At 42.5% G+C, this 144,179-nt stretch overlaps 1 long non-coding RNA gene across 1 annotated transcript; it reads right to left on the minus strand.

Moving 5' to 3' along the window:
* Positions 1–60,328: 60,328 nt before the first annotated feature.
* LOC125334538 lies at positions 60,329–114,480 on the minus strand. Its single transcript, XR_007207164.1, has 3 exons — positions 114,221–114,480; positions 90,940–91,034; positions 60,329–62,123 (listed from the first exon to the last, which is right to left on the minus strand). It is a non-coding gene; the product is annotated as an uncharacterized LOC125334538 (long non-coding RNA).
* Positions 114,481–144,179: the final 29,699 nt, after the last annotated feature.

Here is a 144,179-nt window from a genome sequence, read left to right on the forward strand (position 1 = left end):
TGTTTCTAAATGATCTCATTTCTGGTTTTTTCTGGATGGATCTGAAAATAAGGAGGTTCAAAGACTTATGAGCATCCCAAAATACATCTTCAGGGATGCCCCTTGATTGGGCCGAACAGAGTGGAGATATGAATTTTGAGTGTGCTTTCCTGGGGAAAACAGATCAATAACCTCCTAAGGAGGATCCTGCTTCAGAGTGGGGAAACACCAACTAAGTTGGGATTTACCTGTTGCCACTTCAGAATTAAGAAACCCAGAAACACCTTACAGAAATCTACAGAAGCAGACTGCTTGGCCTTATCTTTGGCTGAGTAAAATCTAAGCATCTCCAATGTAGCAAAACTCAATGTTGTGATATTAGTCCCATTCCATGACAGGGTTGGAAGTTTTATTCCATCAGATGAGTAAGGTGTGCCTTCTTCATTTCTATTTCCCTTCTATCATATCTCTCATTTTGCCTATAACTTGACCCTCGAGCTTGTGATGGATGCAGAAGCTGCAGGTGGGAGGCAGAGGAGGGAGTGGAGCCAGAGCTGTCCCTGTAGGAACTCAGCTCTTGTACAGGCAAATGTCATAAAATGGCAAATAACAAATGTAAAAATTAACTGCAGGGTCCAGGATGCTGAAGGCCTGCTCCAAATATCCCCCCTCTTTTCTTTTTCCTGGCTTAAGGAGGGTGCTTGTGGGAAGAGAAGCAGTTGTGATAAGCAGCTGCCAGCTGCTTTCACTGGGGAGCTGTGTGGCCCCTCTGCTCCGTGCTGTGCCCTTCTCCAGCCCAGCAACTTTCTCTTCCAGACCACAGGTTTGTTTAATTTAGGTCCTACTGCTGGCAATGGTTTTGCAATGGGCTGTGGCTTAGGAAAAAGCAGAGAATATTTCCTTAAGTGAGAAAAGGAGACTACATTGCATGGCAAAATAGAGCAAAAAATCGGTTGTTGGCTGATTTTCTTCTCCGCCTTGCTTCTGTGTGTGATGCCAGCAAAAGAAATCACATTTCGGAGCAATTTAATAGCAAAATTACTTTTATTTTTAATTCCTTTCCCTGCCTCAGAGCAGAAAAACCACAAGATGGAGCTCTGGGGCTTTCCACTGCGGCTGGGCTTGAGTCATCGTGAAAACCCGTTTGGAGACCTTGAAATTATGGGTTTCATTATTTTTTCACTCAGTTTAATTTTTACATTCATTTTAAAATTGTAAATGTTATAGATGTTATAATTACAAAATGTAATTTATTGTTGCTGGTCAAAGTTATTTACTTTTCCTTTTGAAACTCTGAACTTTTATTTTTTTATGATTGTCGCAGGGCAGCATTTTTCTCTCTTCTGGGAAAGTGCAGCCCAGAGATGCTCTTAGACCACAGCATTCTTCTCCCTGACACCCTGCCTGTGCTGGGGAAGCTCTCAAACCTGCCCAGCTCTATATGCAAATATTAAACACTGGCTTTTCTTTGTGTTTAAGGGAATAAATGAAGTTTTGAAGTGCTCCTCTTCCCTTGTAATCAATGAACACTGAGCTGGTAGAATTTAAACCAGCACAGTAAATTAGGACGATTGGGTTCTTTAATCAAAAGAAAAGCATTTTAGATCCTAAATTATATAGAACTTATAAAGAAACAAGAGAAGTTAATATTTTGTGTGAAATATGTTTTCTTTCTTCTTTTTTTCCTCCTTATTTTTCTCTCCATCTTCCTCTTTCTTTTTCTCTTCAAAAGGGTGAGCTCTCTTCTTCCATGTGCTGGTTTTCCAAGTGAACTGGTGCTGAGGATGTCAGATCTTTTCAGCTCTGCCTGCTGTTATGACAGGGACTGAGTGTTTCACTATGAGTGTGTTGTGTAGATGGGGTGATTCTTTTGACTTGCTGGAGGTTTGGTTGTAATAGGTGTGCACACATGTAGTTAAAAGTCACAAAAATTAATTAAGAATAAATATTTGTATGATCTAGCTCACATTGAGAGAGGACAATGAGATTCTGGTAGCCAACATTCTCCTGAAATATTGTTAATTACCTGAACAACACAAGCAAACATTTTATAAAAGGTTCATGAAACTCTTTAGGGCTGGAGCGTGCTATATCAGTTACTGAAAATCTTCTTCCCTGCTTTGCAGAAGTTAACATTTTTATTAGAAATTCGAACCACTTGACAGAGCCTTCCAGAGAAATGAGTCTCTGGTGCAACTCCGAGCGCAGCGGATGAGCCCTGGCCATGGCAAAGCTCCGGCTCCAAAGTGCCGGGAACTTCACGAGGAGCTGCGTTTGCTCGCGCCCAAGAGAAATTCAGCCCAAGGTAGAGCTGACCACATCCTGAATAATTCATTAGGAGAATTTATTCCCCCTCTATTTGCAAACTGTCCAAGCAGCCTGGTTTTTGTACGAGCTCCCCTATTCATTGTGTGCTGGGTTCTTTGTGACTGATCTTTTTGCTGTGGATTTTTGACCCATTCCTCCAGCCTGACTGAGGGGTGGATCACCTGGTGGTGCTTTTGACAAGGTGCAACATGGATTTTTACATTCTAAATCCAGATCTCTCAAACTGGTGGTTCTTAAAAATATTCGTGCTAGGAGGCTCTTGTGTCAAAAGTCACCACAAGTGGTGAAAGGAAGGTGTGAGAGCGCTGCTTGTTTCAGTTTGATTTGCTAACTCAAGGAAAGAGTGGATTTATTTTTTTTACGGGGCACTTAGCTGTGGGCATTATTTATTTTTATAACTCAAATAGCTGTCTGAAAGGACTTGGAAACACACCAATTTCTTCTCCCCTACCCCCCCCCCCCCCTTTTTTTTTTTTTAAAGTTAGGAAAAGAACAATTTGAAGGTCTGCCTGTGCTTTGGGTCATTAATAGAGATAATTGTCAGTGGTGGACAAGGCTGCAGCTTCCTGAGCGGGGAGCAAAAGAAAAACGAGGTGTCACTTTGTTCAAACCTTTTCAGTTCCTCTGTAAAACATTACTCCTTAAATAGAACTGCTGCTCTTACACCCTCCTCTGCTTCCACTGCAACCTGTAAAAAACATCAATTTTGCCAAATGCGCTGAGTGGAGCAGGGGCAGCTCCTGAACTGCATCTTCTGTGGTACCCAGCTGCCTCTTAAACACCTTCACTTTAAGATTTTCACTACACTTCTGGCTCTCAAGCAGCTGCTCTTCCACTTTTACACCAGGATTAGAGCCTCTTTCCCTCTCTCCTGGGTCCCTGCAGTGCTCAGGAACCCGGGTGTTCCCTGGCGTGGTGTTCCCCAGCTCCCTCTGGCAGCTGCACCATCCCTGGTTCTCCTGCAGCTGCTGCTGAGCTTTCCCGGTGGGTGCAAGGCTGACACCACTGAAACAATAATTCTTCTGTGCTGGAAAAGCTGCAGAAACCCCGGCACCACTCAGTTCCGCCCTTAGGATAGGAATAACAGGCACTTCCCAAGTTCTTTCAAAAAAAATGACAGTCGGGACAGGAATCTGATGGATGTCTTAATTTATTTATCTCTGGCATTTTGATCAAGTGCCATGCTGATGGGGAGGGAGATGTTTGCAATTAAAGGCAGTGAGTTAACTGTAATCCTTTCTTTCCCCCCCATCTTTTAAAAGAAAATGTGCCTTTAAAAGAAATCAGAGAGAAAAAGAACCTGGGAATTTTCAATGGTACAGAACTGCTTTTGGAAAGGAAAATCTGTCGAACTGAGAGCAGCTCTTTTGTAAGTAGCTGTAAAGAAATAAGAAAATTAAGGTATCTCTCCTCTCTTTTTCTTTTCCCAGTCTTCAAACAATTTGATTACAAAAAAAGACTTTAGAATTATTAAAACCTAGGAAAAGAACTCCTGCTAAATGTAATAATTATAATGTAGAATTTTTAATCTGCTCTTAGGAAGTGTTATCTCTTCTTTGTACTTAACAATTCAAAGTTCTCATTTATGGAGTTTCACAACATTCATTACAATGTTTTGACAATTAATTTGTTACTCCTTTTCAAGAAGAGAATTATCAATTTTACTCCTGTTCAGAGGTCATAGCAAAGCTTTAAGTTAACATTTCCTAAAAGGTATTTAATTCAGATTCAAAAAGAAAATTATTCTGTTATAAACAAATATCAATTGATTATTAAACACATTTATTTTGGATTTACAGCAATTCCATAGATATGATGGCCATTGCACATCAATGAAAAGACTTTCATTAATAAACTGATTTATTTACCGTGGCATAAGTGTCCTGTTCAATCTAAATTAAATATCTCTTCGGGCTCCTCAGCCTGTAGTGTTACCAAAAGGCAGCTTCGTGTTTGAACGCTGCGCAAAAAGCATTTCTAGTTCAGATTTGCAAGATGCAATCTCCAAAATAATCAATCTGTATAAAAAAGACTTCGGTTACTGCTAGATAACTAATTATACAGACACTGCCTTTGTGCATGTCTGTATGAGATATTCTTTGTTATTCTCTTTCTTCTGAACTTTGATGCTATTTAAAAATAAATTTAATTACCCAGTGGTTATTTACACTGCATTTATTTCTTCTATCTAGAATTCTTTTCAAATTTAAAACCTGAAGGTCACTATCATTTTAGAGCAGTTTATTATTCATGGATATTGCAAAATTTTCAGAGAGAAAAAATTGCTTTATTTTAAAATTGGAGTGCAAGAAAAGAATTGTAAGATTGGCTGCACTGGGCATGATCCTGCACTCCATAATCACAGCAGTTTTGCTAAATAAAAACTACTACAAAGATTTTTCTTCAACAATAACATAAATTTAAATACTATCATCTAAAAAAATTTGTGTGTGTGTGTGATATCCTGTCAATTTTTTAATAAATATCTCTTTCCTAAGGGTTTTCCCACTTGATTTTAAGGTGCTTATTGGTAAATTCACATGAGCAAAATTACCCTGTGTACAGGAGTTGGCAGGGCCATGATTCATGCCTGGTTTAGTTTTTATTTATATTTATTTATACATTAATATATTTATGATATATGTTTATACATTTATACATGTGTTTATTTATTACATAAAATGTCTTTATTTGTAGTTATTATATAATCAAGAGTAGCTGATATTTATTACATTTACTGATTTTTAGAAGGTTTGAAATATTTTTCTCTATTGCAATAACCCAGTTAGAGGCACAGACGACCTTAAAAAAGCAACCAGGGTTTGCTGCACAGGTGTCCCCAGACAAGGTTGTTGAGGCCAGGAGCTTGCTGCCACATTTAATTTGGGGTCTTTGAGATAAAGATGAGAAATTGGGGATTTACATGCCACAGGAGATCCTGAATTTGGCTCCTGCAGGTACCAAGTGTCTTCCTCACTGACCTGCAGCAGTGAGGGACAGGGCAGCGTGGGATGTGCTTCCTCTAAAGCAGCAAAGGTGGCCAGCACTGGAGGAGCAGCAGAGCTTAAACCTGAGGTTAAATGTCAGGAGTTTTGTACTGTTAGGCTTTTTGTTTCTTGAGGCTGCACATAAACAATTATTTCTGGTCTATTCCCCAACAGCTCTGGAAAATCCATCTGGAAAAAGCCCTGGTCAAAGGATGCTGGTGTGGGGGCTGCCCTGTCCTGCCCTGGGGCTGGGGCAGCAGGGGATGGAAGAGAGGGGATGTTTTCTCTCAGGCAGGGTTCCAGTGCTGGACAAAAATGCAACAAAGCGTGAATGGAGGAGGGGAGAAGGTGGGGGGAGGTCCTCCTCTGCCCCTCGCTGGTGCAAAGGGCTCAGCAAAGCCAGTGACAACTTTGCCCAAGAGGAAACAGTGGAGCTGAGCTCCTGATTTAATTATTTCCCCCCTTCCCCTGGACATTTATGTGTTTGTGCATCAATTCCAGCTGAATGTCTTTGGATCAGGATTTGTAGCAGTGCTCTATGTGTGATTTCCTGGGGGCAATGACTTGAGACCCCTGGACCTGTTGCTGTTACGGCCTCTGCCAGACCTGCCCTGCAGCCCCAGGTGAAATGTCTTCTCCTGCACCATCCCATGGTGGGTCTCTTCTTCCCTGAAGAATAAAAGACCTTGTTAAGACCTTTTTAATATTGAGGGAGCGCTGAAGATTAAAGTGAGAATGAGTTAAGTGCAAAGCTCCTTCTTCCTTCTGCAAAGGTGCTGAAGAGGCATCCCACACAGAGCTCTCTGCTTTCAGTTAAGACTTAGTCAAATAATCAACTTACAAACAAGGAATTAACCAAATGTAAATTGTGATGGGAAATACCTCCTTGGGTAAGTTGCTGTGGGTGGTATAAACAGGTCTGGAGCCAAAGGGAAAGATTTTCATTTGCCTGGAAAAGCTGGAATTAGCCAGAAATCCTTTCCTTGCTGTAATGTTGTGGCTCTGCAGTGTGATTCCTACAGGGAATGTAGGAACAGTGTGAGCTGCTGCTGACAGGGATTTCATGCTGATACCATGTCTGACAGCTCCACTTTTTGCGGGGCATCGAAATTTCTTTCCCATACATTTCCTGTATCTCCTGTACTACTGCTTTTAAATCATTTTTCCTTTAATTGGCTCACGAGAAAGGGCTCATTCCTTTGCCTTTAACTTTTCTTTTTTTCCCATAAACTATTTAGGAAAAAAATTGCCGAGTATGTAAACTAAAGATCATTAGAGGTTTTGGGGGTTTTTTTGTTACCTTTTTTTTTTTTTAAATACTAGATTCAGCAAAATATTGTTTTCTCCCAGGCTCTGAGTCTCTATTTAGATGATTTTTAGCTCCGGGTTTTTTTATTTATATATTTATTCATTAGAAAGGCCCACAGTCAAGGAGAAGGGGAACATGGGGTTATTAATCTTTCCTGTCATCCATTCACAGATGTGAAGTTCACACCACAGCAAATGTGAAGTCAGCAGTACCCACAAGGTGGAAACTTCAAGCAGAGCAGGCAGCAAGGAACGGGGGTGGGAAAAGGAGAACAGGAGGGGAAGAGGGGAAAAAGAGGGAAGAGGGGGAAAAAAAAAGGACGAGGGAGTGATGAATGACAAAAGGAAGGGGAGAAAGATGGATGAACAAGGGAAATGGAAAGAGAAATGAGATGGATGGTAAAGGCTAAAGAGGAAAGGCAGATAAGGGAGAAGAAAGTCTGACGAAAGAGGAGGGGAGAAATGAGAGAAACTGAGACAGAATATTCCAGATTGGGTGTTAAGGTAGCTGGGCCTGTGTGGGTGCTTGGATATCCTGAAGATGTAAAGGGTAATCACTCTCCCAGCATGTATATGCTATTGATATGTTAATATAATTTTCTTTTTCATCTGAAAGCAATGAAGTTTTCAAACCGTCTGATTAACTGGGTCTGGCTGGTCCCGGGCATGGCCATGTATTCATAAACATGCGTCATATATAAATATTTATACCCTATACACAATATCCCATAAAAGTGCAGCCAGCATTAAAAGTCCTGTTAGTATTGATGTGACATTGGACAGACATGTTTGTGCTGATATAACCTGCTGTAATATCAATCCTAATACAGATTTTTGGGAAAACAAAATGTAGACAGGCAGCATTAATAGAAGCATTGAGTATGTGCTATTAAAAACAAGCCCATGATAATGCAATGTGTGGGGTCTGGGATCCCATTTAGCTACAGGTCATATAATATGGACAGTCTTCTTTGGAATTTTATAGTTTAGCATAAAGGGTGTTTGAAAAGAAGTATTTTCTCCACTGTGCTGTGAGATAGCTCTTAATATATGCTTATATATTCACACATCTTCCAAATTACTGTTAATGCATTGGTTTAGTTAATTTACAGTCAGATGGAGAAATAACTCATGAAAAAAGGGACCATTTTGGGCAGCTCACAGAGGCAGTGACAGGATCACCCAGCTGTGGACCCACGTAGCAGAGCCAACCTGGTCGTTCCTCTTCTGGTTGTGCCAGAAATTCTGCAAGTTCATCAGCAGTTTTGCACCACAAGTTGCACAGTTTAGTGGGGGGTGGCTCCAGAGCCAGTGGTGGAGTCAGGATGCCCCTGGAGCTGGGGACAAGATGAAGAGGGGCAGGTTGAACAGCCTCAGCTTCTCTGTACAAGTCAGCAAAAGCAGCCAAGGAGTTCTGCTTGTTTTTCCCTCTGAAAAGATTTTGGCGCTCTTGCTTGTGCTAGCCAGAGAGCTTATGTCTGTCTTCTAGAGTGAAAAATCTAACTCTAAAGGTACTTTCAGAATATTTGCTCCTTGTTTGTAGGGTAGGGAAAAACATTTTGTACCGTTCACAGAAATCTTACTGTCTGTCACTGGAACACTTCTGTGAAACATTGCTGAAAGGGTAATTTTATTTTTACTTAATTTAATTAAATGGGCCCCGTCCCTCATTCAGCTACTCAGGGAATAACTTGTATTTATGTGTTGCATTTTGGTTGATTTAACAGATGACCTGCTAGATTCACTTGTTTACTGGATTTTTGGCATCCAGGAGATTTCTGCAAGCTTCTGTGAGGAGAGGTGTATCTGTCACAGGCTTTTGGTGCAGCGAGGGTCAGTACCTTCAGGACTTACTGGTATCTGCTTTCTTCTTGTACCAGTTCATAATCACAATACCCGAGATTTCCATGCTTGGGTAAATCAAGGAAATAGCTGTGTAATCTATCCCATATGTTTATATTTACTGTGCAAGGTGACTGAGTCTTGCTGTTGCTGAGCTCATCCTGACAGTCAGAGCCCTGCAATTGGATTTTTCCTTTGCTTTATGCCCAAAGAGCAAGGACAGAAGCTGTGCCTAAGGGAGAGACCCTGTGTTCATGTCTATTCAAAATCTCCTGTGTAATATTAATGTTGCTCATTAGGAACTGAGGAATATCAGATTTCTGCTACCAGGGTTCTCACAAAATGGGAATTTGTTACTCTTACTTAAAGGTCCCCACTCAGAGTGGATGTACTGAATAATGTTTGTTATGAATGGGCCAGAAATAAGCCATGGGATTTGGGGTAAATCAGTGGAATTAATTTGACTTCAGTTATTTTGGTTTCATTTACAGAAGCTGGGAAGTTGGCTCTTTTTGCTTGAATACTGAGTTTCTGCAAACTAATTCCAAAACCTCCACAACCCAGCACACTTCGTCTTCAACTCTCCCTAGCTGAATTCTCAAATTCCTGATTGAATGCCACTTGCTTGTGAATTTCTGGCTTTGGTCTCTTGTACATATATGTGACAAAATTGGTTTTCTTTTTTCTAAGCAGGGAAAAAGTAGAAACAAGACAAACTTCCCCTCCCTTCTGCAAAGGTCCAAGATAGAAAAAAGATATTAAAAAAAAAAAAAATATATATATATATATATAAAGTACAGCTGTACTTTTTCTCCCCTTTGGAAGGACATCCCACTGACTATATCATTATCTGTCTCATGTCGGATATTGGATTCAGGATCTATAGCAGTGAGCTATGTTAGTATTGAATCTCATTTGATTTAATAAACCTCCCTTGTCACTTGCCTGCTCAGCCTTTCCAGCCTTCTCCAGGCGTTAGGAGCTGTCCCACAGTTTTGGCTGTAGAGGGACACACGAGGCTTTGCCCTTTTATATGGCAATGTGGGGATCTTCATCCTCACTTGGAAACGCAGATTTTTGGTTTGCAGTTATAGCCCCTTCCTCTTTCCCTCCCTTCACTCATATCCAGCTTATGGCCCACTCCATGTGTAGGCAGTTAACTTATCTTACTTATTTTTCTTATTCTCCATACTTGGGCCACTTTACAGCAGAGCTGTTCATAATGAAATATTTATATTGAGCAGACTGGAGATATGGAATTATTTTACGTTTCTCCAGTGTATGAGGTATAGTTTTGGAGATAATCTGAAGCTTTTTGAGGGGAGGGAAGAGAACAGGGAATAAGATTCAATTTCAAGTGAAAAGGAGCATCAAAAATGTTGTCAATGGATTTTTCAATATCTAAGAAAAAGGGGGATATATAGAGTAAAATTTCAAAGCTTGCAAAATTAACTACATAGCAAAATCCATGCTTCAGGAAGTGAAAGCTTTTGGAACCTGCCTTTAATTTTCAAATGGGAGTTCTTAGGCTGGATGTGATGAGGTTTGGCATGTCTCTTGGCATGTGTATGGATAGGCAAGCTCTGTGTCTATGGGCTCTAATTTCCCTAGAAGAATTTAAGTAAACTTTCCTCAAGCCAATAGGAGTTAAGTGTGTAGTAAGAAACTGCTCTGTGTCTGCATTAAACTTGGAAAAAATGAAATGCTGCTCTAATGTGTCAGGCAGGGCTGGCTTCAGGAACATGCAGAGGCCGGATTTTGTCTTGAGGACTGGAAAAGGCTGAAGTTTGATCGCAGGCAGGCAAACTGGCAATCCCTTTTAGCTTGTTTAAAACATATTCTGTCAGTAGGTCTGAAAGAAATTAACCTTCCATGAGTTTCATTAAAATAGGGTGCCCAGGGCTAGAGGGTTCTAGCTACAGGAAAAAAGCCTGTATTAATGAGTACAGTGCCTTATTAGACTCCAGAGAATCCACAAGAGCAAGACAATAGGAACATACTTACAATACCTAATTAAAACCTGTGTTAATGGGGAGGATCCAAAGATTTGATGTGAATCTGTAGGATATGATGACCGGTGAAATAATTTGCTTTGAAAGCATGATGGGGTTGAAGGTCCAAGTCTTGTCCATCCTCACTGGATATTTATACCAAGTGCACTCCTGAAATTTACCTCTCTTTCTTATAGGTTGCTAATTCAGAACTAGCAGTGAAAATCCCAGTGATTTCCAGCATAGGAAATGTTTTTCTTTTGACCACTGAAATACTTGGAGTGACTCTTGGAGAAAAGAGCCACATCCCTGCCCTAAATAGAGTGATGGCATTTGGGGTGCCTTGTCCATCATCCTTTTGCCTTCATAAATGTGTGTTTGTCAATCTCAAAAGCTGCTGCATCTCCTAAAGCATCATCCAAGATTCCAGGCAACGGGAAAGGTGAGAACTGTTGCTTTGAATTGTAAAATCTCTGTATCCATAATGCATGAAAGGACCTGTGCCACAGCACAGGGTTTTAGTCCTCCTGCAGCTCTGAAAATTGGACAACTTCATAGTCTTTTATGAAAATATAATGTACCTTTGCTGCCTTTTGAGTAGTAAATTATGAATTTGAAAGTGACAAATATTAGCAAGCTGCCTTTATTGCTAACAAAACTGGGCAGGAAAGAAAAAGACTCTGCAGAGCCTTTGACAGAATGTTTAATAACTTGTGATTACTATTTCCCAGAGGTGATGTGTGTAATATGTATTTTCCCCTCTTTCATTTTATCCCAACACTCTTCTGGAGGCTGCTGTGGCTCTGCATTCCTGAACTTCTTCCCCAGTCAAAGGTTAGATAGCTTGACCAACCACAGTCAAAGCAAAGCTGAGACCCCTTCTTCTTCCTTTAAAAAATTGCACCGAGCTAAAATTGCTTTTCCTTGGTGCAACAGTGTGAAAATGGACTCCAGCCATATGAAAACAGTGAGGGATGAAACCTCTGCAGCTCTGGGGCAGCTGAGACTGAAACTGTGACAACCATTTTGCAGATGGATGGAGACTAATCACACAGAATGCAAAAAATGGACTCCATCCCAGGTGGATTCTGCTAGAAGAAAATAAATTTCATTGTCAGTCCCTTCCTGTTCCGGAATCTTTTGGATGATCCGAAAATTTTGGATGGCTTTGGTACCTCGGCATAGAAACGTTCACAAATTTGTACATAAGAATTGATCACTAGATAAAATTTCAAGAAGGAATATTCTTAACCTTGATTAAAAATCACTATTTTGGCATTGGCAGCTAGAGCACACTTTTTGTGGATGTGAAGGAAGAACAGAGGATGGGAAGGCAGGTGTGCACCTCGAGAGAGATGGAGCGTGGCAGGAGGAGCAGAGTTAGGGAGGTTTTCAAGGATGAAGTTCAAGAACTAGGTGCTAACAGGCTGATGTAGCAAGGTATGTTTGGGAAGATTTTATGAGTAATCAGGAGCACTTATGATTGAAAACATCAGGGTGAAGGCTGAGAAATGATCCCAGGACTTCCAGATTGGAAGAGAGGCCCACATCTGCTCCTTGGTGTCAGTTTTTGTAAGTGCAGAAAGGGCTGCCCAGACTGGTTTCGTTTCAGCTGAGCAGCGCTTGGATGAAAGCTGGAGCAGCAATGGGGCAAGGGAGCGGTTCAAACCCTCAGGAACCACCTCTTGTGTAAGGCCAAAGCACTGGAGAGCCAACCAGAAAACCCAGCCATGTAATGGAGAAGTTTCATCCACCTGTCAGAGTAGAACACAAAGGCAATTTAATCAGGTGTTACAAGAGGGTGCTGGTTAACGCCTCTGTTAAAGTCAAAGCACTCAGGCTCTTCTGAACAACTTATTTTGAGGGAACTTCTTGGGATGCCCCATCCCTTGGAAGTGTTCAAGGCCAGGTTGGACAGGGCTTTGAGCAACCTGGTCTAATGGAAGGTGTCCCTGTCCACACCAGGGGCATTGGAAATAGGTGATCTTTAAGATTTTTCCAACCCAAACTATTCTATGATTCTGTGATATGATTTTTTTTTCCCAGGGAGCAGCCCCCAAAACTTCTCCTAAGTTAAGGGTGATGAATCTCCAATCATCACAGAAGTTCATTGGCAGCACAGTTTGGAGCTACTTATAAAATGTAAATAGCTTTTTCACCATGAAATATTTCATATTTTAAAAATTAAGGGAGTGTTATTTACTCTCTTCCCCTGCCCACCCCCCCATGACTGGTGTTGCTTATGTGCTGTTGGCAGATGGGATGTGGATCATTTTAATTAGATTTTATTGGACTGTTATACAGCTCATAATTGTGATCATTACTCATTTTCACTGTGGTTCAGACAGATCCTCTATTTAGACATGATGATATTTTGATGAGACAAGTCCCATGTAACTTGTTATGTTAGGGGCCAGTAGCCAAAGCAGTGGAATGAGCTGTTACACATAGAAATTGGAGTAGATTAATAAAGGACCTAATGGTCAATCTGTGTTCCTAATTGTGCCCAGATTGTGGATGCATGGGCAGAAGGTCTCTTTGGGCTGCAGGGGGCCAAGAGCCCTCACAGCTGAAGCTCAGGGAGCAAACATGGCACAGAGAGGGAGAAATCCCCCATTTCACCTTCAGGGAGAGGGGCAAACCCATTGTGGGCATCAACAACTGACCTTTTGCCAAATCAGAGCTCTCGTGCTCATGTTCACACCAGGTCTGTGTTTAGTCCCATGGGGTTTCTCCTTTTCTGTCGTGTTGTTTTGCATGGCTGCTCTTGTACATCCCTGCAAGGGGACAGCCTTCAGAAGAGGCTCATGTACACAGAGAATGAATCTGTTGTAATTCCCTACAACCGGGAGCTCCTTTTCTCCTGCTGATGGGCCTCTGCTGCTTTTTGAGGCAGTGCTCAGGCACTGAGATGTTGCCTTTCTTTTCCTACAACATCTCTTTGGGGTCCTGCCTTATACCAGCTATGATGGTGTTTGTAGGATCTGTGTTCCTTTGTCAGGCAGAGCCATCTTCTCACCTGTACCCAAAGGTCTCTTTATCACTGAGAGATCAGCCTTATCTTTTTCCTCTTGACTTTCCAGAACCACAACTGTATTTGGACATAAAACCTGTGGAGAATAGATTCATCTCTCCATTTGTGTCCTGAGGACAGCAGGAAAGTCATGCACTGCTGCCAGGATTCACAGTTCAAGGAAACTGCAAAAAATATTTGGAAGAAAGACTTAGGTTTTGAGGCTTTCCCCCCATTTCTGAATAAAATTGGATAACCCTGTAACAAACATTTCTTTTAAAGAAAATAATCACTGATCCCAACTGCACTGCATTTGCACAAGCCAAGGTTGTTGGAGAAATAAAAACATTGGGGCTCATGGGCTTTGGGGTGCAAATATTCCCAGTTGCCTTTGCACAAATATTTTCTAAACTGTGCCTGTCTCTATCCCAGGAACAGGCAGGAAGAGGGAATGATACAAATGGTTCCAGCTTCCTGTAAGAGAGTGAGGAATTCTCCAGAGGCATTTCCACACTGGTGTGGGATGCGCAGGATTTGACTCAGTCTACTTCTGTTCATCTGGACACATGCCTTTAAAAGGATTCTGTTAAGATACTGCCTAAAATTGTAACTGAATTTAACAAACATCTCAAGTAATATTCTAGTAATAATAAACTCTTATTCCACTTTGCATATACAAATGAGGCCAGCCACCCCTCTGGTTGTATGTATCAGCTGTATTCAGGGCTGCCTGCAGATCTGCTTGCTCTGTGCAAGCTGGAAAGGAGATGAGCTGCAAGGCAAAGAGGAATAGCACCTAAATCCACTGGGAATTTTGTGCCATCTTCACCCTTTATTTAAAACAAACAAAAGATCAAAATATTTTACCATTTCTGTGCAGAGACACAAGCTGTATTTCTCTTGTGCTCATTCGAACAGTTCCATTGAGATTTAGATGTGACTCCTGTCAGGGCTGTTGTAGATTCCTCCTGTGTCATTTTGTGGTCCAATTTAGTGCTGGGTAACTCACCTTACCTTCTTGCTTCATTTTCTCCCTCCATTTTTTTATACTTAGAATTCCTGTCCGCTTCTTGACAAAAAATAAATGTGATGACAGATTCTTTCTCTTTTACCTTAGTGATCTTTACTTCTTTTAAATTATGGATGTAACTCAGCAGGATATTATAACAAATGGAGAGACAAAACAAACTTACAGGTCACTTCTTGGGCCATTATGCTCTGGTTTATGTTCAGTGATACTCTCACAGCTGAAAAATAGAAATTAGTCCAAGTCAAATAATCCTCGTAAAAGAATCAGTTACAAACTCATCCTCATTTTTTAATTCTTTTTTTTTTTTTTTTTTTGGTTCAGTAAAAAATTATTGATTAAAAAGCACTCACTTTTTGTTAAGTGATTTATGTCTGTTGTTTTTTCTGGGGCTTGGGCCAGCTCACCTTAGAAAATTATTTTTCTCTCTTGGTTAATGTTAACAGACTCCAAATCTGTTGCTCCATGGGATGGGAGAACCTTTGCTAACAAGAGAATAATAACCACTAAATTCTGGTATGACTTTTTACAGAAAGAATGTGTACTAAAATGGATGAAACATCAAGCTTTAGTTTCTCATGCTGACTTTTCAAGTGAATAATTGCAAGCCATGATTAATGTCACCCCAGAAAGCTGGCATGCTTCTTTGAGAACATATTAATGAGCCCAGTTTTATTATTAGTCAGCCAATTCTAATACCTTAATTGTAAGCCTTTCTCAATTGTAATATTTGGGGCTTTTTTTTCATTGTCTTTACAGTCTAAATTTGAAGGCCAGTAAAAGTTGACTTTCCAAGATTTTAAGATGCCCCTGTGAGATGATGCCATTATAGAAATCATAGATGCAGCTCTCCTTGTGCCATTCAAAGTTGTCTGCTCCTCGCTGAGCCCTGCTGGAATGGATGATGTGGGCACGTGGGATGTGCAAAACTGTTACACCAAGAGAATTGCAAGTATCTTTTTAATTTGGCTCCTGATTTTGTTCTTGACTAGATGGTTCAGATAAAGAATATACCTAAACAAAACTGAAACCACTGAATGGGTAATTCATGGAAATTTTTCACTGCAAGCAAACTAGGAAGCTTTTCCAAGCTGCTGAGAAAAGTGGATTGATTTTTATCTAGTTCAAGGTAAGCCATGGCCTAGAATCCAAGTGATTTAAGGTTAAAATTCATGTGTTCCCACATGCTCTACAGCTTTCTGAGTTTCACCCACAACAAGCACAAGGCCAACACCTCTGAATTTATGACTGTTTAAAGGAGGGTTTTAAGTTAAAATGTGACCTTCTGTTTCAGACCAGCAGAGTTTGGTCCTGTGAAAGCTGTTTTGTCAGTGGTTAGTTCAGCCGTGTCCCAGTGACAGGGTTAAGAAAGAAATTCTGAGATTAACTATTGCATTACACTGGACAAAGAATTAGGAAATCTCTTGATGTTGAGTGAGTGCTGAAGAGGTGGATAAATTTGCACGTTGTTAAATGCAAAGCAAAGGAAATGGAGAAAATCAGTCCTAACTTTTTTTTTTATTATTATTTTCAGTAATGGTCCTTAAGCAAGACATTTGTGCTCAGGGAAAGAGATCTGGGAGTCATTTCTGTAGAAATGTCTCAGCTGCCCATTCACTGTGGATATCTTTGATGTACCCAAACTCTGAATAGTCTGTGAGGTTTTAGTCCTCATCCCAAGTGTGTGGTTAGAGCAGAAAAGCTGAAGTGGAGGTGATCAAATGCACGATATAATTAATAACTCTTTATAGAGACATTAACTTTGGATCCTTCAGCTGGGAGAAGGAAACCTGCCTGTTCCAGAGGTGCATAAGAGCCTGAGTTGCCAGGAGAAACTAAATAGAGAACAGCTCATCACTGTTTCTCACCAGATAGAGTAAGGACTGTCAAAAAAATTCATCAGGTCACAGAATTAATATGAGCAAATTAATTTAAAGTTTTGTGTGATATATAGCTATAACAAGAAGCCACTTGCTATGGGATAATGGGATGTGTGAAGTTTACCTGGGTTCAAATAGCCTAATCCATGGAAAAATCATAATCACTGGACGACACTAAGTATACTTTTACATATTTTGCATTGCTAAATATACTTGATTTGTTCCTGCATTCTGTTTTTCCCAAGCAGGAGGGTTGTGGGAGCAGCTAAACTTTTCACCTGCCCCTGTTCTGTCATTATGTTGTAATGATTTCAGGAGGGACGTGAAAAGATCCCAGAGGCCTGACATCTCCATTAATTCCCCTTCAGGGCACCAAGAAGGGGTCAAAGAAGCAGTTAACTTGGAGGCTAACACTTTCGGGCCTGTACTGGCTGTCACCTGGATGAATTTGTCTCAGCAAAGCCCTGCTGAAGCCCCCAGCAAGTACTTGCCTGCAAGTTGCTGCAAAATCTGAGCTTATGTCTGTGTTGCCCTGGACAGGAATGGAGGAATGTAACAGCAGGATGGCAGGAAAGGGGGGAAAGGATGAGGGGAAAATCAGCAAAAAGAAAAGTGCAGCTTCACTTAATGAGGGCAAATCAGACAAGGAAATGTCTGGTGATGTCCTCAATAATTCAGACATTGTCCCAGGCCTTAATTACTGGCACAGGCAACTGTGGACCTGGTAGGAGGGAGGTGGATCGTGTCTGTGCGCTCCATCTGCTGCCTGCAGAGACGGGAATGTTCAAGGCCAGGTGTTGCTGAGCATTGCTCTTGTCTAGCAGCAAGATAAGTTTAATTAAAGGGCTAATTATTCCTACTCTGGAACGGACCTATCCTTGTGGTTACAAACACATCCTAAGTCTTTCCTCTGGTGTTCATGTATTGGACATTTATCTTCCATTGTCACGTTACTGACTTGCTTTGCTTAAGTGAGGACAAGCCTTCGGTGCCTGTGAAAATTGGCAACAAAGGGAATTGGCTGGGCTTGGGTCTAGGTGATGCTTCATTGTAATGGTGTTTGTCAGCACAAAAACACTTCATGCTGGTTTTCTCTCCAGTGAAAAAGGTATTTTACAGTTGTGGTAACTAAGGGCTCGGATCAGTGGGGAATTGGACCCAGATGTTTGTGTTCTGTTGCAACTATTAAAAGCATCAGGCAAAACTCCTTTCACTTAAATCCGGAGTAACCCACTCCTGATTTCCACAAAGTTGCTGGATTTACTTCGGAATAACAGACCATGGGATTATGTCTTTTGAAGTTTTATCCCTTTTTACAATCAGTTTGAAAGCTGTGGTGTAACCCACACTTGCTTTCTCTGGCTTTGTGGGCTATGGAGAGCTCTGGCTCTTCTCACCACTCAAGGCAGACAGTTTTCTAGCTCTATTAGAAACTTGCTCTTCAGTATGGGATCATGCCTTTCTTTTAGCACTTTTTGATCTTACTGAAAGACACATTATTTAGGTAAAACCTTCGATTCGATCCAGGGTTTTATTTTTCCCACAAACTCCTGAAATTTACTGTCCAAAGGCTGATGTCCTGTTTTCCCAGGGTCCACAGAGTGGAGGGAGATGGATCACCCCATTACCAGGTAGAAGAAAGCTATTTGTTGGGGAAAGAGCTCTTCCAAGAAAACCTATCTTTAAAAACAAGCAGATAAATTGTATTTTCACTTGACTGTTTTACATAATTCTGTGAGGACCTTGGGGTTCTTCATATGCCCTGATTGCCAGGGAATGGGAGAGGGAATGCTCTTCTGCCTGGTTTCATGGCTATGAGACCTTAAACACAAGTGACCATATCCTCCAGGCTAGAACCTTTATTTTATGTCATTTTGGACCTTTTGCTGGTTAAAGCTTTGAGTCAGGTCAAATTGATATGTGAGATTCTCCCCCCCTCCTCTTGTGGCCAAACTTCAAAAGACCTATTACTCATGCTGCTTTAGCATTCCAGGCTTGCATTAATTACCCACTAATGGCTCCATTTCTTTGCAGGAAGCACTTTATATTTTAGTCCTGGAGCCAGGAGAACTATCACTGTGGATGGATAAGGATATGGACACAGTGTCTGTGACTTTAATACAGTCTCTGAGTATTCCATGATCCTGCAATGCCTGGGCTCGAGCCCTGCTGCTGCTGAGCTGCCTGGGGCACTGCGTAGCAAACACATTCCTGCACAGGCTAAAACAAAGCAGAGAAAAACCACCTAATGAATTCCAGCCCTGTAACAGTATGGGCGAAGGAGAAGTGCCACTCCTTTACTAGCAGAGTTGTAAGAAGACATTTCTGAAACCACACAGCTTAAGTGATAGCAGCCACCAGCCAAAACCCAAACGTGTGTCTGCTCGTGGAGCAGGCGCATGTGGAATATGTGCTAAAGCTCTGGAGTGTCTTGTAGGACACGTTCGTGGAAAGACCATGAAACCTGAGAGACAGCAGTGCAAAACACGCTGTGAAAGGAATTCCAGGGAAACGTGGAGTGGGATTCTTGGGTGCTTGTCAGGAAGGCAGTGGTGTGAGCAGTTCTGAAGAACAATCCTTTCTCACAATTTATGCCATGGAGGGAAAAATGGGATGTTTTATGGTCTTTGAAAACAAGATGTGCTCATTGACTCCACCTTCAATTATTGTCCATTTACATTAGGAAAAACCCATACATGTATATTAATTTTTTGGCTGTTGAGGTCAAAAAGGGATAATCACAATCTCCTGAAGCCTATGCAAGCTGTCTAGGATTTATTATTCGTTGATAGGGAATAATTAGGCTCTGAGAACTCCTACCAAGATTTTCAACATAAACATGTCTAACTTGCATCCCACAAGTATGATTGAAGGACAGGGAGAGGGACCCCCCCAAAACCACAATTTAAAATTTTCATTCTGCAGGGAGACCTGAAAATGTAAAAGAGTGGCAATGGGACTCAGACTTGGCAATGTTTATCTAAGAGGATGTTCATTTGTTTTAACTCAGATCTTGAAAATGCAGTGTTTCAGCAGAAGGGTGGATTACAGCAGTGGTGTGAAACCAAAGAAAAGGTACACGATGTTCTTGTCAAGATAAACAGGGGAAGGAAAGGGGCAGAAAGTGGTGGGAAAACAACTATTTAGGGACTTCTCAGAGAAACTGGATGCATTTGGGTTTGTGGGGTCAGATGGAATTCACTTGTAGGTGATGAAAAAGCCAGCAAATGAGATTGTGGGGCTGTTTGATGTGTGTGAAGCATCAGGGTGAGCTGAGGGAGCTCCCTGATGGCTGTGAAAAGGCTGACATTGCTCCAGTCTGCAGGAAAGGCAATGAGCAGGACCAACCATAATCAGCTCAGGCAGTGCATCTACAGCTCATGGAGCCTCTCTTCTTGTAACCCATCTTCAGACAGGGACGAGATGTTGGTCAGAAAAATCAGCGTGAGTTTATGCAGGGCAAAGCATCTCTCAGCAACACAACTGCCTTTGATTAAGAAGTGACTGCTTGTGTGTTTACAGCACAGGAGAGGGGCTTTGTGGGGCCACAGCCATGGCTGAGCTGGGGCAGCACTGCCAATAGTCCCTCCCTGAGCAGGAGCTGGGGTCTGAGCACTCCCAGGGGCTCTTTGTTCCCATGATTTGTGGACTGCAGTAAATCAGATGCTGGACTGAAGCAAATGAGGAGCTGTCAAAGCATGTTTATATACCTTTTTATAAGAAGAGAGGCTACTCCCTAACATACAGAGCATAAATCAAGCCTTCTCTAATTGAATGTGGTCAGAGAGAGAGTTCATAATCAGGAAAGGCACCTGGTCTGTAACTGGTCAGTAATGTCCCAGTCTAGGGGCCTGAGCAAAGTATTCGTATTTCCGATGTCTTATAATAATAAAACTTCAAACAGTTTTTAAAACTTCAGACAGAATTCAGCCACAGTAGTGCAGATGTTCAAGAAAGATTCCCCCTGATTTGAATTTTCCTACCCTGAGCTGAGGCAGGCTCTGTTTGGAGCCTCCTTCCCTCACGCTGGGTGGCTGGGTCGGGTCTGAGTGTGGCTCTGTGCTGCCCTGACATCCTTCACTCACAGTGGAGGGCAGCAGAAGCCAAATGTTACTTTTCTGGCATTGTCCAATGTGAGAGTTGGAAGCTGGGAGGTCCAGATCCTACCCTGAAGTGCTCAGATTGTAATTCAGGAAGGACTGATGCATCCAGCTGGCCACAGCAGACCAATTCAGTAATAGTCCTGGACAGCCCTTGCTTTGTTTTAAACTTTTTCAGGGTATTTAAGAAAGTTGTAGAATAGTATGAATATAGCAGCATTCAGGAAAGCCAAGCACCTTGCACCAGCTTCAAGGACTGAGGAGCTGGACTGCAAAGGGCCCTTCTGTGTTATTCTTCACATGCTTGTCTGGGTGGGACAGCTTTTGTGACCTGTAGAGTGTTTATCTAAATGTGCCCTGCACAGCAATGCAACTGGAAAGCCCTTTAAGAGCAACCCCTGGCACTGAGTACACACTGCCCTGAAGAGTGTGTCAGATCCTGCATGTCAAGCCCTTTGTGTTCACTATTCATGAGCAGAGGTGAGGATCCAGGAGCTTTATGGACAATGAATTCTGAACTCCCAAAGAGAGAATATTTGCCATAGAAACCCGAGTCCAAGAGCTGAAAACAGCTGGTTGGGGAAAGTGCACACAGAAAGATTTTCTCATTTCTGGCTGTGGCTTATTCAGGCAGAGAGCTTGTTTACCTATTCTGAATATTTGACCTTTCTCCTTTTTGGAAATGGTATTTTTTCCCCTCTTAATTATGTGGAAGGAGCACTTCCTTTCAGAGCTCTGATGGACTTCTCTATAAATAGCTCCTCATGTCCCAGAACCTCGCACCGGAGCCTTCAGCAAAGTCAGCATCCCTAGGACTTTTTAAGCTTGAGATGGGAACCACGTGGAGTTTAATCATTAATCACCGGTCTTTAATTAACAGCTCTGGGCTTTGAACAAAAGGCACTTACCGCAAGGCTGCTGAGGGGCCCTGAACTCTTCAGTGTGCTTTCATTTGGGGGACCTGGTGGCCTTCCAAAGGGGGCTGGTGGAGCAACCTTCTCCTCGTGGGAAGGGTCACGCAGCCTGGGAACAGCAGATGTTTGTGGCCTGATCTCCCTTTGCACAATTGTCCTGTGGCATGGCTGCAGGCTGGGGCTGTCTCAACGTGGGGATGCTGCCAGCTCCCCGAGATGGGCAAAGAGACACAGAATCTCCAGAGCCCTGTTGCCTCCATCAGGTGAGGAAGGAAGGAAGGAAGAAAGTTGCTCCAGGCTTGGAAAATTTTATAGGGGAGTGTTCAAAATTGAGCACTCAGGAGAGAAAGAAAACATTGCTATAAAAGTTGACTCAGCCAATATTTTCCTGCATTCCTGCTGCTGTGATTGAAGATATTTGTTTTTAATATAGGTTTCTCCCATTTGTAGTCTGGCTTTCCCATAGTAAAAACTAAAGGGCAGATCCTCAGCTGATATAAATTGGCTCCAGTGAAGTTAATGGAGCCATGCTGGTTGGTACCAGCTGAGGGATCTGGCTCCTGCTGCAGCGTTCGATACCCCCATTACAGTGCCATGATTACGATACTAATTCAGTAAAATGGCTTCGCAGAGTAATAAAACCAACCCAGAGCATGGAAGATGAAAGGACTTCCTCCCCAACAGACCTGGTATTTTTCAACAAAATGCTTTCCTTTATGTTCTCTTTTGTCAGAAAGTGCTCTTGAACAAAATTTTTTACACTGAATACACCCGCTCTGACAAAACTCTCCCTGAGAGAGAAAGGCCCCTTTTGGTTCCAGTGTCCAAGACAACACTTATGGCAAACACAGGGCATGTTGAGTCTTGAGCAAGAGTATGAATTGGATCTTTAAAGGGCAGGGGTGATACTGCAGAGCAGTCAAAGCCCTGAGGTAACCCTGACTTCTGAAAAATAGGAGTTCTCATACTGGTGGGTAGAACATGGATCATTTTGCTTGTGCTCTGCCCCATCTGGTTTTTCTTGTTCTGTCTGCACTGGGAGAGCTGTACAAAGCTGTGTACTTCCCTGGGGTCACAGCCACAGGGGTAAATGATATGTTGGAGGTTTTCCTGCTGGTGGTCAGCCCTTCATCAGGCAGCAGGAGATGCTGGGCTGGAGGAGTGGGGAGTGTGATAACCTGTGCTGCCCCACTGCTTGGAGCCGTTGAGCACCGCAGGGAATAAACAGACACAAGGACCTAAATAAAGGCAGATGGATGCATAGCTAGATCCCTGGGATGAAATATTTTGTTTGCCATAGCACTGCTGAGCTGCACACAGGTTTTTCTGTGCCAGACGGGATTTTTACAGGGACATTGCTAAATGGAGGCAATAAATTTAACTTTAAAGGACCATGAATTGAAGCTTTTGGCTAAAAGCTGAAATGCTGTTACTCTTTACTGGGCCCTTTTAACTTCACTTGGAACAGGATAGTATATTTTACTTCTAAGGCCCTTGGAAGTTGAAGGCCCTGCCTGTGGCAGGTCTCCTTCAGCTCCTTGGGAGCTGGGACCTTGTGGAGCAGCAGCCCAATGCTGTGGTGGACCTTTCAAGGTGAATATGAACCAAGCCAGGTGTTCTGGGTAAAGGTGAAACACAGAAAGATCCCACCAGTGCATTAAGGAAAGCTGTGGGTTACACTTCCGCCAGCTGTGAGGAGTGCTGTGCCACTGTGAAACTAAATATCAGTACAGTTTTAAGTGCCAGAAGAGCTAAAAGGACACACACATGTGTTTCAGGGGTAGAAAAAACATTATCCAATGTCCTGAATTAGCATATTAGGCTGACTCTTGCTTCCAGACCCGAGCTGGTCCCCAAGCAGCAGTCATACAAATGCTGATTCAAAGAAGTAGTTTTCCTACACACTCAACACTTTGAAACAACCTAAACTATTCCTGGTTTTGACACTTCTGGTGACATGATCCAATTTTAGTCTATTTATACCCTCTGCTGCTTTAAAGGAATAACATTGGGTTTGCACTAAACTCTTTTCAGAAGCAGCAAAACTCTTCTTCCTAATATCCTGTTGCAGCTGGCTGCAACTGCTCCTGGTATGTGTCCCCAGTGCTGGAATTACCCCTGAGCCTGGGATATCCAGTGTGTGGGAAACGGGCTGCAAATGCTTGGTCAAGGTGGAATCTGGCTGTATTTGGCATCCATGTTCTTCTCTCCCAGGTCTTTATAAGATATCAGAAATGTCTGGATCCAGCACAGGTTAACAGTGGAAGCTGTTCTGGATATCTGCTTCCAGACAAGGCTCTTGGGCTGAGAGAGGATCGTCTGTCTCATTGCAAGTGTTGTGTGGTTGGGGTCTGAGTGCCTTGGCAGTGGGAGGCTCTGGTTACCCAAAGGGATCAGGAATCTCACACTTTCAGCTGGTATTTAAAAACAGCCTTTGAAACAAGAATCCAGGCTGGCAGGCTGAGGAGACTGGAGGATACACACAGCTCTCAGCTTTTTGTGTTAGATGTGCCCATTTCTTTCATTAATTAAAGCAAAGGATGATTGACCTGGAAACCTTTGCAGAACACAAGTCTTTATGCTTCCTTAGACGGGCATTTGTGGCCAAGCATCTACCTGGAGCCTGAAGAGCCTGTGTTCCACAGCGTGTTCGTGTCCCACTCCTGGAAAGAGGAGGCAGAGCCACCGCAGCTGGAGAGGTGGGTGAAGAACGTCGTTGTTGGATCTAATCAGGCAAAGGAAAGCTTTGGAGCATATGGACCCCAATGTGTGGTCCAAGTACAACAGCTTGGTGAGTGTCCTGCAGGGAGACTTTTACCAGCACTGCAACAACAATTCATCATTGCCTGAAGGCTTGATGGGTCTGGTACTCCTCGTCTTAATTGACCTCGGCTGGAGACCTGCGTTTCAGCCCAGCTCAGCCACAGAGGACTTGGTTTGGGCTCGAGCCTTAAAGAGGAGATTTATCAGAGAATCACATGATTAATGGAACTGAGTGATCTCTGTTTGAGAGTGGCCAGGAATTGAATTAACAGAGCAGGGATTTTGGCAGGTGTGAAGCACTGGCAGAGCCAGACCTGAGCACCCGTGGGCTCAGTGGGGTGCAGCCTCTGACTGGGTGTGGGCAGCTTTGGGGGTCAGGGAGGAGGTCTGGCAGAACTGGAGGCACTAAAGTCTGGGCTTGGGTTTGGATAATAAAAAGGGGGTGTGGATTATTAACCCTTCACCCAGCAGCACCAAAATTAGGATTGTCCACAGCCTTCTGGCAGAAAGGGCAAATGCAAAATGAGGCTCACAGAAGCTGCTGTTCCAGAGTAAAAGGTGATGGAGGGTGAGGAAAAAATGAGCAAATAAACAGAAATCACCAAATGCTTTCTTTCTTGCCTGCTTTTCTCTCACACTTATTTCTTTTTCCCTCTGTGTCAACACCAAACAAGACAGACTAAAATTAATGGGGAAAGCAGCAATTAGCAAATTAGGTTAGCGGCGTGTTGCAGTGTGCCATGGCTGCCAGGTGTGAGGGGCTCTGGCAGTATATTTATTAATGGCTGTCAGAAAAGTGACACTTTGATGAATGAAGCTGGGTAATCGGCACCCTCCGACAGCGAGCGCTGAGAGGCCTCAACATGCTAAACTGCAAAATCAAATCTTTCTGAGCCCCCGTACAAAAGTACAGCAACAAAAATTGCTGCAAGAGGAGCGTGTTTTTCCATCAGGGATTCGAATGCACATTCTCCTCTAAATGCTATCTTTTTGTTCCTGAAACAACTCTGCTGGGGAAAAGTTGTCAAGGCTTTTGAAGATTTTCCTTGGAAAATCTCAAGCTGGGACTTGAGAATTTCTAAGTACAGGCAGCTTTGAATTGTAGGTCTTGCTCTGTGTTGTGGGTTTATTCCAGTAGCACTATCAAAGCCAGCAGCACTCCCCTCACACTTTCTGGACTTTGCCCTTAGACATGAAAGCATCAATAATCCATAAACTAAGCTTGGGAATCACCTCCCTGCCCAAGAAACCGATGTCTCTTGCCTGGTGGTCAGCAACTGCACTGCTCCTAATTAACACCGCTGGCCTGGGCTGTCCAGGAGCCCACATGGTACACAGGAAAACGTAAAATGTGTTTCATCTAAAGGTGAAACATTTCTGACACCAAGTTTCACCAGTGGTGTTGTGGCATCCTGATGTTTTCAGTCTTGATAACTTTAGCTTTGAGTCCCTTTTGATGAATACGTTGTTCCTGTTGGAAATCAGTTGGGTAAGTGATCATTTAGGGGCATCACTACATGATTCATGACCAGCACTGGGTGTGTGTCAGGTTGAGGAACCACAGGGGAAGTGTTAATGATGCAGGTTGTTGTGTAAAATCAGAGGATTCTGAACCCTTGGCAAGAGTTTAGAGGAAGTTTTCTTTTAAGTTTGGGGGTTTTTTCCCATAAAGAAGTTCTTGAGAAGATTAATCTAGCTGTTGGGAGACCATCTGGATAAAAGATCACTCTGCAAAATGCTGGGGTACATGGAATTTTTCCCCAGGTTTGCAGACTTTGGGTTGCACACTGTGAAGCACTTCAATAGCAGAGCTGCTCAAATCCCTCAATTCCATGGAGAAATCGAATACATTTTTATAAAATCCTGGTTCTGGTTTTGGCCAGCTAAAACAACTGTGTAAGTTTTGATTAAAAACATGAGAATAAATGTAAATCATATACCAGGCATTCATCTGTTCTTCTAGTTTGAAATGAAGCCGAAGGATCTTTCTGGAATTACCCATCAGGATCTCTGGACTTGTTAAATTTGGATTGGCACTCAAAGCAAATCTGAAATTGTTCTCTTATGCCTTAATAATTGTATTTAGTTTCCTAATTTGGCTAGTAAGTTTATCTCAGAAGATAATTGAACTTTTAAAAGTATAAGCTGACCAGATGGTAGGAAATACTTCAAAATAAACTTTCTTTCTGAAACTTTGCTCTATTTTCACTCTCTCTCTCATGAAAACAGCCTGTCTGCACAGCTCCAACCTGCAGAGGTGCACGTTCTTAAATCAAACAGCTCCCGAATGAAACCAGGTTATTCCCTCTACATGGCAGAAGGCAGCAGAACCATGCCAAGAAAAACCAGTGGAGCCACCAGTGCTGCTGGTTACTTGTGTCAGCTTCTGCACCAGCCCCCGTGTGATGTCCCAGCCTGCCTGAGTGCTGGATTTGTATGCCATGCTCAGCTCTGTTGCTCCTGCTTGTGACCTCTCTGAGTCCCAGCAGTAGCTCTGGCAGCAGGAATCTGCTTCATCCCTCCCTGCCAGGGCGATGTTTCAGGGCTCAGCAAGAAAATGTGGGTTGTGCTTTCAGGTAAAGGTCTGGTGGAAATAAGGTTTTGCTCTGAGTCACTCTAAAAGAAACAAGAAAAAAAAAAAAGAGAGAAGGAAAAAAGGAATAGCTTATAAATTGTTCCAGGGACAGGAGAAGCTGTTCTCAAGTAGCTTTTTTCTCTTACTGCAGCTTTTATTGCTGTTACTAAAGGACGTACGAGGGTCTTGTTTGGTTGTACGCAGGAGAACTGGACAACCAGAGCAGATTCGTGGCTGGTTTTTATGGACTCTCCCAGCACCATCAGCGTGCACAGCCCTGGCTCTGGTCTGGGCCGTGCTGTGCATCCCTGGCTGTGCTCTCCGGAGCTCCCATCCCTCCTCTCCGCCGGCAGCCGTGGGATGGAGCCTGGGCCGTGCCAGCCCCACCCGCTGGGTGTCTCAGGTTCCAGGCTGGGGCACAAACGCTGCTCTTTCAGCTGACAGCTCCAGGGAAGGGAGCGCGTTTTCCAGTCTCAATGAGATTTAACCCGACTGCTCAAGTTCTGGTGAGTGTTCCTGAGTTTTGGGTAAGTGCTGTTCTCCAGTTTCACCGGTGGTCTGGAGACGTTTATGGGTCCATTGCAGACCGGTAAACCCAGGTTTCCCAAGTCCTTCATTAGCTTGTTTTAATCTGTCATTAAGCTGTCTTACCCCCTTCATCACTCACTCTAACCAGATTTTTTCCCAGTTTAGAGAGGACTATCTTCCCTTCATGTTCTTCATTTATGAATTTTCAAAGCTTTCTGCCAAAGTGGAAACACACCAAAAGTTTTTCCCAGTTTTTGGTGTTTATAGATTGCATCTATTTCCTACTGACTTGCACTGGAGTCACCAAGGGGCAGACCCCTGACTTTGTCCTGTGCCGTGGTGGGGAAACCCCCCAGCTCCAGTAACCAATCACACGGCACTGATGGCAGCTCAAAGAGTAAGCAAAGAGAAATGACTTGTCCGGCCTGAGCTTGTCTTGCCTTCACAAGGGAAAACATTGCCAGAAATTCTCTCTGTGTGGTGGCTGGGTGTGACTGCAAGGTGCTGCTACCCACTGCTTGCTGTGGCTCCAGTGCAGAAATGGTCTGTTGCCATCAGTGTTGCTCCTGCTCCTCACTGGGCTCTGGCCACTCTCCCCTGGGTGAGGACAAGGATTTTTTCACGACAGCGTGCTTGGTACTCACCTGCCCAAGCTGTTTTCTGTTTTCTTGTTGCACTCAGCTTGGCAACGTTGTCGTTTTCCAGGTACATGGGGTGTAATTAATGAGAATGTCATTTCCAGGTTGCTTTCTAAGACTAGATTGAGAGTCTGAGAAATTATTTCAGTCAATGCCTCAGGATTTTTTGAACAGGTTTTTTTAAGTTAAGCAAACTATGGGGATACATCTGGAGGGAAATCACTGCTCATATTTTTAAGGACAGCAAGACTTGACCTCCTAGTAAAGATGCTGAACTTGCCACCCACGAGGGCAGCTGGGTGCATCAGGCGGGGCTGGCTGGCTCTTCCCCAAACTGTGGCAGCACTTCCCTGTGTGGTGTAAGGAAAATTGTGTCCTTGTGGTGGTCTCAAGAGGTGGTGGTTGCTTGTGCTGAGGGTTAGAGCCTGCCCTGAGGAGCTGAAGTGGTAGAAGGACGTGCTGTGTCTTGGACCAGAGTCCTCTCATCACCCCTCGGGGCTGGCTGGGCTGGGCTGGGCTGGGCAGAGGTGTTGGCTGGGATATCTGTTTTTTATTGTACCTGTTACTTCTTTCACAAGAGTAGTAAGTCTGCTTTATGGGAGACCCTGAGTGACTCCATAAGGAGCACAGAGATTGGTTTTAGCACCTTTGCTCCCCAGGACATTGCTATCCCCAGCACTGGATCAGAGTGCCCAGGCACAGACTCTGATGATGCACGACTGTGCTCATTTAGGGATCTCCTTGGCTGCTTTCCTCCTGAGCAGCTATCCCTAAAACTCTGCTGAGCTTATATTGCTCTATACTGTAACTTTTCGATTTGCAGAAGGCATGTCTGAAGGACTCTCAGGGAGAAAATGCTTCTCTTTGCCTCCTTTCTGCCTCTGTAGTCACCCGTTTCTCTGCCCTGATCATTCCCCCAAGGCCTACAGCAGCACTACTTTGCAGTAATGCAGCCTACAGAGCTCTTATGGCTTGGTCAAGGGAATAGTGGGTTTTGTTCACAGTGGGGGTCACAATCCACACTTCTAGACAGCTGCTTTCTTCAGGGAACAGGGGATGCTCTGCCTCCACAGGCTGGACAGGTTTATGTTTCAAATTTGGGCACGTTTTCTCAAGAGGCTGAATGTTTGAAAACAATGAAGTTACTGTAGGCTTCCATGGGTTTTGTGAGCATTGTGACTGCTTCATTCCCACTAACCTGCAGGTGCTCCGGGGTGGGTGTGAGGCTGAGCATGTGCCTGTCTCTGGTGATATACAGAGCATCAGCACTGCAGCTACCATCACCGTTAATGGGCTAAACCCCTCACATCAAGCTGAGAACATACTCCTGCTAATTGTGTACCAGCCACCCCCCAGGACCTCTGGGAGGATGATGCATCCCAGGAGAGGTGCTTGCAGCAATACAATACCTCAGGATAAATAAATAAGGAGCTAAAGTTAGACTCTGATCCAGGAAGGCTGATTCAGTGCCAGCATTATAATACCGGGAAATCGGGTAACAGTGATGCCAACCTTTATCTTCCTGGTCCTGGCCTGGCCCACTGCTGCATGGTACCATCTTTGGAGCCATCCATCAGCACTCAGCCTCACCCTGATGATGTATGGTGCCCATAGATCCTTATAGCGGGAGTGCACTCTGATGTATTGCGCCCATACATCACGGACAGAGCTCACCCGGTGATGTATTAGTGCCCTGAGAATGTATTACTCAAATGCTGGTATTGTTCAGGGATAAAGCCAAGCCAAGGAGTGGATTCAATTTAATTACAGCACAAATGGTAGCCCGGTGCCAGGAGCACTTTGGTGCCGAGGTGCTGCCTGTGGAAATGTGAGCCGTGGCCATGGTGCTGTTGTGTCTCATTGCAGAGTAGCAGGAGAAGGGGTGCCATGGGTTAAAGAAATGGTCATTTTTCAGAGAAATATCAAAGGATAATTTTGAGAACTGTTTAGAGCACATTGTGCAGTGTGCAGGAGGTTCCTGAGTGGGCAGTGGTGCAATCAGGGCAAGGCACTGCTCCTGCTTGGAAGCTGGGAGCTGTTAGGGTGGCTCAGCATTTTGGCAAGTGTGAGGCAAGATGACTTTCTTTTGGTCACTGAAAATTGCTGGATCCCTCTAAGTAGAGTGAAATACTCACTGCCAAAATGCTGTCTTCCCCACCAAGCAGAATCCAACATCGCATGCAAGTGTTGTCTGTTTTTATTGGTAGGGTGTTTTAATTTGACCAAATTGACCAAAATTGGAGCAAATTTAAAGGGATTATTCTGTTGTTTCCTTGAGCTTTCTTACATAGATGTCATCAAAAACATGAAGAGACCACACTTAGACCATTGGAAGACACCCTTGACCATCATCTGTGGGGAAATTCCAATTGATAGAGCCCAAAGAAGAGCAGCTTTGCAAAGAATCCAGAAATGAGAAAGTAATTCCTGTGAAAATCTACACTGGGTGCTTGTCTCTTCTTCTTTGCTTCTCTTTTTCACTTCTCTTTCTGCTGCTTGGTATTGAAACAAAAATGTAGCTCAGTTTTACCCTCAAATCAACTTTACTTCCAAATAAGGCCCTGTAAGGTTGTCTCATGATCAGGGATTTATTTTTTACAAGAAAAAGACTTCCATGTACATTATCTGATTGCTAAAAGATGGCATGCCTTAAACTCTGCCTTTTGTAACATCCCTGTTTGCAATGGGAGGTCCTCTGGGAGCACACAGACACTTGAGAATTAATGTGAAATTTCAGAAATTATCTGTTCAGGATATCACACCTGAAGGCTCAAACTAGGTTACTTTAACTACAGAAGGACATGAAAATACCTTATTTTTGGATATGAAAGATAAAATCCTGCTTCCCCTGCTTCAAGGGGGTTTTTAAGTAACAAGGACTTGACCCAGTCTCTTCCAGAAGAGTTCTGCTGATTGATTACTGGAGATATTTGATTATTCTTTCAGAGAAGTGTCAAGCCAGGGGTAGCAAGGTGGTAGCAGTATTTGTTTCATGTCGTGTTTTATACCTATAAACCCAGGCATTTTCCAAGCCGTAGATACAGGTTTGGAGATGAGAAATTTGCAGCACAAACAGAAAAAGGAACTTGTTCAAGGTCATGTGGCAAACTGGTGCAGGGCTTGGAAGAGAAGACTGTTGGTCTGACTCACTCCTCCTCTGACACCCCTGTCATTATTTCACTTCTATTATTATCTTGATGTATCTGCTCTATGGTTTTAAATCAGATCTGCTCCTACCTTCTTATTGTTCATGGTCTGAAGGCTTTAATTTTTGTTGGCTCTATAATGGAGAGGAATACGTGACCATTTCCTCCCCCCTTTTTTTTTTTCCCCCATCAGTTTCCCTGTTGATAACTCAGAAATGCTAATTATTCTTTATTTCTGGGCGCAGATTGAGGAAGCCTCAGTCTGACAGACAGGAACAGTGGATGCTCTGGAGAAAATCTCTTCATTGCACAGCACTTCAGAGGTCCCTCTCATCTTCCATGACTGTCCTGCCCTGTCTCAGCCACACCAGCAAGCAACACAGCTCAGATATTCTTCCATTCAGTTGCTGCTTAAAATGCAAAAGAGCATTTTAAGCTCTTTTGGGTGGCTTGGGAGAGCAGGAATTTACAGTGCCCTGTGTAGCTCCTGGGCTTGCTGTCTTTGGAGAAGACCTTGCAGTGCTCCTGAGTGTCCTCCTTCAGGGCTGCTCCTGTCCCACGTCGCCAGCAGGGCATGACCCCAAAGCTGTTTGTCTCTTCTGTGCTGCTGCCTTGGCTCCTCCCGTGTCGGGTTCATCCCCCCACACTACCCCTTTGTGGAGTCTGTGGTTCACAGCGATCCTTATCAGCATGTGATAACTGTTGTAAAAGTTTCTATAAATAGAATTTCCTCCTGCCCAAATCTTCTCGCTAGCTCAGCTGTTTTATTTTTAACAGAAAAGCATGTTGATGCTAAGCAGAAATAATTTTTTTTTAAAATCTCTCTATTAAACATAAAAAGATGCTGTGTCTGAGTAAAAATGAAAGGTGCCCCTTAGATATTTTTAAAGCTTCCAAAAATAGTCTCAAGTCTCTGACAAAGCTTATTGAGGAAAAGGAATAGCTGTGGACAGCAATTCTTCGACGGGAAGGATCATGTCTCCTCATGCTCCTGGCCGAGAGCTGCGAGAAGGGAGACGCTTGAACAAAGACCTCTAAAAGGAATTAACTGAGGGCTTGTACTTTAAAAGGCTCGATAGCAGCACTGCCCAAATAGTTTTGCTCGTGATCTAATATGCACTTTCCCTTCTGGGCTTGACAGCTGCCCTTGAGGTTGAGAACTCCTTTCTGCAGTTGAGGTTTCGCTGGAGCCCTGCTGCGAGAGCCGCTGCTGTGCAGGGACGGGGCAGCGAGGAAAGGCAGCGAGCTCCCTGTCTGGGCTCTTCTAGAACAGACAGAGGAGGAGGATTTTTAACTTTGCCTTGTATGCACAACTGATACTGAACGTGGAAAACTTACTAAAATTTAGTTATTGTTTCTGCTGCTGCTCCCCGGGGTCAGAGCACAACCATATATGCCATTGACTCAGTCTCCAGCACAACGGAGGAGAAAGAAAATTGGAGGTGGAGAGAAGCAGAAGGGAGTAGGACTCTCCAAGGGGATATATTTCACAAGGTCTCCAATGCTTTTTGGCTCCCATAGTGTGGGCTTTTGTCTCCTTACTAGTGGCAAATGCCAAGTCAAGTGTTCGTGTGTTCGTGCCCAGTGAGCGGGGAAAGTCTCTTGAGAACTTTTGAAAATTATAAAAGATAAACTGATTATTTCTAAAATTGCAAAATAGTAAATTTCTGACTGCTGAATGGCTTATATGGAGAAGAAAAGAGTGTTACAAAACAGAAGGAGATTGTCTATTGTTTGCATTTAGAAAAAAACATCAGCTTGAGTCCCAAAGTGCCTCATCAGTTATGCTAAGCCAGCCTGCATTGGTGTGTGAGTTCAGATGTTATCAGAGAGGAATTTCTGCCCACCTGAAGGTAGGGCTTTTCAGAGGAATGTAGCCAGTTTTGCTCTCCCATGTGGCAGAGCATGAGGTGGTTGATTTCTCTTGGACTTTTTCAAGTTCTAGCAGAAAAGGGATTGGGCAGTAGATTAAGATTTGAGGCTCAGTTCTTTCTTTCCTGTAAATATCCTGCACCCCCTCAAGAAAATTGATTTATTGCTTTCAGCCTTGATTCCTCATCTTTAGATTGATAAGAATCATTCCTTTGTGCCCAACTTATTTTTATGGGTATCTCTTTCACGATGGACACTCTCCCATCTGTTTGATCCTCGGCACTCTGGAGAGCAGCTTATGCTGCAGCAATCCTGATAACTACCATTGAAATAAAACTACCAGAAGCAGACCTAGCCTGCCTGAAATGCTGCTGCTTTAGCTAGAATCTCAATGTAAAGCTCACCAGGGTTTGGTGGCTGTCCTCTGCCCGGAGCTGTCAGCAAGCACCACCAGCTGTCAGGATGAATGATGGATTAACAAACGTGTAATGATTTAGTCCCTCTCCAGGAACAAGCAATACTGCCAGAGTGACACGCATCCCAGACATGCAGAGGAGAGGGATGTGTGGCATTGTCTCACTCAATAACAGGAGCTGGCAAGTGGAGAAAGCAATGTTTTTCACTCATTACACTGTGAATATATACGTGAACCCCAGAAAATGCAGATCAGAGACAGGAGATTCTGATTTAATTTCTTGTTGTTTGTTTTTTAATATAAGGGTAAGATTTAACAGCAGAGCATAAAACTTCCAAGCTGAAAGGCTTTGTGCTCTGTTTTTCCTTTTTCTTTTTTTTCAGATGATGTTCAAGAGGGACCAGCTGGCTTCACTGGACTCCACAAGGTACTTTTGTTTATGGATGAAGCCATGCAGATGGGGATCAAAGGTTGTGCAGAGCTGCTGTAGAGCTCGCTGGGGCTGAGAGAGGTCGGGCACCAGAGATTAATTTCTTGGCTGCTTAGAGCCAAGGTTTAATAGCAGACTGAGAAAGGACAGTGATTGAGTTTACTGCGAGCAGAACCTATAGTTCAGGTCAAGTAAAAGGAAGGAGCTCAGGGGCTCTGTGTTTGGGTTGCAGGAGAAAGTCTAATGGCTTAACAATATGTGGCCTCAGCAAGGCGTGTGGCAGTGACTGCCACGACTGAGCTGGGGCAGTGGGAGAGAGAGGGGCTGCACCCCCAGAACATCACCTCCAACACAGCCCCGGGGCCGGGCAGGGCTCATGCTCACAGCCAGGCAAAGCAAACACACAAAGGAAGCCTTGTTAATTCTGGAAATAAGGACAGAGAAAGAAAGGGAAAACATCCCCGTGTTCTCTAAATAGGGAAAACAGTGTTTGAGGTGCAATTATTGTTTTAGTTTTTGAATTGCAAACTTCAACAAACCTGTATGGACATCAAGCTGCCCAGGATCAGGGCTAGGTGACTGATTTTGTCTAAATCAAGAACTAATTTTGAAGCTGAAATTAAACTATACCCTGACTTCAACTCCTCTGACTGTTTCATGCAACTATTCAATTTCATTTAATTTTCTAATTTTCCAGTTTTGTGTTAGTTGTCTTTTGTTTGGTTTTCTTTATTTTTTTTTTACAGATGCGTCCTTTATTGTATTTAATTATATCCAACTACACTGTGATATTCCTCTCTCTCTTGGAGTATTTTTCTTTATTTTTTGGGGTTTTTTTAAAGAGCATGAATTAGAAAAATCTGGCTGGGAGAATCTGCTTTGAGAATTTGAATGAGGTTGCATGTTGTTATAAATCCCACGTTAAGGAAAAGAATTCTGTAAGTAATTTCAGGCTGTTTGTTGTCATTTTGGTGGAGGCAGCGAGCAGGATGGACTTAGTACAGGTGGGAGTTGCCAGCTCAGTGCTATGGACTTCAGACCAAAATCCATAGGCAAAGAATTTGTCTTGCATTCGTGATTTGCCCTGGAATTGCAGGGAACGGGAAAATCATGATGATATCACAGGCAGGCCATGAGCATGGAAGCTGAATTGCAATGAGGATCTATCTCAGCTACGCAGAAAGCATCTGTCTGACCCCACCTTAGAAAGTCCTCATTCTGCGGCTCTGAGTCAACTGTTCACTGGATTTCCTATTAAAACACTTGTCTAACTGGTCCTGCCTTAAATTCTCCTTCTTTGGAGGCTCCTGGGTCGTGACAAGTTTTGCCTTTTTTCACCACTATGAGCTTTTTTCTCAGGAAGGTACGAAAACAGCACCAAATGTGAACTGAGTGACGTGGGTTTGGTGATGGGGCACAGGTGGGACTCCTCTCCCAAAGTGCTCCCATGCTGTCTCCATCCATTAAACTTGCTACGAGAGCTACTGGCTCAACTCTGCAGTCTCTCCTGTCAGAATTATTTTACTCTTTTTAGGAGTGAACACTTGCTGGGTCACAAAGAATGACCTGATCATGTAGTGATTAAAATTCTCACCAGGGATTTGGACCTCTACATAAAATCAATTGCACTGAGGTCTTTCTTGTCTCAGGTGTTGCTGTGCTGAATTCATGGTGATTTCTAGATCTCTTAAGACAGTGCTTCGAAAAGTTTCTGCTTTTGCCATCATGTAAAGTGAGGGGGAAAAAAGTGTTGGTTTTTTTAAAATTTGTTTTGTCTGGTTCAAATTATCAACACACAAGAAGGAGCTCGGATGCTTCTTTGGAAGTGATTAATTTAATAGCAAGTTTTGCCTTTCATGGAAAGGGATTTTGAAGAGGACTTGTGAATTAAAGCTTGAATCAGTCTCTAGACTTTCTGTAGCAGATTATACCACTTGTGCCTGCTGCAGGCCTTGTTCCTCCTCCCCTGGAACATCCTGGAGAAGTGGCTCCCAAAGGCAGGACAGCAGAGTCAATGAGGCCAGCTTTGTGCAAGCTCTGATTTTGGAGGTTTTCAACATATGTCATCTTTAATATATTTTTTCTGTCTTCCTCTGTCCCTAGACCCCGTGTGTTTCCACTGGGTCTCTGACAGAGATGCCAGCATGCTTTGTGCTCAAAACTGTGTGAAGCACCCAAGCTGACAGGGACTGAAGGAAAACTGTCACAAGCAGGCACACAACTTCTCTGGCTTTGCTGGCTTTGAAATCTGTGGTAAGTTACTCTTCCTTGGATTTTTCACTTTCTGTTAATTTTGTTTAGGCATTACCAAATAATTTACGTTCTTTCCTCTGCATTTTCTTTTTTTTTTTTTTTTCCCCACCTATGGGGGAAAATTGCTTAGTGGAAATGAAATAACCTCCACTCCAGAAGCTGCCAGTCCCTGACCTGACCCCCTCAAAGACAACCACAGCCTGTCCCCCTTAGCTGCTGTTCAAGCAGTGCAACACCCTTTAGGAAAATGCAGATATGATGGTATTTAGAAATCATATCTAATGAGAAAGGGAATTCAGTACATCCCTAATTTTCCCAGCATGAATGAAGAGAAAAATTCTGCTATAGCAAAGCAGAGCCCTGGTGTGAACAGACCTGAATTTACTGAAAGATGGAAATAAGCAACGTTTTGATTTTGCTGCTCTCGGGCCCCTTCTCAAACCAAAGTCAGCCCAGTTTCATCAGCCTTTCAGTCCCACCTCTCTTCTATTCGATCTGCACCTTGTAGTACAGGGGAATCAAAGCAGGAAAGTGTAATATGTGGTAGAAATGATGCTTTTAAAAAGTCATGGCTTGCTCTCATTGCCCTGCATTCTCCCTGTGTCCCAGTTTCCTGAGCAGGACTCAAAGTTTTGGATTTAGCCCCTCTGTCGAAGTTTTTGGCCAGATGAGCAGATGCATTAAGGTGCTTTCCTGCACATTCTTCTCTAATTGCTCCAAGTGCAGTGGCCATCAAGCAGAAATCCAGTCGGTAAAGTCTGCAGCTTGTGGACAACTTTTCTTGCCAACCATGCATTACGAAGGGCTAATTGTAAAAGTGGTGCACCTGCTGGCTCCCTTGGTGGCTGGAGCCAACAGGAAAAAAAAAATAGTAATTTATTAATGATCGAGTCACAAATAGTAATGAAAACAATAGGAGCATCTGAAGGAAGCGCTGCCGGGGGCAGAGGTGCAGGTGCTCTGTGCCCTGAACAGGCTTGTCGGCATTTTTATAAAGCTACTTTACAGCCCTTATCAATTTCCTACTGCTTTCTGTGTACCCCCTGCCCCTTTGCAAATGTTTTGCCTGCACAACAGGCTCAGCATTTCTTGTTGTAGGTGATAAAATAGCTGTCACCCTGTGGAGGGAGGAAAGAAGCAAAAAAAAAAAAAAAAAAAAAAAAAAAAAAAAAAAAATTAGGTCCAAAGAAACAAAGCAGAGGAACACATTTCCCAGCGAACAAACGAGGGGCTAATGGAGCCGCTGAGTCGGCACCGGCAGAGAGGTGATGGGAACTTAGCTGAGGAACGCTAAAAGATTTGGGGTAACAAATGCTGGAGGGCAAGAGAGACTCATTCCTTGAACTGAGGCGGGGCTTTGCGTGCAGCCTTGGATCTCAAAGGTGACGGGCACACGCCTCAGCCAACGCTGCCCCCAGGACTTTCGGATCTGTTACCCTGAAAATGTCAGCCGCCTCTTAAATAACTACACCACATGGGCAAGCTCAAGGCTACTTTTCATTTTAAGTAGGCAGAGCAGTTACTGATGATTTGGGTAAGCTGCTTGTTCCTGAGAGTACTCAAGTAGTTATAAGATGTGGTCACCCTGCCTCTCAAAATGCTGTGGCTCTTGGAACACTGAGATAACGCAACTGATGCACATAGACGAACACAAAATCTTTGAGAAAAGGGTATGGTTATCTAAGGAACTAACTTTGCAGCCAGCTTTCACCACCGGGGCACAGCAGTGCAGTGCCCCTGAAAGGTGCCAGCTGATCACCAGTTGCAGAAGGACCAAAAATTTCATTTCAGTCATGTCAGGCTCTCACCATGCCCAGGAACAGGGTCAGAGAGGACACCCAGTGTTTGCCTTTCCCCTGCTTGGCCCATCACACGTGGCTTTAGCCTGTTCCTGACACAAAGCACTAACACAGACACCTGCTGAGTGCTGCATGGGTTGTGTCTGCAGAACCTCAGAGCTACATGTGCTAATTCTACAGCTTCATTCAGCTTGCAGTGAAGGAAAGCTGCACTGAGTGGAAAATTCTTGCACTGCCGTGCTGAAAGTGCTCCTACATGGACATTTGCCACAGCTTAGGTGGGAGCTGGAAACTTTAGACTATGGGAACTTGTCTGTGTGTCTGAGCCCATAAACTGTTAACTGAAGCCTGTGTGTATAAAAAATAGAATTTTTAAAAATGTTGCAGGTGTAGCTGTCTCAGCAGGAAGGAGTCAAACTTAGAGGTCAGCCTGGGTCTATACGAAATCTGTGTGGGTTCCAGGTCCTGCATTTACTGCTGTGACAGGGTTTATCAAGGCTGTGAACACCCTGAAGCCATCACAAAGTAGCTGCAACCACCTCGCCAATGAACATGATGTGTCAGCTCTATCTAACTTTTCACTGTCTATCCTGCATTCAAAGGAGAAACCTTGCATCCCTTCTTCCCACCTCACCCAAATTCCAAACCCTCACACAAATCCCAGCAATTTATGAGTCATTAAAGCACACAGTTTTTTGCCTTAGGGACAAACCTTCCCCTTTTAAAGTTTTCTTTTTCCTTAGGAACTAGGAATCTTTCCTGTAAAGACAGCTGAAATCCGTATGAATGAGCATGAATTCAGGTGTGTATTTTAATAACCATGCCTAATGCTGTGAAATCAGTGCTAATTACTGCCTGGTGATATGAGGGGGCACCTGCATGGCGTGGCAGTGTTAACACAGCCAGGATGGCTTGTACATGATCCATGAGGAAAGGTGAAGGCAAGGCTCATATATCCCCAGCACTGTGAATATCTAATAACTTACAGTCACCATTTACTGCCTGCAGAATTAACCTCTTGTCTCCCCCAGCCTGGGGATTGGGTGCACAGTGTAGGATTTTAACTTCTCTATTGAAAAATGTGCCTGCAATGCTGTCCATCAAAACTCCTGCTGCTTTCTGGAGAGTATTATTAATAAACTTCTCCATAGCAGAAACAGGACCCTTTTAGAGCTCAGATAAGGTATTTTCCCTGTTAACCAGCTGGGCTCTTTGGCTGTGGACGAATGCAGTGATGAATGATGGGTCAAGGATGGAGCAGGCTGATTTCTCTCCAAGCTTGACCTTGTCTCTGCTCTGACACCTGAAATGACAGATGCATTAAGAAGTTATTTATTCAGGGGAGCTGCAGAGCATCACACCCTTTGCAAGGCAGCACCTACTTTTATAAGGATGTTAGAGCTGCCTGAGCCCTCCCCTCGGTGTCTGCTCTGCAAACAGCTGCTGTGCAGGAAAGCTGCAATCCTGGGTGTCTGTCAGGGATACCCTGTGAACTGCAAGGCAAAAACAGGAGCAGGGACCACACGTTTGCTCCCAGGCAAATAATCTGCATATCTGCAAATCCCCCACCCTGGAACAGCATTAACTAACTATGAAAATGCACCTGAAGGTTTCTGGGTTGTTGAAGGCCCAATGTTCTGGATAAAATGCAGCGCTGAGGATTAAACAACTTCTGCTGTTCAGCTGCTTCTGGCCTCAGCGCACTTGGGAGAATTTCTGTTTTGTGCCTTTGGGATTTTTGTGACTTGTTGCACTGTGGCCAACTGCGCTCTCCCCTGGAGCTGAAATCAAGGGAATCATTTTGCTTTTTTCCTTCATATTGTGGCACACATGGGTGGAGGGGTAGTTGAGCAGCATCCCATGAGCAGACACATTTCCTTTTTGGGAAAGTAATTATTGCTGAGAGGTGAAAGAGCTCTGCCTAAATCTATAGAAAAATGCATGTGTAACATGCATAACCAACCAATTCTCTCCCTAACCTTTTGCTGCAAGTATGAAAGCTGTTTGTACTTTTAAAATTGGACTTTTGTTTAGAAAAAATAACCTTGTCTATACACATAGCTGCTGGGCATGTGATATTTTCCTCACAGGAGCCATGGTGCGGATTAATTTGTGCAGCAAATTCAGGAAAGATGTCATGTGCTGTGATTCTGCATCCTTTGGAGTACTGGTAGAGCTTAGAGGAGGGAGCACCATAAGAACCCCAAAGAGCTGCCCCTGAGAAACTTGGTAAATTTATTGACCTCAACAGAATTAACAGCAATTGATACCTGCTCTGAGTAGAGCCCTTCTTTCTTTTTCATATCCCCTCTTCCCCAGATAAAGCCCCTTTGGAACAACACCAGCAGAACTTTTTTGGTATATGCTAAAGGCCATTTTGTGGCATTGATTGCAAGTGCAGTTGTTAATTTGAGATACGCGAAATTCTAGCCTAGGTTAGGAGGGCTTGACTACGCCACTGCATGATGCAGCTGTGACTGCTTTGGCCTTCAAAGTGGTTTGGAACAGGTTGCAAATAGCCAAAGTTCAAACCCGAGTTACCCAGCCACAGAAGTTGTCCCAGACTCCCCTCTTTCTCCTGGTCTAATACAAGGGCGCTGAACAACAGAAAAGTTGCTCAGAACCAGCAACATCAGCATTTCTTGATTTAACGTGAGGTGGTGAGGGCTGTCCTGCAGCTCAGCAAGAGAAAATGGAGATGTCCTGTTCCTGTTTTGCTTCTGTTAAAAAGCTGGATCTTTACAGTTTGGGGTGTTTGGGGGAATGTAGGTGCACAGCAGACCTGGGCTACAGCTGTCAACAAAGAAGGAGTCAGGCCAGGGGCAGGCTGAAGGTATGTTTTCCACAATGGTCTGTTAAATACATTACAAGAAACCTCTCTTCCATCATGAGTCCTGGTTTAAAACTACTGCCCTGGGGCATAAAAATCAACTCCTAACAACTTCCAGTGGGACCACTATTCCATCAGTGTTCCCATCAAATGTTGACTCCATGATTAATATTCACCCTCTTTCTTCGTTAATCATCAGTCTTCATTCATTTCTCTGCACCTTCCCGCTGACAGGGGTGGTGTGTGTAGAGCAGCTGGTAGGGAAAACAGAGAGAGCTGAACTGCTGTACACAAGCTGCAGAGGGAAAAAGCCACCTCAGTGCAGTGTGTCAGCTCAAAATGAGTCCTAAAGATGTAATTTTTTCCCTAGGCTTAGAAGAAGGGGGTTAAATTTTCTTTTTGTGAGATGGGGCCTTACTGCAACCCCTAACTACCACTGTAGTTTTACCTTGAGTGTCATAGCAGTGACTTAGAGCAGGAATGAAAGTCACACAGAACAAACTGTCAGAATTTGGCTCATCAAATTAAATCTGTACACAGTCCTAAAATAGAGCTTTGCAATTAACACTTGCACCATAAATTTAGAATTTACAGTCCGCTCCCAGTTTCGCCCCAGACTTCCTGAGTGATGTTGAGCATGAGGCTCGACCCCCTCCTCACTGAACAGGGAGTTATTACTGTTTTTTCCTCCTTATTCTGTCTCTCTCTGAGCAATTGGAATTGTTCATCCTGCAGAGAAAGTACTCCCTGTTTATAAATATCTGAGCTCAGTAAGCATAGGAGCAGAGATGCACTCATGAAATAGACGTCGCATATTAATCTGCTTTCTCAAAAGCACTGCAGCACTTTCTGTGGTTGTTCTCCACTCTGGTAACTTCATCCAGAGATCTGGAGGCTGCATTCCCCAGACTTAGGCTTCCCTTGATATGCTTTGGAGTGTGCTTAGGTTTGTTTGGTAGAAATGGTGAATAAGTTGCCTTACCATTGTGATCATAGTAATATAAGCAATAAAGAAGCATCAAAAAAAGAAATATTTGAGTTATAAAATCTAGAGCTTGGTTTGGTCTTCTCAGACACATCAGTAATTCTGTGCAAATCCACATTTAGGACAATGAATTGGACATTAAGTCAACAAAGTCAAAATTCACAGGATGATCCTGCTGGTAAGAGGAAGATTTTTGTGTTGTGCCTTTTTTTCCCAGAAAGGTGATGGTCCATGAGTGAACAGCTCCTCAGAGAAGGTTTGCAGGATGCACAACTGATGGTCAGCACACATCAGCAAATCTACTGCAACTTTTCTGGGGGAAAAGGAAAAAATCTGCACTAGTGGTTGTTTTTGCCTTGTAGACAACGATATTGCCTTGAGTGCAGGGCTTGCACTTGTCTGCTTGCTTCCTGCTAACTTTTTAAAGAGAAATATTCATCACTAAAGATATAGGTCATGAAAAATTAAAATGGAGAATGTAAATTGCAACTGTTGCAGCGCAGGTAAAGAAATGATTGAGCGTGGTAGGAATCTGGGATCATTTGTGAAAGTCTGACAGGCAAGAAAGCAAGAAAGGTCACTAAAGAGATGGAAAAATGACCAAGTGTTGCAGTGCCTGCTGGAACTTTTGTTTCTTCACTCAAATTGAAACAAACTTTGCTGCAGAAATAATTGAAAAATGCAGATCCTAACAAATTTTGGATTTAAAACATTTAAAATGAGGATCCTTTTAAAGCTGCAATGAAAATGTTTGTGTTATTGGAAGTCAGAATTGTGCTGTACACCCATTAATAATTTTTCCTCTGCTCTTCTGGGGAGAATTCTGTAAAACAGCAGAATTCACTACTGTAAGCACTTAAAAGCTTTCTCTTCATGTCCCCAATATTTTCCCCTACTACTTATATAGTGTGCTGCAGATATTACTCCATTTTTCTCCCTCCCTTTATTTTCCAATTTGTTGTTTCACCGATATCTTTTCAAAACTTCCTCTACATTTTGAAACCTCATTTGCCATTAAGAGAAATGGAGCATTAAAAAAACATTGAAAAATTTGGATATGATTCTGTCTGGAGGGGGAAAAAAAAAGCAATATCCAGGATTCTGCTACAGCCTTCAATTCATGGCATCTGATGAAGTGAGAGAAAAGATACAAAGCACATTCAGCATTCATAAAAAGGAATTTATAAATGGTGGCAGATACTTTATTAATTGTAGGCATTGCACAGGGAGAATTTTAAGTTTAAAATTAGGTTTTAATTCTTTTAAGTTAAGAATTTTATGAAAATAGGGGAGTTGTGTCTTTCAGAGCTTTTATTCTTCTTTTTTAACAAATTCCAGTTTAAATGTCGGTATCAGAAGTTTTTTCTGAATGAAAAGCCTTTCTTTTCTTTCAGTTTTGTGTTTTGACAGTTACCTTTTGCAATCCAAGATAACACATCTGATACCAGAGAGAGACTGGATTTTATTTACTGATTCAGGAGATGGAGTGCAAGGATGTTCCTGTTGTTGTAATAACATGCACAGACTGATTGCACGCCAGCTCAGTACCTAATTTATATCCTCCTTTCTTCCTGAATTAGTGTGAACAACTGCAGCAGCCTGCTCGGAATGTGCCAGCAGCTATGTGGAAGTATTCTCATTTTTTACATGGACTTGGACCCATGTCTTGGGAATGTTTTCCAAAATGTACATTGCAAAGGGGGATGGAGGTTTAATAACTCCAATGCTGACCAGCAAACACCTGAGTTTATGTAAGAGATAAGCAAGGCTTATCCCGCTGTTTTAGGAGGAGAAAAACATCACCACGAAAGTTGGACAATCCAGCATCAGAGTCCTCATTACTGAGTGTTACTTTTCATTCCTTAAATTATTCTTTTCTCTTCTTTACAGACCAGCATTTGGCAACGTCCTGGGCATGAACTTCTGAATCTGGATCCAGCTTCATTCTGGGAAGATGCTCTGTCCCACATGTCACCAACCTGTGTAGTACCCCGACAAAACCCTTTTTCTTCCCCTCACGTTTGCCTCAGTTTCTCCACTTGGAAAACCCTCAGGGCTCCATCTCTGCCATGCACAGTGCTTAAGACATAAATCACAAAACATCTGAAGGTGTTGATACACCCTCATTTGAGTGATAATACAGCTTTTGTGCTAGAGGAACAGTGTAGTGATATTTTAAATGGCTTAACCTCTTTGTCTTTCAGAGATATTTTCTGGAGCCAGAAAGCCCTTGGGACAGCAGCAGGAATGTAACTCCACTTACGTGTGTGAGGGATCCAATAATACATAAAATAGCACATTATCTCTTTAATTACTACACTGGTAGATCACATTTAATATTATTTTTTGGATAGGAAATAATAGTGGGAGCCTGGAGGGAAATTTCCTTTGATTGCCCTCCTCCATTACCCCGAAGATTGCTCGCTGTACATTAAAAGCGTGAGCAGGAAAGGTCTCCAAAGCACAGTTTGCAGGCTCCCTCAATAAAGCAGCAGCTGCTAAAACAGAACAAACATCAGCCAGTGCTGCCTGTGTCATGGGAAGAGCTGCCTTGGCTGGAGAGGGTGGTGGAACTGTGATACACGAGTGGCTGGGCCTTAGAGACTGCCCTTGGCTGGGCCTGGTCACTGATCCTTTCTTGGAAGAGGAGAAGTGGAAGCATCAGAATTCATTTGCTGCTGTGGGTGGTGGCAGGGCTGCTCTGCTCGCAGGGTTTGTGCTCCCCAGCACCCTGGGTGTTCCCAAGGATGTAAGGCACTGGCTACAGGGCTACTGGGAAGGAAACCTGTTCAAGGGAATACAGATGATAAGGGAATTAGCGATGATTTTTGTTGGGTGTTTATTTTTTAAGCACCGGGCTGTTCCCCTGCTAGACTTCTTAAGGAGGAAAACAGAATTATCCTGTAAATGCTTCCCCATCACCAAGAACTGTGAATACAGAAAACAGCACATCAATGCTCATCAGCAAGGGCAAGACCTTTATGTCAATGTTCATTTGTGGAATCCTCCCTGGGGCTGTGAACATCCCCCTTGTGCTCCTGCAGGAAGGGCTGCTGCCCGAGGTGCCTGGGCAGCTGGGCTGGGAAACCTGGATTAGTGTAAACAGAGCCAACCCGTTCCTTCCTCCTTGCCAATCACACGTTTTCAGAAAACCCAAATGCAATTCAAGCATCCTCACAGCAGAGGTGGCCAGGCTGACACCTGGTGCACTTTAGAGTGCTCCTTTCCGCCGAGCGAGGCAGCAGGAAGAGAGGTGTTCTCACCATGCAGATGTGCCTCACAGCTGCGCTCTCTGTGGAACAACAGGAGAGGTTCTGAAGCCAAAAGGCAGCAATCCCAGCCCAGCTCAGCCCTGCAGCTGCAGGGCCTGGGCAGTTCATGTCCCCACAGCAGAGCAGGGATGTTTGTGCTGCTGCTTGGTGGAGCTCCCTCGCCAAAGGGGTGACGTAGCCCTCAGTAAACGCCACACAACCTGGAGCAAGTGCAGCAACTCAGAGCCACTGTGGCCAGCTTGTGGTTCTTCCCCATCCCTCTGTGGGCACCCAATCAAGTATCTATTTTCTTTTCCTGCTAAGCTGCTTTAGCCCAGGTTGCTAGGGGATTGTGGAGCTCTTGCATTTATCAACATTAAATAAGAAGCAATAAGCTCTTGGCTATGCCTTGAAGAGCTTTCCTTTCCTGGGCAGTAAATCTGCAGTAACTCTCTCTTACAGTTTTATTGAGGGTTATCAAGTGTTTATTCAAAAGGCATTTCCGTGCATTCAACGTTCTTCTAATTGGGCAGTGAGGGGTAATGTTCTCTCAGGACAGACTATTATTACTGTGGTAAAATCTGCTCTCTTTAGTCAATACACTGGCCACGCTGCTAGTTTGCTGGGTGGAGAGAGGAAGTAGGGCTGTACTGGTGTATGGTTTCTACTAAATGGAGTTTGAACTATGTCACTTACAGAATCAGCCGCTCCAGAACACCTGGGAGTGGTCTGTGCTGTCTCATAAAGCCCTGTGAAAAGAAAACCTGGATAAAAACCAATCTTCTCTTTTCAAGGATGCTTAGACTACCTCTGCACAATGTGCAAGGAGCCACACTGGTGCCCTTCTTTGTGGCTGAATTTCAGCCCAGGTGTCCTCAAAGAGCAAGTGCTACACAGGTGCCCATTGTTCAAGATGGCCCTGCTGGTTGCAAAGAGTGTTCAAAGATGATTTTCATAGTCTGGGCTTCAAACAGAAACTGTTAATTAACAAGGTGGTTTAGAATGAAATCCCTTTCTAGGGATATCTGGAAACCTGGAATGAACACAGGGAAGAAGCGTGTTAAGGGGGTGGGGTGCCGTTGGAGGCTGAGCTTGGTTTATTTGAAGAAAAAAGTTAATTTTGCCTTTGTTCTGCCTTTTCTATTAGCTACTGGTTGTTGGGGTGAAGAAGTCAGAAATGAGGTGCTCAAATAGAGGGAATTGAAAAGCAGTCACACAAACATGCCACATAACAGCAGGTTTTTTTGGACGTGGTAAAAGCAGGCTCACGTTTGGATGAGATATGACCTACGTGGGGCCGTATCTCTGCTCATATCTGCTGGCCTTTTGTGTGTCTCCTGCCATCAAAGCCTTCCCCCTGCACAGGATGAGCTTCTACTCCCTCCTCAGATGCAGGCAAAGGAGGAGGAGGGGTGGCTCAGCCAAGCTGATCCAATGTGCACCTGGACAGCTGGTACTTCTCACAAGTGCCTTTATTTTAAATCCATCCATCATGCTCAGGGGATCACATCCAGGCCCTGAATTGCAGAACTGGCACCTTGGGAAGTGTTCAGCTGTGAAAACTGACTTGGCAGGACAGCATTGCCATATGAAAAGAAATGCTTTGCCTTTCTTATTTTTAAAAGGCAAGGTAAATGGAAGAGGCTGAACCCACTCACCAGCACTTTCAGGGGATGTATTTCTCCCTTGTGCCCTGCTGTTGAATGGATTTGGGGGAGTCTGACCCAGGTGAATGGGTTTGGTACAGATGGGAGTGGGCTGAGCATTGCATCTACAAAGTCTCAGGTCTTTAGAGTTTGCCTAAAGTGTCGTGTTGGACTCCAGTCTCCCAGGAATGTGTGTGACTCCACAACAGGACAGGGCAGTGAAAAGAAGTGCAGACTCTTGGGCAGAGCTGCAAACCTCGGAGCTGAGGTTTTGCTTATGATGGGATGCTACAGAGCTCTTAGATGAGAAGTTTGTGTGGGTGTGATACTGGACACAACGGGTCTAACTCCTAAGTTTTTTACATTGTGCTTTGAGATCTGCACTGCCATTCTGATGAGTTCATCTTTCTTGAGCTACAAGCTGACCTCAGCCTGATGATGTGGAAGTGAAATGAAGTTACACCAAGTTGATGAATTTTCCTTGGTTTTATTCCTGGTCCTTTAGCTTTTACTGGTTTAGTAACTGGCAGGAGGAGTGGATTGCATAGATACAATAGGAGGCTTAATTAGTGTGCAAAGTGCTTAGAGATCTTCAAGGAAAGGTGAAATAGATGCAGAAAGTTATCTTCCCTCCTCCTCAGAGGCTGCATTTCAGTAATGGATGAAGTGACCCCTAAAATATAATATTAATTCTGCAAAGCACTTGGGAGTTCTTCTGAATCAAAGGTGCTATGCAAATATATTCTCACTTTCCTTTACCAGTCCCTTTGCACCAGCCAGTCCACCATTAGTGGTGATTCTCATTTAATCAGAATTCAGCCTTCAAATTTTCTGCAAGTCCATAGATAAATAAAGCAGCAGCCGTAGTTGATCATTTATTTATAAATCTATTTATAATCTATGTTTTGCATATTAATCAAAACCACTCCATGTGGCAATTCCTGATTAAGAACCATTTTTTTTGTCTCGTCTCTCTTCCCCCTAGATAATACGCAAAGAATTAGATTAGAAATAGTTTTTATAAATAAATTATGATAAACTCTTGCTTTATTTATACACTCAGACACTCTCCTCGTATTTCCATCTCCCTGCCATGTAGTAAGATATAGAAGTTGTGGCAGTGGTCATTTAAATGGGAAATGCTTAATTTTTAGGTGGAAAAAGGATGTTTTCTGACTCAGGTGAGACACTCCGGGGCCTGATCCAAGGCAGCAGGGTCAGGAATTGAGGGAGTTCTTGTGCACACAAAAACTCCAGGGTGGGAGGTGTATAAGAAGAAAACATCTTGTAAAGTTCGGGAGGTGTGTGGACAGTATGATCAGTGGGGCAGCTGGGAGACAGGAGAAGCTGCTTTAGAAACAAAGCATCAGGGAAAAGCAGCAGAAAAGGACTGCTATGAATTGTTTCTGTTGGGGTTGGTTGGATGGAGAGGAAAGCTGCAGGAAGCAGGTAGCTCATGTCCTGCTGAGGGGAAGCCCTGCCACTGGGCAGCAGCTCTGTGTGGCAGGACATGCCAATGGCATGGGCTCCCTTCAGTGGTCAGAGGGCCCTGAGCCCAGCAGGGAGGAGCTGTGCCTTTGGGAGCTGCTGTTCTGCATGGAGCTGTCCCCCCGATCTCCTGTGAGCCTGGCCCTGAGTGCCAGCGTGACACAGAGCCGTGGGGCTGCACTTGGCCCCACCCGTGTGTAGGATCACAGGCTCACTAAGGCTGGAAAAGACCTCGAAGCTCATCGAGCCCAAGAGTTAACCCAGCACCACCGCGATCACCACGAAACCCTCCTGTGATGAGTCTTGTCACAGCTCTGGCCTCAGCACCCAGGGCCCCTCCCTGGCTTTCCCAAAGCAGGCTGCAAACGAATGCAAACCATTCCACCTAGATTTTGTCGGTGTGCCCAGCTCCACAGTCCCCGTGCTGTTTCACCAGGATATGGCTGCTCGCACAGATACCCCCAGATTCAGCTGTGCAGCACCAGGACAGGCTGGATGTGATTGGGAAACTGATGCAGCTGGAGTGGGGCTGCCCCGTGACAGGAGGGTTTGGGAAGCTGCCTTGCCCCCTTCAGCAGCAGGTAGGTATCCATTGGGATCAGTGTCCAGCTACGCTCTTTGGTTTAGCCAAACGAAGCCTTGATAATGTATAGTTAATTGCCAGCAAAATCATCATCATCTGTTCACGTGTTCCCAGCAGCTCCTGGGTGTGGTCTGTGGAAGTATTTGAAACCAGCAAAATAGAGGAGGTTATTGTGGGCTATAATTAAAGACCATTATCACATGTGCTGCAACTTTGAATTTGCCCTGGTGGGATGACTCAAATGTTTAAATACTTTTAATTTAATCTAGGGATCTGGTTATGTGCATATTACCTGTTTTGTAAGCATTTTAGAGTGTGGAATACAAATGAGGCGTTGCAACCAGCTGGCAAGAATTGAGAGAAATAGCCAGAGAGTGGTAAGTCCTGGAGCCATGTGTGCTTGTGGTTCAAATCATGTTTCTAGCCTTAAGGGCTGAACGGAAAAGGTCTAAAATAAACCGTAAATACATTCTGAGGACAGGAAGAAAAGGAAACAAAGGAAAAAAATCCCCAAATTTCTTAGGTCATGATGAAGGAGATCAGGAATTAGGGTATGACAAGGGCTGGGAGACTTGGCTCCACCTCCCATTCCTGCCACATGCTTTCTGTGTGACTTTGAATGAAACAATTTTCTTTGTCTCTGGGGAGTGGGAATAATAACAACTTCCTGTGTTGTGGCAACACAGGAAACTGAAACTGCAGTGACAACCACTGTCACTTAAGAGAAAGCTTTGGATACAACCAGATGATTCTGAAGGTCTCTACTATGGACCTGAGCTCTTTTCAATCAGCATGAAATGCAGCAGCTTCTGTGGTGGGACCAGGCGTGGCCCAGAATTAGAGCTGTCACGTTTTAGAGTAAATGTTTCCTGGAGTTTCTGGGGAGTTTGTGTTACTGCAACTTGCTTGAAGATACAAAGGCATGGATTTCCATGTGCATGCTTGAAGAAACCGAACTTGTAAACAGAGAGGTTGGAGTTGAGGGGATTATTTCTGTTTTGTTGCTCAGTTTTGTACATGTACCCCTGTTCACAAGAAGAGGCAATGCTGTATCAGCCAGGCAGAGTTAACAAATCTCTAACCTAGAGCAATAAATCCTGCTGAGGGCCGTTCTTCAGCCAATCTAGGATTCATACAGCAAAATACAGTGCTAGAATAACATTGAGGAGTGAGTTTAGGCTAAGAATGGTGTTGGGAATTATTTGTTCAGCCAGATGCTGAACTTTAATTTAAACAAGGGCTGATTTAGAAGAGAAGTGAGAGGTTGTAGTTTGGGCTTTCCTCTCATTAGTGCTCTGTTCCTCTGGCTCCTGGCTTGCAGCCTCACAGCCTCCAAAGTGCAGCTCAGCCCTTGGATACCTGATGTTGTGTAGGGCACAGGGACAGGGCCAGCACTGCATGCCCTGCTGTGCTTTATCTTGCTTAATGAATACTGTTCCTTCAACAATTTTATTGCCCTCTGTGTTCCAGGTTCCTTAATTACTTTCTGCTTGGCAGACAGGATCCTTTTATTTTTATATTTTTGTTAAGTGTTACCAGATTCCCCAAGCATCACTATCCATAGGGAGAATGTCACAATAATTAACCACAAACAAGCCATACGGAAAAGAAGACAAAAGGGACAAATTTAAAATCAGCTCTTCTTTCCCCATCAAAAAGAGAGAGGAAAAAAAAGAGAACTAGAGGCTCCTCTTTATTCTTCTGTTACCTTTAAAAGAAGGACATGAGGCATCTCCACATGTGCCAACCGTGCACACAAAGCCTGTGGGCAGAGACAGAAGACCAGACCTGGAGGCTAAATTAAGGCTAGGTGCACGATTAAACTGCTTGGATGTAACTACAGCCCCTGGCAGTAAGATTTCTGTTGTATTCCCTCTCTTTGTAAGGACTCTCCCTTGCCCTGCCTGTGCTGTTATAAACGACTTGATGAACTCAGTTCTCTTGCATATTCCAGTTTCTTTCATATTTGCAGCTGCACGTTCACTCAGTGGCAGTGATCCCAATATCCACAACCTGTGCTGGTCTCTTTTCCTTTGCAGCAACATTAAGACAAAGTGAATCTTGGTATTTGTTGAACTTTTTTTCTCCCTTCACTTCCACAGGAAAAGTAAGGTCTTTCACCTTTTTTAGCTGCTAAGGCAAGGTTGAAAGCAATTCACTGTACCTCAATAAGGTCAAAATGCAAAGGCAAAGTCAAGCTGAGAAACATGAGTTTGATCTTTCATTTGTAGACTTTGTCTCCCATGACCTGTGCATATTTGCATGTTCATACTGGCTTTCTCCACCTCTTCTATGGACTAGCCAAAAATCCCTTTTGTATTCTCTCTTCTGAAATGCAAAAATATAATAACAAACCAACTTCATACTGGCTATTCAGAAGTTGGCCCTAGGTAAGTGGCAGGGTTTAGAGATTTTACTCCAAGGGTTTTCTCTCTACAAACATGACAGAAAAACCTAGGACTGAAACCTCTAAACCCTATTTGAGATGACTCTAACTATTTTTCCCAACCAAAGACCTTTCTCCTTGTCCCTGACATCACTGAATACAGCCAGGGGCAGTGAACTGAAGCGAGGTCTGTGGGCAGAAGGGAAAGATCTTGGAGATTAAACCAGTTTCAATACATTCATCATGCAAGTTAACAACCCTGGTGCTGGGGCTCCATCTCTCCTAGGGTTTTATCCACCGACCTGTCTGCCTTGCTGAACTATCTTTTCTATTTTTGACTTCTGTGGAGGAAGAAGAGAGGTTTGGGATCAGTGTGTAGGAGTTAATCTAAAAATCCTGTTTAGGTACTTCCTCTACTTCCTCAAGGGTTTTAGGGAGTGAAAAAAACAAGCAAAAAGCCAAACCAAAACCCTAGTGATTGCCTGAGAGATGTCATCTGAAGGTACTGCAGAACAGGGGAATCATCAAAAGTGGTGGGGAACAGAAGGAAAGAGAACAAAATGTGCCCTTGTGTGAGCATGCAGTGATTTCACTGTGGAATGTGCCATAGGATTGGGATGCAGGGGTTGCAGGGGACTTGTCTCTGAAGTGATGATGATTTATGGCCTTGCTTCATGTGATAATTGGCAAATGGAGAAAACCAGGTGCAGGGCCAGGGAGGGAGGCAAATTCCTGTCCATCAGGACACCTCTGACCCTCACAATGAAACGGAGAAAGGCCCATCCTATGCTGCCTTCTGCAGAACTCATGTGCTGGCTTTGAGCAGCTCTCCAGAGGCTGTGGAGACACATGGAGAGGCAGCCTGCCCTCATCGGGGTCCCTGACTCATCCTCCTGTGTCCTAGAGTGACCTGTCCTGCATGCAGAGGCTCTCCTGGAGTATGGCTCCTCTCCTGTGTCTGCATGGGAAAAAAATGCTGGAGAGAGCTCTATTCCTTTTGAAAAATGACACAGGACTGAGCAGTGCAGGGGAAATTCCTCCAATCGCTACTTTTTGGGGTAAAGGGATAACTGGAAGTTTGGTGCCTGGTAATGTGACTGTAGGGAAGAGATGAGGTGACCCCAAGGAGTGAATATCTCTGGGATCTTCACAGAAGTGTTTGCTTTTTCTGACATTTCATAACCAATTGGGACTTCTCAGAGCTGTTGGTGAACCCTCTCCAGGTACAAGTCACATACCTAATTTCTGACCTACCCATACCACAACACAGAGCTGAGAAAATGGAAGACAGCAAGACACGTTTTGGGGGAAAACCCTGACAATCTAAGTGTTTTATTATTGTTTTAAAATTTGTGTATTTCTGATGGGGATACAAAAAGGGAGGACCTGTTCTGCCTTGGACAAAGCCAGCCTGGCTAAAGCTCACGGCCCCTGGGCTGTGCTTCTCTCTGAGGCTGAGAATGTGCTAGGGAAGGCTGCAGAAGGTCCAGGGACCTGGATTTTTGCATCAGTTTTGGGAGGCTGATCCTCGGCCACAGACAGAAGGAAACTCAACTGAAAGCTGTTACAGGTGTGAGGGGGTTTAAGCTACAACTGGAGATTCTTGCAGTGAAAAACAAAAGCAATCCAAGAAATTGCCTGCTGCCAACAGCTCCTGATTGCTTCAGCTAATTTCAGGGCCTGGAAACATCACTGACGATGTGATTTCTGAAACATGGGAAGTGTTTATTCCTGCAATCTGTACCATATCTGTGTCAGGAGTTTCATTGCTGTCACTTGTAGCAACCTTCACTGCTTTACCATCATCTCCCTGAACTAATTGCCTTAAACTGATGAAAGTAGATTTTTAAAAGTAAAATGCTTTCAGTTCTTTGCTTTTCAGGTTGTTTATGGAGTTGTTTTAGCATGCTCTGTTGAGCTGTACACTTACCTTCATCTGAGAGAGGAACAGAGCTGGAGTAAGGAATTTGGGAGCCTGGCCCCAGCTGTGGGAAGGATTAAACACGCAGCAAAATGTGTGGCCCATGTTGCCTCTGCCTTGCTCTGTTACTCACAGATCTCTGCTGTCTTCGCATCTCCCTTCCATCTGCTCCCTGTGACCTGATGAGACCCACATCCCCTCTTCTCTCTACTCCTCCTGGCTGGGTGTGGTACCCCTTACTGATCCTCTTTCCCATATAGACCTATAAATTATATATTATTTATATATATATATATATAATTTAGTTTATATATATATATATAAAATATGTGTATGTGTGTGTGCACATATATTATATATACCTAGTAACGTTATGGGGTTTTACCCCCTGCTTAAAATAATGTTAGTCTGCACCTATGCTTGTCCTTCACAACCAAATGGAAAAATACTGTCAAATAACAATGTCAAAACATCTCTGTTCTCAAGGCAAAATTGATCAAATAGGCTCTGGTTTCACTTTAACCTGTCCTAGTGCTGCTTTTCTGCGACTCTCTTGAGTGTTGTGCTTTGTAAGCTCTGATGCAGGACTGGGAACTTGGAGGATGCCTGAGTTGCTGACTTCCTGAATTTTAGAATATTCAACAAATGAACTGCAGTTGGGGGTTGTGGGGGGGAAACGGAGACATCTAATTTCAGGGGGGAAAAAAAAGTGTAGCAATTTTGGTAAGAGGTTTGGCAGTACTTTCCATGAGTTTTTGGCATATGCTCCTTGCTGGGACAATCCTCAGGCTGAACTGAACCACTACAGGAGATGCTGGAGTACCTGGAACATTTTTGCTGCAGAACTCAGGTGTTTGAGTTTCGTGTGTCTCACCTTCTGAATAAAAGTTATGGGATACAAAGTGAGGAAGCTTGTGCCCCACGATCAAGTTTGTTTCAGAGATTTATTTCTTGATAAAATGATTCACAAGGCTCAACATTCTTTGCTTTCACTTCAGTTTGAAGACTAGGAAAAAACATCCGTTCTTCCTCCTCATCTATCTGAAATTACTGTTTTATTGACCACTTAGAAAGTATTTTGATTTAATACTGACATAGGTATAATTTATGAAAGATGACACTAAAACATAAGCCTGGTGTGATTATTACTACGTCAGCGGAGCAGTGATGATAGGACTTACAGTAAAAACCAGTTAAACTATTATAAGATCTTTTTCTAAGTAGTCACCAATGAATTCTGGTGCTTGCCAGAAGTTACCCAGCATTCAGAACTGCGCACTTAACAGTGCCCACATCACCTCTGTCTGTCTGGATTCAGGCAGTAATTTCCTGCTCTCGCCTCCTTTCTCCTGTGTTTTCAGTACAAACTTTCAGTCTCTCCTCCTGTTTTTCACATCAGCTGCTTGGATGCAGGCACCTGAGATGTGCACCCACTCAGACAGCACTTTAAAGGCCACCCCTGGTATCAAACCAAATTTTACATGTGCAGAGCATGCCTCTCAGTTATCCTACCAAAGGAATCTGCTGGCCAGCTTTTGTCTTCTTTTTTTGTGTGTGTTAGTGGATCAGTCGGAAAATAAGTGGCACTTTTAGTGTCCATTAGCTCTCATTTAACTAATGATAAATTGCACTTGAGCACCTATGGGCATGCTTGCAGAGGCATGTTAATACCAGAAGAATACATTACAAGTGGGGCTATTGCTTTCAGAGCAAAATGAATTCATAATAATGGGAACGCTGAATTAAAGGCTTACCAAAAAATACTTGGTAGCATGTTAAGTATCCATTAATGCAACCAAATGACACTCAGAGTTTAACAAATACAAATGAAATCCTCACAAAGGAGGGTGTCACAAGGGAGTTTTGATCAGTAAAGTGTTTATAGTATAAAATGCAGAAATTCATCCCCTACCTATGACCTTCGGTGTGTGTAGGGGGAAGAAATTAATATAACACTTCCCTGATAACAGGCTTTTATAAATATTATAAATCACATGAGAAGTTCCTTTGAATTTCAGGATTTCCCTTTCTCCTTTAAGAGAAAAAGGCTTATTTTTGTTTGTCCTTTTTTTTTTGTTTTCAAACAGTGCGATTGCAAAGAACCAAGATCTGAGCAGAACAGGGCTCTGAAGTGACCTGCTGGCTTTGGGAGTCCCTGTCCCCTGATGTCACCACTGCCTCTGGCTCCTCACCCAGCGTGGCTGCTCTTTGCTCAGTGTCACTGCAGTTCAGCTTTTGGTGGTTCACATGACAAGGCCCTCAGCTTGCCAGCTCTGCTCTTCAAGAGCCACAGCCCTTGCTGCTGCTGAACCTTTTGCTCTCCTTTACAGGACACTTGTCCCCATAAAACCAGCCTGCCACTCACCTCAGTAAAATGTCCCAAAAAACCCCAGTATGGCAAAACACAACAAATAGCGTCAAAAAAGCTTTGCAGATACGGTAACTCCTGCTGGCTGCAATAAGCAGATGACTCCTTTATTCTTGTTTCTACATTGCTATTGGGTCCAGTCGAGACTTTATCTGTAAATACAGCAGTGTCCCTGCACTGCAGGGCTTGCAGAATACGAGAAACCAGTGAAACAGATGTTTCAAGAAACTGAGAACTTGTTCAGCAGCACAGGGTGAAATCAGAGCTCTCCTCATCCCCTAAATACCCCAATGCATGGAGGCAAACCCATCCCGTGACTCTGTACTACATCTTTATTTTATCAGACCTTCTGCTGACCCTGAACAGCTTCTGTTCTTTGAGGGCTCTTTTTTCTTTCTTTTTCTGTTGTTGCTCATATTTTCCCCTCACATTAATTATACAGATGTACTGGGGGCCATGTGCTTTGCCACATCACAAAGGAAACCACAGGACTTCAGATCAGAGGAGCAGCCAGATGTACTTGCCTGGCAGAACACCACGCAAGGGTCACAGCTCAGGCTGCCAGACTGGGCTGACTGCCTCTGCCAAACAGGATGGGGACATCACCTGCTCCCAGAAACACGGACCACAGAAGAAATAACATCAGTGCAAACTCACAGCAGCTTTTGGGGATTGATTTTTTTAGTGTTTGGAAATTGTTTTTTTCTTTTTTCTTTTAGTAGATGAAATAACTGCCATGACTCCTTGAGGTGAGGGCTGCCTGTCCATACTTAGGCTGGACAGTGTCTGATTTCCTGACAAGCCCTTTGCCTCCTTCAGGTCCAGGAGACTTCCAGCACTGTGCCCGCCTGGGAGAAAGAGTGTGATTTGCATATGGCTTGCATTGTTCCTGTGCATGTATTCCATTTTTGAAAGTCATTAAAGACAAACGGTTTGAAGTGGTGGTTTTCTTCAAGTAGCAGCCTGGAACAGGCTGTACTTTGTTTCCATAAGCTAGATCTCTGCCATGTCTGCCAGAGGTGCTTTTTCTGTTGAACCTGTAGAAATGGCAGACAGAAATGGCTGGTTTCATCTTCGGGACTTAAATGCTTATTTATCTCTTGATCTTTTTATCTTATTTATCTTTTCCTTCTTTGGAAAGGTGACTTAAAATTTTCTTTTTTTTTCTGGAGATAACAGTTCCCACTGACTTCTCTCAGCATAAAGGATATCATGTCAATATGTATTGCTTAGACTGTGTCTCTACTCAAATCCATATACATGGAAGGACAGGGCAAGGGAGGAAAGCTACTACAGTATTTCTATTTCGGTCCCTCAAGAGAAATTCAAAGGGGACATCCAGCAATTACAAACATCTAGTTGTCATCTCTGAATCCTGTTCCTAATTCTTTTATCTATTTTCTTGCATGGAACTGGGCTTTGTGGCTGAGACACACACAACACTGGTGCAGCTTGGCTGTAGCTTAGTGCTGGCCTTAGCCCTGGCTCAGGACCCAGCTCATCCAGCCTTAGCTGGGCAAAGCTGTGTTTAAATGTCACTGATGGATGCTGAGTGTGTAGGAAGCCTTTGATAAGGAACTAAATGTTCCAAGGCACTCTAGACATCCTTGAAAAATTGTATTGCTCCTTCTCTTAAACCTGGGAACTTAGTCTTTAATTATTCTTGTCTGAGGTTTCCATTAAACAGGTTATAATTCTAAATTCTTCACTCTAAAAGTAATTGCTGAAGGCAAAATAAGCTACTGATGGCAAATCCATCTGCCAGTCTATCTGATTCATGTAAATACACCATATCAATTTCAATTATTTGATAAATTCAGCCCATCTGAAACAAGTTACAACTGAGGTAGTATTTCACTATTCAGAAAAGTAAGGAGTAAAATACATGAATTATTATAAAATAGTTTATGAATCTTCCATAATTTTCAGGCAAATTAAATATTGGCCATTGGGGATGAGGTTTGTTTCTTGCCTGTTCTTGGAAAATTCCACTGGTGTCTCTTGCTACTGTACACGGGATAAATGAAGATCAATTCCCTATCACCCCTCACAGCCATGTAATCTGTGGTCTACAGAGTTTTCTTCCCTTAAAAGAAAAAGGCAAGAGAGAGAATCCTCTGCAAGACACAGATAGAGAAAATTATTTCCTTCTCTTGCTGCAAATGGTGCCTGTGGGAATTCTGTGGCTGTGTTACATCTTCGTGCAATTTCACTTGAGCCTTCGTACGAATCAACGATGAGGCATTTTCTCTTTCAGTCCGAGCCTGTAACTCCGTGTGGCCTTGAAGAACAAACTCGTCCATCCTCACCCCATGCATGAGCCTTGCAGAATTCTGCCACCCCACCGTGGGGCTGTGCTCCTGGGTGGAGGCAGGTCATGCTCTGACAGCACAGGGCAGCCAGGACAGGCTTCTGGGTTCGTGGTTAAAACAAAGAGCTCAGGCTGGGCAGCATCACACCCCCCTCCCAATGCTGTGGCCAAGCAGCCAAACAAGATGCAGCTGTTGCTGTTCCAAGCCACTCACAGGCACCCACGCTCCTGCTGATCACCTCATTTGGGTCAGGTGTGCATCCTGCTCCTGAGGGGCTGCTCTGCCCTGTCCCTGCAGAAGGAGAGAACAAGCAGCAGTTGAAGCCAGTTTGCAAAGTGCCCGTTTGCTTCCCCAGACCCTCACCTGGCTGTGAGGTGGTTGTAGTGGACTGTTGAGGTTTCTTCTCAAAAGTTTTGGTCTGAGGTAAGCAGCAGCTTTGTGGCTTACAAGGAGTTCTGTGGGGCTGGGCATTAAAGATGTTTTAACTTCTTGGGTTGTGCTGTTCTGCTCAGCCCGGGGGTGAGCCCCCTGGGGTGAGTCTTGGTGCCAGTTTGGGCTGGGATTCCTGGTTGTGTTTCGAGTCTTTGTATCAGCGATAGTGTGGCAGGGCAGTGGCTGTCCCCCTGTGCTGGGCACTGGTGAGGCCACTCCTCCAATGCTGAGTTTGGTTTTGGACTGACAAGAAAGATGTTGAGATGCTGGAGCATGTCCAGAGGTGGACAGTGGAGCTGGGGGAGGGTCTGGAGCACAAGTCTGGTGGGGGGCCAGCTGGGGGGGCTCAGCCTGGAGAAAAGGAGAGTTGGGGGGAGCTTCTTGCTTTCTGCAACTCCCTGATGGGAGGGTGCAGCTGGGGAGGGTCAGGTGCTTACCCCAGGTAACAGCCTCAAGTTGCACCAGCAGTGGTTTAGATTGGATATTAGGAGAAATCTCCTCACTGAAAGGGTGGTCAGTCTCTGACACAGGCTGCCTAGGGCAGTGGTGGAGTCACCATTTTTGAGGGGATTCAAAAGCTGGGTGTGGATGTGGTGCTTAGGGACAGGGGTTAGCGGTGGCCTTGGCAGTGCTGGGTCAGCAGGTGGCCCCGGTGCCCTTAGAGCTCTCTGCCAGCCTGACCAGGGCTATGGTGCTGCTGGAGCAAGAGAACAGAACTAAAGGAGTGATGATAGTGGTGTCAAAATGCTGAGCAAGTGTGTTTTACCAGGGCTAAATAGAGGGGAAGCCAAGTAAGAATACACATCCCTGTGGATTTGTTTTCTTTTTCTGTGCATGTGTAGCTGGTAGGAGCTGTATTGCAGTTTTGTCTTGATCAAAGTGGGATACAGTCTTGGACCTGGCTACAAGAGATGATTGTGAAATTTTTTTTAGCTATTCTTTAAATGCTCCTGGATGATTTTCACTTGTTTGTCAGTATAGTTTGTCTGCCAAAGAGACATTTGTTCATGAACTTGCTCAGCGTCTCCCATGGCTGGAGAAAAGGCTGGGGTTGTCACTCTTTTGGGGTTTCCCTAGAGAGTTTTGGCATGTAACAGATTTAATTACTTAGTTAAGAGAGTTTCTTAAGTTGACCAATGCAGGCTAGGAGCTGTAAATGACAGAGAAAGTGAAACAAGGGGTGTGAGAGAATGAATAAAGAGGAATGAAACTGTGATCTCTCCCAGATGTTAAAAAAAATTTTTGTGCAGCTGAACAAAGGTGTTGTCTGTCCAATATAATTTTTATTCCAAACCTTCAATATTGCAGCTGATGGCAGAAAATGTGCAGTAAAACATGGGGAGGCCACTGGGTAATATCCACTGTAAAGTGTTAATTGCCTATTGAGGCTGTAAACTATGTCAATATGCCTGGATCTGAGTTATTGACAGACTCCCATTTATTCCAGCCTCACAAAGCTGGGCTCTTTAGAACTGGGCTCTAATCAGTCATGCTTTACTGAACCCACCAAGAAGCATCAGTCAATAAATGTGCTTGCTGTCTTAACCCTTTGAAGTTTGTAAAATTACAAGTGGGATTGATAACATTGATTTGGGGAGAACTCTTGATAGTGGGAACCCTTTTGAAATGAAAGCTGCCTGCAGTTAATGACACTTCTTTTAGCCTGCTGGTGGGTCTGGCTTTGTGGGGCCAAGAGAAACCTTGGTTTTCTGTCAGCACTCGAGCTCTGAGCTGGAGGAAGTGGTGTGGCTCAGTGATAAGTGTTTGCAGTGGTGGAGCAGAGTGGCAGATAGAGCTGGCTGTAGTGCATTTATCACTATTAAGAATTCTGACATCTGTGGCTCATCACTTCTGATCCCATAGCTGGCAAACAGCACAGGACTAAAGCCATCAGCATCCCATAGGATTATTTGCAAGAAACAGGGTGTTTCTTCTTATCCACCTACTAAAACCCCCCCAACCTGCCTGTCTGGTGCTGATGGGAGTCTGTATTTGAACATTATTGTCTTTAATGGGTGCTGATGTACAGCAGCTGTGGTGGCATTTGGGGTGGAAACAAAGCAGCAAATAGAAGGCCAGATCCTGCTCTCTGAGGGCTGTGGGGGAGGAATGCCTTTGCCTGAAACATGCAGGTTTGGAAAGTTTCTGAGATAAGGGCTGGCTTGTAGAATGCTTGGAGATGAGGCTCCCTGACATGTGGATAAAAGTTTTTTGGTGGACTTGCTGGAATTCACCTTACTGTGGCAGCTAATACACTTGTATTGACTTACGTGTGGGTTCTTTAATTTTTAAACAAAATTACTAAAACCTGGGGATAGTTACTTTTTATTTTTCAAGGAAAATCCAAACAAATACAGATGAAAATTATCTGTGAAATCTGGAAGAGAAGCAAAGCAAAGGTGCTGCTGCTTGACATAATCTGTAACAGTAAAGGTTTTGGAAACATTACAGAGAATTAGAAATGGATCAGAAAACTCTTCCCTGATGCCTTTGCTCATAAAAATACTTATTTGTCTCGTAAATTAATTCTGGTTAAGAATGTTTCTTCTCAGTCTCTTTCTAACTATATATAAAGTGAAATTTGTCCTTTCTGATTTGCCCTGTGCTGCTTTTCTTCCAAACTGAGGAGGTTTTGTACTAAAGTATAGGTTCAAGATCTTCTGGTGTTTAGACTCCAGCACTACCTGGAAAAAGAAGTGGTTTTCATGTAGACTTTTAACATGTAGTTCCTGGTGTAGGCAAAAAGAACCTTACCTGGTCCAAGCCTTGTTAGACATGGAGATTATGATGACCAGCTAATGTATTTTTTAAATACTAGCAGTCTGCCTGTTCCTGGTGCTAAGTGCTATTTTAATAATACTAATTAATTTGTACTTGCTAAATTAAGTGCATCTAGGTTTTAAGCAGGGAGGTTAGACTCAGGTTAAGTATTCTGCTCTTTTCCATGTAAAAGTGCAAATCTTCTGCCTGTCAGACTGCAGCTGAACATCTTGGAGTTTATTAATGGATATATGCAACTAAAATCCATACTTTGAGCCTTGTGCACTTGCTGGGTTAGCTTGGTATCTGTTCTGTAAACGATAGGGACTGGTTACTTCTTGCAGCACCAGCACATGCTACAGTGTCTCTGTGGTGAATAAGGTGCATTTGCAGATGCTGATATTATTCATAAGGTCTCAAAGAACTTATCATTTCAAGCAGATCACAACTGGTATAGTTTACTGTTTGTCTGAAATGAGCAGCTGTTTTCAATACATCCATTGCTGTTGCAGTGTGCAGACTAATACTGAAAATAACTATTCCCAAGCTGCAAGGAAATAAGAAATTTGTTTCATTTCCAGTTCTTTTCAGCCCTTTTCTCTCGCCTTTTTTTTTTTTTTTTTTTTTTTTTTGGTTTTTTTGCCTTTTCAAAAAGTCTGCACAGATTCTTACATAAGTTACACTTTTCCAGCCTGGATGAAAATTGGGTGGATTTTGGAGAAGTTTGGCTGTATAATTCAGTTCATATCAAGCTACCCAGACTTGAGACTGGCAGTACCCCTGAGCCTGGGTTTGGGATGAAGCAGGGTACTGCCATGCAGCAGCATCTGCTGATAAAAATCTCTAGTTGTTCTCTGTGGAAAACTGCTCTGCTCTTGCCTAGCCCTGGTGCAATGTGCAGGTACTTTTCGGGACACAGGTACAGGCTCTTCTCGGGAGGTTGTGAAACGCAGCAGTGCTGCTTGATCAGAAGGCCACTGATACAAGACTTACATTTTAGTGTTGATTTGTTATAACCTGTTTACATTAAGGGTGGGAGAAGTCGTGCTGGATACTTGGTTTCTTTATCTTGCTTGTATTGGATGTTAAAATGATGTGACTGCCTTCACTGCCAGAGGATGCCGGTTAAACTCAGCTAAATGAGACGCTTTACATGCAACGGCAGCAAAATGCAGAGAAGTTTAGGCTTGCAGCAGCCAACTGCAGGTCAAAATACTCCTGGCCAATGCCACGGACCACTGGTGTCCATCTGTGATTGCTGGTTCTGGACAGGAGGTGTACAGACTGCATATTCTTCGTTGTTCAAAGCTGTGTGTGGGATCGGAGCACGGTGTGTTTGGCTAGATAGCTGCAGTTCATTGCACTCTTCTCTCCTGCCAAAACAAAGCACCAATAAAAATATCCACACTTCTGGAGTTGGGGGGAAGAAAATAGGACTGTTTATAGGGAAAGAAATGCTGGAAGTTTCAGCAGCAGGGGTAAACAGGATATACAGCGCATTTTCCCCCCCCTCATACTTAATGGAGAGGAATCCAGCCACGGTTTAAGATTCTGTTTTCCACAGGCTTTTTCCGTGCTGTATTTGCTGTGTGATGTGACCACTAGAGAGCAGGCTTAACCTAGTAACAAGAGCTAATTAGTTCTTGGCCTCTTCATTTGCAGCTCTTCCCCAACCCCCTTCCACCTTTCTGTTTAGGCAGAGGCGACTTCCATGGTTCTTAGCTTTGCCTCCAACGCTGTGCAATCTTAGGGCTAATTAAAACGCCACAGACGGCCTGAACCCCACATTAAAGTTTGATGAGGAATTGATCAGCCAAGCAAACAGGAAATTTAGCTGTGTGAGTGAAGGTAATGTTTGCTCAAATGTGTAATGAGGTCCATGGGGAATATTTATGGGGACCTTAGTGATGGTTTCAGCAGTTCCTTCTCCTTGAAGTTTTCTGACCTACCTGCCCTCTCCTTTATAGGAGTGTAGGCACAAGGAAACCCCACGCTGCATCAGTCAAAGGTGAGCATGTTTTGCAAAGTGGGCTATGTTTGGCTAAGGTGGTCTCATGTAAATCTTTGCAAGAGGAGCTGTGGGACTGCAGACTGACTTTTGCAGTTTTACCTTTGCACTGATGAAAAGACCCCACAAAACCCAACTAGATAATCCTTCCCATAATCCAAGAAACTTTAGTGAAATTGCTGGTGGAGCTCTTTGCCATGTGTTAGTAAATTAAATGGGTTGCTCATAAAGGATGGGGCAGTGTGTTCCCACAGGTGTTGCCTTATCTGTGCAGACTTCAGGATCAGCTATAAAAGCTGCCAGCACATAGGTATTAGGAGGACAGGCAGGACGCTGTCAGCGAGGGCCCTCCTCAGCAGATTTTATCTATTTCTAATAATCACTTTCCACAATATATAATAATAATCACTTTCCAGCAGACAGATGAACTTACCTGCTTCTTAGTTATCAGCACACATCTGAAGTACATCAGCACATGCAGATCTGAAGTCTTAGAATGGGCTTTTTTTGATAGATATCACCTTCAGACCTGTACCTGCAAGGCACTTCTATTGAGAACTTCCCACAGCCTCTGGCAGCTCAGCCTGACCCTGGAAGCTCTTCCCAAAGCAGAGCATTCCCACCCAGATGTGGGTCTTGAGCACAGCACGTCAGCTGGTCCCAGCTGTGCGCCATCCTGTGGCTTCCTTCCAGTGCCCCTCAAAGCTACTTCCAGCTTTAACAGCCTCTAAAGGTGAGGCTGATGCCTGGAAGGACTTGACTTTGAGGAGGAGGAAGCTGGCTGGGTGGCTGGTCCAAGGCCTGTGGTACAAACCAGGCAAGGAGAGAGAACCCCCTTGGTGTTACTGGGATAGGGGCAGCTCCCAGTGAGAGCCCTGCAGCCCCTGCCATTTTTCACACCACTGATTTGTTCACCTGTGGGAATGCAAGCCCAAAACCTGTTTACAGCGATGATGTGAAATTTTGTGACTGAATATAGCAGAGATGTTGGCAGAGCAATAGTGCTTCTGACTTGCAATAAAATCCAGGGAAGTTCAGTCACTACAACAGCACTGATGCTGGGCAATTTTATGTCCTTCAAGTGTTGTAGCAACAATAGCAATGAGATTTGTGTAAAAAGAAAGCAATTGCTCTTGCTTTCTAGAGGGAAATATTGAAGGGAGAAATCTGGAAATAGTAGGTTACACTCTGGAGTGATCACAAAAATCTCCAGTGGAATAATGTCTAAGTTGGATTTTTTAATAGGCTGAGGAAAGTAGATTGCTGGTGCATTGGAATAAAAAGTTGGTATTTTACATCTAGATTCCAGTTGACAATAGTGTGTCAGACCATTTTTGAGGAGGAGGAGCAGTATAGAAGCAGAGTCAGCACACTCCTGTCTGAGCTGGCTGTCTTGTTGCCAGGGACTGGTGTCTGCATGCTGCTGCACAAAGCCATGGGGACACCTAACCTGGTATGTCTTAAATATGGTCCTCCATTAGACCACTTAAACATTCATTTATGAGTCTAAGACTCACCAGAAGAGCAGCTGTATTTAATTCCTGTCTGCACTGGATCAGAGAATGTTTAAATGAAGGGCCTGGCAGGACATAAAACCAGACTGGAACCTGCCTCCTGTGGAGACTTGGGACACTCGGCCTGCTTTGGTTGCACAGGAAAAGTGTTGTGCAAAAAGCTAAAATGAGAACGTGAAGCAGAATCTAATTACCCATGTTTCAGTCATAAGTTGCTTGTTTACATCCAGCTTTACATCTATTACTGAACGTGCTGCTTTCAACCTCGCTGACATTTCATTTAGCTTGAGATGTGGGTTTGAACTAAATATTAACATTTCAGGAACTGTCAGTAGATCTTATTTTGCATTACTTCCATCTTGCTAATTAACAATACTGTTCACAGACTCTGGGAGGGGACACAGGATTGTATGAGCACACATTCAATAAGCAAGCAGTGAATGCATTAATCAGGACTTTTCATAGCTTAAGAAGGTCTGCTGGGATTCTTCTGTCAGGTGTGAACTCATTTTGCCCTTGTTCACTGGGAGTGTTGCTGGAAAGTGCCAATGGTTCTAGCTTGGCTGGACACTCACAGCCCAAACCTGCGAGGCAGAAGATTTAATTGCAGGAATATCTGGGTGCAGGCTGAACAGCCACGTGGGAGGTGTGGCTGCATGACAAATAATATTCTTCAGAAGTGTTTTGCCCTAAACAACTCCTACTTTGTTCTAATAACTGTCTGGTCACTACTGATACCAGCTTACAAAGACGCAGAACTTTCCTTTGCTCCGGTCTTTGTTAACTTTGTTGACCATGGGTTTCATGGCTACCTTGAACTTCTACAGGATTCTGAACAGGGTTGGATTGAGACTGGCTCTTGCTGTACTCCCTGGTAGCTCTCCTTTAACAGCTACAGTTTGAAGTCAGTCTCCAAACCACTTATTTAATCGCTTTGGTGACTAGAATATGGGGCTTTAAGGAAGAATGTAGGTACAGCTGAGTCAGAAGTCTTGGAGAAGTCCGAGTCCACTTTATTATCACAGCTGCTTCTATCAATCAGTCTTGTAATCCAGCCAAAAAAAGATAAGTGTGGTTTGTTTAAACCAATTTTCCATGAAACATCATAACTGTAGTCCTAGTCTGCAATTCTTTATTGATAGTTCATGAATAAATCTTTTATTATTTTGTCAGTTATTAAGGCTAGACTAGCCTGGTCCACGTTTCTCTGGAGTCATCCCTAACTCTTTTCAAATGGAAATTATGTTGGCAATCCTGCAACATTTGGCATTTACGAGGTTGTTTGCCATGATGTCTTAAAAAGTTAACAGTGCACTGGTTCTTTTAAAACTCTTTCGTCTCTGTTATCTTGACCTGTTGATTTAATTTTATTTTTAAATTTTTTTTTCCTTTGGCAGACAGCCGAAGATATTGCAGACGACTTAGTTGCTTGATGATAAGTCATCTGATCAAACCAAGGAGAGCCACAAGCCTCTGTTATGCTCTCTGATCTAGCTGTGCCATTTAGAGGATGTTTATACACTTCAATGTCTTTTGTTCCAAGAAGTATCTGTGAAACACTCTTGCTTTTTCAGTGTCTCCACGTGCAGTTTTGATGTTTGTATTTAGTGATGATTTAATGCCTGCATATAGGGGGTTTACAATATTTTGCTTAGTTATTGTCTGTTGTTATTCTGTTTATTCCATGAGCCTCCTGTTCTCAGTTTTTACAACTTCTTTGAATATTTTTTCATCTTTTAAACAGGAATATTTCTTTTGTCCATGATATCATTCTTTTAGATTATTGTTTATGTAATTACAGCTTTTTCCGCATCCTCCAGAAGTCCCTGAACAATTTACAGTTTTTAAGGATATTTTCATTATTGAATTTCATGCTCCTGGTCATTTATAAGTCTGAGTTGGTGAAAAAACTTACAAAATAGAGTTGCTTGAATTCTCCTGGCCTTAATCTTTCAGTCCTATGAGTTGCATTGGAAATTTCCTCTGCTTGTAAAGCTCCTGGTTTTAAGATGCTCCTGCCTGTGCAAGTTTATTTGAAGCATCTGCCTCTAACAAAGAACCTGTGTCAGAAGGAAGGTTTAACGTGTGATCAAGCACTGAGTTGTCTTCAGCAGCAATTAAGTGTAACAGCACCTAATGGCAGCCTGGGCAGGATCAGCCCGAGGGCAATTCCTGCCACCGCTGCTCTGTGCTCTCGCTGTCTGACTTAATAAACTTTTCACGCACAAAATTTCAATTAAAGGGAGTGTGCCTTGTATTTAAAACCAAATCAGGCGCGTGGCGATGGAGATGCCCTGGTACGAGCAGGCTCTCCTGAGGCCAGGTGAGAAGACCACTGCCAGTGGTGAGGGATGCTGGGGACAGCTGCGCCAAATGCCCCCAAAGGGTGGATTTGAATCGAACTGACTGACGCCTGCCTCGCAGCGCCTTGCACAAAATGCTTCTGCCTCAAGGCCCAGTGTTTCTCTCAGAGCGAGGGTGAAAGACCGTGTTAATTCTATGAACGTTTTGGAAAGTAAGACAAGGACAACCCCAAAGTGACAATCCCAGGGCTAATATTTAAGGCACATATTATTGTAAAGGTGGAGGGATTTTTGTTGCCATTAACAGCAGAGCACTAACTTGCTTTTTAGCTCTTTCTGGTTTTTGTGTGTGGTTGTTTGGGTTTTTTTTTGTTATTTTGGTTTTTTGTTTTGTTTTGGGATTTTTTTTTCTTTTAGGCACATTCTCTCATTGCCTTTTCCCTCCCACAGCTCAAGTCTGACTCCCCTGTGGGTGTTGCTCTGCTCAAACTGAGGCACAGCAGAAATGTACCCACTTGAAAGAGTCTTTGTTTTCTCATTGTGGTCTCTCCCCCAAACTCTAATTGCTCCAGGAGCACTAATGAGCCTGCCATCAGACCTCCCTGTGATAGTGGCAAATGTTAGATTCATTTTATAGGCAGGGAATATATCTGAGCAGATTTCATCAGTGGAAACAGGGACAAAAACTTTGCTTGTGATGTTTTTTAAAACTGAGCTTTTCGTACAGGCTCATCCTTTGCCTTTTTTTTAGTAAACCCGTTTTCAGGGAAATGGGATGCTGTACAGCTTCCAGCAAATTCAGATCTAGACATACTTGGAAACAGGGATGCTGTCAAGCTGACAGTGAGCTTGATGTCAAATGGTGAGGAGTCAAAGAGTAGCACAAGGGTTCAGAGAGCTGAACAAAAAATCCTCAAATATATTTTGAAGATGCCAGGGAGAGATGAATGACAATTCCTGGGAGCAGGTATGCTGGAGCTGCCTCATCTTGAGTTGAAGCAGCTCATGCTGAAGCCTCTGCAGGATAAATTCCCTGTTCTGGAGAAGGTGCTCTGCTCCAACACTCAGACTAGAGGCTAAGAGAATGCTTTTCATACTTTTTCATGCTTTTATGATTTTTCGTTTGGCAGTGTTTCTACCTGTGATCATATTTCTGGTAAATTGGAATACAGGCTCTTTTTGTGTCCTGTGTTGGCAGCAGAATTCTTCTATAGACAGGGTACAGATTCTTACCAGATTGTGAAGCAGGATGCACCATCAAGAATTGCAATACTGGAACTTGTAATGGACTGCCTTCTTAATCATTGTTTACAAACTCCAAAATGTGCAAGTGTATACCTTTGTCCAAGCTAGGCATTAGTAATTTACTCATCAGCTGCTTCCCAGGCTGTGTGTGAATACCAGGCCAGCAGCACTGGGGCCTCTCAAGCCACAGTAGCTGCTTCCCAAGGCTGGGTGTAGGGACCAGGAGAAGGTGGTGGTGTAACCACAGCTGAGATCTTACAGGAGTTTGCTGTATTAAAGTATCTCTGTCTGTCTGTGTAAACTGGAGCTGAGCAGATGTAAAGCACCCCTTGCACACCCATTCTCAGCAATGCCTGGGAGAAGGGGCCCTCTGTAGCCTCCTCAATTTCTTAAAATTTTTTGTGAACTTGCAAGTGGAGAGAAATGACACCAGTTGTTCATGTACTGGGGGAGTCAAACTAATTAGGCAGCAGAGAAATTATTAGTGTGTTTCTGACAGTGATACTGTCGGTAGCAGCAGTAGGAAGGTGGGAGTTTGCTGGTTTCTCCCCAGCCTCTGCCTTGCAGAGTGTCCTGTCACCTACCCTGCAGGCCTCGTTCCTGTGATTCTGTGACACACAAAGACTTCAAACTCTGGACTTCAGGTCCCTCAGTATTTCTGAGGGTGTCTCTCTCTGTTGTTCCCTACCAAAAACCTTCAACAATTTTTGGAAGGACTCTTCTGAGGGTGCCTCTCTGTTGCTCCCTACCAAAAACCTTCAACAAGTTTTGGAAGGACTCCTCTTGACTGAAGGCCTCAAGAGCCCAATCTTCAAGATGATCCCGTATGGAAGTCCTTCAGCATCCCAGGGAAGACTTCTTACAAATGTCCCGTCATCACTTCAGATTCAGTTCTGACAAGAAGCCACAAGGGTCTCATTCATAAAAGCCTGCACATCACATTATATGCCCACAGTTGCTGTAGACATTTCCGGGCTGCAATAAACTTGTGTGACAGAATCCATTCTTCCTTTTTACAGATGACATCCTCAAATTGCTGGGTCCTATTCTCCATTGCTTTGCCCCTTAGCTGGTCTTATCCAGTTATGCAAACTCCTACCAGTAGCATTTCATCCTTCTGCCCAGGAGAGTTGATGTGGCAGCAGTGAAAGGCAGTGGAGAATTAGTTATATTGCTTCCCTCTTCTCCCAAAGCGAACATTTCAAAGCTGATTGTTCCAGACATAAACGAAGGTGTGGGATTTGAAGATGGCTTGGATAAATGCTTTAGGTTGTGTGTGACCTCTAAGAATGAAGGGACAAACTTGGTGCAGAGTGGCAAGTTACAGAGCAGTAATTAGCAGGGGAAGGGTCAACCTGTTTGTCAGAAGCACAGAATTAGATTAGAGAAGGCATTTTGGCCATGGGGCCTTCCTTAGGCTAAAGAAGAACAGGATGTTGTTTAATTTTGCTGTGTCCCAGTTTCACTATGCCCTGAGGAAGACCCCCAAGGCTGAAACCTTATTTCTAATTGTTTTATAAATGACTTTTTCTTCCCTTTTTGTCATTCAAGATGACACCAGTTTTGAACAGGAGAGTTTCCGTTGGTCAGATGCTTCCTGAACAAAGGAAGAATATTCAATATTTAAATGGTCACTAATTTGTTGAGATTTTCCTAGTTTTCTTCCATATTCTTTTTTCCTTGCTAGGCTAATTGTATGGCTTATCTTGCATCTTTAGTGGTCTGTATGAATATCTTGCTCAGAAAGACTAAAAATTCCAAATAAATAAGCAGAAATACTAAAGGACTTTCAGGATCTGTTTTGTTTCTTTTGTGCCCAAACTTAATTTCTATCAAGTACGAAAAATTAAAATTAAGATCTGCCTCAAACCATTCTCTTTTTTATTTCTGTTTGCTCAACACCTGACCTAATACAGCCATAGCCCATGAGTAGGGTCTGTGTGTGGAGGAAAATAACAACCTGCAAAGCTCTGGGATAAGATTCAGGATGGGGAAAAGAATTAATTTTAGTTATGTTGTGTGTATTGTTCATAGTGGAGAGAGGGAACTGCAGTTAATGGTGGGAATAGGACTTTAATCAAGGACTGCAGCTTTGGAGGGGGAAATACTCGGGATGTGGGTACCTGAGCTACTGTTCTTGGGAAGTGCTGTAGCAGTGCAGGAGGTGTAATTCAATATTAAACTCTTTAGCAAATTGCTCTGCTTCCCTAGAACATGCTGAAATGTTTAAACTTGCTTCAAATTGATGGGGAAACAAAATGCTTCCTTCTCTCTGCCTTCCATGCATGTGGAAGTCTTCAATTTGGCTGAAATTCCTGGGGTGAAGGTAGAAAAACTGCTTTTTTATGAAAGTTTTTTAAGCAGCCAAATCGTTATAGCCAAAATACCTAAACTGTGGCAAAGGAAATAGAGGATAGACCTGTGTATCCATTTGAATAATATCAGTAAGAAGAGTGAAGTTCTTCCTAAATGTTGAAGGGAAGATGTTTGGGCCACTATCCAAAACTAATACAAAGTTAATATTTTTCCAGATTTGTGAAAAATGAAAAATTTTATGCTTCTACTTCAATTTATTTTTGTTGCAATTCATCACTAAAGCAAAATGTGCTATTTTTTGCCTAAGAGTGTTTTTCCTACAGATATGGCATAATATCTTTACCAAAAAGTTTAGCATCTGAGTTAAAAATGCATATGAGGATTTACTTTTTGTTCCCTTGGTAAATGCTGCTGCTGTTCTTATCTGAAAAACTGCTTTTTGCATTGACAGAAATGGTGAAAAATGACCCGATTTCCAATTATTTACACAAACTAACATTAGTTCCACACTTGACTTACAAACATAGATCACAGTACCAGAGTATTTAAGCTCAGGCTTAACTTTACACTTGTGAATAGCTTTATTGACTTCAGTTGGAGCTACTCGTGTAGAGAGCTGGGTATGTCATTAGGTGCTCACCAGTTTGGGTTACAGAAAGGTACAGTGGCCTTGTCTGGAAAGCTCTGGACTCCCAGCTTGGATCTGCAACAGACGTCCTTTATAATCTGAAATTAATTACTCTGTGTGACATGGTTCCCATTTCCACCTTGGTCCCTGGTTTCTTCTTGCTCACTTCTGGTCTTTAGGTTACTCCGACCATAAATTCCTTAAGATGGAAAATTTCTTGGTAAAAAAACCTGAGGAATGTCAGGTATTGAGTGTGTGTGGATGCATCAGTAGGAAAGGTGGTTTTGCTCTGTGAATCCCTGTTTAACTCCATTTCTTTTCCATGGGGAGTGTGTGCACGTCTGCTTGGTGAGGTTTGCTAGCACACGCAGGCCCATTCCCTCTTTCAGGTATAAATGTGATGGGGTGCCTGGTGCAGTGAAACCTTGCTCCCCTCTGGAACACAGATGGACTTTTAATTTCCCCTCTGTGACTGTCATTAAGGGAGCTCTGGTTTTATTTTCACTAGATACCAAATTTAGAAAGTTAAAAGTTTAATAAAATAGTAAATCTAGTTCAAACTGAGCTTGAAATACTGAAGTGCCTCTGTAAAGTATTCACCCACGTGATCTTTCCTATTAATCCAACAAATGTCTTTCTTCAGTAAGCAATTCTGTTTCCTGTTTTTCACCCTCATCCACAATAATCACCTGCATTTGTTTCTTCTTTTCCTTCTAGCCTAAAGATAATTCATTATAGTAGCTCTCCCTCCCCCTTTTTTTGATCCACCTCTCCACCTCCTAACACCCCCCTAAAAAACACCATCAATATTTCATAAACTTACAGTGACAAATGTATTTTAATGTGGTCCACAGAGAACCTGAGATTGATTGGCCTCTCAGAAATATGACACGTTTCAAAGCAGGATATTCATGGAGTGTTTTAGTGCCTACATTAGTCAGAGAGAAGCAGCGCCTAAATTTATCATAGTTATGGCTTTCTCAGTATCCATTTTCTTTTAGCCGCTGACAGCAAGTATCTGAATGGTCCCTATTGATTGGCTTTGTGGTTCTGTCTTTAAAATGCATTGGCTGTGGGGGTTTTCAGATCAAATTAAGTCTTGGCTTCCTGGAGTTCGTGCATACCTACAGTGCAAGTGCGGACAAAGCTGGCTCCATTCATGCTGATTTTCATTCACAAGGGCGTGCGGAGAGGGAGACCCGAAATCTCCACTGATAGTGTGGGTGAACTGAGCCCTCTTTGAAAGCAAAGAGTTCATAATTCCAGGAGGAAGCAGCAAGGAGGGACAGGAAGCACCTACTGGCTCTGCTTGGGTGCCAATGGACCGGGTGTTCCTGCGCCGATGGTGCCTGGCGGAACTGGGGCTTGCGAGAAAGCTGAGAGGTTTCTCATCATCAGCTCTGCTGGGAATCCCTGATCACAAGGAGCATTATCTGATGGGCTGTGCAAATAGTCTGTGCTGTTCTGGTCCCACTCTGAGCAGGAGACTCCTGTGTCACTGGATATCCTGTCTGCAGCGCTGCATCCTCCATGCAGGCACTGCTAGTACCATACAGAGATGTCAGTGAGGTTTTAGTGTGGTGGCCAAATTTTAAGATGTCAAAGAAAATGAGTTTTGTGCTAAAAGAGGTTGTTTCATTATTTCAAATGTTGAGCTAAATAAAATGCTTTGTTTATGCAGTTTTATCTTAACTCTGTAAATACCAATTTACCTCAAATAAATTACCTACTTTTGTTGTTTAACCTGTCTAGAAGGTCTTTAAAGTTATAGCCTGCCACCACCTCTTTTTTTTTTTCCCTCCAAATATATTTATCATATTTATGAAAAGCTTTGAATGACTTAAAGATAAGTTCTATGACTCTACTTTGGTAAATACATAATTGCTTACTAACAACCCTTTTCCTTGATATGTATTGCATGTCTGGGGCAGAAAAAATGTGAGTGATGAACACAATTTACAGAATAGTCCTGCAGGCATCGTCCTGCATGAGGTATTTGTGTGCTTGAACCATTTTAAATTCCTCCTCCATTTTCTCCACTCCTACCCCATTTCCCCTTTCAGTTTATCAGTGTCATCAATCTAATGCTCTTCATGAATGCAAACCCCATTTTTAAAGAGCAAGCAAAATAATTAACTCTTGGGTTATGCCTCAGCACATGGTTCAGCTTGGCTTCAGATTTTACTCTGATCTCTTTACAACAGGAACTTACAGGAGTTTCAGCAGTGGATGAATGTAGGTGGAAAATCAGAATGATTGGATTCATTAGGAGGACAGAGAGATGGCTTTTTCAGTTCATAGATTCATGGCATTTGAGGCCAAGAGGGACCCCTGGATTGTCCCTCTGACTCGCTGTGTATCATAGACCACTGCATTTCTCCTGCTTACCACACTACTGATTCCAGTAACTTTCGTGCTTAATACAGTGTAACTTGTGTCTGCCTAAAGCAGATATTCCAGACAGCATCCATTTCTTGATTTGAATGTATCAAAAGCTGGAGAATACCTCACAGTGTTTAAAACAAACAAAAAAAATTGTGCCTAGTTTTAAATTTAAATCAGTCTGGCTTCAGTTTCCAGCCATTAGTTTTTGTTATGCCTCTCTCTGATAGATTAATGAGCCATTTAATACCCTTTGTTTTCTCACCATGAAGGTACTTATACACTAATCAAGTTACCTCTCAATCTTTGTTGATAGGCTAAATAGATTGGGCTCTTTCAGCTCTCGTTGAGATCCCAGTTGTTCACATCTTTGTTTTTTCCTCAACACACTTTAGAAAGTTGCAACTCTGCAACTGAGCTTTGTGTGCCTTTTACTGGTCTCACCAATGTCATAAATAAAAGTATAATCACTTCATCAATCCTGCTTACTGCTCCTCTTGTTTATACCTCTAAAACCAACATTAGCCACTTCTGTCACAACGTTGTGCTGGGAGCTTATGTTGAGGTGCTTGTTCAGTAAATCTTTTTCCAGGTAATTTATTTGCAGGGTAGAGGCCCTCTGTTAGCATGGAAGGATGGCACTGCTCTCTTTTTCATTTTAGAATTTTCACTTCTTGGTTGTGTTAGGATTGTGTCTGGGCCTTGCTTTCCATGAACTAAGGAAGCCACTTCGTATCCATATGCAAAGTTCACACTGTCTTGACTTGCTTACCACCACCTTGGGCTCTGTAGGAGAACCCAAAAGCATCTGGACAGGTTATGCATGGGTTCTGCCTGGACTTCACAGATATCAGCGTGATCCCTACGGTTCCCAAAGCTGCTGACCGAGGATGGTACTCTGACCTGTTCTGTGCTATGATGAAGACTCTTCGGTTTAAAAACAAACAAAAAAAACCCTCTCAAAATCAACCAACCAAAACAACCAAAAATCAGAAAATCTCCAACAAAGCATCAAACCAAACCACACCCCAAAAATCCCCAAGCAAACCCAAAAGTCAGAGGTCTTGTTAGCATGGAGATAGGCAGAGCAGCTGTAACCAGCCCCCTGTGCTGGGGCCATCCAGTCTGTCCTTTGTCCAGCTGATTTTGACTGACTTGCCTTGGTGACAATTCAGTGGGGAGAGCTGCATTTTGTGCAGTCAAATTATTTATATGCACTTCACTTGGTATTTAAAGAGAGAAAATGAAGGAGTAGGTTAGAGTTACGGTAGTGCTGAATGTGATAATTATGCTGCCCTCCTAAAGGAATCCACGCTGAGACTAACATATGCTTTCATCCTCCAGGACAGACTATTCTGTTAGTCTCTTTTTAAATAAATGATTAGAGCTGGCTGAGACAATCTGCAAGCAAGATTCTGCAGTCTCACAGGCTCCAAGAGACTGTGCACTTGGACTTTGATTTGTTCCTCTGTATTTAATCTTTCCAAATTAATTTTATTTGTATTGGGGATTCACCCAGAAGTCTTAATTAGGCTGAAAATTATTGTGTGAGGATAAATCCAACCACAAAAACCAAATAGTCAGTTGACAAGTGAGCTTTAGCATCTCTCCTGCTTTGAGGATGACTGAGGGTGGGGTTTTTGATGGACAGTTGGTGCACGGTGATGTCCAACAGCCATGAGGAAACCTCAGGTTGGGGACACACACCCACCAGAAAGAGAAACATCCCAGACTGCTGCCTTGAATGCCATGGTATCTTTTCTGGAAAAGATTAGAAGATAATTTTGTTGTTGCAGGTTTTTAGGTGGCTCTTGTATGTACAAAGACTTGTTTTTACGTGTCAGCAATGGCAGTTCTTGGGTGAACATGAGTATTTTCTGCTCAGCACGTACTGGCTGTAATTCTGCTGACCAGGTTCCCATCAAAGAAAGGATTGAAGCAGCGTGTCACATGGAACCCTAGGAGAAGATAACAAAAACTGTACCCAAACATGAAGTGAGCTGTAAAGATTGCTCCAAATCATCTGTGAGCTGTAAAATAAGAGCTGAGGAACAGGGGAGATGTCCACAGGTTACTTGTCAACAGTAGGCAGGGCTACATTTGGATTGTTTCTTTCCCATTTATTTAAGCTGGTTCATAGATAGCTACGAATTCTTCCTTCTCATGGAAATTACATGACAAGGATGCTTTCTGATAAAGCAGAACTTGCTGCAGAATTAACACCAGTGACATTTCATGGGATGCTGCAAAACCCAGCCAAAATAAACCTGGGTTTAGGAGGTGTACAAGTAGCACAGTAATGCACAGCATCTCATACAGATGGATTTAGGCAAATAAAGGGGGATCTGTGGAGGCAACAGAAATGCTGTTTTTGTGGGGTTTAATTTCCTTTTTTTCTGCTGTTGTGCTGCCATGAATGAATCCTTGGTGTATTCTATTTCAGGGCTGTTAATTTTTTTTTCCTCCCAATTGAAAGCAATAGCCCTGGGAAGCTTTTGCTCTGTTTTAGAAGAGAAACTGTGGCAAAAAATTGGTCTGTAACACAAATGCTTCACTTAGAGCTGGATGAGGAAATAACACGCTCAGTCCAGTGAAGCATTGTAGGTTTGTGAGCTGTCTAGAGTTTGAGAGGTGATTTAAGATGCCTGGAGGAGAAACAGGCAGCAGACCCCACTCCTTTGGTGGTGAATCCTTTTCCAAGTACTCTGTGGCATGAGAGACTGAGGCTGTGCCTTTACAGGTGCAATGCTTCTAGTTTTCAGAAATGAAATGTATGTTTTTTGGGATTTTTTTTTTTTTATTTTTGGTAAGGAAATGAAGTAGATTGTGCAATTTCCTATATGAGTCTTCTTTACCAGAAGAGAAAAAAGCAGTAAATAAGCTCACACCTCAGCTCAGCTGAGGGTTGAACCTGTCACTGGACTGCTCTGTGCTGACAGTTTGCCCAAGGTGATGGCCAGGGTACAGTCACACAGGAAATTATTTTTAAAACACTTAACTGGGTAAAAGTTACAGCAGGACGTTTATTTATTTTTGTTAAATGTTTGAAGTGTATAAGTTTGTGATGTGCCCAGCTTAGTCTTTGGGAGGTTTCTTTCATTGCAGAAAGCCAGAATGTGACCCAGTGCTCCCTCCTTAAATGTCAGATCATTTTGCAGTTCCTGACTCGATTTACTCACAACTCTCCTTTGCTTTCCAAGCTATATAATGTGAGATAAAGAGAAAGCCATTTCTTTACACTGAAAATTTAGAATACTTAAGGTTTTCTTTCCCTTTTTGCATTCGAATGAAATGTCAGATTGGAAATGGCATTTTGTTTTCTGTTTTGAGAGAAGAAATTCTGTCAACTGATCAGGTTATTTTGTGTTGGTAAACTTAGAAGATGCAACTTTTTGTACACTTATTTCAGAATTAAAACCCTTGCTTTTGTAGAGTGTCATCCTCCTTAAACCATAATACAGTGGTTTGGTTGTGGGTTGCGGTGGTGGGGCTTTTTCCTGCTTTTTTCTGTACTTTTTTGAGTGGAAATTTTGGGAAGACCCTTTAGGGGGTGTTTGCATTCAGTTGTAAGAAAGTTGTTAGTCTAAAAACTGTTTCTGTAAATACAGTTGGTTCTCCCAAAAGTTTGTGTTGTGGTGGATAAATTTAGATTGAAAAATCTTGATCAACAATCCCCAGCAACTCACAAATAGATTATGTTAGCTAAGGAAAATATTGATCTCTTCTGCAGCTCTTTTCTTTAACTGTCAAAACTTTATCTGATAAATTTTGGGTTTGATGTTGCTCCTATAAATATTTTTTGCATAGACTGCAGAGTGTTAAGGAGGATTAAATAGTTTTTGCTTATTACTGGCCAGGCCAAGCTTTACTTACGCACTTGGCAGCTGCTTTGTGTCTCATTTGTATGCTCTCTACAGTTTGTAGAGCACAGCAGAGTAGATTTAAAGAGAGAGCTTATTAATAAACACAGTGAAACAAAAGCTTTCTGGCTGCAGTTTAAACATGCAGAAGAATGGTGGTGGAATTTTTTTGGACAAACCATGCTCTTAACAGGAGTAAAAATGAACTAAATTAAAAGAACACTTAAATATAATACCTTTTGGGGGGACTGGAATGAAGTTTCCATTGGAATACACAGTAATCTCAAACATTTTAATACAGATATGTTGTGTGTTAAACCCCTCTAGTGAATGGTTAAATAGTTGCTTTTACACAATGGAAACGTCACACATACACAATTTCATTAAAACCGTGGCAAGCTTTTTTCCATTTCTCATTTGCAAGGCGGATGTGTTTTATTTTAGTGCCATTTGCCATGGATAATAGGGTGATAAAGTGTGTTTATGTACAGAGATGGATTTGTTGGTGATTAAGGAGGAGAAATAAGAAAGGGAAAAGGAAAATTGTAGAAATGATGTAGAAATACAACGAAAACTATTAGTAGCTTGATTATGCAGGGGTGGAGCTGCAGTAAGCTTAGAGTTGTTCAGGGCAAGAATAGATTTGAGAGTTTTATTCTTTTATTGAACTAATAGTTTTGAGTACTGCTAAAAATAGCTGTCAAGTAAGATTTATGTCTCCTTAAATATTTCAGCTTGGCAAAACATTCTGTAACTTGATACAAAATTATTCTTGATTTGATATATCAATACAGGCTGTGACACCATGCAGGAGGGTTTGAGCTGCAGCTCTTGCATCTCCCTCCTGTATTTATGTGTTCTGCTGTAAGCAACAAGCATGAAACTCCGTCCAGCCAGGGGAAACCCAAACCATCCCAGCAGCCTCCCTTAGTGCAGGTGCTGCATCAGAATCAGAACTGTAACCCTGAGATAAAGGTACAACTCATACAGGGAACTTGTTGGTTCCTGTCTCAGTTTAATGAAAAATCCAGTTTATCTTCATTGTCTAAAGTCATTCCCTCTCTGCCCATGTGGTGTTTTGTACTTTCATGCTTGGTTTGTTTTTTTGAAAACAAAGGTGCAAACCCCTTCTGTCACTGGTGAAAACCAGGTTTGGTTGGAGCACAAAAGCTGCAGCAGCTCACAAGCATTTCCTGTCGTGTCATCTTTGGTTTTAATTCTGATGCTTATGCTTGTTTCTCAACATAAACTTTCAAGCCTCTTTTTACAGTCTGTGTGCCTCCATTAATACGTGGTTTACCACAGACTTTATCAGACTCACAGTTTGTGCACTAGAATTGAGGTAGGTAGGCTGTGCACACTGGGACTACAGGCAAAGGGTTGACATGAAGCTTTTTAAAGAAACTGCATCATTGACACATTAGTTAGGGATGTACTAATGGATGTGGCTAGTCTACTGTGGCCCTGCTTTCTGCAAATTCCTCTTTTGTTGCTCTTAACTCCTCAATGCTTCAGATATTCTGAATTAGTCTCAAACTCCTAAATCTGTTAAATCCCCTTCTGGAAAATTATATCGCTGCTGGAATGCTGCTGTTTTGGATTCCTCATCCTTCTCTGCTCTGTGGTGTTTAGAGCAAGGCAGGCTTTATCAAGGAAGGTGATACCTTCTGACCAATGTGTTTGATATACAGGGGGCTGGGAATAACCAGCCAGTTTTGGATAGGAGGTCCCAAACTTGACCTTTTCCCTTTGCCTAGATCAGTTGTTCTACCTGGAACCTTGTCTTGCGTTTATACCCAGACCATCATCGCTGGAATAAGGCTGCTCATAGTGAATTAACCATTGTTTCAACATTCTCCATATGAGACAGCGTGATTAATTTGTGCCTGGATTTTTGTTCTTGTTGTTCCCTGTAAAAATAGGAAATAGGTTTTATATAGCAGCTGATGCTGTAAATGTCCAGGGAATAATGGAGTGGCTAATGCTGCCAGCACTCTGGGGGGATCCATTTGTGTGCTGAAGACTGGTATATGATGGGATGCTCAAATATTTTCAGGTTGCGTATCTCTAAATCCCTGTTCCTAAATATACCCCCTAAACCATCTTTTTTCTTAAGAAAAAAATAGTATCATTACATCAAAACCTGTCCCCTTACACCACAGTGTCTACAAAATCAGGATACTACTTTATTTAAAAAAACCCCACCAAACGCCAGGTTTGTTAATCCTTAATATCTGTTACTTGCAAAGTGAGAAAAGTTATTCATATAACAGATGAAGTGATGCTATTGGGACACTCTTCCAGATGGGAATGCTTCTGTCTTCTCTTTGCAAGAGACTTGGATCAGGGGATATGGGGAGTGAGGAGAAAGGAAAGTTTGGAACATTCGTAATCGGCAAATGCTTGTCTTCATGTGTGGTTCTCTCTCCCCCCATGTCAGTGGGTAAGGAGGCACAGCAGAGATGTGTTAAATGTCAGTCATCCCCAGAGCCCCCAACAATGAACAAGGATTAAACAAGAAGCTGTGGAAGAGGAAAAGAAATCCTTGTGCAGGTTTTAATAATTCATAAACATTGCATCTATTTTACTATTCTCTGCATTTAAAAACAAGGCCCAAACTATGCCTGCAAGCATAACTTTCCCTTTACAGTAAAAAGGGATTGAATTCATTATGGTTAAATTCTGGTTATATGAATTATTTATTTATTTACTCACTTTCTTTTTTGGATTATGGTTGTCTGGCATTTATAGATGAACAAAACAGAGAATCTTATGTCTGAACCATTCTAACTGTAAAGGCTTTAATGAGATTGAAATCTAGACAGAACCCAAAATGACAACAACTTGAAAACCTTCAGTTTTCTGTAGCTTTGCAAATCTTAATTTATATATATGGACCAAACTATATTTATGTATCAGTAAACTCAGCAATGCCCAGTGTACTTCTGAGATCATGTCCAGGATGAAAGAGGCAGAACAATTCTGCGAGGTCAGTGGGATTAAGTGATGTTGGAAGAGTGTGAAAGGAGGGTTTGTTCATGCTCTCATCATTTGATATAGCACAAAGGTCTTTTACTTTTGGATCACGAACACAGAGGTCTCGGTGTTGATGGTATAGCCCTGGATACAGCCCTTTCTGGGGGCTATCCCACCTGAAATGGATTTTTTTCAACTTTTTCAATATTTTAAAACTAGCACTTCATTGTGGCTTTTTAAATCATGTTATTGCTCTTTGCCATTCAAGTGCTGCTATTGTGTGGACCATGAAAACTGTTCACTTTGAACTGCTCAACAGTGGAAACTCCTTGCAAAATAAACTAGCTTTGGTGAGCTGGGATTCATGACCAGGAGTGTTCCAGCCTGCCCAGGCTGCCTTGCTTATCTGGAGATCTCTCTGGAAGCTTAAGGTAAATGTCAGAGTTTGGGGTGGTGTTAACCCCTTTATGTTTTAAATGTGATTGCATAAATTCCTTAAAGACAAGTAGTTATTTGCAGTTCCCTTACTGCAGGCAAATGGGACAAATGTCTTCAGGTTCATTTAGGGATTGAAAAATAGATCTTGTTTCAGTGTGTAAGGTGGGAGCATTCAGCACCACAACTCTAAAATCCTGCAGTAAGGCCTTTAACTTCCACTTAAGCAAATCTCTGGCACCAGCCAAGAGGAATCACTGAAATCACTTGCTCTAAAGGTGTGTCTGCCTTGCTACTGGGCTGCCCTGAGATCGAAAATCTGGTTGTATGAGAGGTATAATAATAGCATTTTTTTGTCTGTGTATAGGCATTGGCTTGAGAAGCTTTCTTTAAATTCCAGAGTAAGTACAAGAGATCTTTTTGTTCACTGTGGTCCACAAATAAAAAGGAATCTTAGAAATTCTCAGAAAAAACATTTCTCTGAATGAGAATTAAGAACCCCAAAGTTACATCTCATGGCTTGACCTCACTTCCTCATGGCATGCAATGACCAGGAACGAAGAAAATAGTGTGTTAAAATAGCAACTGTGGCCATATAGCTGACATTTTTCGTTCTTTGTTTCCATTTGGATCTGAGATCACTTTCTGATTGTCTTTTGGAAATGTGTAGAAAATCGTAAAAGGAGGTGAGAAAATGGTAACAGTTTTCTGTCCCTCTAATGTCTGTTCTTTGTCTTGTGTCCATCCCACACCCCCTGAAAAAATCCTGACTTTGTTGAATTATTTCTGCAAATGTGCCTTTTTTCTTTTTCTTTCATACACATAAAGTCAAAGAAATTTGGAAAGAGCAAGGAGTTGTATTTAGAGATGTATAATGATTCATTGATAAGTAATTGCTGTCAGGACTGTGGGGTCTGATTCAGGTCACTGTTAATTTAACCTGGTTCAAAAGGGAATGGATACTTTTTATTCACATATATTTAATCAAACAGTCCCTGGGGAGAAATAGAATGGGAATTGAGAAGTGAGGAGCAGCTAAGAAGATGCAGGGGTTTGAAGTGATGGAATTATCTTGCTCTTTCTGGTAATGTCTTTCTCATACTTCAGTTTCCTTATGAATAAACCCAGAAAGCATCTCAGAAAGGTAGATCAGAGCCTGCTCATCCAGTTAAGCAGTTCAAAGCTCATTTGGGTGCTGGTGAGGCATTTCCAAGCATCACTGATACCTCATGGTGCCTATTCTATTGAAAACAGTTGTAGTTCCTGATTTCCTGCTTTGACTTTTCTTCCATGGCTTTTCACTCTGACTCCTCACAGGGATGTTTGTGTCCAATTCCTCCTCCATTCCCCCACTGCCTGGAGGGCCTTTGGGAGAACACAGGATGCAAACTGATGAACCCAGCCTGCTAACTGCTGTCTTGTTTGGGTTAGGAGCAGCTTTCCACATAGTGCAGATGTTCAACACTACTGAGTGATGCTGCTTTGGATCTTTTGTGATCCTGGGAGGAGCACAGTGTCTCCAAAATATTCCTGTCCTGGAAAAATCATTTGTAAAAAAAGCAAAAGGTGGAGAACTCTGAGTAGGTCTTTTCTCAGTTGTTCTCCCCCTCTGTCAGGGATCATTTACCCCAGCACTGCCCTCCCCATCCCCTCCAGACCCCCACAAGCTGCTGTAAGTCTTTTTTGGGAAAGGAGAGAAGAAACAATGCTGGAAGGTGGGTGTGAAGTTCAAGTGTCAGCACATCCTTCTCCCACTGCAGGGGTGGTAGAGTTAAGCAGATAGAACTGCTCAGGCTCTGGGAAGATGAACAAGATTGGGGCTGGCTGGACCACCCAGGCCCTCGTGGAGCAGGGCACAATGGCTCAATTCTGGCTGGCAGCAAGGGGGTCCTTGGGAGCCATGGCATTGGTAACTCACTCCATCCATTCTGTTTAGCACCTCATCAGATCAGCCCTGGGAACGGAACATTTCTGCTTGCACACTGGTGCAGGTGGTGTTCTCTGCTGGAGAGCACCTGATGGGAATTCCATGGCTCCCAAACATGCTCCAGTGGATAAATAGATGCTTGGCAGGGATCAGAGCACTGGGACTTACAGGGATAAAAGGATTCAATGTATTTCTTTGTGAATCTGGTCCTGAAAGTGAGGCATTGCTTAGAACTGGTAAAACTTTGTTCCTCATCCTGTACTTCTGTAAGTAGATTTAATATCCTGCTGGAGTGCTCTGCCCCTGCTAGAAGGGCTTTGACAGTTGTGCTGAATTGCAGGACTGCCAAGGGAACGTGGCTTTGGCCAAATGTCCACTAAGCACTAGGACAAAATTGTCAAACTTGGTCTTGCTTTTATGAACCACTCTAAATTGTGGGTCCAGCTCAAAAGTCAGCAGCAGAAAATAGTGTGGCAGGTCATGGAGCCATTCATTTTTCTGTTTAGAAAATGCTTACTGGTGAAGAATTGTCTGTATTGAATGACCAGTTTGAGGTGGGTTTTAGCTGGTTCCTGAGTAAATTTCCACCTACTTCTGGTACCTGCAGATAAATCTTGAACTAAATTACTGCTTTTCCTTGAAACCTGCCAAATCAGTTTTGCTATCTAGTGTTGCATATCGATCTTCATATAAAGGGGAATAGAGTCCTCCTCCAGGAGGAAATTTGGCATTGGTATGTTAGCTTAAACTAAAGAATTTTAATAAGTGTGAAACTACAGGCAAAAGGATTTGGCAAGATTACCTCCTAGATCAAGAAAAACGAAGGTTAGGAGAGAGCTGTGGGTGCCTTTTTTCTGTGGATATCTTCCTTTCAAATGAATCTTTCCTGGGATCTTAATGTTTAGTACAGGGTTCAGTTTTGGAACTTGCAGCGTCTTATTAAAGTATATATTGTGCCTTCATGAATATTTAAAAATGAGCACTTAGTAAAGATTTCATAATAGCCTCTAGTAAGCTTTTATGAGCCATTAACAGTGGTACAATGAACTAATTTGTGTGGTTTCAGGAGGGAACTGACGAATGGAAGATGGGAAGGTGCAGAATCCTGGTGGGATAAGAAAACAATTAATCGATTATTAATTGCTGGTGGAACCATAACGTCTGCTTCAGCTCAACTTGATTTAGCTCCCGTGTAACCTGGGGAGGGAGAACCCACCCAGTAAAGCCTTATTGCTGAGCCCATGGGAAGAAAATGGGGCCTTTGGGTATTTTTAGGGCAAAGCTTAGTGGTAGCTTTATTAGTTGGCTGTGAATGCAGTTCCTCAGAGAGGTACTGACTCCCAGACAGAGCCTCCTTGCCTGGCTAGAGTCCTGCTTTTGTATAATAAGGTGCAGAATTAGGAAGAAGGTGGCAAAAAGAGACTTTTAGCACCTTCTGCAACGGAATTTGGAAATAAGAAAAAAGGTTTTTAGGGTAATACATGGACCAGAAATGGATGATGGGTTATTTTATTGCTTAACAAATAGATTCTCTGTAAAAGATTGGGGTCAGGAAGAAATGCACATGAACTGAACCAGCTTGCCACATTTTACAGGCTGGGTATAATATGTAGTCTATTTTCTGTATTAAAAGGAGTGTTTGGGCAATTACTTTAAAGCAATCTATATAGAAATATTTGTGCAAAGGAGCAGGTCTGTTTCTAAAATTGCTGGGTCTGTGGATGACAAAGACAACACATCTTACCTGCAGAGTATTTGGCAACATGGTTTGTGTCTTTAAACAAAATATAAGCTCTGATTAATGTTTCAGTTGTTAACGATTCCTAAGAACATTTAGCAAAATCTCTACTGCTTTTCATTCTTCCAAAAAGGTTTTCTGGGTTGGTTTGTTAGTTTCTTTCTCAAAGCAATCTAGTCGAAGATTGTGTTTAGGGGTCATTCTCTGGGAATGCCTTGCAGAAGGTGAAACTCTCCTCTGAAAGGCAAACCAACAGGGATAGACTTGTAAGTCTTCCAGAAAGTCCATCTGCATCATTATTGCTGTGTAAGAAAAAAGCCAAGATGTGCAACATTGGATGCCTACATGAGATCCTGCTTTGATGAGCCAGTGGGAAGTTCAGACTTTATAAAATGTGTTGTTATACAAAGCAGTTTTTTAGGTAAAAACCAAAACCACTTTTGGTTTTTCTTCTATCCTTGCTTTCTCCAGCCTTATGGAACAAGGTGTCTAGCATTAAAGATGACAAGATGAGAAGTGTGGGCAGGATTGTTTCCTTCAGAAATAAAATGTATATTTACTGTCCCTTTCCATCACATTAGTCACTTTAGCTGGCCTCAAACCAGTGACTGACAGATGAACATACAGAAAATTACAGTCAACCAGCATCAGACAGTTTTTCTTCAGGTGGTTGTTGCGGGGGAGTTCTGAGCTCCTCACTGACACACAGCTGGTGGGTGGCAATGTGGAGGGAGGGAGACTGGAAAGAGGTAATGGAGGGAAAAGAAATCTCACCTTGGCTTCACCAGTGGCAACATGAGCATATGCAATTATAAGATAGCTGGCAGATGACAGAGTTAGTTAATGTAACAAGCCCTGTAAAGCATTTAGCCACATTCTAGTGTTTAATCAGCTGTGTAAAGTGCAATATCTATCTTTCAATTTTATGCCATTAAGGGAGACAAGATTTTGATTAGGTACTTAATCTGGGCAAGAGGAAAACAGGCCCAGAGCAAGCCCACAATAGGCAGCAAAAGGGACATTCGACGAAGGATTCGATAAAGGAGAAAGACAGAAATTTAACATAAAAGAGAATTAGTGCAGCTCCTTTCAATTTAGTGCACAGATTTTTATGGACTAATCAATTAGAGGCTGTGGCTGTGCTGCTGGGAAGTGGTGCCGTGTTAGAGGCTTTGCCATATTAATTCTGTTCATTACCCCGAGGTCAGACGGAGTGCTTTGGAGAAGCCCCTGCTCCCGGCAGGTCACGCCGTGGGTGTCGTCCCTTTGTTTGGAGGGGTAAATGGGCAAAGCCAGCACCAGGAGATGTGGGGGCAGTTGTTGGTGTGAGTGCAGGTCCTGTGGCTTTCTCCCAACGTTGCCTCTGGATGCTGATTTCTTGATGTTTCCCTCTTTTGAGGAAGCACTCTTTGTGGAGAGAAAATAAGACCCAGTGGGAGAATGCTAGAGGAACACTGGAAGGTGTGGGTGCAGTTTGCAGATCTGCTTAAATCTTCCCTCTGGCCTTCAACAAATTGTCCCAGCTGCTAACTTGAACCTTACCTCAGCTAAAAGCAGTGAAGTTAACTCCATCTCCCCGTGGAGATGGGAAAGGAAAGCACCTGTAGGTTATAGGTAAGCTGGAGCTGTGCACCCATTCCCCCATGCAAGCAAGGTGCATTCAGGTGTGCCAGAGGCACTGCTTTTATTGCAGACTGTATCTCATGCAGAGTCCCGGGCTGGGAACCTGTGGGTTTGGGTCAGGATGGTACCAGTGTGGGCTTTCTGTAAAAGGGAAACTACTGCCAGAGTGGGATCTTGCATGGAAAAAGACTTTATTTCTCTCTGAGGAGGATGTGTCACAGTTCAGGGTAAAGATGGCACAGATTTGTTGTTCCAGGAGAGAGCACTTGGATCCCTCAGGGGTTTGGAATACCTGTATCAATTTGAGACCTGAACTGTGATAGTTTAAAACAAATCTCAGTAGAGGGGAATTTATCCCACAGAAGCATGGGAAGAGCAAACTGAGCCAATAAAGGCAGAGAGAAGGTCTGGCACCAGGTCAGCTCTGACTTTCTTCTAGGGGTTTCCCAGTATAGACCTGATTTCTTAATGGGGGAACTTTTCATAGTGTGATATAGTGGAAAAATAGAGAAGTATTTTTGGCCTCAGAATGGGTAACAAACCTCCTCTTGAGGTTCTTCAGTGTTTTCCTTCTACTCTGCCCTTTTCCAGGCAGGAGTAGTCAGTCCACAATCCAGCCTCTGTCCCTGGCAGAGCTTGTGCTTTGGTTCTGACCCATGAGCAGTTCAGAGAGCAGTGTTTAGGATGGCATCTACTCCACAGAGTATGTATGGACCTGATGAGGTAGGAGGATGGAGAATATCTTAGGAAAAATACTTATTTTGTTCAGCTGTGTCTTGTTTGTGGAGTAGCCTCCAGGACTTGCACCTTACTGTGTTTTCTGCATTGATTTCAGACCAGAGTAAGCCTATAAAGATCAGGGGAGAAGGGACTGCAGATGTAAGAAGAGAATCTTGCCTGATCCGTTCAATGCAGATTTTAAAGTAGTTCATTTCTTCCTCGAGAGTTTTTCTTCTTAGCTCTGCTACTCCCCCTTTCAGAAGGCAGTGCCTGCTGTGGGGCTCTCCTCTCCTGCAGCAGCCTCTGAGGCTGACCCAGCACACTGAGAGACTCACAGTATGATACTTCCTGTTTCATGTGGAAATCTGCCAGTTATTCTGGGTATAGGTATGTAAAACAGAGTGGAATTCTTGTAGGATATGAGCTGATTAGTCCATGGTCTCTAGAAGAGCTTAAAATAGAATTACCACTTAGCTCTCTGTCTTTAGTGTGGTGTGTGATTTGGGAATTTTTTTGTCACCTTCCATCTAGTCTCCATCTGTGTCTGGCTTCTGATGGTTCCCTCTAATTCTATTAAGCCCTAGAATCACTTTTGCTGTTTTAAATACAGTGGCTCCTTCAAATCCCTGTCTCCTGAGGATGATATGACGGAGCATATTAGTTTATGGTAAGCTGCAAAAAACTTGAACTCCCTGACTGTTCAATTCATGCAGAGCTATGACAGGTTCTGCCTGCAGGCTACAAGTTAGGGAAATTATTTTCTGTTCAAACATTTCATTTCTCTGCAACTCTATAATTCTATTTCTTTTTTTTTTTTTTTTCTTTTTTTTTTTTTTTTTTGGTCTCCTCGCAAGGGAAATGCTGTGATATAAAACACTTTGGCTCTGGCTGCTCCTTCCCCTATCTATAGATGGGGACTAGGAGAATGAGATGCATTTTTTTCTTTAATCATCTTGTTTGCTAACCAAAGTGATTTTATGGAAGTCACAGCTGAAAGCATAAAGTGCAAAGGGAAAGGAACATGTTTTTTTAATCTCATTAAGTCTGTAAAAACCTGACATTTGGAAAATACTGCTAAGGGCTGATGTGAAATGGGGTAAATAAGGGTGAATTTTAAATTATCAGGAGCCCTCAATCCTGTACAACTGGAGTCAATAGTTGTTTTTTCATGGGGTATGGTGGGGGAGAGGTCAGACTTTTATTTCATAAAAAAGGGGGATGAGGGACAAAAAAAATAAAAGGAGAATCTTTTTAAACTCTCCATTTAGAATAAAACTGGACAGTTGAGGCAAATCCACCTGCTTGCACTTGTTCCTCTGCTGACAGACTTTTAGCTCTTCTAAAACTGGGTGCAAGGATTTTCAGAGTTTGAAAGTCTGGGTTTGGACCAGCAGCCCAAATACTGTGGCCATGCACTGGGGATGATTCCCTGATCAGGGAACAAAAAGCTGAAAGGAAAAGCTGTCCTGAAAGTGAGGGACAAGTGAAAACAAACGCACAGTGGAGGAAGGCTCTAAGCATCCCATCATAGCCATAAGTTTATTTTGTCCTTGAGGAGCTGCAGGTTTCCTGGCTTATCCTCTTTGTGTCCATGAACCAAGCCAGGATCTGATTTGAACTAGGATATAAATGTACTTCAGGCAGAAAAATCCCTGTTGGCAGTTCCCATAAAACAATAAAATCATGTCAAATTTGACTAATTCTTGGGATGCATTGCCAGCAGAAAGCTGACAGTCTGAATTTGTCATCACTGGAGGGAAAAGTGTGTGTGTTTGTCTGTGTCTGTGCACGGGAGTGGGGAATGGACTGGGGGAGAACAAGGCAACTATTAACAAAATGGAGACAGCATGGTACTCCATTAATGTTATTAATAACCCTATCAGATTTTATTGAAAAGATGCTCTCTGTGTCTGAATTTGCCTCTATTTCAACCCATTTATTAAAGCTGAAATAGCTGGAGTCACTTCAGACCATATTTATTATTATTATTTGCTGAATGAATGCTGTGATTATGGGTCCCATGAGAATTAGAAGAGATAAAGTGTCATCTTTCAGTCTTTTCTCACCTTCCCCAGGGAGCAGTGGAGAGAATGTCTTCCTCTCTGTCTTTTTCTATTAGACTTCCTCTAATTTCTATTAATAGGGTTCTGAGACCTGCTGTAACACTTGAAAATTTATCTCTTACGTTTGGAATGGTGATATTTAACAATAATGGTATGCTCAGAGGAGTATTTTTCTTTTATGTTTCCTCCTTTGCCTTCCTGAGCTGGCCATTGATTCCTAGAATTTTACTGACGGTTCAGGGATCTTTCTGGATGTCTCCAAAACAACCTGTGGGCTCATTATTGCATAATTTTAATAGGAGATTAAAAGCTGTTTCTGCTTTTAGACAAAAAGCTGTGGTGGGATGGGGGGAAGGCCCTGACCAGTAGAGGTCACCTATGAAGTCATCCAGGGAAGTGGGTCCCCTTCTGTGGTTTTTAGGCTTCAGGTTATTCATGCTCAAATGTTGCTCTGCCCATATGGAATTAGGTATGGAAATTATATCACCATGGAAAACAGTTGGAGTTGGTCTGAGATGAGGTCATCCTTTGTAAGAACAAAGGACATGGAGGACGCTGAGTGAAATGATGGCTGTTGGGGTGTGCTGGTCCTGTGAGGGGAAACCCAGTTGTAGCACTAGTGCAACTGGGACAGCCAGCAGTTCTGTGGAAGGGGAGATGATGGCCCTTTCCAGATCTTTCATTGAGGGGAAACTGGGAGAGGAAAGGCCTGTTGTCCCTGTTGAGGAATCCATCCAATGTAGGGGACTCAGGGAGGAGCTGCAGGTTGGGCTCTGGGTGGGAGCCCCAGGCAAGAGACAGAACTGCTGACCCTTTTCACAAAAAAGGGGCACAGGGCCCTGGGGCACAGCCAGGGGAGGGACACTCAGGGACACAGATGTGTGGCCCAGCCAGGGGAGGGAGGTGCTGAGGGCTCCAGAATTTGGTACCCCTGGACTGTGAGGGTATAAAACCCCATGGTTTCCTTTGTCTGGGGTCCCTGCTCAGAGGCATCTCAAGCTGTTCTTTTGTTATTGCACCATGATTAAATTATTTTAAAGATCAAGGTAGCTGAGACTGCTCTGGGAAACCTGTGGTCGAGTTGGTTGTTGACTGTGGGTGTTGGGCTGTGTAGCCTCAGTCCCAGTGCAGGTGGTCTGAGTGTGGCTGCAAAGCGGCTCCTGGATGGTCAGATAGGGAAATTTCCTTGGTACCCCCTTTTCTGTGAAGAAAACAGGTGTGTTTGCTTGAAGGGTGAGGCTTCAGGGCTTTCACTGAAAGGGGTGATATGGCAACAATTTGTGAGGATTAGGAGCCTTCAGATCTATTTACCTTATTCCCATTTTTATGTATGTATGAACTTCTTTATTTGATTTCACAAGAAAAGCTGGAAAGAGTCTCTTCCTTTTTTCTGTCAGAAAAGCTGATTAGTTTGTTGTTTAGCTGACTGGAAGCCATTCTGACCCTTTTTTGAGAAGCTGCAGACTTCCTTTATTTGATTGCATACATCACCCAAACTTTTGTGTTAGTTAGCAGACCCCTCTCCTTGGACTGGTTAGAACTTTGCTTATGCAAATATCCCCATCATTTGCATATACAAATTCATCAAGTTAATACTGGAATCACCAAGTTAATACTGGAAATGTGGAAAAAATCTGATTAACTACAGATCTACAAATGCATCTACAAGCAGCTATTGTCAACACACAGATAATGGCTGCTTTCACCAACCTGTAGGGTTGTTTTTTTTTTAAGGGACCCCAGAGTAATTTTGACTCTGAGACAGAGGGTGGTGAATTACAAATTCTCTGATTTCTGAGTTATCTGTATATTTGAGGTGGATGTTGGAGCTGGGCTGGAGCAGCAATCACATGGAACAACTGAAGGACTCCTGAACAAAGCTGTGCTGATGGTGATTTAATGGCACTGGAGTGATTGCAGCAGTGTTCTGGGATGCACTGACTGCTCTGAACCACATCTGTTCCCTCATCCCCTAATGTAAAAATGGTATAAAAACAAGAGCATTTGGGGTTAATCCAAAAGTGCACATTTTACACTTGCAACTTGTTTGGGCATCTTGGGGTCAAGGTTGACTCCTCAAGAGTGCTGAAAGCAAAGTCTGTGTTTGCTCCATTGCTCTGTCTTTGTATTTTCCACTCCCCGAAATCTCTCTCTTCTTAGGAGAGAGTTTAAATTTCATCATCAGAGATGAAGGAAAACAACCACTGTGTAAACAGAATGAACAACAATAAGGGAAAACAAACATATATTAGGAGCCTGGAAACATATTTTCCTGCCTTCCTGTGTAGGAACAATACCGAAAGGAATAAGGACAGCAACCTTATGCCAAAACAGGGTTGAAAAACAAGTATACAGTCAACTGGATGTCCTGAGAAGATATCAACTGCTTAAGCTAGCAGAGAAAACTGAACTGAAGCAGGAGAGAGCATGCAGAAAATTCTAGAGCAATACCTTGTTTTCCCCTGCCAGAAGAAAAAAGTGGTCTCCATCTCAATCTAAATTCTCATCCTCAGCAGCTTTGCTGTTTGCAGAAATGTTTTTCATGCCTACAAAGCAGATAATATCTTCTGAAATCACTACTGCTGTTGGGCACTTAACTGCTACATCTTGGGGTCTGCTTTTCCCAAAACCATCCGGAAAGGGTGAGGAAAAGCTCTTTAAATGTACTGCCTCTTCCCCCTCCCCCGCCCCCAATCTTAAAAACCTTGGCTTGATTAAATTTTGGCATTACATTTGTTGCACGAAAGACAGGAACTCCTCTGATTATTTGGATTGTAGAGTCAGGTAAATCAAAGGAACAGATCAAAAGAAGAGGAAATATTAATGAAAATCTATATTCTTTGGTCAGCATTTTTAATAGCTCTTGTAGAAAATCAAAAAAGAGAATCAGCTGTACCTCGGAAACTTGTCTGATAAGGATGATATAATGCAGGGCATTAATGCAAACTTCAGTACTACAGACAGCTGGAAACAAAACCGAAAAATGATGTTCTAAATAATAAAGCAATATTTGACTGTTTAAAAGCCTCACAGTATGAAATTTGTCAAAATTTGACTCTTACGATTGGCCTGGGGAGGCAGAACATAGTAATAAAGCCCAAATCTGAGAGTCTGATGCTCTTGCATCAGAATAAGTGGAAGAATTAATCACTCCTCTTGCATTTCCTCTATGACAGCTGCTGAGTGGAATATGGGGAAAGTGGTTTTTAATTTTTGGATTCTTTTGGCTTCTCGACTTTAAGCTGTGTCTGAAATTGCACAGCAAAGTGGAGAACTGGGATCAACAGTGCTGGGTAGATTTGACTGAAGAAGTTTATCTGGAAATTCTGCTTAGCATAAACTAAGTTCCATTATGTGATTTGACTTTGGGCTTTCTGCACCAGGGGGAGTTCCTCATCTCAAGGATGGTCACGAGTGGAGGGCCACTAAAAAAATTGAATCTGTGGGTGAAAACTAAACTCCTGGCAAGCTTCACATCCCGGGATAGGTTGGTGTCAGCTCTTCATCCCTCTCACAAGCCCTGTAACAGGAAAAGACAGTTTGTCTATGCCAAGCTAAAGGAGCCAATTGTGTGGAAATGCAAACCAAGTATTGTGACTCTGATTTAAGTCTGATACAATCTGAGCATCACTCATTTGCTTTCAGTTTGGAGGCTGCTCAGCCTGTGTCTTCAACTTCTGTGCACATCTGGGAAAGTCCAGAACACTTTAAAATGAACATGGAGTTTCTCATGTCACTGGGTTTAGGTGGGGGGTGTTTTGGCCGTCAGTTGGAAGCATTCAGGAAAAATTGCTGTAGGAATGTAAATGGGCTGATGCCAATTACTTTTCCTGCCTATGATACTGTGAGGAATCAGGTGGGAAGGAGAGGCTGTGAGCCTTTCACTGTGGCCTCCAAGATGAGACCATCCTGCCCTTAAAAGTGCTGTTAACAAAGATGAAGAGGCAGCAAAACACCTGTAGGGGAGAATCAAAATGTAACTAGATGTGCTTAAACACTGCTTTGAAAAGATGCATAAGAAATATTAGGACTTGGAGCATAACCTTCAATCTTGAAGAAGAATCTCACTTCCATCCCATTGTTCACCTTTATTTTTGAACTCTGTTTGACTGGGTTTTAATAGGGTGGTTTTTGGATGCTGGTTCAGTTAGACATGGAACTAGAAAACATTTTCAGCAATAGTATGTGGAATTTGGATTATCTGGGACCTTGGAGCATTGGATTGTGAAAGCAAGTTTCCAAAACAGTGGGTTTGGAGTGAATGGTTTCATGAAATGTACTTCAAAAAGAAGCACCCACCAGCTATCTTCTGAGATCATTGTCCCCTTCTAGTCTTCAAGCCTTTTTTTTTTCTTCCGCAACTCCAAGAACAAAAGAAAGCTGTAAGGATGAGCTCATGTGACTGTCAGCACCATGGTCCCAAGCACAGGCCTAGTTTGCTTTTATGAGGTAAGGCTGGACTGAAGCAACAACAACAGTGAGGCACAAGAGTGTTTTAATTCCCCCCAAGGCCCTGCCTGGGCTGGATTAGACAGTGGTGGGACTCATTAACTTCCACAACAGCTCCGTGCTCATTGTTGAGAGCAGTTTCTGGCCTACTGGAACTGATTTATTTTTTGTAGACCAGTCTGGTTGTCCACCCAAACTCCAGAGAAATCTATTGCCCTGTGGTGCCCCATGGGTGGTTGGGATCTATCTCCATCCTTCAGCTTTGTGTGTTGATGCCAAGAAAGGTGGCTGTGGTGCATACCTACCACCAGTCTTGGAAAACAAGTTGGGATAAGGGGCAGATAAAAGCTTGTTACAGGCATTTATCTACAGTTGGTAACTTTTGGCTGAAGGGAAAAGTGTTGGTGGTACCAAAAATTGGATTTGGGCCCATTGGTGCTCTGACTTGGGCTAACCACCAGGTTTTTATTATTATTTGTGCTTTCGTCCTCATAGTTACACTTGTTTACAAATTGCTGGTGGAGTTTTCAGTGCAGCAAGGGAAAGAGGTGTTCTTAGCAGCAGCACTCCTGCTGGATCTGTGCAGAGGGATGTATTCAACACCAGAACAGAAAATGAGCGTGTTACAAGATTGAGCTCACTGTGGGGCTGGAGGCTCCACCCTCTTGCAAGAGCCTATTTAAACGCTTTTATGGGGCAGAGCCTTTCTCCAATTTTGGTTTAAAACAGTGATCAGACATGGAGGTGCCAGAAATCTCAGAGTGTTTCCGTGCCAGCCCTGCAGCTGTTAAAGGACACAGACTTGGGATTAGGCTCAAATAAACATCCAAGTTTGTTTTTTTTTTTGTTGTTTCCTATTGAATGTTTAAATGAATGAGAGGTGAGCTCCTAACCTTTTGAGCTTTCCAACTTATTAAACCTAGGAAATGCAATAGGGTGCTCCACTCAATGTTTTTCTGTGTCTTGCCTCCCAAATTTCCCTGAATTGCCATGTCTCCTTCCGATCTCTTCTGTGTGATCCTGTCTGCCTATTACTGTTGGAGACAAACTGCAGAAAGAAGCTTTCTTCATAAGCGAGCCCAATATTAGACATATAAATAATGCATCCCTCAGCATTATTTATAATGCAGTAGCATCACTGTGCTGTATCATATGCAATTCACATTGCTGCTTTTTAACTGCTCTTCTGCCAGGCACACCCTTCAGAAAGTTCTAAAGCAACACCAGCTGCTTGTTTGATATTTCCCTTTCTGGTACTGCTACTAGTTATGCTGAGCTGTTTTCATACACAGGGCATAGACAAGGTTTAAATCACAATAGCAATGAGTATAATGCTGTGTAAAATACCATTGGGATGTGATAGTGAAAAATGTTCTGCATAAGAAAAACGGCCAGCAAGGCCATAGTAGGGTGAGATAACAGTTTTAGGATTGCTTTTTGGTGTTAATTCTGGGCTTGGAGTGACTTTTAAGTTACTGCAGAGTGATAATAGCAGAATATACTGTTCTACTGGTCAATTGTTCTGTGTAGACCAGTTTGCTATGGTTTTATTTATTTATTTTTTTAATTGTGAGAGAGAATGCTTTTGTGTCCTGCACACACACACACAAAATCCGGAATAACAATACCGAGGCTTATCTTCGTGAGATCAAATGAAAGCCGTGGTTGAATGTTCCATTTGTTTCTTAATGAGTAGTGTCAGGCTGTGCCCTGTGCTTAACAAAAGCATATGTGCAGATATTGTTCTGTTATGATTACAGTACAATTATATCATGTCTGTAATAGATTACTACATCTGGCCTTTTCTTGGTTTAGGAAATCGAGAAGGAGATTAGTTGATTAACTTCTGAGAATGCACCTAAATAATTACAAAAAAAAAAAAAATCCTTTCTGTATTAGCCACATTCCTGTACAGTCAGGTTTGGGAGAACAGTTCTTTTAGGTTTTGAATGGGAAGTTGGTCTGGTTTTATATTTGGGTTTTTTTTTTTTTCCCCCCAGGGTATTGGGGGTTTTTTTCTTTATTTTTTTTCCTTTAATGAAGACAACACTTTTAATTATTCAGCTGTGTATAAGCCTGTTTTTACTTTGAAACAAACCAAACAACAGTGATGAAGTGAAATAGGAGTTTAAGAAAGCTACAGCTGAGAAATACAGTAGTTTAATTCATATTATGGCAACGTGCTATATTACAATAATTTCATGTTTCACTATTACCTCTGTGTGCAGCAGTTGTTGTTCTGTTCTACCCTATAGTTTAATGCAAGAGCCTCCCCTTGAGAGAAAAATGTGGCATGTGAAGTACAACAGTGGCTTTTCAGACATAAATTTGTTTTTATTTAATACACCAAAATCTCAAAACCTTGTGTGGGTAGGAGGAATCAACCTCATTTACTGCTCAGCTCACTTCACAACATACATCTGTTCTCTCTAATCACTGCCCTTTACGTGAGGACACATCCCATTTTCCAAGAGATGGGGTAGGAAGAGTCAAAATGATGGTTAGGAATGAGTGGCTGCTCCCAGCCTGTGCTGGGCATGTGCTAGAACTGAGCGTGGAGCTGGTGTAGGAACTGAAGAGGTGGGAAGGGCTTATCTGGTGTATGAGTTACTAATCACCATCTAGGCAGACTCCAAGCTTTTATTTTTGGCTTCAGCTCCATTTTATGATCAGAAGCTGGTATTTGTTTGTTACTGGTGTTTAAATTTGGCAGGAGATAATGATCTTGAGGAATGCTGAAGCTTTGATTCATTGCCTGGGGGTCTGTCATGGGTGAAGTGCAGCTCCCAACACATTTGTGCCTTGGCTTCTCAGAGTGAGGGGTACTGCTGTGGTATTAACTTGTAATGAAACATTTAAAGTTTGGTCCTGCTTAACAAACACGGTGTTAGAACTTTCTTATCTGTTTTAAAATAATTTTTAACTGTTGTGAAGTCAAAGGACTGGGCTGGAAAGGATCTTCCAGGAGTTCTCTTGATCCATAACTTGACTCAAACTGTACCTGACTGCTCTGTCTTGTTTCCGTGGGCTCTGCACCACAACAGCTGCCGGTTGCCCACTTTCTTCCACATCTTCTTCTTGGGTTTGGCTTCCAGTATTCTGATCACTTATTATTGACTCTTAATCCTCACCCAGCCTCTCTTAGAAACCTTCCTCACCTGGGCTGTGCTCAGGTAATGTGATGGCAGAGGACATGGCTTTTCTGGTGCCTCTCCTACTGACTTAAGCCATCACCCCGTGCTTCCCACACCATGTGTGTTCTTTTATTTCTGTGCAGTTGTTTCCTTTTCATTGCCCTGGATTTTGATTTTAGGCAGACTGTGTTCTGGCAGTGTTTGCTGAACGATGCCTTGATGTGTGATTAATGCCCTTAGGTGCTATGGTAATACAAATAATTAATGAAGGGCTCTTTAATTCTTTTTCATAATAAATGTTATGTGGCATGTTTGAAATACAGCTAAGGTGGAGCCACGTGCACCAAAAGAGGCATATCTGTAGTTATTCTGGTGTATTAAAATGCAGTTTTATTATCAGTAACCTTCTATGCCCTGCAGGCATTTAAAATCCTACCATCCCAAGCGGGAATGCGAGAACAAAAATTGCCAAAAAGAAGCTTCTTTCATGCCAAAAACCTGAATTGTAATATGGGGAGGGCTCCACAGCGCTTCTCTGTTCTTCTGGCCACGACTCTGAAGTTAACATGTGTGTTCTCCAACCTTCTGCAGAAGTTTAGCATGGGCCTGTTGTGTGTCCACTGCCCTGTGCTGGGACCAGCATGGGGGGATTTAGTTCATTGCTCTGGCTTGGAGTTGTATTTCAGCAGCCTCGTTACTGAGGCACAAAGCACCAGAGGTCATAACAAAACTCAGAGCCGTGAGTTAAGGTGCTGTTTTCTATGTGCTTTCAAGCTCTTATGATAAAAGCAGATGCAGGTACAGTTCCAGGCTAGGACTTAAAGGGGATTTTGTGGCATGCCAAACCTAGTGAGGATACTTGATTTGTACATTTTTATGTGTAAGGCTGGGGTAGGTTTTTGCAGTTACAGGTTTCTCAAGCCTTACTCCTCCTCTGAGCGTGAGCAGGTGGTAACAAATTGTTTGGCTCGCATAGATAAGAGAGATTATTTCCCTCTCCCTGTTAAATAACATTTCAATTACAGCCGTGCTGGTACGATGTGATGCTCTGCACTGACTTTAGCTTGTGTTCAGCAAGAGCACCTGGCTGTTTCAATGTGTGTTAGAGCAGGGTAACTGCTGGGCTGTGATCCCTGGCAGTCATTGGAGTAGGGAAGAGGAAGCAAGAAAAGTCACATTGCAAAGCATTGTTACCTTCATGAGGAAGGTTGGATTGTGAGTGTGGCCTGAAGGGTGCCTTCAGAGACAGGGAGAAAAAGCAGAATTATCTTTCACTTGAGGTCTCTAAGGCTCCTTTTCTCCTGGAATTTACCCACATTTTTTGTTGATTTTTATCTGTTAGCTACTTTTAAAAAAGAACAGACACATAATTTGACACGCGAGACTGTTGTAACTCTTGGTTTGTGGTGTGACCTGGAGGATCTCACCACTGCCCCATGGAATGGGACCGGGCTGTGGTTTGCCTTGTTCCTGAAGAGTGCAAAGGCATCGCCCTGGGTAAGGAGCAGCACAAGCTGCAGCAAGGTTCCTGCTGGGCCCTTAGCACCCTTTTTTCCCTTGTCCTTCAACTCAGCTACACAGCATGCGTTTGTTTTTCTTTAGCTTCTGGAGAAAACAAACAGCAGAGTCCAAAAAAGACAGGATTTTCTAATCTCCCATAAAAAGGCTATGGAAATTTGAAAGGAAAGGAAGGCGATAGTATCGCCTGCACTGAGATGGCAATTATGGGTCGTGGGAGGAAGTGTATAAAGCCTTATTGAGTGGAGATAGCTGAGATGGCTGCAGGGGCCTGCATGGTGCGAGGAAAAGGCTGGAGGAAACCCTTATCAGACCTGTTATCCTGTCTCTGTCATTCCCATACAGATTAATGAGCTCCAGGATGCCCTCAGCCATGTTCAGACCGGGGTCTGTTTATCCCAAAATAGAAGGTTCTGTCTTGTGCCAGAGTGTCATATTCCCAGGCCAGCAGCACCATTGTGTTTTATTACCCCATTGTATTCAGGGGTTATGTCCAAACTTTTCCTCTTAGCTCCTTAATCACTGTTTTGATGGATGAGCTCCATGAGAAAAGCTGCTGCAGGGCCGCCGTCTCTGCCGAGGACTCAGCATGGATCAAAATGGTGCTTGGCACTTGCTGAGGCTTGGCTTCCTAATTGTTCTTGCACCAGCTCTAGGCAAAGCAAGGTGGAGGTCTCGCCTTTTCCTGCACAAAACCCTGAGGAAGGAGTGGGCCAAAGAGTGGGAAGGGGAGGAGAGGAGCAGCTGCCTTTGCTCTGCCCTTGCCGGCAGCACGGCGCTGTGCTGCCCTGTCAGACTGTGCTGAAGCACGTTTGTGGGACGGCACCAGGGAGGGTGAAAACCAGATTCATGTGTTCAGGAACATCCCCTGCCCTGCTGAACCCCAGCTGTCCTTTCCACCCCGGTGTGGAGCTGCTGGAGCCTGACAGCAGCTCCATGACCCCGCAGTCATTAACGCTGCGGGACGTGCGGCTCCGCTGAAGGCTCCTGGCTGCTCTGCCATTTGCCTCGTGCAATCCCGGGGAATTATCCATATCTCTGACAAGAGAATAGGTTACTAATGCACCAACACAGCTGTTTTGACACTTTTGATGAATAACATTCAATACTATTAATTGGAACAATTGCTTTCATTTAACTAAATCACTAGAATTGCTAAACTAAATTGAAACGGAATGTAATTTTGCCTCGCTCTCCTTTAATATGGGCCTCTAAATGTCTTCTCCCTGAAGAATTAGTAACTTAATCACCTACCAGTGATAACTGTTTCATAGCCCTCAGCTGGAAGGCTTTCCTGCTAAGCAGTATTGCCTGGGAGTAGAGTGTTATAGCAAGGAACAAATCCCATCTCTTTCCTTTCTCCCCCTCTCTGCTGCAATATTAATCATATTAAAAATGATTCTCTTCTTCTTTCTCTGTTCCAGAAAGATCTTTATAGATCATCATAATTTCACCCCGCTCCTTTTTGCATTGTATCAATCACTTGGCATGTCTAACAGGGTGCACAACAATTATATCTGTCTGTTATGTTGGAGATGGATTTTTGCTGTCAGTGGCTGGGAGAGCGGCTCTTGTTCATTTTCCAATAAACTTGTCATCCAGAGCAACACCAACACCGTAGGATAATGTGGGTACCACCCTGACCAAAACCCTTGGGTGATATGACTATGTGGCAAATGTTTAGCTGCCTTTATTCATTTATCAAAATAACCCCCAACCAGTTATGGCATAAATAAAAACAGCCTGAAATGCATTTGCGTTGCCTTAAATTTTATAAGCTAAAGAGCAGGTCCTCCAGCCAGGAGCTTCTGCGCTCTCCAGACGAAAGAGAGTGGGAAAAGCTAAGGCAAATTAAATAAAAGTCAAATAGATATAATTCAGAGCACACTAGATCCCCATTTAGGCTTTGCTTTTTTGCATGGGGTGGAACGGAGTGATCTTGGTTGCAGATTAATTCACCCACCTGTTTTTCGGGTTACAGAATGAACTTAAATCTGCTGCTGGGGTTTTGCCAACATTTCCCTTCAACACTTATAAACTATTAATGACAAAAGGCCTTTCCTAAAAGCAGAGCTGTGCAGATTCCTGTAGGGTTCAAGGCTGTTGTCTGAGGATGAGATTCTCTACGTGCGTTCCCACTGCAATTGAACCTACACATGTCCCAGTCACATTCCACTGAATCAAAGACTTGTTTTTTGGTTAATGTGTCTGGCAAATTTGTATCTCTCTAACGAATGGTGCATGGAACTGTGATGTTTCTGTGGTCCTTGAACAATTTTTCTGTTTGCCTCAAAAAAATTAGGGTTCTATAGCAAAATGTCTTGCTATAATTAGTTGTCTTTAGTTCTTATTTTTCCGTGTACATAGCTGAAAAGTCATGTGCATCTGCCATCTTTTAGCTTTAAGTCATGTGAGTAGTTAATTTACTTCTCTGGGTGTTGATTCTGTTTCCTGTCAGAAAAAATTCTTCCAGAAAAATGCTTCCAGAAAATTAACATGGACTCTGTTCACAAATTGCTCGTGAATACCTGCAGCTGTACTGACTGTGAATAATTAAAATGGATACTTCAAAGTGGATTGGGTGTAAATATTCATTGACATTGGAGAATGAATGTTAGATTAAGTCACCTAACAGAAAAAAATGTGAAGAAACAGCTACACTGTTAGGTGCTTGCTTTAATCAAACTGCTGGAGTTTCTGTTGCTGATCCTGTTTTCCTCTTAGCAGAGTTGGATGAGCAGATCACCCTTGCTGTGGAGTGGAGACTGATTCACTGCTTTACTGCCTGCAGGACAGAACTGCACCTTAGCTATGCTGCAGGGCATCCAGTTCATCTAAAATAGTATTTCTGTCCTGTTTTTAATGCTCTGTTCCTTATGCCCTACTCTTGTAGCCCGCTTATTTTACCTGTGCTGAATTTCCTACCTGCTATACAACATGCCACAGTCCTAAGGATTATTTTAGAGAGGGAATTATGGCTAGAGATGGCCTAAGGAGAAAGCTCACTAAAGCCTGAAATTTTTCTGCATATGGCAGTGATTTACAGAGATTCATTGACTCACAGTCTGGCCACTCACAAGGTATTTCTAAACATAACTTAGTTTAGACCAGTATCTGGGAGGGGAAAGGGAAGTGTGATAAAGCAAATGATGGAAACTTGCAGCTAGAAGTGTTTTGGCAGCTGAGGCTGGAGTGGTGCTGCTTGAAAGATGAGCACTCTGTGAATTGAGGGCATCTCAGGAGAAGTAAATCTGCCTTCTCCAACACAGACTGAGCACTGGCCCAAAGACCCCGGGTAAATAAGAATCAAACTTCACTACAGGACATTTATGTGGTCATGATTTATTGGTGCTCTCAAAGCCTTTGAACCTTTGCAGCCCTTTGGGGGAAATGGTGTGTTACAGGGGGTTAAATAAATAAATAAAAAATAAGAAGAAATACATGCCTATAGCTACAGGAAAAACCTATTGTGCCATTTGTTCCAAAAGCCTTGACACATTCAGGGCTTTTTCCTGAATTTGACTTTTTTCTTTTTTTTTTTTTTTTTTAATAGGATTTTGGTCAGTCAGCCAGTGCTGTAGGAAATAAAACAACTCTTTGACAGATTCTTGTTTCTCAGTTCCTTTCCCAGCAACTTCCCCCTCTGCTAAAGTGAACTGAGCTGCAGGATTCTGATGGAAAAATCAAACAAACCGGCCGAGCATGGCTGAGAAGTAATAGAAAACTACTTGGATCTCAAGGCCCTGCCAGTACAAGTTTAACGTAGTGTTGTTCCTTCAGCAAATGTCAAATATCCTTTTCCATTTTCTGCAATGTATCGTGTCCTTGGTTCATCCTCCTGTGAGCAGCCTTTGGTGCTGACTGCTTAGGGTGGAGCAGTCACCTCTTAGCAGAGACTTCCTCTGTACAACCCACCTTGTTGACACAGAATGATGGAATGGTTTGGGTTGGAAGAAGGGACCTTAAGGACATCTCATTCTAACACCTGCCATGGGCAGGGACACCTTCCACTATCCCAGGTTGCTCCAAGCCCCGTCAACCTGCCCTTGGACACTTCCAGGGATCCAGGGGCAGCCACAGCTTCTCTGGGCACCCTGTGCCAGGACCTCCCCACCCTCACAGGGAGGAATTTCTTGCTAACATCCAATCTAAATCTCTTCTCTGCTCTTTTAGTCCTTTAAACACTCTCCCCTTGTCCTATCACTATCTGCCTCTGTAGAAAATCCCTCTCCAGATCTCTTGTAGCCTCTTTAAATACTGAAAGGGGCTCTAAGGGTCTCTGTGAAGCTTTGTCTTCTCCAAGCCCCATAGCTCTCAGCCTGTCTCCAAAGCAGAGGTGCTCCAGCTCTCTGATCACCTTTGTGGTTTCCTCTGGACTTGCTCCTGTGCTCCAGGAGGGCACAAAGGCACTTGGCATAAAATTAAGAATATTAATATTACTGTGGGTGTAATTTTAGATATATTTTTAAGCATAATTTTGAGATCAGCTGAAGTTTGCAAACTTCTAAGAGAAATGTTGGAACAGTTGAAGCTGAGGGAGGTAACAGGGAGAAGGTTCTTGTGTAAGGGGCTCAGCATGGCTCCTATATCCACTCTTCTGTGCCTGTGCCAAGAGTCTTCCTCTCTGTGGTTTCTCAATCCTTGCTGTGTTCTGCCTCCTCTAGTTGTTCCAACAAGTTGACAGTGGATGTGAGCAGGGCTGGCTGCCTCTCCCCAGGGATGCAGAGCTGGCTGTGCACTTTACAGATGGGGTGTAGCTGGCTCGGAGGAGTGTGAGAATCTGTACGTGGCTGAGAGCTCTGCTGTGAGCCTTTTCTTTTGGATCCTCAGAGAGCCTCCCCCGTGTGCAGCTCTGGAGCACATCCTCCTGTCCTCAGAACACGAGTGCGTGCCGGCAGTTAATGAGAAATGCTGGAAGCTGAGTCCCAGGAGATGATTAAACCCCACGAGCCAATTAAAAGAAGTGTAATTACACAGCAGGGACAAGTTGTTAAACAAGCTAGAGGTTATTGTCCTTCAAGTCAACGTACTGGAACAGCCAAGAAAAGCCTACCAGGAAAAACTGGCAGGGCAGTTTTGCTTGGCCTGAGGCTTCTGTCAGGGAGGAGTGGGCTAATACAGCATTTTGCCTTTTTTCTGTGTTCCTACGTGGTAAGTGCTTAGAGCAGAGTCAGCTGAGCTGCCTCTCGTCTGGTGGAGGGAAAGCTAAGCTGAAATGCTTCCCTAGGCATGAATACTCTCATGAGAAAGGTGTGGGCAGATCAGCCAGCCCAGAAAACCCAGTGCTTGGCTGGCACAAGCTGGAATGTGTCTGAGGGTGTGGAGGTGTACGCAGCCGTGCTCTGAGAGGAATTTCATGCACAAAGCACACCTGGGGATAATTTATGGAGTCTGATGAATTCTGTGCTTTTATCTGCTGCTGGGTGTCTCCAGACTTGCAGCATGATGATAGCACTGCTGCTGGTTGAAAAAGGTTGATTTAAATTTTTTTGGCTTGACTTGGGTACAGGGAAGAAGGAGTTTGGAATTAGCAGTTGCTGGCATTGGAGGAAATAATTCACATCCTACTATTTCTGCACATATCCCATCACAGGTGTGTGTGAAGCTAAATCTACCTCATCCTGGCTTGGAGTGGTCCTTATTTAATAAAGAGCTCGGGAAGTTTCAGCAGGTACCTCCAGCTAGTGGAGGAATTAGAAGAAAATGTTAATTGTCCCTCAGTCCCGTGTGTCCTGACCACTAGGTGACATCACACACTCAGCGTATTTTGTGAGCACAGTGGGAATGTTCACACCTGACTTGCAAACTTGCTCTTGCTCATGCAAGGCACAAGTCCATCTTTTCAGCCATGTTTTTACTTGAACCCTGTGTGATAATAAAAAACCTAAGGAGTGTGGATTTTAGCACAGAGCAAATGAATGTTCTAAAAATGAGATGGTTTGCTAGGGCAGAAATTGAAATAGTTCTGTTCCCCTATTGGTCAAATTTTTCATTTGGTGGAAAACCACAGAAATGCTGCATGATTTGGCCAAGTTCTGTTCTCAAATGCTCATCTGGGTAACCTGTGACCACTAAAATCATCTTTTTTCAAGATGACTGTAAGCAATAACTTTTAAAATGCCGATTGGAGGGAAAGGGTGAGGCTAAGCCTTGCAGCTCCTCTTACAAAATCGGTGTGGCTAAAGGATTTTGCAATTAATTTCTTACCATGCCACAGGGCATGTTTGTTTGCCTGTGTATTCCAGCCTCAGACTGTAGTTAAGAAAGCAAATGTAAACTGATCATTAGGGCAAATGTCTCCAGAGGGCAGAAGTTTCACTCAGCAGTGAAAAGTGACAAGTGGGGAGCCAAACCCAGCCTGGGTTTGTAACCTGCTAATGTCCAGGGATAGGCTGGATCTGCTGAGGAATTTTAGTCCCAGCATCCTGACTGAAAAAAACAGCTTCCCCTGTTGGAAAATCCCCATAGATAAGCTTCTCAGTCAAGGTCAAATCCCCATCTTTTGTACTTTTCTTGGCCATTATTTCAGGTGATAGATGCGCTATTGACTGGCAGCAATGACAGAGCTTGGAATGATGGGGGAACTGAGGCATATTCAACACACTGGCACCACAGCTAACTCATGCTAATGTTCAATAATCCTATCCTGCTGCTACACTCTAATGGCTGTGGGCTTGATAGAGCCCCCTCATTGAACTGGTGTATTTCTTATGGGCCTGCCCGCCCATCCTTCATGAATTTTTATTAAACAAAACTGTAAGCGGATTGATTTTGTACTCCTTTATTGCATTTTTATTTAATTCCTTTCAATGGTGGAGGCTCCATCATGTTATCTCGACGTAAATCATGCTGGGGCAGTGTGCCAAAAAAATAAAAAGACTACAGGATCATACTTGCATCCAGCGTAAATTTTACTCCTATAACCTTTATTAGCGTAGATTCATTGATTTTTCCCAACTCCCCCCTTCCTCTCCCCATCCCTCCTTTTGGTTAGACTTCGGTCAGAACCTGACAGCTCTTCTTTTAGATAGAGGAGGACAGACTCTAATTTTTAATGTTAAATAATAAAAAAAGTAGTTTAGGTTGATTAAACAAGACTGATTTTTTTTTTTTATTCTTCCATTTTATGCCCAGCCAAGAAAATAGTTGTGATGCCAGTAGGATCACGGGCAGTACTAGGGGTGTTGGCTGTGGGATTGCAGTAGGAGCCGTGTTCTGGAGAGCAGCAAGCAGAGGTTTGCTCTCAGACCATCTCTTGGTGTGTGTGTGAGGTGGTTTGGCTTCCCTGCCCTTCTCGTGGCACACTTGCATTAGTACTGAGCAGCATTTTCTGTCCTGAATTCCTTCATGTTGCTTCTCACCATCTTTGTGGGGTCTTGAAGCTGTCAGCAGTAATAATTAATTATCTTTTAAGGTACCCCAACAGAGGGAGATCCTGTGTTATGGATGGACCCTTGTGCCTTTCCACTCAAGTCCACCAAAAAATGAGTTTGAACACCATCCATAAATGCACCACGTTTGTGTGGCTGTCTATAAAATACAGCTGGTAGATAAAGAAGGCACCAGTAGGTGGCATGGGAGAATTTACAGCGTAGTTCCAGCTGCAATTTTGGCGGACTGTAAATTGCTAACTTTAATTTTTAAACCACGACAGTGTCTCCCATAATGCTTTTTTGATTCACTGGCGCTCCTGAGCACTGCAGGAAGGGGCTTCACCATCCATTGACTATGGATAACAAAGCAGAATGTTAGAGCTGGCCCCAATGTAGCTTGTATTGCAGTGGGACATCTCTTACTGCTCCTCATTTCTGGTTGGTCGTTGTCATGCACTTTCCTGACCTAGAAGCAGTTCCAGGTGGGGTTCATACTGCTTCTTTATGCTATAGGTGCTTGACACAGTTGCACAACATAAAGCATGGTCAAAAGGAGATGATCTCCCAGAGGAAAAACAATTGAAGTGGGAACAGGAGGTCCTTGGCTTACCTGAGTTAATGTCACTTGGTTGGTTTGGGTTAAGGTTCACTAACCTAGAGATGGGTTTCTGGCCTAAACTCTCTTGTGACCAAGAGGCTTTGTCGGTGAAAACAAGGCACAATCAGCAGAGAAGCATTTGATTGCTTCATTTCTCCCCACTAAGATTAAACAAACAAACAAAAAGATATTTGAAAGCTAGTAATCTTTGTGTTGTAGTTCTTCACTAGTACTTATTGCTGCTAATAATTGCTAGTCATGGTTCCTGTGGTGGGACTTGTTCAGAAACGAACCAAGAAGTGTGTTCCTGACCCCAAAGCACGAGGGGTTTAAATGTAGGATAAGAACCAGAAGGTGATTCACTGGGGAAGGAACAGTGAATAAGAACAATTCAGTGATGTTATGATTAAATACGTGCTTCTCAGAGATCATTGAACATCTCTTGAGCAGGCAGCTCTTTTTAACATAGCTAAAGTAGAGCCTAAAATTGTTTAGCCACTTTCTTAATTCAATTATGTATTAGTCCCTTATTGTTCTCTAGCTCTCAGTGCTACCAGTATGTTTCCCCATATGGGCTTGATAGGAGTATTCAGGTTAAAGAGGGTCTGAAATGGGTAAGCAGTGCAGCTTGCTCAGTGTTCTGGGCTGTCTAATAGAAAAATGTTCAGCAACAAGCCAGGGGCTCTTCAGTCGTTGATGGTTTGTATTGTCCTGTCTAGTCCTTGCAACAGATACATTCCAGATCCTTGTGCAAACACATCAGTTTGTGGCTGGATTCTGCAGGGGGATTTTAATTTTAAAATGTACAATGAACAATAGTTTGCAAATATTTCTGGGTCAATTTATTGATAGAGATGAAAAGAGGTGTACAACGCTTTTTGAGGAGCCAGGGGAGAATGGTGAGACCTCTCCCTTGGTTAGTAAATGGTACATGGCAGAAATAGTCAATCTGCACGGGGTTAATGTATTGGTTGTTTATAGTGGTTAAGAAAAGAGTGTTTCTTACAGGAATCACAATATTAATCAGAAAAGAAAAATGGCAATCGGGAAAGCTAATGACATTCCAGTTGATTTGATTATAACATTAAGATTGTTTAAAACTGTCATTTCTAATTTTGTTAAAAGAAATAACACAAGTTAGATCCATAGCTTAGCGATCTAGAAAGAACATTTGAAACATCAAGGAGAAAGCTCAGGCCATTAGAGATGTTCTGCATTTAATGCATGTTTGGGAAGGGGAAATGGATTGCCTCCTTCATGCTAAATTAGCATAGAGGGACTTGGACTGTCTTGACCTTTTTTTAACCTTGTATACTTGAGTTTTAGAATGAATTTGCAGAGTTTACCCTATGAGAGAGGAACAATAAATGGCTGGCTTGGGAGGGAAAGGGGAATATTTATAAAAGTCAAAGTGGTGGCTGGAGAGAAAATGTGATGTGGCTGTTTTCTGCTCTGACTCTGTTCACCTTTCCCAAGTCACATCAGGTGTTCAAGCACTTTGTTCATTAAAAAGCCCACAAATGGAACAAATTTGTCCCTCAGCCTTGAGAGATTTAGGAATGTTTTGGAGTGCTCTTGTCATATTGAAGACAATACATCATATGAAAACAAAGCTACAGTTACCCAAAATATTAAGTTTAAAATGAGCCCTTTTGGTGTGAATGGCTTTTTAAATTATGTTAGGTTTTTGCTTTCATCCTTCTTTGTATGCCAAGGCAGTAGGAGTCCCCACAGGGATTATTTTTTGTCTAATATGAACCATCTAATTGGTACTGAAATCTGTGATTATTTTGGGATGCAGACCAATGTGGCCATACTGCCAGAAGTTCAGAAAACTTTGTGGGCATCCTTTTGTGGAGGTGGAGCTGTTGCCTTGGAAGCAAGGCTCAAAAGAGGCAGAAAGGTGAAGGTAGAGCTGTTGTTTCTGGAGAGGAAAAGCAGCATTTTGCACAGTGCAAGGTCACATGCACCTCCAAACATTTGTGAGCCATTTTGCTACATGTGAGATTCAGACCTCCCAGACCCCAGTCTCCCACGTTAGTGTGGAAATCTCAGTGGTTTGACTGGAGTTTTGAAGCTCTTTGCCTGTATCTTGTCTCTCTGTGCCCTAGACTCCTTCTTGCAATGTAATCCCACAGTCTGGCAAGCTCCATAATAAGTGCAGATAGATGAGTGTGTGTACATCTCCATTAACATGACTGTGCAGGCTAATGATGGGGACCTCCTGCTGCTCTCCGCTTGTTTTCTGTTGATTGTTATGTAATGTTCGGCAGCGGGAGGTAAATTCCTCTCCAATTTTGAGGCCCGTTGCAGCATGCAAACCCCACTGTGAGAAGTCACGGTGATTGAGCTTTCGAATCAAGTCCCATGCTGATAACTATAAATCAGGCCCATTATACACTCCGCCCGACAGCCGGAAACCTTCCGCACTGCCTGTGGCACAGCGGAGCCTTGGAGCTGCACCGGAGTTTGTTTTGTAACTGGGAACACTTGTGCCTTTGAAAGCCTCTGATTGAAATTTGGTGGGATGTTTTCTCTTCTTCAGATAAAGGCCTGAGGCTGCTCCGGGTGCTCAAGGTCAGGCTGATGCCCAGGGTGTGCCTTTGAAATCTTGCTCCTGCTCTGCACACGGGGCTGTGGGGCCACAGGGATTGGAGTGTGGGAGCTGTTTTGGTGGTGGAGTTTGCTCCAGCTGCTCTTCCGTCATCTTTCCAGGCAGGATCTATGGCCTAGGAAGATGCTCTGAATAAGCTGCGTTCTGCACTTTAGTAATGATAAAGTGATGCACGTGGGGTAAGGGAGTACTTACAATGGGGTAATTTGGGCGAGGCTGTAGATGTGCAAAGGCAGGAGAGAATGCCAGGAGCCTTCCCAAGCCCTCTCAGCACAGGCTGTAGAACCCCTTTGCGAGTCCAGAAAATCTGGAAGTTATTAATGTTACTGCTCCTTCCTCCAGTGCAATGAGTTGGGTTAAGGCTGAGTGGGCACGGGGCAATAAAACACAGTTTGAAACAGCTGAGCTGGGTTATTGCATGATTTATCAGGTGAAATTCCATGGTCTTTGGTTATGTAGGGACTTAGCTGTTTCTAGGACTATTTTAATAGATTTCAAATCTTCCATCTTCTTAGGCTTGTTTTCACTTGTTCCTTGTCTCAGTTTTTTTGTCAGTGTTCACTGAAAAGAAACATACAAACTGTTTCAGTGCAGTGTGTGGAAAAGAGGTGTTTCTGTGAGTTTCAAAACTTGGTGTCAAGCTGCCTTCTGCAAGCACATGGGAAGCAGGAGGATTTCTACTGACTATACCCTGTTCTTTTAAATGCTATGAAGAAAATCTTAACAGAATGTAAGCCTTTAATTTCTAATATTACAGTTATTATCCTCAGTAGTAGATAGGACAACTCTTTGCTCTTATGAATACAAAACAACTCAACATCTCTGTATGGCCAGGCTGAGCAGGTGGGTGAACTTAACACAACTTGAGCTGCCCAACTAGATCTCTTAGTTCCTTCAGTAATCTCACACGCACAGGTACAGAGTTCCCAGGTTCAGTTCTTACTGCTGCAGCCTGATGCTACAACTATCTTTGGCTTTGTGGAGCTTAGAGAGAGGTTTTTGACTCAGGAAGGTTGGAATGTACAGTTAAAAAGCAAGGCAGTCAAGATACTTGCCCTTTGGGAAGCAGCATTTCTTTGTGTGCCACTGGCTTGGTGTTCTTGCACTTTTCCCACTTCACTTTGTACTGCTGAACCTTGCCAGGTTATTATAAAGCTTAATTACTTTATAGAGTACCTTGAAAATATATGGCCAGATCCTCAGCTGGTGTAATCTGGCATTACTCTATTGGAGTGAGCAGATCCATGCTGGTGTATAAAGCCTGGGAATTTGGCTTGTGAGTGCTCTTGCTAAAGTAGCATTTTGTGCCCAGGAGAAGCCTTAGGTGAAGGTTATATTCAACTCCCTTACAAAAGGAGCTGGCCACAAAGTAGATCCAAATAGTTGAGTGACAGGCTCCCAGTATAAAATTTGTGGTTTATCCCTGTTTAATAGTGAAAGATTAGCAAGCATCCAGGTAGAGATATATGGTCTAGTCAGCATCTGATGGGCTAATGATGAATGGGAGTTTGAGAGAGGCTTCAGATTAGCCTCACATGCATAAATATCACATGTCAGTGACAAGGACACTGGAGGTCACTGAATTGTATTTGTGCTCATTCACGGACTTTATAAACTCTGTGCTAGTGGAGTGTGTTCCTTCCAGGACAAAGGGAAGCATGGTCAGATGTCATTATAGCTGGAAACCTTGTAATATGTGTTAGTTCTGTGGAGTGCATGGTACACAAATAGGTATTTGAAATATTTATGTGGTCCCATTATTCCCTTTCCCTTCCCCTTTCCGTGTTCCTTTCAACTCTTTCCCTACTTCACACTATTTTTAGTAAATTCTCACTTCTTGAAGTTACAGGGGAAAAAAGTTGTCAGATCATTCTGACTTCTCCTTTACAAATGCTAATAAACTCACTTTATAGTGCATTTTCTAGTCTAATTGCAGGTTATGAACCCAAACCTTACTTAAGAAGACTTGTAAAATTGAATGTTGTAGTCTTGAGTGTATTTTAACTTTCAACAGTATCGGCTAATGAAAACAGCAGTCAAGCAATGCTGAAACTTCAGCTATTAGAAAGCCCAAACCTGAAGAATGAAGGCTGACTCATTCAGATGAGACAAACTGACTTAAGTGACCTTCTTTAGTTTCTAACATTAAGTGTTAATGTTAGCTGTTAGCTTTAGAGTTAACAGCATTAACTCTAAAGGCTGGGAGGATGTTAGTAATTACTAATGATAACTAAGTTGTCATCTTTGGCATACTGGGAGAGAAGCTTTGATTAGCAGATAGGCCCAGGGTACATACACTTCCAGCCTTGTCCTTACATTAGGACATGTGGATAATTGAAACCTTTCCGCTCTGACTGATCTCCAGCTTCATTAATTTGGGTGTCATTGTGTAAGCTGTTGTCAATTAGCATTGGGGTTTTTCCTGTTGTTTATTTCAGAAGCATAAGAATAACCATAAAAGCAAGTGCTGGCCCATGAAGCATTTGGAAGTGTTGGGAGAAGCCCCAGTTGTCATATTCTGTTCTTTGATGTTAAGAGACACAGAGAGTGTGCACATTTGCTGTTCCCTGAGATAAGAGAGCACCCTGAGTGTGTGGCTTTGTCCCTAATCCCCAGAAGATGGTGTCACTTGTTTTATCTCAGGGCTTTGAGAGAATTGGCACTGAAATTTTGCCTAATGGAGCCAATAATTACACCTTGGTGTGAACTGAGTCCAAAAGCTTCTGGAAAATTCATCAACCCTGTCCTCTGTAATACCCATTTCATTCCAGAATGTGGACCTCAGCACCTGAGGCAGCATCAAGCCTTGGGGAAGAACTGCAAGAGGAAACCTGAGCTGAGCTGAGGACTGGCTGGGATGGAAAGGGGACCTTCAGCTCCCTCTGTGGGAGAGTGGCCTGGGAGGAGGCCAGCAAAGGAGTGAGCTGCTGCTTGTTTGCCTCCGAGCAGGAAGGCAGGGCTGGCAAAAAGCAGCTGCCAGATTTGGCTGACCTCAACCAACCTAGGCTTGCCTGAGGCCTTCTGCAACTGGAATATCTGCTTGCTCAGCACACTTAGGGAGCTGCAGAAGGGCAGAGGATTGGGCAAGGAGACACTGAAAATGTAGGACTTGTGAAATGGTGAATCGTACTTCAGCAGCTATTTTGAAGTTCTGATAATTTGAAAGCGGAGGCAAAATTGCTCAAGCTCTGGTGAAGTAAAAGAAGAACTGGATGCTGAAAGGAGCCAATTCAGCATGAGGAGAATGAGAAGGCTCTGCTGGACTCCTCTGCATGGCAGTGTGAGGGGGAGATGCTGTGAATCTGCTGTCCCCACTCCTGGGATGACCAGAGCTCAGTGTTAGCGCAGCCTGGCGTAGTGCTGGGATGGCATCGCCTTCCTACTCTCCATCTCAGCTCAGGCTTGTACAAAACATTCCCAGTGTAGCTGCTCTGTTTCAGCCCCTCAGGCTCAGGCAAATCTGTCTGAATCTAATAGATTACTGTAGTACAAATTGTATTGGCACTAATCCTAGTTAGGGTTGGGTGCAGTGTGTGTGCTGGAAAGGCTCGTACGGCACACAGCGAGTGGCTCTAATAAACCCATTGCATATTTCTATGGAAATAGGAATACACTGTTGCTCTGCAAGGAGGAAAAGATATTAATATTTTACTGCAATGACATCTTGTAAATATTACAAGCATTTGTCATGGGTTTTTTTGAGTGCATTTTGCAGCAGTAGAAAGAACAATATTTGAATGAAAATACACTTTTGGTTGGAAACATCACTAGGTATTAATATCCAGGCTTTTTCTGGTTTTTTTTTTTTTTCTTTGGGGGGGGTGCAAGGGGAGTATTTGTCTTTGAATTAATTTTTGTTTTTCTGTCTCTTTTGCAATACTGTCTGCAGTGCACAGAGTGATCCTGAAAGAGGGAATGCCTGTTAACAGCATTTCAATATCATTGGGATAACCTTTAATTGATCAGTTTATCATCAGTAATCAAGTAAACATATTAAATATTGATATGAGGATGAGGTAAGACCCAACTTTTTTAAGAAAATAGTGGTGTACCTGAAAAAATATATATATATTTATTTTCTTGTTCTTTTTTCCTGGCTCAGACAGCTGAGGCCCTTTATATTAAAGCATAAAGCTAAAATGGAGATACTTTTAAAATCATAATTACAATCTCCCTAAATCAACATGTTTTTTTTTTTTTGGAAATTTGAATTATTACAGGCTGATTAATATTGTCAAGGAGATTGAAGGAGCTTGAACCTGCAAAGTCAGCGTTGGGTGCCAGGGCCACCCAACATAGGTGGGAGAGCAAACAGATTTTCTTTGAGAACGATGCTGGAGATGGTGCCTAGCAGTGGGCGAGGGCTGCCCTCAGTGATATCCCAGCTATTACTTTCTGCTTTCCCTCTGAGTCACTTCCCAGTGAAAGTTTGGTGACCAGCTTGTGTTTCCAAAGTGATTATATCATCTCGTTCTGAGGCATTGTATACTTGTGATGTCCAGGGGACATTTCTGACAGCACTGACTTTTTGTGCCCAGAAATGGTTTTGCATAGACTGCATGGCAGGAAGCAGGGAACCCCCTTACTCTGAAAGGGACTCCTTTAAAGGTATTCCTAATTCTGCCTCATAGACAGCACCAATCAAAAAGGCAAATCTTTCATCAAGTTTAATAACCAAGCATCATTTGGTATATAGCTATCACTGCAGGATGATGTCTTAATCATGAACAGTCCTTAATTTGGAATGTAAATTTATTGTAAAATACAAGCTTTTGAAATCAGAGGCCTTTTGGTTGAACAGAATATGGTGATACATGGCTTGATTCCTATTTTACTTCTGGCTGTAGAGAATAACTCCCATGGTGGTCAGGGGTTTAAAGATGCAGAAGATGCTGTAAAGAAGATATTTGAAAATAAAATACAAGCTTGTTGCAAGCTATGGTAGAACTCCACCTGAATTCAGTTCTGTCAAATCAGAATAATTTGCCAAATTATTAAATCTTTGTTCTCATGATATCTCAGTTTGAAAGCAAAGCACAAAGCTTTATTTGTGGTTTTTTTGAGTGAAGCATTCTTGATTTTTCTTTTGAAACTACATTCTGGTTTTACATTCACTCTTTTTCATTCAGTATTAGTGTAGAATATATTGGAATCACAATCCATTAAGGTTTGTTTTTGTTTTAAATACACAGAAAACTTAGACTAATTTTATTTATTTATTTTAGCTGTGCTCTAACTGGAGGAGAGCCAAGTTTGGGCATTTCAAAATTGAGCTGCCTTTTGTTTGGCCCAATTCTTGATGGGTTGGTCAGGTCCACGATAGTCTAAATATTGGTGTAATGCATTTTATGCACCATCCAACATACAGAATAATGCTATTACGTTGTGAGCTCAAGGCTATTAAGTCTGTTGAGGTATAGCAGCTTCCTTCAGCAGCTGAAATGAACTTGGCATCACACCAGTTCCTGTGGAAATTATAAGAATGTGCAGGACCCTTCTGCTTCAGACCTGTGGATCAGAACAGAAGGTCACCACTCATTTACACTGCGGGTGAAAAGGCACTTCAGGAAGCACAAAAACTCTCAAAAGTAGCCATCTCCACCCTTTGAGCTGGAAAAAACCCACCTTTTTTGAAAGGTCTCCATGCTGAGTGTTCTCTGGCTGTATTTCAAATGCAGGAAAGCAGTCCTGTGTCTAGAGGAAACCCTAAATAATAAAGATTTTGCCAGCAAAGTGATATAGGCCGGGGGGAAGCTAAGGATCAACCAAAAGTGAAAAATATAATGATTAGTGCAAGAAAGAAACATAGTTTTTCGAGCCATAAAATAGATTACATTTGATTCCTTAAGTTGTGATTAGGACAGAACATATATTACACTGCTAATTGCTGGATTTAGTATCTGTGCGCAGGAAGACTTTTTGAATGCAAAGGTTTTTCTCAATGCTAACTGTTAAGACGCAAATACTGTGTGTGTACAGTACAGATCAGTTCCTAATTATCTGCAACAGAGCTCTCCACCTAAATAAATAGGAAAATTCCACTTACGGTAGTGAAGGTAAACGGCAGGAAGATGCAAACTCCATTGCCCCAGAAGGACAGTGCTGTTCATGATGTGTGTGTCTTTGCTGTCAGAATCCAGCATCTTCTTGAAACTTCTTCAGGTACTCTAATGAGGGTGTGGCCAAACAAAAATCCTCCTTTTTCCAGTTTCAGAGCAGGACCGGTTTGGAGCCCAGGCAGTGTTACCACTCGCATCTGGCTGTGTCTCCTCATTGCACAGATTTGAGCCTGAGCCTGAGCCTGAGCCTGGCACTGGCTCACAACTGGAGCTGTGTCTAAAACTCTGGCCCACGCACTGAATGGCTGCAGAAATGTGCCTGCTCAATTCAAAGCTGGATTTATCTTTATTGTTCTGGCAACAACAGTTTTCTGTTGCTCTAAAAAGCAAGGGGATTTTTTGCAAGTGGAACAGGCGTATGTAATGTTCTACCTCTTTTATCTGAATTTAAACTGTGCATTGTATAAGTGAAATTATGTTGTATTTCCTAAATTTATTTGAAATAGGAATGGAAAATTTATGTCTTCTCTTAGTGCTAATATGTAACATTTCCTGTGCTGAAATGAGTTCTCTCAGTATCTGGAGAGGTAAGAGTTGATAGTACTAAATTCAGGAAAGCAGAACATAGCAGGGTCTGTTCCTCAGAAGAATTGAGGGGATACGAAGCTGTAAAAAAGTCAACCCTGGTGCAGAGCCTCCCAAGCCTGGAGCACTGAACTGGACTGACTCAACTATGTTTTGATGCTGGCTTAAGGAATCATTAAACTGCTCAAAGCAATTGAAAAAAAGTAAAAATGCTAATGCTCCCCCCACCCCCCCACTTCAAATCAATAAAATACCAACTCGCAAAGTTACGATGCAGGTTGGATGCCTGTTTTGGTGGCTGCTGAGAAGAATGGGAATTTTTTACTTGCTCTCATGAGGCCCAGCCCAAGTCCAGAAGGGTGGGATTCATCTAAACTCCAGACTGTGCCTCCTCCATGAACAAGCCAGTGTGAAGCACTGTGAAACAGGCGCTCCTGGAATGGGGCTTACTGTCCTCTGTCCTCATGAGAAGGAAATAACTGCTCTGAAAACACCATTTTTCCCTACTGAAAGTGAGGGGAAACTTAATATTGTACCTGCATGTAGGTGTCCCTATTTTATTTGTTTCAGTTAGATGAGATGAATCCTGTGCTCAGCAACTGGATCAAGATTTCAATGGAAAGTGGGTATGGGACATAGCAAAGAGACTGGAGACCTTTATGGCTTGGGCACTGGGTTGTATGTGTGTATCCTGATTTCTTTCATATATTTTATGTGCATACTGTTTCTGAGCAGTAATATGGAGTAAAACCTAGTAGGGTGTGCTACCGGGGGCTCCTTCAGGGAGTCCCCAAGCACATCTGACTTGTGACTGGTACCTGAGGCTGATCCTGTTGACTCGGTTGAGCTGCACGTGCATAAATTGTGGTTTAGACCTTGCTCCCAGTGCAGAGGCAGGGATCAGTGTTTCAGGTGCTGAACTTTCCTTTGAAATCCCTGCAAGAGGGATGCATGCAATTAAGGGCAAGAGCAACCAAGCTGAGACAGATCACAAACCTGTGCACTATCTTTGAATTACCTTTGTTTTATTCAACTCCCCAAGGCAGTGTAACCAAAGCCTTTTAAAATATCATCAGACAACTCTTTAAATAGTCTGATTTTGCCACTTCCCAACAAAAGGAAAAAGGATAACTTAGAAATGCATAATTTGGAAGATGCCTGTCTCCCTCTCTTATTTCAAAAGAAAGAATAAGGGGGAACATGAGGCCTTTTGTCAATTACCCCTTATTGAATCATTGCTGGTTTTGTTGGACCCACCTAAGTACAGTCCAGGTAGAGATGTGGTGCTAAGAGGATTAACATTTTAAATACAAGGGTCAGTCTCTTCAACCCTCTGGATACGAACTAGAGGTGGTCCTCAATTCCTTGTTAGGAGGGGAAAACTGACTGACAGGAAAGAATTATCTGTCTCAAATTATCACACAAATGTCTTTAAGTCTGAGCTTCATTCTAAAAGCATTGACTGGTCTCTCATTTCACTTGTGAGCCGGTGTTGCAGGATCCAGTTGTTCTCAGTTGTAATAAAGCTGAAAGGAAGATGGACACCTTCTTTTGTGTGTATTGCTGGCAGCATGCTCGTGGGTGTAGGCACAGTGCGGGGAGTAATGCCTGGGCCATGGGAGGCTTTATTTATTGTCAGTGCTGGGACTAGAACTGAGCCTTCCTAAAGGTGACTAATTTTTTTGTCTTTAATACATGATACTTCAGTTGAACAGTTGTGATGTTAAGTGTGTGCTTTGCTAAATTTGGGCCTTCTTTCTGGAGAGGGAACTATTCTTAAGCTTTTGGTACGTGAAGAGCATTTCCCATTGGATCATAAATTATTTACGTTCAGGCGTAGCGAAATCCCTTCTGATTTAGAGTGATGTATGGGAGAGTCAGACCTATAAACTTAGTTTGAATAATTCTTCTGGTAGATCTGGAAATATTTAAACTCATTCTTTTTTTATGTAGTGCTGTAAATTTGAAGAATTTAATTTTTGAAAAACTTGTTCTTTGTGCTCTGTCATATAACTTGACTATCGGGGATTGGACCCATAACCACCCATTGCAACATTTGCGTGGCACATGCCATCACATCACCTGAGATGGATCAGTTTGGCATGGATGTTATATCAAACCATAAAGAAATTGCGGGGGGACAGAGCCAAGTGATGGCTTTGGCACCGTCAAAGCACCACCTGGATGCACGACTATGAGGACAGGGTCATTTGTCATTAATTCATTCCAATCTGTATTGTTTGGCTCCATCCTGTCGAGTGTTGTGGCTGTAATGTCTTCAAGAGCAAAGGGTTTTTTCTCTGAGCCTCAGTTTCTCCCAAATGAAATGGGCATGTCCTTGCCCTGACTGTTATGGAGCTCTGAAATTGTTAGAAGAAAAATACTGCACCCTAAACCAAACTTGCACAACCCCTCAGAGTCCTGAGCACCAACAGGAGGTCCCCAGTCCCTCACAGCTGGACGTCACATCTTTGGAGTGAGGCAGCACTGCCTCTCCCAGCCTGTTGACTGAACACAGCACAGACATACGGGATGGGAGATGTCAGGTTGGAAGAACTTTAAAAGAAGTGGGAATGAAAGGTGCTGTGGTTTGCTCCTGTGTGTACACATGGATCAGTCTTGGTGCGTCTCTTGGGTTTCGAGGGTGTGTAGAGCTCTGCAGCTTCCAGATTATTTGTGGTGTCAGGGCTATGCCAAGAGTCAAAATAGGCTTTTCTGCTTGGAAAGCATCCCAGTGTGGCAATACCAGCATAAGAAGATGAATAATACAGTAATTCTTTATCTTGAAGGCTGAAAGGGAATTGTAAATAAAGACAGAATTGGGAATTCCTGTAGAGATATCAAGTCTAATTCACTGGAGCATCAGTACCTCAGTTATAGAACAAAGTGATGAACCAAAGCCACTTTTTTATTAAAGATTTTTTTTATTAATGACTATTCCAACAGAAGTTAACAAAAGAAAGAGAAAATTTTAAAAGAAATTTTTGTGCATCTCTCTACAATTCTAAAGCACATAGGTGAGCTAATTCTGGGTTTTGAACAGTGGTGAGTGACTTTCTATGGGATCTGGATGTTTTGGGAATGTAATTAAGGCTTCTAAATCACTCCAATAGTTTTAAAATCTGTCCCTTTTCTGTAGAGCTAAATGAGACATGAGCTGCACATTCCTTTTTTTTCTGAGGGACTTTCCAAGTTTTTGCATCTTACAACATTTACTGTAGCATCACAAAGAAGTGGAGAAGGCTGCAGGAGCCTCAAAAGAGCCAGGTAATTTGCAGTCCCTTGTTTCTAAGCAGAGTTTTGCTATGACCTGTCACCAGGTTTTGTATGGCTGATCAGTAAACGGTGTTCCCCCATCAGTTAAGGGCAAAAAGTTGCCTCACCCAGATCCTGCCAATCTGTTCTCTGTTTTGGCTTTTCTTCCCAGTACAGTGACAGGAAGGCAGGTGCACTGAACTTCTTCAGTGAAGAAGCAGAGGATGCTGCAGCATAAAATTTCCCCTTGACCCACCTTTCCGATGCCCAAGTTCGGACCTGTGCTGCTTCACATCCTCCCAATGACACAGATGGCAGGATAGAGCCAATCGGAAGCACTTGATAACAAAATGGCAATTCATTTTGCAATTCCTTCAGCATTCATGCTAACAATACTGGTCCTGATGGGCTCCTTGGGTATGAATGTAGCTTTCAATATGCAATTCCACAGGAATTACACCACTGCTCGGCTCTCATTAAGTCTGCTTTATTGTAAAGTGTTGCTGAGAAATCCTCCCATTACTGATACAGGACAACTGCTTTGCTTCAAAGAACAGCCTGATTTCCAAAAGCTCCTGTGTGTGTATCTGCAGGGTTTTTTTTAATAGTCTCTTTACAGTGCATTATCTCACTTTGTTTATGTATTGGACGATAATGTGATGTGTTTAAGTATGTAAATTGCCATAATGTGAGGAAATGAGATGTTAAAAATAGCTATGGAGCGCTGAAGAGAGCAGGGTGGGGTAAGGTGGCCAGTGTGGGAGGAGATGCTTTTGGATCCAGAATTTTATTCTCTATCTTTTTAGGGAAGGTAAATCCTCCCTGAAGTTAAACAACAACAACAACAACAACAAAACCAAAAAAGAAATCTGGTTACAAGGCACCACCTTCTGCAGGTAAAACAGGTTTTATCTGCTTACTGTGGGGAAAAATCTGGTCTGCAACAAGGATAACCACTGCCCCCACCCCCAGCAGCACTCGAATCCACTCTCTAGAGAAGTAACTGGCATCCATTTTCTCTATCCACATGACTTAAGCCAGAAGTTGGCAATCCTCAACCCAACCATGAAGGGAGGCACTGACTTACCTGCCAGATACCCACATTTTGTCACTGTTGGTAGCACCAAGTCTTAAAGCCCTGGACCTGTGGCTGAACAACATGCAGAGCAGCTTGGAGAGTTTGAGTAGAAACTCAGCTCCTAACTCTATTAAACCCCACTTTTAGGGTCTATGTACACTCTTTCCATCCACTCTTTGCACAAGCTCTGGGCAAAAGCAGTTGTATCAGAGTTATGAGGTGGTTTAAATAACATGATTCTTGTACAAAGAATTTGTGGAGGACTTAGAAAAGGCAGAGAATTCATTCAGCGGTGTTTGGGTAGGTAACAGTTTGATGCCAAATTAGTGAAAACAACAAGAAAAATAATTTTCCCAGCTCCTGTTTCTAGGCAGCCTGTCCTCACTGCCATAGCAAGTGATGGGACCTTTGGTGCCTGCCCAACCCTCATTTCCAACACCTAAACCCCCAAGTCTGTTAACTTGACTCTGTCTTGTTGATCGCTTTCCCTGCAGTGGCCTGTGGAGTCTGAGGAGATTTATTGTCTTTTGGTCATGTGCTGAAGCTCCTCTTCACACAGATGGTCTCCAACACTGGTGCCGAAAGTGGCCACTACTCGTGCCTCCCTGGCCCTTCCTTCTTTTCCTGGGTTCCTTTTTCACATGGCAGGGTAACAAGGGACATGCAGGGCCCAACAGGAGGGTTGGTCAGTGCTGCCAGACTCTCACACAGAGGCAGCCCCTTTCCAGGACCCCCCAAACATGGCCTTTATTAGTGGGCTCAGAGAAATGCTGGTGGTGGCTGTAAATGTCCCTTAATGCTCTCAGCCATGGGGCTGTGACTGCTTTGTCTGCTGTTAGCCTCCCATGATCTCAAAGAAGAGCAAACATGTTCCCAGAAGACAGAACCTCCCAGTTGCAGCTTTTGGCAGTGACACGGTGGTAATTGATGGGTGTTCATGCCGTGAGGCTCTGTTTGGACTGTTGTGCACTTGTTTTGGAGCACTGGGAAGCATCTGTGCCTGGCCTGCAGCCCCAGAGGGTTGGCATGAGAGCCCTGATCATCAGAACACGTTGCCTTCCGGCAGTGTGGCATTAAAATCAGTTCTGATGAAGAGTTCTCTGTTGCCTCTCGGGATTTGCCTGTCACACCAAACCCTGCTCCATCCAGCTGGGAGGAAGCGTGGGGATGAACATGGCAGAGACAGTGAGGTGCCCATGTCCCACTGCTGGGCTGCTGATTACCATATTAATGTGCAGTGTCCCAGCTGAGTGCTGGGCAAAGGACAGTACATCTTTAATTGGAAATAAAAAGGACTGCTCATGGCCCAGCTTGAACTGGGAGGATTTATGTCTCTCCCCCTAGATGGGATTGAAGGGAACGGGATGATTCACTGAGCGGTGTGCACATCTCCTGATTTATCGCCCGTCATTTACATTCCACTAAAGTCAATCAGTGCAGAAGGTCATTCTCAACCTGAATTTTTTCACGTTAAATCTTTCCTGTCTCAGACTTACAGTAAGGCCAGGAAAGACTCTTGGCAACCCAAGCTGGCTTTGAGGTTGTTAATTTTAATTCTCTGATTAGGAGAAAGGAGACTGTAAAAACAAAAGAAAACCAGAAAATGCTTTTGTGTCCACTGATGGAGTCTGTACACATGATAAACTCAGCAGACTCAACAAATGGCTGGTTCCCTTCTATTAAATCTGTACTTGCATTTTTGTTATGATGCTGATTAATTCCTTATGCTCTGGGTCAGCAAAGATAGTTCTGCCAACCCTGCCTGAGCTGTGAATTTGGTTGTTTGCCTGAAAGTCTAGAAGTGCTGGGAAGTATCTAAACTTCCCACCCCCCAAATGGTGCTTTGAACAGCAGTAACCCGAACATACTCCTCAGCACACTGAAGCTATTCTAACATTTTCAAAATGAATCATCTGCCAATGAGTTATGAATCTACTCGCAGTATACTGGCAAATTGTAATAGAAAATTAGGACCAGACTTATGTATTGGATGTGCAGTCTGATTCTGAAATCACAAGTGCAACTCAACCTGCAAGCTTGGCAATGGCTTTAAAACAGTTTTATACAACTAAACATGATGCCTGTTGATTTGCTCGTGCAATCTGACATTGCATGGGTTTTGACAAGTTTATGTTTAGCCCTGAATTCTTACTCAAACAATTTATTATAAAATGCTTATGAAAGATGGTGCCTGGTTTTGTAAGATTTTGAATAAATAGGAGCTGAATTCATGGAATCATCAAACTATTTAGGTTGGAAAAGATATTTTAGAGTTCATCAAGTCCAACCATTAATGTAGCATTACCAAGCTCACCACTTTTTAATACCTCCAGGGATGGTGACTCAACCACTTTGCTGGGCAGCCTGTTCCAGTGCTTGAATTGTGATCTATTGGCTTGATTCTTCTTATAATCTGGCTCTGAACTAATAACACAAAATAATATGAATATCACTCTGAATTAGAAAGTGAAATTTCAGTTAAAGTTGAACAAAATATAAATAAAAGTACTCTTGTGGTGTAAAATTGTACTCAATAGTGGACCATTGTTTGTTACAGTAGAAGAGCAAGTAATTTGAAACTTAGGCTTTATAATGTAGTTTGTGATCTGTAAAGAGGGAATCCTTATTAAAAAAAGCCATCTCAATGTAGTTTGTGATCTGTAAAGAGGGAATCCTTATTAAAAAAAGCCATCTCAATGTAGTTTGTGATCTGTAAAGAGGGAATCCTTATTAAAAAAAGCCATCTCAACTTCTTTAGCTGTTCTTTTCCAGTCTTGAAATTTTGAGAAATTATTCATAAAATCTATGGCTGGTGATTTCTCATTAAAGGAGGCAATCAGGCTGGACATTCCTTGGCAGTCAAACTGGTCAGTGTGGTGGTGTAGAGCCTGTGCTGTGTTCTGCAAACAAACACTGATAAAGTTATGTAAATCACACACAAAATGCAAGATCAGTAATTGTGTGCAAAATGTAGAACTAAATAACAGTTTTAAACATAAGCTACACCAGGTTTGTGTAGGTTGGTTGGGGTGTGTCTGGTTTATTTAGCAAATGCTATGGTTTGACTTCCATGGGATTATAGAGGTATGTGACTTTTAAGAGTATAATTGGCTTTCTTCATTGGGATGTGCTGGTGAAGAGCTTGTTGTTCTAATTAGGCAGCCTTCCTGATTAACTCCTGAGAGCATCTTATTGGTGACCTAAGCCACTTAAACACTTCAGGGGATTATTGTAGTTTAACTGTGTTAGGGTCATCCTAAAGTCTTTACTGACATCTCTAAACTGTTTAGAGCTGCAGAGCTCACCTGCTCGTTATAGCTGTACCTGGACAATAAAAAACCATTCAGTAGACCATGCAATAAGAGCAAATCAGGAAGTGTGCAGTAACCTGTGATAGCAGGTTGCTTTCTGAATTGATGTATCTGCACTGCAACATTAATGAGAAGTCTCAGAGATGACCATTTGTATCTCTTAATCAAAAATCGAGTCAAAGTGTTCTTGGTCCAAGGTCCATCTGGTTTTCATTATATGATGTTGCAGCTGCTCCACAGAAGCATCTCTGGTTCTTCTATTAGACTGGCTGTAATATCCTGACCTCACAGCTTTCTCTGGAAGTATCTCTGGGTTTGTGACAGCAGCTGAAATGTGTTGAAGCTCATGTAAAGTGGACTGTGTGATTTCTTAAATTCTTTACCAAATTGCTCAAATTCTGAGCATCTGTTAACAGCAACCAAAAAAGGTGATGTTTCTCCACAACCCCTGACAATCTTTTTCCATGGGATTTGTGTAGGGATTTTTTAGTTTTCCTTAAAGGATTTCATGGTGGTGGGATAAGGGTCTCCTGAGCTTGGAGGGAGGAGGTTATGTTGGCAGTAGGGACTGCAGACCGTATCTACCCAAGCGTGAGGTTCCTGTGGGTCCCCCTCCAGGCCTCGTTCTCAGCTGCCTGTTCCACCTTTATATTGGATTCAGGGTAGTCTCAAGGTCTTAGCAGATCGCTGATAATTAGACTTCCCTGGCCTAATTTTATGCATATTTTATATATGAAATTGAGCTATTTGTACTTTTTTAATGCGAGTATAATTATGTGTCTTGGCTGTGGGAAGGGTTGCCCCTTTTCTCTCTTCTGTGCAAGGATTATTCACATTTGCATAGAATCTCTTAGTGAAGTAAAAGCTAATTCATCAGGCCAGTGTTATGTGCTGCACTAATGCAATTTGTCTCTTTGAGGAGACTGAAGTCAAGATTGTTCTTGTTGCTGGGGGTCACTAGAGATCTTGTACAGTTAGCACAAAAATCCATTCAGAACAAAACTCAAACCTAAATTTTTTTTAATTTTTATCCCCCCAGATTGCCTATGACTATCTAGTTTCATTACAGAATAAAATAAACAAATCCCACTGCCTGATGTTTACACGATGCACAGAGTGCCTGGGTCTTGCTGGTCTAAGCATAATTATAACCAAGCTATGCTTGTGTTTTGTCTATTTTGAGCCCAATCTGTTTTTGTCAGGGCCTGTGCTCTCTTTTTATTTTTACATATAAAAATGCTATTGCACAGTAGTCTTGAGTGTATTGATAGTGATACCCCATTTCCTCTCCATACAATTTTTTCTACGGACCATCATGATCCAGATTTCATCAGTTTCTTTGCAGAAGGCATAAATATTATTTTGTAATGACATGTAATCCTGGTCTCAAAGGTTTTAGTCTGTTTTGATAATGACTGTAACCTGGGCTAGTCTACATTCTAGATGGCTTTTTGTCATCTTTGCATGTGAAAGATGAGAGAAATATAAAATAAAGATTATGAAATATCAAAACTGGAAGGTAAAGTAGTAAAAGGAATCTTAAACTTTTATCTCAGTGAAAATCTAATGCTAATTTATTTTTCAACCTATTGTAATAAGCCTATATAAAGAATTTGAAAGTGAAAGCAGATCCACGGAGTAACTGTCTGTAATTTACCTAAGCTCAGATATGTAGAGAGTACAAATCCTTTGGTGTTTATGAAAGCTGTAAAATTATTAACATACATTAGCCTTTCCTGTCAAAATTAAGTAGTTATGGTTGCAATTTCTGTTTTTCTCTTGTGGTGTGTTTCGTTTTGATTCTGTGCCAACAGGCTTCCAAAAATCTGGAGGTGTTGTAGTGATATTTGGTAATTTCTGCTGCATAAATATACTCACATATTTCACCCACAGTAAAATAATGCAGCTGGAGGACTGAAAAGACAAATTAGAAAACAGGTTTTCCCCAGGATGAATGTGGAGGCATTTTCAATCTCACTTATTTGCCTTGCGTGGCTGTGGTGGCCACTTAGCTAAAGTGTTGGAGTCAATTAAGGTCCTGATGTCAACTGGGAATGGTGACTTTTGGCACCAAATGGCTGTGCCCAAATGCTCTTGATTCTTCTTGGCTCTGCACACATCAGGAATCACAGAGACAGTGGCCCATTCACAGTAATGTGAAGAATGTTGTCACAAATCTCTTCTAGAAAATTGTTTCTCCAATGATTTACTCTACAGAGCAAACTAGAAGAGAAACTTCCATGAAATATGCATTCACATGAGAACTACTGTTTGATCCTGAATTACTTCATAATGTCAGCTTCTGGCTACTATTTTAAGGAGAGAAGTGTAATCTTTAAGCATCAGTGTTAATTCACCATTGTTAATGTGATCCCCCTTTAAAGATGATTCTGGAATGAAGCATCTCCTTTTCTCCTCATCAGAAGTGCAAAGTGTGTATGAAGCGAGCTATTTTGGGGTTGGGTATGGATTAAAATTCAGAAGGGTGGTTATTAGCTTTTGATATTTTCTTGGAAGTTGATGCTGTTCTTCCCCATTCCCCTTCCCTGAAGGTTGCAGAGAGTGCTGTGCTTAGCAGAATAATAAAAATAAAATAAACACCTGGCCTAAGATTGGTTCTATGATTGGTACCACAGCAAAGTAGGAGGAAAAAAATCCTATCAAAGTGCTCTTTAATCTGTCAGATGTGCAAGTTTGAGACAAAAACCAGAAATGTGGTCTGTAGGGTCACCTTATACCAGGTGTCTGTTACGAAACTCAAGTCCTTTTTGAGAAGGACTGGACAGCCATTTGTTCTTAAAGGATTTGGCAGCTTTTCACATGGATGCAAACTTGCAAAAGGTGTTCTGTGAGGATGTCATATGTGTGGAAAGACAGATCCACAACCCTGTGGACCTGTACATCTGTTCTTCAGTTCTGCAAAGTGGGAACAATGACATATTCCTGTATTCCACAGAATGATGGTAGTTTTTGAGGCACTTGTAAGTATTTAAGGACAAAAAATTCTCATTAAATAAATCAAAAAAAGGCAAAATGATCGCAAATGTTAATGAGACTGAATATACTTTGAAAGTATTATTCAGCTAAGAAAGTGCAAATATTTTGCTGTGGAGTGCTGGACCCTGGAATTGCTGTCTAAGAGAGTATTAGCTATGTCTTTGGTTTATGGTTCAAGACCACCCAGTGAGCTACTGGTAAGTGGGGAATGAGTTGCAGAAGTCTCATTTCTGAAGGCTGTACTATATCTTGCCTTGTCTCTGTGTGGTCACCTATACTTGTGTAAATAGAGTAATGAGCTACATGCCCTTTGCAGAGGAGTAATAGGACAGGATGCAAGCAGCAAAGAATTGCTCTCTCTATGTCACATTCCAGACAACTCCCAGTGTCCTTCTGGCCATGTCCACTCCGCAAGGACAATGTTTTCCTTCTTTTGCCTTTCCTTATTTCACTGTCTCGTGTTTCTCCATTTTCTGTGCGCTGCAGCAGACCAGTGTGAACAGCTGTAACCGCAGGGAAAGTATAAAGCTGGCTATTACTGTCAGCTGAAATCTCAGATCTGACCACATCTCTTTCCTAGGTATGTAAGGAAATCCACCTTAGGTTTAAACAGAGCTCTAGGGTCAGCATTCCAGTGCATTCATCTGGGCTATTTCTCAGGGCATGGCAATTGCATGGGAAGAGCACGTGCTGTGTTGACTACAGTAGAGAGTGCCCAAAAAGTGCAATTAGACCACCTTACTATAGGTGGAAGTACAGGAAGTAATGGCAGTTTGAGTAATGATTTCTCTTATTGCATTAGAAAAGACACTATTATGGATGCATCCAATCAGGGATAAAACCTAAGGCAAATTATCTAAAACCAGCATAATTTTTTCTTTGGAATTGGCTCCATTTTTGTTTAGGTACGAGATTTCTTGAAATCAGCTTAATCCTTTGATTGTGTATCATGTACCTACTGAGTCATACAGAGAAATCCAGAACTGTAAATAATCTCCTCCCCAAATTTTCTCTCTCCTTTCTCACACAGGGCCATAACCCTGCCCACTTACAGTTTGTGAGCAATCTTTACTAATGCAGTCTCCACTCTAACAATAAATGAGTTTGCTGTTTATTCAATTTCTATCAAACAACTTCGCTTCTCTGTGTTGGGCTCATCCTCTCTGCTGGTCTGTATTTCTACATATTCCTTAAACATGATCACTTACGTTTGGCCGTGCCAAGGGGTAAGTTTAATTTGTGCCATGCTCCTGTGTGTGCTAGTTAGTTGTCAAACTCTTGAAGCAGAATTGTCCTAGTGATATGTTTCAACTATGTGTTCAAATAAAGTCACATGTTCTTGAGTGAGCAACACTGATGCTGTCACACAGGCTTTTCTGCTTTTTTTCCCCTCTTTTTTTTTTTTTTTTCTTTAGATGAAGACCACTCTATAATTTTTTGTGGTGCAAGCACACAGTAGTCAGCTAATCTCCTTATTTGAGGGCTGCTTTTCTGTGCACCATTTTGATCCTTTATAGTCTCAGTGCAAACATGTCAAATGCAAGAGTCCTTAACAGTGAAAAATCACAGTTTCAATTGGAGCTGAATCCTATAGATCAGCCGTCAGTATCCGGGGAGGATGAGGTGCTGCAGTTCAATAAGCAGTGGAGGTACACATGACCCTGGCATGGGATGCCCATCCATCACTGGGTGATTGATACGAGACCCAGAGGTGCCTTGTAGAGTAAAAGACCCCCCTAGTAAGAAGGCTTGAACTCCTTACGGGATAGCTTGGAGTAAAAGAGTTGTCTCTGCTGTTTGCAAACAGCATTTCAGATTATGGTATTGCCATAATATAGAATATACCAGGGAGAAGCAATCCCTGCATGAGCCTTCCTCCAATGTGATTTTAGTCAAAATGCCAGTTTTTACTTCATTTTGTAAATAACAAAAACAGTGATGTGTGTCTGTGCGTCCAGTTGCATTCAATTATATCTCTAAATACAGTGGGCTGAATTAGTCACTGATGGAGAGGTGCCTCTTCTTGGGCTTGGAATTTTGTTCTTGGAATTAATTGGCCAATGAAATTATTTTGCCAAAATCTTCTATTTCCAGTCCTACCAAAACTCTGGGGGGCCCAAGTGTTTTGCTGTGGACATCAAACAGAGGTGCATTGCCAGAAAAGACATCATGGGAGGTTAATATTTGTGGGAATTAAGGTACATTTCATCACTTGAGGTCAGAGGGCTGATTTCAAGGTCTTGTCTTGTTTTATTGGCCATAGGATCATATCATGGCTTTGGGCACACTCCTTGCAGATAATAACTGGCAATTATAAACCTTTAAGTGTTGTGGGCATGACGGTTGGTTTTTTTTTTTGGTTTTTTTTTTTTTTTTTTTCTTTATTATTTCCTATATAATTTACTTACCCAGAAAAGCTTAGCTCAAATCTCATTTACCATCTGGAAATCTGTGTGGTCCAGCTCTTCATTGCGTTATTGAATCCAAGAATACAGAAGGTAACAGTGAATTCCTTGAAAACAGTGTATGCAACACATGGGCAGGGGTACAGCCCTCTTGTAGCCAGATAAAACTGGTTGCCCACCTCTCCGCCTTCCTCAAGGAAATTAATTTTCTTTCTCTTCCCAGTTCAGAGAACTTCTAAATTATGAAGCAACTGAATGATTTTATAAGAGGTATGAGCCTCAGGGTTACTAGGACTCTAGTCTGAACTTCAAGACTTCATGTGATCTGTCCTTTTCTGTCTCTTGGGGGCAACAAAAGCTTCTGGAAACTGGTGCTCTTGTGGAGCCTGAGGAAAAACTTGCCTCAAATGTCCTGCACTTGTTCTGATACCGCCCTTGATCAAGCCCCTCACGTTACAGTGTGAAGTGAGGAGGGGGTTCAATGGAACTGGCTGTATTTATCTGTCTTTGTGCCCACATTGATGAATGGCCAGATCAGCCTGGGTGTGTGGTTCATTCAGTTATGTGGGAGTTTGTTCAGCTGTAGCATCTAGACTCTTCCTGTTTCCTTGATAAAATCAAGGATAAAACTGGCTTATGCTTTTCCCCTCTGTCCGTCTTGTCCTTGCATGACCATGAAAGCCGAAGGAGGAGTTAAAAAGCATAACTTGATATTGATTTATTTATTTTAAAATATGACCAGGGAAGAGGATGTCCTCCTGTAGTTTATAAAAATATATTAATTAGCAATCTTGACTCATACAGAGCGTGAATGGGATATTCACCTGTCAGCAAAGTTTGAAGGGTGCTTTAGGAACCAGTATGCCTGCAGAATATAAAGGACAAACAGAGCTTTTCGTCATGCTGCTGGGCTGAGGCTGAACTGTGACAGTCCTTCCATTCCCTCCTCCCCTCAGGGTCTCACCCTTCGCAAACATAGAGTTTATGCTTAAAAAAACCCACCCACACAGACTCTTCTGTGAGGGTGCTGTGTCTGGAGAGAACTGCCATGGTGACAGAGAGCTCTGGAGCTGCTCCTGCACAGCTCCTGGATGAAGATCCATCACCCGCTGACTGATATGTGACCCACAGGTACCACATATGTTACCTAATGACCAGTCACTTAATTATAGGCTAGGTGACATGTTTATAAGGGTGAACTTTAGAGTGCTATTAGGGAATGGACAGATGAACTATACCAGTGCCCTCCGGGTAGATTTCACCCAGACTCTTCTGCCTCTGTGGACCCATTACACAGTAATTAGGGTGGTTTTTAAGTAGGATGCAAGGAGTTAAATGACTAACCTTATTATTGCTTCATTTGTCACTGTGGTAAGTGCTGCTTTGGGGGAGGTGGATTGGAAGAAAGTGAGAAAGAGAGAGGAAGAAAAGAGAACACGAGGTGTAAAGTCTCTTCTTTCCTAAGCCCACATGTGGAGAGCAAGTTGAAGAAGAAAAGTGTGGATTTTTCAAAGCTAAGACCGGAGAAGTCTTTGAACAATCTGATTTTTTGCTTTAACAATTGAAATGCTCATGAAGTGATGTCAGTTGCATGATGGTGTATTCTTATAATGGTGTTTTTGTACACTATAATTTCCTTTATAATCCTAAGAACAAAGTCTGTATCTTGTGGACATACCAGTTTACTGTTTTGACTCAGTGAGGTCTTTTCAGAATATATTTTGGGTGTTTGTTTTCAGTTTTTCCTATAGAAAGAGGTAAGATACACAGAGCTAAGATACAGGACTCTCCATGTCCTCTGGGCTGGAACATAATCACATCTTTAAAGCAAGTTGCTTGGCCCTCTGTCCCATGTGCTGGTGGTAGGGTTGTCTGGTGTCCATCCTCACTGATGTTGTGGCAGCTGCTGCAGTTGTTTTCTTGTTGGAGTGTGGCAAAACTCCAGCCCTGCCCCTCTCGTGAGCCTTTGATTTAGCAACAGGGTGAGCATGTGCTGGTTTACTGGCTTTTCTCATGCACGCTCAAGTCAAGGACTCAAATACCCACAGTTGCAGCCTGTGATTTGCTTCTGGGTTACTGGGGAAGAATTCACCTTCTCTGCAGTCTTTGTGTTGGATGTGTCAGTTTTGGAAAAATGCTTTTCTAATTAAATGCATGGGGATTTTGTCGCAGAGGAGAAAGAAATGGTCGTCTTCATTAATCTGGGTTTAACATCCAATTGTTCTCGAAACCTTAAATGTAGCCTTGAACCATGGAGTTGTGTGAGTCACTTGTTGGTTATAATGCCAGCTGCTTCTTTGCAGTGTTTATACGTGGAGTGGCTGCTTGAGGACAGATTTTTACCAGTGCCCTCAGTTTCCTTTCATTCACTCAGCTGAGTCTCTTTTCAAGCAGGAATAGTTGGAGGAAAAAGCTGCAGGGTAGATTTGCCTTGTTCTTTAGGAGAAAATAATTGCTGAAGGGTATCACTAATTGAAGGGAAGGAGATAAGTTTGAACTTCTCAACCTGTGCTTTGCCCCAGCTGGCTGGGAGCCAGTTCTGATCCAGGAGCAGTGGAGGTGGTTTAAGCAGAGATGTGTAAGAGCTAATGTGTCATGCTAGGATAAATGTAAGTGAGCTGGATGTAAAGATAATTTTTTTGTAGAGTTTTATATGCTCCAGTTGATTGATCAAGGGGAACATAGTTATGCCCCTGTTGTACCTGTGCTGCAATGTACCTAATTTTCTTGAAAAGCTGAGGCCTTGGAGGTATTAAATATTTCATTAAATTTGCCACAGTCATAATTCAATGCAGTGGGGCTCTTTTCTTTTTAGGACCTTTCAGAATCAGCCTTATGGCAGAGAAAAAATGTGATCGTTGGTACCAAAACCCCTCTAAGCTGGCATTATTCGTTCACTTAATTGTGGCAGTGATTACTGCTAGCATTTAAAGGTTTTAGAAACATTTGAAGATTCTTTGCCCTTTACTGCTTCTAACCTTTGTTTATGAAAATGGTAATGGGAAGAAATGAAATGTTAAAAAAATGTTTTAGGAGTTCTTCCCTCCCACAAAAAAAGAAAAAAACCCTGAAAACCAAACCATGCAGAAATACCTTGCTGAGACCTGGCAGATGGAAAACATGTGGAGATCTCAATCAGGCTTTGTTCACCAGGACATCAAGGTAGACGTGGATTCTCTCCCTCCTCCACCCTTTAACATACAGTTATTAGGTACAGTATATTTTTCTTTAAATTAAGGCTTTTCAGCCCTTCTGAAGGGGCAGGGAGGTACTTAGGTGTTCCAGCTGTTCAAGCTATTTGGTGATGACTACCAAAATGTTGTTTTATTTCAACTTTCTTCTTTCCTTGGGGTATTTTGGGGTGGGATTTAGACACCCAACCAAACGTGCCTGCTGCTGTTTTTGTCAGCTGATGCCAGGCTGCCTGGCCTACAGCTTTTACATCAAAGCACCACGAGTTTGCAGTGGGTTTCATTTTATATGTACATCCCACAGGCCACCTTTGTCAAGTGGAAATGGTGGATCCTTTATTGGAATGCAGAGTTTGCCACAAAACATCACCATGGAGAAGCCAGGCTGTGCATGCCTGGGTTGCCACAGCAGCTGGATATGCAGCTGGCAGGGGGAAATTTCAGTTTGTTTAAATAAATGTAATAGAAGCAGTTTAAGGAAGAATGAAAAGTACCTCACCTCCCAGCTTTTTTTGAGTATAGTTTTATCAATGCTGTGAGTTTTATGAAGCTCCTGTGTTCAGCTGCGTTCTAAGGACTCAGCTCAGGAATAATGAACCTCAGTAGCTCAGCTTTATGGAGAGGTGGTTTTGTAACCACCCTCAGCCTCTGTGCTCGCTTTTTAACTGGCCTCCTCGAATATGTTTCATATTTTATTTCTGTGTCCTTAAAATATGAACTTTTTTGCCCTGTAGAAGACTGTTCATGGAACATGGACCTAATTCTGAGCTCAAGTAGCTGCACTTTACTGTAAAATTTACACAGTGTCCTTAACTAGAACCTCTGGCAGCTTTTTCCATTTTGGCTTCTTTGGGTTCAGAGTCTACCTTTTATGCTGGGAAATCTGCACAGAGAGAAATCTTTTACAGAGCTGCGATGCAAGGGAGCTCAGTCCGAATGCCGTCACTGTCTGCCTTCAAACAAGCAAACAGCAGATGACCCCACACAAACAAGCCAACCAACCTCTTATGGTAGTATAACTCAATTAAATCACTTTATCCATGGGGAAATACTGTTATTAGGTCTTTGAGTAACTGCTTCTCTTGCAATGTGTAGTTGGACCTGGTGTTATCCTCTACTACTGCTCTCTCACCCATAGTGACTATCTTGCCACTCATTTCCCAGAGCAGTCTGAAACTGGGCTTTCCAGGTAGCTCTTTTAGCTGCTCCAGCCCTCAGAATACCAATATTTCCAGCTCTAGGATGAAGATCCAGCACGGCAGTGTGATTTTTGGGCAGTAAAGTGCACATGGGGCAGGATATTGGGAGGTGAATGTCCCATACTGGAGGTCTGGTGATGAATCTCCACTTTGTGTGTCTCTTGCACTGAACACAGCAATACTTCCAAACACAGTGTTACCACTTCCATTGACCTATTTGTGGAGAGACTCCTTTCTCTGGAAGAAGGGAGAGAAGGCTGTGGTGTGGTCTGGGTGCAGCTGGAGCACGTCTGCCCACAGGAGCTGTTCAGCAGGTTCCACCTGCCCCGCAGTGAGTCCTCCTGGAGCGCTGGAGCAAGGTGTCAGCTGAGGAAAAAACCCAACCCCCCAGATTAGGTGATTTCCCTGGATTCCTGTCAGAGAAAGGGGATTTGGGGATTCCAGGCTCCAGAGGCTTCCTTTAAGGGTGGTTATAGCAGTATTACATTGTCCATTGGCAGGTGTGGATCAAACAGGTAACATCAGGTTTCTGATAAATATCCTGTAGCATGACATGATTGATTTCAGCTGTCAGCTATGATTAGATGGCTCTTGGGAGCTTTGCTGTATGAGAACGTTCAGTCTTAGATGTATAAAAGCCTCTCTCTTAAGGGCTAAAATGTAACTTTTTTTTTTTTTTTTTTTTTTTCATTTTCTTAGATACTGAAGTGACTTCAGGAGCAGATTAGAGTAATTTTCTCACAGAAAATTCTGAAAATGCAATAATTAAACAGTTGTTGGAAAACTCCAATTTCTGGTTGAAAAAGTAAAAACTCTCTCAGTCACAGCAAAATACCAGGAAATAAACGTTTATGTGTTGGTCTGATATTGCAAAATCATTGTATTCCCTATCCTTATTCCCAAAATAACATTGAGTTCTCCAACAAGTTATAGGTGGAAATATTTCTAAAAGTCTTACAAGCTTTGGAGGGTAACTGTCACTGAAGGCTTTTTCAAAAAAAAAAAAAAAAAAAAGAATTCTGGTATTTTTTGAAAAGTGTCCATATTCAAATGAGAAACATGTTAAACTTAATGTCACAAAGGATTTAACATAAACAAATAATTTTAAAGAAAAATAATTTTGCCTGAAAAAGTTTTGACCATTGCAAAGCCATAGCTTCTCTTACACTTGCAACTTGTTTTGATATACTTAACAAAACAACAGGGAATTTCAAATTTCTGCCATCAGATTGGACTCTTTACAGGCACGCAAAATAAAATTCAAGATTTCTCATAGCAGAAGGTTTTCATTTTATGTTTGGAATGTGCAAAATGATTTTACTTTTGCCTACAGCCCTAATATTAGAGATGGTGAGATTGCCCAAAGTCCAGGTGAAATCACCTGGGGCAACTAAACTTCTAAAACTTGTGTTGCTGGACATACAGGGAAGCTGATGCCTGTTAATGAACTTGGCAAAACAATTAGTAACAACTTTCCAGGCTGAATTTTATGCTGTGTGCTGCGTATCCCTCAGCTGTTTGAAACACTTCCACATCCTGAGATTGGATTCAACCTTAAAAATTATATAGCTTACCATATATTAACATCTACAAATTCATTAAAGTAGATTTTATTTTGCTGCTGAAAAGGTGAGTGGGGCAGGAATAGAAGCAGGAGGGAGGGCACATTGCAGCCTCGCAGCTGCTGGGGCAGCTCTCTGGAGGTGTGGAGAAACCCAAACCACGCAGCACCACCAGGAAATTCCATGGCTGAATTGGAAGCTGGTACCCAGGATCTTTGGGATTGGGAAATTAATTTCAGATGACTCTGAAATTTGCCTCCTAGATAAATAGTCCAAGTATTCTGAAATGAGCGTGTAATTTAAAACAGCGCAGGGCATTCAGGGAATTAGACGCCAAAAAAATAGTTGGGGTGTGGGTGGAGAAAAAAAGCAATTCCAAACTGTGATTTAATGAAGGAAATCAAAGACTAAAGTGTTGACAGGAAAATTCAGGCAGTTATCAAGTCCAAGGGTGTCAATGAAATAATCAAAAGCATACAATACAGCATGGCCTCTGTCTGCTGTGATGGACGTGGGCTTGCCCTACCTGCTCTGTGGTGCTTTTAAATAACAACATCAACATCAGGGTTTGGACTGGGCCAGGACTCACAGGAGTTTTATACCGGCCTTCTTTTGTTATTTCAGCCAGAGCACTTCATTACTGAGGCCCCATTTTAGTGATGACCTGGGAAAGAAAGCCGCATTTAACCTCCTGCTCCTGTTGCCTCCTAACCAAGGAGTGCTGCCTTGAGGAAAGGAGATGAGGGTGGTGAGAAGTTGCAATGATTTGGAGAGGGAAGCCTGTTGCTCATGGGGAGGTGTGTCCCTGCTCTGCTTTGCTGGAGAAGGTGCCATTTCCATTCATCTTTTTTGGGACCATGTGCTGAGTATCCCCAGCTCTACAGGAAGTTGATGGCTGCTGTTTTCTATGTTGCTTTTATGTACTTCAGCAATGTATCAGATCTTGTTGTCTCATCACTAGCTCATGAACCCCTAGAAATGGGACCTGAGATGGGAAGGCTGCTGGACCTCAGTTCCATTCCCAGCACTTCCCAGGATCCTTGTGGGGAGTGAGCCAGGACGATCACTGGTGCCAGTGCAGGATGGTGTGGAATGAGTTCCAGCCGGGAATGAGTGGAGTAGGACAACTTGGCCCTGAGGGTGGGCTTGGGAGATACCGAGCAGGTCCCAGTAAGATCCAGCTTCATGATTCTTGCACCTGTCATACAAAGGAAGTTATCTTGAATGCTATTTCCTGCTTGGTAGATACTCTCAGCAAAATTAATTTCTACTCTGTGAATTCCAAGAAGAAAAATAAATTTCTATTCGAACTTAAAGTCATCTAGGGAAAACAATAAATATTTGGAAGCATCTGGAAAACCCTTGCTTTTGAGAAAAGTCGAACGCATAGCTTTAACCTCTGCTGTAAATCATCTCACCCCTCTGGGGTTTGAACTTTTATCAATTTCTGAAAATGAGCTTCAAGTCTGTTGTGTATTGATCATCTACCCCATGTCAATAATAGTTGTTGTGAAGGTGAGCCTTGCTTGAAATTCACGTTAATGGTATTCATGGAGGAAAGAGAGAGGGAATGTGTGTGTACAGTTAGAGATTTATTTCAAATTCTCCAGTTAAAATCTTTAAAGAGTAGTAGGTTGAACATTATTTATGGTGTTGCTGTTCCATAGGCTTTTGATCCTCTACATATGTTACTCAGAAGCAATTTTACTTTTTATTTTAAATCAAAATATCCCAAAGAATTAGTTCTTAGTTCATATTCATAATTCTGTTGTGCATCCCAGAAGAAAAAAAGGATAAAGTCACTGGGAACCTGGTTAAAATCCCTTAAAGAAAAATTTAAATATACCACAGTTTTTAAGGCCCTGCCACAGGACCTTAAACACAGCATTAACTATTGGGTTTTAAGGAAAAGGGTTTTTTAAATTTAAACAAGAAAGAAATATCCACTTCTGGAACTTCTTGGAGTTCTTATTGCTGAAAATTAAGCACCTGGATTATAAAAATAATTCATCCATTTTTCTTATTTCCCAAACAATTGTTTTTCAACCAGAACAAGAAAAGCTCAGGAAGACAATACCCACAGAATTTCTTTCCTTAATTTCCTTACAAATTATAAGGGAAAATGATCTTTAACCATAATTTGTGGAAACTCTTATTGAAAATGTAGAATTTGCTGCCCTTCTGAGCTACTTTTCTTGCCAATATTGACTAATAACCCAGTTATGAAGCTGTCCTGCTGTTCTATTTTGAGCCCTTTACAGAAGGGTTCCCACAAATGTGAGGAAACCCATCTTTGTGATAGAATTTCATGTAGTGATCAACCAGGCTGCGATCCTGGATTGAGGATCTGTTAGGCATAGGATAAATCAGATTAAAACCCCGTGATATGGGGTAGCTGGTGTTTCACATCTCTCTGCCATGCAGTCCATATACAGCAAAACAATCTGTGGAGTGTGTGTAATTTTTTTTTTTGATGGAAAGAGAATTTTGCAATTGCTTTTCCCCTTTCTATTTTCTGAAAGCAAATAAATCCCAAGGATTTCCATTTGAATATTTATTTTATATCTCCCTAAATAGTTGCTGCTGTTATTATTATTAAGTGACGAGTGCTGGTCTCTTTTCTGTGCCTGAGAAAAGCCACTAAAGTGGTGGTTAGGACAGTGGGGAGCAATGTTTGCTAACATGTACCAGGGCATTGGTTTGATATAAACTTGTGGGGAGGAGATTGGGTGAGTTGGTCAGGGACTGTCCTGAAGTGTTGGGCGTTTGTGGAAGTCTCCCAGGGGATTGCTGAGCTGATGGCAGGAAATTGTGTATGAGTTTACATGAGGGGAGTTATATGGCTGCAAATACATGTACATTTAGTATCTTATAGATAATCTATTTTTATACATTTTATCTAATGTATTATAGGTTTGTATGTGTATAAAAATGTGCAATACATCTTTATATAGATATATATATATTTTTATGTTCATTGATTTGCATATTACTAACAAAACCAACATTATCACGAACTGGGGTTGAGCCCAGTGAGATATTAGATAATCTGTGAAAGGAGTTAATTAATTGTGAATTGTTTCTCCTGGAAGTCCAAGGTGGAGAGCCCTGTGGTAAGAGACGTCACCCCAGCAAATCAATGTTTCATTAGCATGTCTATGGGAGATGTCTGTTCTGTTTTGCACATAAAATGAAACAAGAGCTTTCATCTCCTCTCTGCCTCGCTCTGCCTTTGAGAGGGAATAAGTGGCTTTGTTCATTAAACTCCAAACTTTCACTGCTCAACGTCCCCCTGTGCTTTTTTTCTTTTACTCTAAAGCTCTAAATCAATTTAAAAGGAGAGAACCTCTGTAAAGGACAAGTGTCAGATAAATGTTTATTTCCATAATGCATTTATTAGGTATAAATAGAGGGAAATCTTGCTGCGAGGACCAGAATTTACTTTCCATATTTGTGCTCATGAACTTCTGCATTGAAGTTTCTGCAGAATAGTCAGGCTATTTGCAGTACTGATTTTCAGCATCAGGCAGACTATTGAAGGCACAATTATTTGCATCTTTTAGTCTGAAGTTTGAATTTTGGCAGTGTTATTTCCTACACTTTCCAAGTTTAGTCAATAATTTCAGGGAGGAGGGCAGATGGCAGCAGTGTTTATACAGGTCAGGTGATGCATCTAATGAAAATATACTTGAAATATGTCAGATGTGTTCCAAACGTGAAGAAGATATTGCAAGAAGGGAGTTTCAGTCTGTTCCTGCTCAGCACTGGTTTATTTTGAAGCTTTGCCAGATTCATTTTATAACATGCTTGTCTATCCTTAGCTGTTAGAATCTTAACAGCCTAACTCTAACACCACCTAGGTTTTGGACATGATAAAATTACAACTATCGATGGCATTATGTATAATTATCCCACTAAACAATTAGGTAGGGGTTTGGTGTACAATCTTAATAACACATTTTATTTGGCTTAACTACAGAAGTGTCTGTTTAGTCTCCTATTTGCTTGGCTATAAAGATGCAAATCAAGGTATATCATAAAGCATTTACCTACTTTACTCCTTGTGACATTAGAATTAGGCCAGTCTACCACCATGTAAGTAAACTGGATGTGACTCTAAATAACTTGGTATAACTCTTAGCAGCCACGTTTCTGATCCTTTTTTTCCATTACTGTTGTGTGCTTCAGCTCATTAACCAATTATGGGTCCATTAGCAAGACATTGATATTGTGTGCACTGGTGCCACTTGTCATGACTTTAAATTTTGCATTACCTGTATATTTTCTTCAAAGCCCAATGCCTGGATTCATGTTATTAATGAGATTCTTAGCTGCATCTTCGATAAATTCCTGGCCCGCAGGCTCTCAAAGGTAGATAGGTAACTCAAAAGCAACCTGGAAGATTAAAACATAGAAAACAAAGAGATTGAGTCTCAAATCTCATGATTTTCAGGGCATAACTCTATTATTCTTGAATCCATTGGTTTGGCAATATTTTTCTTCTAACTGAACAAACATTAAATACCCGAGTTTGTGTCTTGGATCTGCTTTCTTTGTGCAGCATGTGTTCAGTGTGCTGATAAGATAAGAGTGCTGAGGAAACCTAAGAGAACGTTTTTTCCCCCCTTTCCTGTATTCTGCTTTTGGGAAATAACTAAAAGTCTCAGCCCTAGCCAGAAATTTGGCTGATACACAGATATTTCATAGCAAGTTTTCAGAATGAGGCGCCACATATTCCCAAAAACAATTGCAAAAGAGTTTCATTCTTTCAAGTGCTTGACTCCTTCGCCCTTTGCACACAAGGTTCGTTTTGAGTCCTTTTGGCTGGGCCCAGGTAAGTCTTGGAGGGAGAGCTGTTCCTCATGGAGGCGGAGACACATTTGAGATGCAGATGTTTAAAATTATTTAGCTTTCATTTTCATAAAGGTTGGGGAACCTTTGACCTGTTCATGCTTAGGTGTCTGCTTTGGCTTGAAATTTTTGCAGCAATGAACAGGGAAATCACCATGGTGTGATGCCTTCTTCAGAAGTGCCCTCTTCTTCTCTTGGAGCATGTCCATTAAGAGATTCTGTACCCAGACCTCACTAAATCTGACTGTCTGCATAGGCTGAGTAAGAGGGATCTTAATTCACTTGCTGGTATTTGCCTTCTCTTTGCACATGGCAGTTTCATAGATTGGTTTCTTGATTGCCTTTTTTCCTGGTTTTTCATCAGCATAACCACTTTTTTGAGTAGTCTCTCTGGATTTTGCATGTCTGAGTTGAACTCCTTGGACTTATTGAAGAGATGCTGCAGTTGAGCCTGCTTCTGATCCAGGGGGAGTTTTTCCAGTAGATTTTCCAGGCTGGAGAAGTAAAATAAGTTTCTCCCTATCCCAAACAGGCACTGGTGGCTCAATGATGAGATGGAAAATTGAAGATATTTGACAAGATCAAAATCTCAGCACCAGGTTCTACTCCACCTAACCCAAAAAAGGCCACGTGCCTGTTGACTGAAGCAGCTCCTCAGCTTGATCCGAACAATGTAAGTTTGGAAACGAGGGCTACAATTTACCACGATTGTATTATTGGATGTGTGTGAGTGTAATTAACAAAGCAGATATTTTTGTGTATGTGGCTCCACTTATTTGTTCATGAAAACTCCCCACCATTTTCATCAGCATATTAAGGTTAATTAAAACGAATTCTGTTTGTATTGACTGCCTTTTCACATATGCAAAGTTTGTGCGAATCAAGTGTGTGGCTGGGGCCTTCTTCCCTATAAAATCCATAATGTTTGCTTTCAGAGCTGGGGGAAAAAAGAATCAAAATTGCAGGCTGTTTGAAATTTAAATCAGAGCAATGCTGGTCAATAGTATCAAGGTTACGGTGCCCTGGAAGGTTTTGATTGGGTGCTGCCAGGTGCATGCTGGGTGACAATGACATTAAAGGTCAGGTGAATGGACTTCTAGGATTTCTTTTTGGTTAAAATGGGGTTCCTGCCTGAAAAAAAATCATGGAGTAGTAGAATCATGCAGGAGATTTGTACAGGCTTGTGGATGGTGTTTGGCCTGTGCTGAGGGAGAGCACAGGCCCAGTGTTTGCACTCTGCTGTTTGTGAGGATTCCCCAGCTGAGATCAGAGCTTTCTTATCGTAAACCCTGAACAAATACATAACAAGACATAAATGCTGCTCTGAAGAGTTTGCAACTGCAATGAATGGGCCTAATAGCCTGTGTCAAAAGGGAAGCACAAGCACAGGAATGCAGGGTGACTTGCCAGGGGTCGTGTTGCAGGCTATGATCATGTAGTCGGTTCTCTTGAGAGCTGGAAGTGAACCCAATATTCCTAACACAGCACCACGACTCTCTGCCTGCACTCCTTGCACTTTCTTCCTAGCTCCTGGAATTCTACCAGATGCTTAAATGGTTACAGACTGAATAGACTGTTCATGCTTTTGTTTAATCAAACAGAGTTTTCATGAAACTTTATCTGAAGTCCACACTAATGCAGCAGCCACTGGCAATGTGTGTTACTTGAACAGGACCTCAAGCTTGCCAGAGCTCTCAGGTGGGCCTGGCTGTACCTCTTTCTTAAAGTGAGCTCTTCAGAAAAACATTTTAAGTTGCAAAAGATGTGTTTTCTTGGACCATGAGCTGAGAAAGTATATAGGTGCTTTAAAACAGGAAAAATTCAGATCAACAGATTTGACTTGGGTTAAGACAGACTAAACTAAGGACAGCATAAACAAATCCTCCTCTTTCTTCCCTCTCTCATGCAGATAGATCTTCAGATTTGCTCTGATTTCAGCAATTCATTTGCTTTCTGTGTGACAACAAGGTCAAGGCAGTCCTTTTTAAGTACCTAATTAAACTAATTCCATCCATCCCCCTTCAGGGACCCTGTTGTGGATCTCTCCCTGCTGCTCTCTCTTTGTCCCTGTCTTTGTTCCTGCACAGGCATATGGGTTTCATTCTCTCCTTCCCTCCCTCTCTGTACTCCAGGGGCTGGGTGTCCTCAGTGTCTGATGGGACTGGAGTCCTCTCCCATGCTGGTTTCCCTTGCCCAAGGCTGGGCTGGGTGGGACAAGGTGCCCAGCCCCAGCTTTCCAGAGGAGCATCACACACAGCCAGCCCTAAACAAACAAAGCCAGTGCTGTGTGTCACATTTGCCATTTAATTTGTGCATGATGAACTCGTGATTAACACAGTGGGAGGATATGGGCTGATGGCAGCTCTTGCAGCTATTGTTGCAGACTATGTGCAGGCTCAGGAGTGTACTTCTACATGGCCTTACTCTTGATTTATGTTCCTTTGGTTTATTCCCCAGGGAGGGAAATCTCTACAGGGCGTAAATCAGATTTTTTTTTTCCTTCCTTTTTTTGCACAGACTCTGGCTCATAATTCTTTCAAATGTAAATCTGAACATAATTCTGCAACAAGAATGGATTCTATGGCTAATCATGTGGCTTCGGGCTTTATATCTCTCTAAAGCTTTAGGCCATTTCTGTAGCAATATAGAGAACATCTTCCAGAGAATAAAATAGTAATGTCCTGTATCATCCAATTGCTTTTTCATAAGCCCTTGAAAAGGTGAACATATTTTGGTTTGTTTATATAACAGTTCTATGATCTAAAAAGAAGGAAAGCAAAATGCAGGAAAATTTTTTTTCCCATTAAAGCTGGCTTTTAATCTGCTTCCTTGACAAATGCAGTTGATACTGATGGTATTTTTCCATTCCTGTCTACTCCCAGTAAGACTGAACGATCTGCTTCTGTCTCTCTCTTGGCTCTGATAATGTTTTTGTACTAACATAACATAATGCCATACAATTAGAAATTATATGTTAGCTGTTAGTCATAGCCCAGTGAGTTTACATTAGACAAAAGAAATTAAATGGGAACCAGAGGAGACCTAGTAAGTGCAGTTTACGTTGCTTTTTTGTACTCGGAAATATCACAGTTCTGTTGATGAGCGTCATTTATGCCTGTATGGGGGAAACTAACAGTGCTACAGGCAAAAGAATTCCTGGTCATTTCTTCAATTTCAAATCATGCAGAGTTTGTAAATGCAAAGTTAAGAGAGTTTTTCTTCTGTCTTGGAATTGAGGGGTTTCTTCAAGATTTGTATTCACGCCCTGAAAGGAAATAGAATTATTTTTAGTCGTGGTTGTCTGTAACACTAAAGGATGCCTTGTAAATTGTTTTGTTCTAGGGAGTGAGAGCTCGTACTGTACTGAGGAATTTGATTCCTTGTGTGTTTGTCCTGGTGGAAGCCTTGCTTTAGGAGGCTTTGCTCAGTTGGACCAGTGGCATTGATGGTCTGGTGGTGATTGGTTAAATTACTCTGCTTTATAATTATATACATTTCTGCCTTCCTTGCTCCTGGATGTGTTCATAATATAGTTGTCTTTCTAAAGCTTGGAAGATTAGATTTTATTGCTCATTAAGCATATTCATGATGGTTTAAAGTAAAATAAATTGTGTTATCTTTTTGGCCGCAGTTTCCAAAGTTACTATGTAGTCTTAGATTAGATCCACCTATTGCAAGAGGACTCCCAAACTGTGTGATTGGCTGGGAGAATCTCTGCTCTTAACTTTGTCTTGTGTTTCATACTTCAGTGATATTTGTGTAAGAATGATTTGGATTAGAAGTAATTGCTGACTGAGCTTTCTTACACTGAGATAGCAAGAGTGAGTGAGAGATTTGGCTTTTTCCTTTTCTTCTCTTGACTTTACTTGTTCCTGCCTTTACTTCTTTTTCCTGTGTGCTTGCAGTTTGTATTGAATGGAGTTCTGAGTAGATTTTCTACAGGTGTATGTGGTCATTTGCCCCTGTTATTGTGTAGGTGCAGACTTTTCTGCAGGAATTATTTTCTTTGAAGGAACAACAAGGAGGTTGTTGTGTGTCTCATATTCCATGCAGACGGATGGGAAACTTGAAATTCCTGCTCATCAAGGGTTAGTTTATCGTAGCAGTGAAGTTTTAATGGCTTACAAAATTTCTTATCACTCCTGTGCTTCTCGTATGCTTGGCCATAGGATGTTGCTGCCCTTTTCTTCTCTCTATTCCTAAGCAGGTGTGAAAGATAAGCCAGTCTGTTTTGTAAGTGTGTGAGTGAAAATTTAAAAAATAATTTAAAAAAGGGTGGATGGGGAATCCTGCATTTACTACTATAATTTCTGGAAATTCTATTAATATTGTGAATATTGAAGCTATTACATGGTGGTGGTGTGGATTTTCCTGAGTTTAATTGAATGCAAAAGAGTTTCATCTTAGAAAAAAGTTTTAACCTAGGAAAAAACCTACCACAAAAACAAACCTTGTTTGGCAGTCTATTGCTCATTAAAGGTGTTACTTGTAACTACTTATTTCAAGAAAAAGAGGATTTGTCTACTCTGATCTTCTCCATAAGATGTTCTCTGATTGCAGCTCCAGATTGCCAGTTTAGGAAGGGAGGATACTCATGGTGCTGTCATTTTAAAGACTGTACAGATTGATTTTCATGTGGATGTTTTATCAAAATATATGGATTTTTCTTACCTTTAATACCTTTATTTGGGAGTTAAGATCACTGTAGAGATGTTGGTACTTAGTTGATTCACTGGCCCTGTAAATGGAGTTGTAGCTAAAGGCATGGAAAAGCCTAAGTGCAATGTAGAGCTGCTACAGGGCAGACAGAAAATAACAAATGCCTCTTTCTAACAGCAGCTTCCTTGGTGCTCAGTGTGGCTTCCAGATATTCCATGGTGCGTGGATCCAGTCCCTTAACTGCTTAACTTTCCACTTCATCAAAGATTGATTTTGCATTTGGTTTCAGCTGTGGATGAAAGTTCACGTTTGTTGTTTTCATCCGAAAATACATTATGGTCTATATTTCAGTCTAAAAATTTCCTGTTAAATCTGAACTCCAAGGTGACTCCTGACCTGAAGGAAATCCTTTGAGATCCACCACATCTTCCTTGCTTTTGTTCTCAATTTTTAAAATCTTCCTCACTTTTTGCATAGATATCAGTTTGGTAGGGTAGGAACGGGCTGTACTTTCTCTGAACAGCACAGACTTGGAATGCCAAAAAGGTATGTGAATTCTTCACTTGCAGAGGAATACTTATCTGCAACATTTCTCCTGGTTTTGATCCAGAATCCTTCCACACTCAATGTCTCCTGCAGTTTGCATCTGTGGATTTTATAAACTTATTAAAGATGTAACAGTACAAGCCTGTTCAGGTAGATAAGGAATTATTCATATTTTATTTGGTACTGCAACAAGTATTATTTTATAGCTATGTAGGGCTTGTATAGATACCCAAGAGGAAATTTAATCCTTGGAACTTACCTTGTCTCTGCATCATAATTCTGTCAGTGTTCAGGTGTATTTCTGGGG

Source organism: Corvus hawaiiensis, chromosome 17 (genome assembly GCF_020740725.1).
Source record: "Corvus hawaiiensis isolate bCorHaw1 chromosome 17, bCorHaw1.pri.cur, whole genome shotgun sequence".
Taxonomy (NCBI): domain Eukaryota; kingdom Metazoa; phylum Chordata; class Aves; order Passeriformes; family Corvidae; genus Corvus; species Corvus hawaiiensis.